At 29.5% G+C, this 123,789-nt stretch overlaps 7 protein-coding genes and 1 pseudogene across 13 annotated transcripts; 3 read left to right on the top strand and 5 right to left on the bottom strand.

The window, feature by feature from the left end:
• Window positions 1-13,482: 13,482 nt before the first annotated feature.
• Window positions 13,483-19,846, bottom strand: LOC137831226 (calcium-dependent protein kinase 2). Of its 4 annotated transcripts, none has more exons than XM_090303093.1 (9): window positions 19,756-19,846; window positions 18,493-19,429; window positions 17,180-17,323; window positions 15,590-15,742; window positions 14,927-15,039; window positions 14,479-14,646; window positions 14,276-14,403; window positions 13,915-14,035; window positions 13,483-13,835 (listed from the first exon to the last, which is right to left on the bottom strand). In XM_090303093.1, exons 2-9 carry the CDS (start codon window positions 19,241-19,243, stop codon window positions 13,764-13,766), a joined length of 1,650 nt encoding a protein of 549 aa, XP_090159219.1. In that variant the 5' UTR covers window positions 19,244-19,429; window positions 19,756-19,846; the 3' UTR covers window positions 13,483-13,763. The 4 variants fall into 4 exon arrangements, with proteins under 4 accessions (XP_090159219.1, XP_090159217.1, XP_090159218.1 ...); XM_090303091.1 differs by lacking the exon at window positions 19,756-19,846 and adding an exon at window positions 19,555-19,746; XM_090303092.1 differs by lacking the exon at window positions 19,756-19,846 and adding an exon at window positions 19,573-19,733.
• A 15,530-nt stretch (window positions 19,847-35,376) lies between these two features.
• LOC137833060 (NEP1-interacting protein-like 1) lies at window positions 35,377-37,835 on the top strand. Its single transcript, XM_068641443.2, has 5 exons — window positions 35,377-35,657; window positions 36,216-36,367; window positions 36,875-36,958; window positions 37,053-37,223; window positions 37,578-37,835. Exons 1-5 carry the CDS (start codon window positions 35,498-35,500, stop codon window positions 37,710-37,712), a joined length of 702 nt encoding a protein of 233 aa, XP_068497544.1. The 5' UTR covers window positions 35,377-35,497; the 3' UTR covers window positions 37,713-37,835.
• An 825-nt stretch (window positions 37,836-38,660) lies between these two features.
• On the bottom strand, window positions 38,661-39,117 carry LOC137833439 (uncharacterized). Its single transcript, XM_068641791.1, has 2 exons — window positions 39,057-39,117; window positions 38,661-38,971 (listed from the first exon to the last, which is right to left on the bottom strand). The coding sequence occupies exons 1-2, from the start codon at window positions 39,115-39,117 to the stop codon at window positions 38,661-38,663; spliced, it is 372 nt and encodes a 123-aa protein (XP_068497892.1).
• A 12,310-nt stretch (window positions 39,118-51,427) lies between these two features.
• On the top strand, window positions 51,428-54,641 carry LOC137831225 (reactive Intermediate Deaminase A, chloroplastic). Its single transcript, XM_068638817.2, has 6 exons — window positions 51,428-51,754; window positions 52,100-52,215; window positions 52,349-52,393; window positions 53,705-53,778; window positions 53,861-53,910; window positions 54,302-54,641. The coding sequence occupies exons 1-6, from the start codon at window positions 51,571-51,573 to the stop codon at window positions 54,394-54,396; spliced, it is 564 nt and encodes a 187-aa protein (XP_068494918.1). The 5' UTR covers window positions 51,428-51,570; the 3' UTR covers window positions 54,397-54,641.
• A 2,189-nt stretch (window positions 54,642-56,830) lies between these two features.
• Window positions 56,831-71,525, bottom strand: EMB2788 (ribosome 60S biogenesis amino-terminal protein). 4 transcript variants are annotated; one of them, XM_068638816.2, is made up of 13 exons: window positions 70,312-71,525; window positions 69,084-69,819; window positions 67,176-67,671; window positions 66,736-66,887; window positions 63,349-66,648; window positions 63,023-63,235; window positions 61,434-61,637; window positions 61,117-61,320; window positions 60,074-60,232; window positions 58,520-58,870; window positions 57,525-57,957; window positions 57,289-57,385; window positions 56,831-57,153 (listed from the first exon to the last, which is right to left on the bottom strand). In XM_068638816.2, the coding sequence occupies exons 1-13, from the start codon at window positions 71,406-71,408 to the stop codon at window positions 56,952-56,954; spliced, it is 7,644 nt and encodes a 2,547-aa protein (XP_068494917.1). In that variant the 5' UTR covers window positions 71,409-71,525; the 3' UTR covers window positions 56,831-56,951. The 4 variants fall into 4 exon arrangements, with proteins under 4 accessions (XP_068494917.1, XP_090159622.1, XP_090159621.1 ...); XM_090303496.1 differs by lacking the exons at window positions 67,176-67,671; window positions 69,084-69,819; window positions 70,312-71,525 and having other exon boundaries at window positions 63,349-66,611; window positions 66,736-66,876; XM_090303495.1 differs by lacking the exons at window positions 67,176-67,671; window positions 69,084-69,819; window positions 70,312-71,525 and having other exon boundaries at window positions 63,349-66,620; window positions 66,736-66,871.
• An 8,378-nt stretch (window positions 71,526-79,903) lies between these two features.
• Window positions 79,904-87,948, bottom strand: LOC137833058 (cinnamoyl-CoA reductase-like SNL6; annotated as a pseudogene).
• A 3,826-nt stretch (window positions 87,949-91,774) lies between these two features.
• LOC137831223 (uncharacterized) lies at window positions 91,775-92,529 on the bottom strand. Its single transcript, XM_068638815.2, has one exon. The coding sequence runs from the start codon at window positions 92,399-92,401 to the stop codon at window positions 92,117-92,119; it is 285 nt and encodes a 94-aa protein (XP_068494916.1). The 5' UTR covers window positions 92,402-92,529; the 3' UTR covers window positions 91,775-92,116.
• Window positions 92,530-109,371: 16,842 nt separating this feature from the next.
• LOC137831222 (peptide methionine sulfoxide reductase) lies at window positions 109,372-114,573 on the top strand. Its single transcript, XM_068638814.2, has 3 exons — window positions 109,372-109,666; window positions 112,061-112,591; window positions 114,089-114,573. The coding sequence occupies exons 2-3, from the start codon at window positions 112,232-112,234 to the stop codon at window positions 114,338-114,340; spliced, it is 612 nt and encodes a 203-aa protein (XP_068494915.1). The 5' UTR covers window positions 109,372-109,666; window positions 112,061-112,231; the 3' UTR covers window positions 114,341-114,573.
• The last annotated feature ends 9,216 nt before the right edge of the window (window positions 114,574-123,789 follow it).

Below are 123,789 nucleotides of genomic sequence, written 5' to 3'. Positions count from 1 at the left end.
TAATGGCAAGAGTTAAAGAGGGAACCATTAAAGCTAATTCAATCTTTAAAATCTAATTTTATATATTTAAGCGTTTATATAGATTTGGTGCATTAACAGTAATTTAAGATATTTTAATTTTTAAAATCTAATTTTATATATTTCAACGTTTATATAGATTTGGTGCATTAACAGTAATTTAAGATATTTTAATTTTTAAAATCTAATTTAAAATGTTTAGTTTATCTCATCTTGATATTCTTTGTAAATCCATTCTAAAATTATTATATTAAGATGGTAATTAATGACAAGAGTTAATGGTAATTAATGAGAGAAGTTAAAGAGGGAAATATTTTCAATTAAAGCTAATTCAATCTTTAAAATCTAATTTTATATATTTCAAATTTTATATAGATTTGGTGCATTAACAATAGGCAACTAATAACAATAGATAAAATTTAGTATGATATATACATTCGAAAGTTAGTTATTATATGATTGAAAAATTTATTATAACATGTACTAATTTTATTATTAAACGAGTAGGTTGAAATCAGGAAAGATATATCACCTCTTTATATTATTCATCTAAAGAAACCTTCTTGATATTCTATTTAATAAATTGATTTATGTGAAACTAATTTATATATAAGGTGATAACTATACCTCACTTATGATAAGTTCAAGAGGAGGGAAATCATTACTAAAGATAGTTTAATTTTGAAAATCTAATTTTAAATCTTGATATTATTTGTAAATCTATTCTAAAATGATTATATCAAGATGGTAATTAATGACAAGATAAGATTTAAAGAGGAAAATATTTTTCGGTAATTCAATTTTTCACTATAAGAAAATTATGAAATAGAAACCAATTTTTAGAGACCAAAATAATTAGTTGCAATAGTAACTAAATTAGAAACCATTTTGGAAACTAAAACAAAAATTGGTTTCTAAATTAGTTTCTATTATTTTCTATTATTGTTAAATAGTTTCTAAATTGGTCTCTAATTAACAACCAAGATTTTAGAGACTAAATTTAGAAACTAAATAATTGGTAGATAAAACATTGGTCGCTAATTAGATACCAATTTAGAAATTATTTAACAATAATATAAAATAATAGAAACTAATTTAGAAACCAATTTGTGTTTTAGTTTCTAAAATGGTCTTTAATTTAATTAATATTGCAACTAATTATTTTGGTTTCTAAAAATTGGTTTCTATTTGATGATTTTCTTGTAGTGTTTATTTCAGCATATATATAGTTTTGGTGCATTAACAATAATTTAAGATAGACATCTAATTACAATAGATAAAATATAATTATAATATTAGTGCTTCGATTTCATTCGTTACCTATTTATATTATTTATCTAAAGAAATCCACTTTCTGGTGTGAAACTAATCATAATTATACCTCACTTATGATAAGTTCAAAGTAGGGAAATCATTATTAAAGCTACTTTAGTTTTGAAAATCTAATTCTAAATATTCAATTTATCTAATCTTCATGCCACTAATTATTATTTTAAAATGTACTATAAATTGAATTACTTATTCACATGGTAATAAGAAAGAAAGAGTTAAAAGAGGCAAAATAATTTAATATTTTAAAATTTAATTCTAAATATTTGACTGTTTAGATGATTTTAGAGTCATTAATTATTATTTAATCATTATATATACATAATAAATTTGATTTCATTAAATATATTATGCACTAATAACAACATAACAGATAAAATTAATGTATTAGTCTTACTATTTCAGTTATAAAAAAAATAGTTTTTCTATAATTTGAATGTTATTATCATATATGTACTTATGATCAATTTATAAGTATTTTAGAGTAAGAACGGTAGTATGTTAGATAATTACATAACTGTTTGTGCTTCTTCAGATCAAGTAGGTTAGTGAATGAAGTAACTTAGAATAGAAGCACTATTCAAATTTTGATAAGTGCAATTGTGTACAATTGTTTAATGGTGGTAAGTGTCATTCAAGAAATTATTACACGAATTTTCTTAAGATCTAAGTAAACGCTATCCCTTATATTATATGTCCCAAGTATTTTATCAATTCCTTGAAAAACAAACACTTATTTCTCTTAAGGAAAAATTGATTAATCATGAGATAGGGTTGAAGTAACATATTCATAATTGATTGAAAGGAAACAAACATCTTACACAATCTAAAAGATATCACCAAAAATTTAAAGTGATATTTGTGTGTGCAAAATGTAATTTTTGAAATGTCACTTGTAATTTGTATAATTCAGTGGTATTCGTATTGTATAATTCAGTGATATTTGTAGCGTAAATTCTGTTTTGAAAATCAATGTGCCCACAAAAATTAATATTTTATTGTAATAATATTGAGATTATTGTAATCAACACAACTGCCATGATTTATTGATGTCATAGCATTTTGTTAATGGTCTCTATTTATCGATAGCTTTGCGGATGTTAAGACGAGGATATTCACTCATTCGAATAAATTCTTTTCAAAAAATTACTTATAAAGAAAGGTCCATGTTAAGAAGTATACTTTTCGGCATGTCGCATAATTTGCACACCATAAAAGTAAATAATTCAACAATCTTATCAATTAAAAATTTGTTGGAAAGCATGATGAAATGTGTTATCTCTAAAATTCTATTCTATCACGACAACTAAAATTATAAATAAGTTTTGGTAAGAAGGGAGCTTATGATAAATTAAAGAGTTCACTAATAGAAAATTGATGAATAATGATTAAATGTGGTCACTATCTGTGATCATCATTTTTTTTTTATTATTTGATGATTGAAATATTGACTATAATTAGATTAATATACTTTGATGACAAGAAATCGATCACTCAATCGGTTACAAAATTGGTCATAAAAAAATCGATCACCAAATTGATCACAAAATTCGTCAACAAAACTATCATTAAATTCGGTCATCAAATTGGTGACTATAATAACTTTTACTTTCACTAAATTTTTTTCTTAAATTAATTTGAAAAAATACTAAATCTATTTATTTATTATAAATTTTAATCATGAAAAATATTTAAATGGTACTAAACATTATGAGTTTAATAATTAATTTAATTAAAGTTTTTGTTAAATTTTATCACTGTTATTTCATTAAGATAGAATTAAACGGTAAATGATAATTTAAATTTTATTATATGAATTATCAAAGTAAAATTTAAATTCAATTCAAAAATATATTATCAATAAATTATGATTGACTTGTCAATATATAATAAGGGGGAGATAAAGGTACTAAAAATGTTTTTTTTTTTAAAAAACTTAATCAATCACTGTGGTAAAAATTTCAAATTAATAACACTATAAAAACACATGATTTTTAGTCTATCAAATTTAATTTTAATTTTAAAATTTATATTTTTAGTGAATATAATTTGAAAAATAAGCTTATTTCAGTCTATATACAAAACAATTAAAAAAACATTTTTAGAAATTAAAAACAAATATGTAGCTAGTCCATCTTATTAATAACATTAATAGTTAGATAAAACAAAATTATCCATAAAAGTTATAAATTTTTATTAATATTTCGTGTTCTCATTTTAAACCAGAGTACACTTTTTTTTAAGTTATAACATAGTACATGCCAACTTTATTACATTCAAAATTTGATATGCATAATTTTAAAGCTACAATAATATAATCTTGAGATTCTTTTTAATAAATTGAGTAATGTGAAACTAATTCTTACAAAAAAATTAATATATAAGGTGATAATTAAATATTTATAGATGATTTAACCACAATCAAACAATGATTAAAACATTAGCGTCAATCAACCTAACTAATGAATCTAACTAAGATAACTTTTGGTTCTAATATATTCTTAGTAGGTAGGGTTATGCTTAATTTAATCTCACAAATCTACAAATCTTATTATACATGCATCTATCCATAATATACTTAGATATATATATTTTAGAATAATATATTTAAGAAATATTTAAAATATAAAATCAAATTAAAAATTAATCTTAAACTATAATTCTAATAAAATTAAATAATACAATATTAATATAAATGATTTATCATTTAAAAACAGACTTAAATAAGTTGTACCATAAAACAGTGGTTTAAGGAAATTATTTTCTTTATAAACAAATTTAATTTAAAGAAATTAATTTATTTATAAAAAACTTTAATTTCATAATTATAAATTAAAAAACATAAATCTATAATATTGAATCATAAATGATTTTCCAATCATTACTATTTTTTCATTGATAAATTATTTTTATCATTTTTTTTCCAAAAAAAAAATGTAAATAAAAAAATGTAACAATAAATAAGAAATATCCATGAGTTTGTTACTAATATCTAACTTTTTAGAAAGTTATTCCTAAAATAAAGTTTTTGAGGGTGAGAAGAAAAACATCTCCCCTCTATTTACTTTATGAGCAATTTGATTTCTTTAATAAATATATACATAGAGATATAGACACGAGATAAGGGAGATATCAAAGTAATAAATAGTGAAATCAACAATATATAATAAAAAATATATTTTATAGAAAATTATTAAAGGAAAATAATTTACATGAAATAATATAAACATAATGTACTTTCAACTTATATTAAGCTTGCTAAACTTTATTAAAAATAACAACAACAAAAAGAGGATAAGATGGTTTATAATTTAATATATTTTAGAAGGTATACATTTTATATTAACACAATATAATATGAAATAAGTTAGGATTAATATAAATTTTGTAAACATTTATCTTAAAAAAGAGAATCCAAATCGTAGATTTTGAGAATGTATTTTCCAACTAAAGATAGTTAGCCATTAATCAGTTTATTAATCACGACATTACTAAAAGATAGTTTAATTTTGAAAATATAATTCTAAATATTCAGTGTATCGAATCTTCATGCCACTAATGCCACTAATTATTATTTAAAAATGTACTATAAATTGGATTATTTATAGACATGGTAATAAGAAGGAAAGAGTTAAAATATGTAAATCTTTATCATCAAAGATAATTCAATTTTTTAAAATCTAATTCTAAATATTTAACTGTTAATATGATTTTGGTATCATTAATTATTATTTATAAGATGGACAATTTATAAAGATGGTATTTAATCTATATATATAATAAATTCGATATCATTAAATATATTATGCACTAATAATAATAAGATAAAATTATTATATTAGTCTTACTATTTCACTCATTCAAAAATTAATTTTTCTATGATTTGAACGTTAATATCATATAGTAATTGTATTACTAAATGATCAGTTTAAAAGTATATACTCTAATATGTCAAATATGATAGTACCTATTTAAGAAAAATCACCTTCTTAGTAAATGCGTTTTTTTAATACGTTGTTTTATATACAATTCAATCCTATAAAATCGATTTATAAGGTAAGAATTACATCTCATTTATATCTTCCTAGAGTATAGTGGGAGGAGGGGGAATTGGTTGTAATAACCCATATAGTAGTTGTGTAGGCGATCGACTTGATTTGTTGACATACAACACAACCTTTAACCAATTCAGTAAGATCTTTCTTCATTCATTTTCAAATGAAGTTGTCGTTCAAATTCCCATAAGTTCTATGTATTCTAATGTGACTGATCATTGGTGTGACATGAAATTCCTCCAAAAGAACTTGCTTAAGAGGGGATTAACAAGGAATATAAATATTGTCATGATAAAGGAGAATTCCTTTAACAATTTTAAATTTTGGATGTTGCTTCAGACAACAAAGCACTTGTTGGTACAACTATTAGATTCTTAAATTTGCATTATAATTCTCTTGTATTTTTGACATCAAATTAGACTATGGCATTGCCAACCCCATCTTTTATGATGAACTCTCATCAATCCGGCTTAAGTCATCAACTACTCGTAGTTGCTCCTAATTTACAAATAATCTCATAAGTGCACCCAAGCAATTTGAACAAATAATACTTTTTTTAGGTGTTTGCACCACATGTGTCATCAATTCCCAAAGAGTAAGGAGATTTGTATGAATGATGAATCTTTTACCCAAAAGGTAAGTAGTCCTTTTTTTTACAGCAACGACATGCAACTGTTGGGAAAAACGGGTAATTTTCCCACTAAAACAAAACTCTAACAGAGCTACCCGACAAATAATATTGAATAAATAAAGCGGAATAATAAAAGAGATAAAGAGGAAAAAACACACCCGAAAATTGTTAATGAAGTTCGGCCTGTTTAGCCTAATCTCCGAGCACAACAAAAACAACTCACTTTTATTATTATGGGAGAAGATATTACAAATTGGGATATCTAACAGTGAAGGAGGAGAGTTTAATTTATAACCCTCAAACCTCCTTCTCAAACAATGAACCCACCAATGTGGGACTTGGGATTAAGCCAAAATCAACAAATCTCCACCTTGGCTTAATTTCAAGTCTCACCTAAAACAAATCTTCTCATAACATAACAAAAACAAATTTGCAGTGCTTCAAATTTGCGCCTCCGGGCGCCAACTTCAAATGTGCAAGATATTAACCAAGTCTAAACAGTGTTCAAACTTGGTCCTTGTAACCACCTTGGTGAGCATATCTGCAGGATTCTCCGTAGTGTGAATCTTCTGGAGAACAATCTCCTCCTCTTCGAGAATCTCACGCATAAAGTGATAACTAACATCAATGTGCTTCGTCCGTGCATGAAAGACTTGATTCTTTGCTAAATGAATAACACTCTGACTGTCAGAATATAACTCAAGTTGTTTCTGACCAACTCCCAAGTCTTTAAACAAATTGCTTCCTTCACAGCCTTTGTAATCGCCATATACTCTGCCTCTGTCGTAGACAAAGCCACCGTAGACTGCAAGGTAGACTTCCAACTAACTGGCGCTTTTGCTAAAGTGAACAAATAGCCAGTTGTAGACCGTCGCTTATCCAAATCACCTGCATAATCAGAATCACAATATCCAACTATGCATTGACCAAGTGATTCATCTTGCTCAAATGTCAATCCAACATCTAAGGTATTTTGGAGGTACCATAGAATCCATCTCACAGCTTGCCAATGACCCTTGCCCGGATCATGCATGTACCTGCTAACAACACTCACAGCCTGTGAAATATCTGGTCTTGTACACACCATTGCATACATCAAGCTTCCAACAACATTTGCATATGGGACTTTCGCCATGTATTCTCGTTCTTCATCGGTCATCGGAGATAAACGGCTACTCAATTTCAAATGAGGAGCAAGTGGGGTACTTATAGGTTTTATATCTTCGTGTATACCAAAACGTTGTAGTACCTTCTGCAAATACTGCTTTTGTGGCAGCCAAAGTTTTCCCCTCTCCCTGTCCCTGTTTATCTCCATGCCGAGAATCTTCTTGGCTTCCCCCAAATCCTTCATCTCGAACTCTTTACTCAACTGAGCCTTTAACCTGTCAATCTCAACTTGGCTCTTTGTTGCAATCAGCATATCATCAACATATAAGAGTAAGTAAATGTAGGAACCATTTTCAAGTTTGCGCAAATACACACAGTGATCATATTTGCTTCTCTTGTACTTCTGATCCTTCATGAACTTATCAAATCGTTTGTACCACTGTCTCAGAGATTGTTTCAATCCGTACAACGATTTGCTAAGTTTACAAACCCAATCTTCTTTACCATCAACCTTGTATCCTTCTGGTTGAGTCATATATATTTCCTCCTCCAAATCACCGTGTAGGAACGCGGTCTTTACATCAAGTTGAGCAAACTCCAAATTCAACTGTGCTACCAAGGCCAACAAAATTCAAATGGAGGATTGTTTAACAACTGGAGAAAATACCTCATTATAGTCAATTCCCTCCCTCTGAGCAAAGCCTTTAGCAACCAACCTTGCCTTGTAGCGAACATCTTCTTTATTAGGAAATCCTTCTTTCTTTGCAAATACCCATTTGCACCCAATTGCCTTCTTACCTTTTGGTAATTGTGCCAGCTTCCACGTCTTGTTCTTCTTCAAAGACTGCATCTCCTCTTCCATCGCACCTACCCAATTACCACTCTCTGAACTCAGAATGGCTTATGGGTAAGTGGATGGAATGTCATCAACAACTGGAAGTGCATAGGCAATCATATCCATGAAACGAGCAGGCTTTTGAATATCTCGTCTCTGTCTTCTAACTGCAATTGGTGCTGATTGCTGTTGAGATTCTTGGGTAGGAACCTCTTCCTCATCTGACTCTTCTTCTGCCATAGGAGAGTCACTTGTAGTATTTCGTGTTGGGATCACCACTGTCTGCTCAAACTCCACCTGCTTCCGGGAACACTCCACCTGTTGCGGAGTACTGTCAGCTCCTTCTGGATTTACCTTCTTTAACATGGCAGATTCATCAAAGGTAACATCCCTGCTGATAATCGTCTTCTTTGCCTCTAGACACCACAAACGATATCCCTTCACTCTAGGACTAAAGCCCATGAAAAGAGCTTTCTTTGCCCGTGGATCCAACTTTGATTCAATCACATGATAATATGCAATAGAACCAAAAACATGCAAAGAATCATAATCAGTTGCAGGTTTTCCAGACCATACCTCTAACAGGGTTTTGCCATCTATAGCAGATGATGGCAAACGATTGATGAGATGTTGAGTGTATGTCACAACCTCAACCCAAAACTCTCTGCCTAACTCAGCATTAGACAACATACAATGAACTTTCTCCACAAGTGTCTTGTTCATACGCTCTGACACCCCATTCTGCTGTGGTGTTTTTCTAACAGTGAAGTGCCGAACTATGCCACAATCTTGGCATACTTTCAGGAACGGATCACTCTTGTATTCTCCTCCATTGTCTTTTCGGAGAACCTTAATCTTCCTTCCTGTCTGGTTTTCAACTTGAGCTTTCCACTTAAGGAAAATTTCAAGCACATCATTTTTGTTCTTCATAGTAAACACCCAAACTCTCCTGGAAAAATCATCCACAAAAGTGACAAAATAATGCCTACCTCCGATTGACGGAGTCTTGGCAGGTCCCCACACATCTGAATGCACATAATCCAGAATACCCTTGGTATTGTGAATTGCAGTGCCAAACTTCACTCTTCGTTGTTTTCCCAGAACACAATGCTCACAAAATTGAAGTTTGCAAGCCTTCGTACCTTTCAACAATCCCTGCTTGGTAAGAATTTGCAAGGATTTCTCTCCAGCATGTCCCAACCTCATATGCCACAACTTCGTTGCCTCAGCATCCTTCTTAGAGCTAGAAGTTGCTGCCGCTACTGTCCCCACCACTGTACTACCTTGGTAGTAATACAAATTGTTCTTCCTCACGCCTTTCAACATCACCAGTGCTCCTGAAGTTGCTTCAAGAATTCCATCTCGCATCGTCACAACTAGGCCTTTAGATTTTAAAGCCCCCAATGAGATGAGATTCTTCTTTAACTTTGGCACGTACCGTACATCCCGCAAAATTCTGGTGGATCCATCATGATTCCACAACTTGATTGAACCTATCCCAGCTGTCTTACAAGGATTATCATTACCCATGTAAACAACCCCGCCATCAAGTTCTTGAAATTCAAAGAACCAATCCCGAATGGGACACATATGATAGGTACAACCTGAATCCAATATCCACTCATCTGGATACGATGATGCTGAAAGCGAGACAATTAAAGAGATATTTGATTCCACATCACTTTTGCATTCTGCAACATTTGCATCTTGTGGAGTCTTCCCTTTCTTCTGCAGTTTTGGACAGTCTTTCTTCGAGTGTCCTTTCTCATGACAGAAAGCACACTCATCTTTGGCAACAACTCGACCTTTAGACTTAGACCTCCCTCTTCTCCCCTTTGTCTGACTTTGCTGACGACCTCTTGCCATCACAAACTCTAAATATTGTATTCAATATTACAAACAATTTCAAACAACCCAAGGCGAACCTTTGGCTCTTGATACCACTTGTTGGGAAAAACGGGTAATTTTCCCACTAAAACAAAACCCTAACAGAGCTACCCGACAAATAATATTGAATAAATAAAGCGGAATAATAAAAGAGATAAAGAGGAAAAAACACACCCGAAAATTGTTAACGGAGTTCGGCCTGTTTAGCCTAATCTCCGAGCACAGCAAAAACAGCTCACTTTTATTATTATGGGAGAAGATATTACAAATTGGGATATATAACAGTGAAGGAGGAGAGTTTAATTTATAACCCTCAAACCTCCTTTCCAAACAATGAACCCACCGATGTGGGACTTAGGATTAAGTCAAAATCAACAGCAACTCCCTGACATACGCCAAAGGCTAAAAGATGCTCTGAGCAATTTTTTTTACTAAAATAAAAAAATTGGGTGGTTATTTTGCATAAAAAAATGCTCTCATCGCTTGCCCCAATGCATTTATTTCTATTATGAAATCCTCTTGAAAGTTAGGCAACATTGATAACATGATTGTTGTGCTTCTTCAGATCAAGTAAATGAGTGTTTCTTCAATAGGTTAGTGAGAGAAGCAACTACAGAAGCATGATGTTGAACAAATTTTGATAAATACCTGTCAACCCTAAAATTTTGTGCAATTATTTAATGGTGGTAGGTGTCATTCAAGAAATCATTGCACGAATTTTCTAGGATCTAAGCCAACGCCATTCCTGGATATTATATGTCTGAAGCATGCTATCGATTCCTTGGAAAACAAACACTTGTTTCTCTTAAGAAAAAAATAATTAGTCATGAGACATGGAAAAAGAATATTCAAATGAGAGATATGATCTTCTAATGACTTACTATACACTAATATGTATAACAAACTTCCGCAAATAGGGCTGAAGTAATATATTTATAGTTGACTGAAACGAAGCAGACACCTTACACAATTCAAAGGAAATAACCAAATATTTGTAGTGAGCTTCGTGTGTGCAAAATGCAATTTTTGAAATGTCACTTGTCTTCAATATAATCTGGTGGTATCCGGAGCATAAATCCTGTTTTGAAAATCAATGTGCCCCATGAAGTGCATCAAGCAATTCTTCAATTGGTGTATGAGAAATCAATATTTTATTGTAATTGTGTTGAGAGCCTTGTAATCAACAGAACTGCCATGATTCATCTTTCTTTCGCACTAGCAGCATTAGGGATGAGAAAACATTATTACTTCATTATGTTGAGAGCCTTGTAATCAACATAACTGCCATGATTCATCTTTGTTTTACACTAGCAACATTAGGGATGTGAAAATATTATTACTTCATTTAATTTCCTCAATTATCATTTATTTGATTTGACGTTCAATCTCATGCTTATGAAAATATAGATATTATTAGGGTTTGACGATCACTAGAGTCAATCCTTCTAAGAGGTGAATGTGATTATCAATTGCTTAAATAAGAGAAAGGCCTCACGATTCCTTGAATAATTGGAGATATTTACTGAACATATCCTCAATTTCTAGTACCAGAAAAGGTTTAGGGAACTATTCTAGGGAAGGGAACAATTCTAATCATAAATATTCTGCTATCCCATTGGTAAAAATTATCCTCTTGATTTAATGTATAATGACCTCTTGAGGTGTTGTTTGATGTAGGCCCTTAAGTTCAACTATTTTCCCCTTTCTAATGAATTTCATAGTTAGTTGTTCATAGTCAATTAACACTGGCCCCAACGTTGTCAACCATTTTACCCCAATACTATCTCAACCCCACTTAATGGCAATGTAAACAGATCAACGAAAAATGTGTGAAAACCCAATTGTAATGCTACATGTTTGCAAACAGATGAATATGGAAGCTCATCTCCATTCCTACCAAGACATGAAAGTTTTGAGTCGGGAAAACTTGAAGGCCCAAGAATTTAGCTGTGCAATCTATGATGAAGTAGTGGGTACTCCCACTATCCACTAGAATCAACACTAGGGAACCGTTGACATGACCCAAAACCTTTATTATCTGAGGAATTAAGTAGTCCATCAATGTCTGTAAACTGATTTGGGTCGGGTTTGTATCTGGAGACGCCTTTGGTTCATTAAGAGTCGGGTCATTTATATGAAGGAGGTTGTTCAAATCAATCTCATTCGTTTCAGAGTCGTTGGGTTCTGCTATCAACAATGTGAACTCACGCTTGCATTTGTGACCAAGTCGATATCGCTCATCACAATAGTAAAAAAACTGCTTGATTTTGAAAATCCATGATAATGGTTCAGATCCATCAAATCGGGCGCATATACAGGTGCAATATGCAAAGAGGTTCGAGTAAAAGATTATAGGTTCCAATTTGAAGTGTCACTTAGCTTCCAAATTGGTCATTCATTGCTTTTTAGAAAGCTTTTTGGCTTTCTTGTTATTCAAGAATGAAATCTATTTTTTCATCACTTTTTGACACAAGCATGATAAATTAATATTTTATTTAGTTTAATTTGAAATATTATTATAATGGTTTATCAAGTGTATGTGGTTTACTTTTTTTGTTTTAGGTATTAAAGAAATTTATTTTGATTTAGGTATTAAAGAAATCTTTTCCTTTCAGATATGCTACTTCAAAACTGAAGTGGTTTTTGAATATTCATAATCTTAAGAAAGATTCAGAGGTTCTTTTTATCTTCTGGATTGAATATCCGAAATCTACATGGAATACTTATAGATATTTACATCCATAAGTTATTTTCTGAACATTGATATACGAAAACATCTTTGTATTATTTCTACTCCATCCACCATTACAATAAATTACTATACTACCATCTCTACTCAAAACGTTTGAAATTTTAAAAAAAGATGTTGGATCCAGGTCACAAATTAATCTGGAGCAGAAAGAATTAGCCTAAATATAATCACTGTCCATTATTTTTGAAGTGGGGAACAAAAAGGAAATTTTCCTACTATAAAATAAATTGTCATTCAACACATGTATAATGTTTCTCTGCAAAGGTATCTAAAATGGAGTTCTCAATTTCTTGTAAGATTGTAAATATTTTTTCAAATCTATCCAATTTTCATTAAAGGAAGACTTCATAACTCTTGATTTTTTCAATTTTATTCTGCTGTTTTGAATGTTTCTAATTTGATTTCATTTTCTTAACGATAATTCGATGTGTCAAATTTGACAGGAAAGATTATATTTATTTGTGTTTAAAAAAAGTAGGAATAATTTGAGAACATTATTCAAAGTAATGAAACAAAAGTGAAAAATCCATCCTAACAAAGATTATTAATTATTAAGGAAATAAAAAACTATCTAAGTTGACAATTAGATATGAAGGAACTTACAAAAATTGTTTTCTATATCCTTGCAGAATCACTATGTATTGGATTTATTAGCCTACTCTCTTGTTTTTTCCAGGTTTATTGTGACTTAGATGTTTTACTCATTTTGAAAGCACAACCTCACTCTCAAAAATGAGATGGCACTGACAGTGACAGAATACAATCCTGTTAACTCCAACCAAACGTGCTGATGCATAGTGTGGCTGTCATCAGATAATGGACCAAGGTTGAAATAAACCACTCTCCCTGTAGTATGTAAACTTTCATGTACAAAAACTCGTATAATCTTATTGAGATATCAACTTTTCTATGTGAGTTTCATAGTTTAGTGTCCAAAACAAATTCAAAGAGAACTCGAATAGAATTTCAGTGGAAAAAAACAACAAAAATGAAACAGGAAGTTGACTAACGGTCATGTGAAGCAATGTAAATCGAACATTCTAAAGTGAAGCTTTACATGCCAATGAGTAATACCAACTTTTGGAAGTACTTCTCAAAGGTATAAACTTTTTCCCAAAGGGAGTCTTGGAAACCAAACCCTGGTGTGATTTAGAATAGCTTGCATTGTTGGTTTCCACTCTTCATCATTGCAGAGAATTCTTCATAGTTGATTCTACCATCCTGTGAAACCACAACATTTTAGTATTGTCTACGAAACTAGAATATAAACTTATAGCAATTCAATAAAAAATGAGCTTACATGATCTGTATCCACTTCAGAGATAATTGTATCAACTTCAGATATGATTTCCTTGATCGTGGCATCGTCACCCATACCATATTCTTTCATGGCTGATTCCAGTTCATCCCTTGTAATATACCTGTAATGAAATCAAATGGAGACCAAAGAATAAGATATATCATTGCTCCTGACATCTCTATCCAAGTTATACTCAGCAGTTAATGATTTGTAAATGAGGTTGTCACTGTGTCTTGTAAATGAGGTTGCATGGCATTGACAGTGAAGTATTGAACTCAAAAGGTTCGTATGGATGGCATAATGAAAAATCAAAAAAGAAATTGAGGGGAAAGACTTGGATGGACAAGAAATCAGGGCTTACCCACTGTTGTCTTTATCAAAATATTGGAAGGCCTTGAAGAGTTGGTCATCTCTTTCTAACTTGTGTCTATGCATTGTAGCTGTGATAAATTCTATGTAGTCAATTGAGCCATTTCCATCTACATCAGCCTACAGTTTTGAGCCAAGAAATATAAGTTTGAAAATCCTTAAAGAAAATATAGAGATGACAAAAAAAATGCTTACAGCTTCCATAAGCTGTTTCACTTCAGCCTCTGTAAGCTTTGAGCCAAGTCTATGCAATCCTGCCTTTAGTTCTTCATAGGTGATTGTACCACTCTTGTCAGTGTCCATATTTGTAAACATTGCCTTTAAACCTTGGATCTCTTCTGCAGACATATTCTCAGCAATGACCTAAAAGAATATTTGAAGTCCAGTGAATTTTTTGAAATGGAAACCAACACTAAAAAGTCATACATATTGGTCTAATTCATAACAAGTACACTAACATGAAAATTTTCATATCTCAATGTTGTAACTACTATTTAACAGATATCTTTAAGAAGCTATGGTTTAAAATTAACCTTTGATAATTTTAACAATCCATAGACAAGAGGTACCTGGTATGCTATCAAGAAATAAAGCATTAAAGAGCACTTTGGTCACTCTTCATGTAGATTGTGGATGGACATACCTTGAGGGCAAGTTTCTTTAGTTTATTCATTGCTCTGAATTGCTTCATTCTGGAAAGGACTGCACTGTCTATTGGCTTGTCTGGAGCATTTCCATCTTTAATCCATGGGTGGTCTAAACATTCATGCAATATAAATCCGTTACAAGAGAGAATAAAATCCGTTAATAAAGAAAAAAAAGTTCACAAGGACGCTAAACCCATGTGATCAGTCAGCAGCACTTGTAATGTGAAGCAGGAAATGATTACAATAGAGCATTGTTAGTGGTCTTCATTCCTCAATAGTATATTTTTCCTTTATCAAACACAAATATAAATAAATAAATAATTGAGATTCTGCAAGATAACAGGACTTGCACATATTTGGGATGCTGAGAATACACATGTAATGTAATATATCTTATCCGACTATGTTTAGCCTTAGCGACTAGTATGTTCACTATGTGTGTAAACAAAAACAGCTTTTGAATTATATAATAAGATTTTAAGTGAGTTTAGTTTTTTCATGGATGACAATAGCTCATACACCCCTCTAATAACTTATCTTCTTAATCTTACACTAGTGTACCAATGATCAGGAAGATACTATCAGGAGTTCAGGAGAAAGTTTAATAAACTGCAAGTACATAACAACATTAAGGAGAAAACACACGAAAAGTAATATACCGAGAACTTGAGCAGAGGTAATGCGTTTCTTTGGATCCGGTATAAGCATCTTACGAACAAGATCTTTGGCACTGTTTGAAATGTTTGGCCATGGTTGACTTTCAAAATCAATGTGACCTTCCAATATGGCATCAAATATTCCCTTCTCAGACTCTACATAACATGTATGATGAAATAAATTAGACAAGTCTAACATGTATGATGAAATAAATTAGACAAGTCTAACATGGATGATGAAATAAATTAGACAAGCATAACAATAAAAAGGAACAGAAAACATAAAAGAAAGAAATGAATGTTTTAAACTTTTAATTATTGTAAGAAAAAGTTATTAGGATAAAAAATATTTTCAATAGTAATTAGAAAAAATAAAAATATCTTCAAAATCTTTCTATACACTATTCACTCAAATGTGGATCTAAGTTCCTTAAGCTATTCCAATTGTATGTCAAAATGATTAGAAAATAACAAATTACAATTGCAAATGGTGATAGTGTACTACAAAAGTTCATAACATTTTGAATTGTTCAATGTTTTTTCTCCTTTTATTGTGTATTTTAGAATATTGCCACAAGGAAGATGATTTAGTTGCTAAGGAGCAGAGTGGCTTGTATTTATTGGAATTCAATAGCCAAAACAAAACAAAGGTTATAATAAGAAGAAAAATTCTTTTGACAAAAAATATCAAAGAAGACAACTCACTTTGACTTCAAATTAAGAGTTGTCTGACTTGGAGGTGAGAGCCAAGACAACAGTGAAGAGGTAAGTGTTACGGAGGAGTTACTATTGCGCTAAGAAAGAGAAAAGGATCGTGATTTAAATACCCTATTTTTTCAATATAGTATTGGTAATCTTTTCAATAGACATTATTGTTGTCATCAATGTCATAGGTATCCCTACCTCAGTCCAAGAAGTCATGCGAACTGAACATTAGACTCAAACATTAGAAAGAAACTCAACATGGGGGATTAAGAACAAACCAAGAGACAAAAAGGAGGTAGGGCATAAATGGATATTTACAACGAAACATAAGACAAAGGAAGCAAAATTGGTTGTAAAGAGGTATTATACTAAAACTTACAAATGAAGCTAATTGGTTGTATCTTTACTAAAGCACTATGGGAAGATTTTTTATCGTGGTGTAGTAAAGATGAATACAACTTAGTTGTTCATGCTCTAGTAGCTTATTTTGTGTGGGAATTATACCAGTTGGATGTGAAGTTGCCTTTCTTCATGAAGCTTTAGAAGAAGTGTATCTGGAGATTCCTCCTTAAAGATTAAGATACCTTCCCCTAAAGAAGGCCTTATATAATCTTAAACAAATTCCAAGAGCATGGTTTGGGAGAATTTTTCAATATCTTCACAATAATTAAGAAAAAATATCTTTTATATTCAAAATCTTCCTATTCATTTTAATATATTTTTATTCCTTTTTTAAAGATTTTTTATTATTTCAAATGAAGATGATGAAAATGTAATTGGTATGATTGTTATTTAATAAAATAAAATAGTTTTTTATTTTCTTACACAGTCAAGTTAGTATAAGTTGATAATTCTTTGTTCCATATGAAAAGCAAAGTCTCAATTTACCAGCCCAAAATGGAGGGACTCCACTAAGTAAGATATACAGTATGACTCCTGCACTCCATATATCTATTTCCTTCCCACATCTGCGCCGCAGAACTTCAGGAGCAACATAGTAAGCACTACCAACTATATCCCGATATACCTTTCCTGAAAAGAATTAGTCAGAGAAATTTAAGTACACACTTCAAATGGAAGATAATCTTGATTTTATTTTTGATAAATCATCTGATTGAATAATAAGTAGTTTCCAAAGATATTAAAGTGCATATAATGAGAATGATGTCATTACAAATTATTAGTGTGTGACCACGTACATGTATGAGGCACCTCAAATTTCCCAACAATCAGTAACTTTCTAAAACTTGACAGCATCATATTATAAATGAACTTCCAATTTAACATTTCATCACTACTCAGTGTTCAAGAATTCCATGAAATGTGTGATGTGTGGAGTAGATGGAAATGCTAGATTCTCGACTGATGATGGAACAAGTCAGCTCAAAGCTTTTGAAGGATACTAATTAGGATGAACAATGTAAGTGATTTTCTGTCTATTAAACTTTATATTCCTTCACACCACGTTTGAAGGCTAGCAAAACATTGATGGGATTACAACAGACAAGCAAAGAGTCACACAGAGTTTTCAGAAATACAAATAAAATGAAATTTGAAACCAAAAATCTGACATGGTTGTGAATTTTGGGTATAGCCAAAGCTTAACTCATAGATCAGAGACCAAACCAGATATCAGAGACACCACAAAAGGCACAGTGATAAATGTTAGAAACCATATGCACGTTTGCATACAGATGGAGAAAAACAACAATGACACGAACCTCTGGTTAAATTAAATAATGAAAGTAAATCCCAACCTACATCTTTTAATAAAATTGTGCTGTCAAGCAAAATTTATGGTTCTCAAACTTTCTAACCCAGGTTTTGACATAATCGGGCGACAATTAACAGGGACAATAAAACTTCTTTGTACCAAGGCTTTCCACCTACCCCACCTACTCTTCAAGGATGAGAACTAATTATTAGTTGTATGTAAAACACTAGAATCAAAATAGCTAAATGTCTAAGTGAAATTTTCATTAAGTTGCAAAATTATTTCCACAAAAGCATAATCAAAAGGTAAGCTTTGAGAAAAGAAAGTTTGAATTTAGCCAAAACTTGGAAGCTTATTCATTAATATTTCAATCCTAAAATTTAAATTAACATATGTTCCTAAGAAGATTCCATCTATTGGTGAACTCAACAAAATTAAGATACTAGAGGAATTCGAACTAATGACCATTGAATGAATCAAACTTTACCTTCTTCAATGAAAACGGACAAACCAAAATCTGTTGCCTTGAGTAGTGCATTTTCATCCCTACTAGATAACAAGAAATTCTCTGGCTTCAGATCCCTATGCATCACACCCATGAAATGGCAGATATTAACTACATTTACAATTTGTCTGCATATTGAAGCAGCAGCCCTCTCACTGTAATGCCCCTTGGCAATAATCCTATCAAAAAGCTCCCCACCAGCACACAGCTCCATCACAACATGAACTGATTGCCTGTCCTCATAAGCCCCTTTGAACTCAACAATGTTGGGTTGCCCACTCAAATGCTGCATAATCTGAATCTCCCTCTTTATATCCTCCTTATCAGATTTACTCACAAGTTTCCTCTTAGAAATAGACTTGCAGGCATACTGCATCCCAGTTGAATTCTCAGTGCAAAGATATGTCACCCCAAATTGCCCTCTACCCAATTCCTTCCCAAGTGTGTAGAACTGCTTCACATCCTCAAACTGCTTCCCTAGAATTGTGTCTTGCTTAACACCAACCACAGGTTTAGGACTAGGGGCAGGACCAGAAGGCTTCCATGGCATCTGAGGCACTGTCTGAGCAGAGGATGCAGCATGCTTTTCCTGTAAATGATATGGTTGATTTGCAGGTGCTCTTGATTGGTTGACCAAAGGTTCATGAGTCTTCTGGGTGTGCATACCACCAGTCGCAGGATGTCTATAACCATTGCGTTCTGGCTCTGAATCTTTAGTTAGACAACAACCCATATCCGCAGATTCTCAAATCAAGTATTGTGACGAAAGAAACAAGAAAAGTAAATGAAATATTCTTCACTTTTTATCAGACAATCACCTCTAATTCAGTCAAAACATCAAACAGGTTGAACCCAGATGAGAATTCAAGGAAACTACACCATCTTAAACCTTGGATCAGAAACCTATGAGTAAATCATTCTGAAAATTAACAAGAAAAAACTGATAAAAACCCTGCCATGAACAAAATTAAAAACCTCTGAGATGAGGCTTGTGGAAGAATATATGATATATGTAAAAAGGGAGATAAAGAACAAGTTTGATACTTGGGTGAAGAAATGTACACGGAATTATAAAGGTGGAGGCTTGAAAGAGGGTGAAAGATAAATAATGTATTAAAAATGGGATAAATGCTAGTTGTAGCTAAAGGTGGGTTCTCATAGTTTATATGCAAAGGATCATTGTGGAACTTTAATTTCAGTAAATAAAACAGAGAAATAAAGTGAATGATGACGATTGAGTGATACCTGTATATGGAGAAACTTTATGGGAAAGTAATAAACAATGCAGACAAAAATGAATAGAAAAAAAAATTGACAAAAAAAATAGTGGAAATAAAAAACAAAAAGCGTGTAATTGGTCAACTGTTTCATATGCTTTTTGAGTGAAAAAGTTGGAAGCTTTGGTTTCATAAGAAGCCACCATCTCAGAGAGATGAAGAAGTTTCCTAGGCAGCTCACTGAATAAAGCCTGCATCTGATTCAGATCATACAATTTCACTCAATTCTTTTGTAATTAATTTTAATTTTACATTCAAAATCAAAACATTCTATTTTTTTTTTCTAATTTTAAATGTGATTTTAACATTTAATCAATTAAAATGTAATAAATTAATATTCAAATTGTTATTAAAATCTTTTCTTTTATCGTTCACCTTCCATTTTTATTAAAATGCTTCTAGGTCTGATAATTGAAAAACAATTATTACAAAGAAGATGCATCACATTATTCTCCTGACTCATGCATCTAATTAATGCATAAAATAATTAGAAATATTAACGATAAGATTGTTTATGTCATGTGTGATTTTGCACTAATTTTTGTGGGTAATGTATAAATCACAAGCTAATTTGGTTAGGCGTATTAAACTTTTGTAGTTCATTATAGTGCGTATTAATTCAAGTCTAGTCCAATTAGTCATTTAAAATTTAGTGAAAAATATTTTTTATATGCTAATAAATTATAAGAAAAAAATATTATCCAATGCCAGCGTTAATGGATCATGCATAAGACATATATACCCTACATATTAATTTCTTATCTCGAAAATGGACTAAGCATAATATTTTAAACATCGTTCTCAAGAAGTCGTGACAATTTTTTTTCTAATTGGACTATGTTGTTTAAAAAAAATTATATAATAAAAAAATAGAGCAAAATTTTATTTGTTTTCATGAGTTGATAATAAAAGTTATTTCAATGCATAAAAATAACATAATATAAATATTAGTACTAATAACAATAAATAAATAAAAATTATTAATTAGTTAATATTTTGATTTGAAAATTGTTGTAAGTTGGAACAGGTCAATGGATTGATTGCTTGAAGGCAAATCATGATTTGCTTGATCATCGCCATGTCATGGGACAGAGTGGTCAAAACAAAATTGTTGAGTTCATCTGGAACCGTCGGATGAGATCAAAGTGTGTAAGGTGCGTGCATTCTGAGCCACAGGATCATCCAAAAAGGTTGAATCCAAAGAGAAAGCGTGTATTGAATCCAACTATTGACATAAACGCGCTTTTTCTTGGAATTTAATTACTTTCTCGTTTTCTCCGTTTGGATTCAACTATACGCCGCTCCTGTGTTTTTTTCTCTTTCAGTTTTCTCATCAAGTAACTACAAAAAAAAACACGTTTTCTCTAACTTCTTCCTTTATCACAGAAACTCTTTGTCCATACAAAGTTTTCATACTTTTATTTAATTCTAATTTTTTTTTTCATTTTTAAGGTTTGTTGTTAGTTAAGCTACTGATAATTTATAAATTATTTGGTGTATTCATAAGATATAAATTTTATCACTATAATGTATTTTTTTTTAATTGTTATAATTGTGAATGCTTATTTAAAACAGTTATCCTTATTTTTATTATTTTTCTAAAAAAATTGCTTTTACTTTCATCATTTTTTATCATGTGTATCATTTTAATTTATTATTTATGTCATTTCTTTATTAATATTATTATTATAGTAATAATAATGGTCGTTATCATCTCTCATTATTGTTATCATTCTGATAATTTTTCTTAGGACTTTCATTTATTATTTTTTCTATTATTTTCACTATTATTGTTAAGATTACCATTATTTGCTATCATTGTTATTATTCTTATAATTTTTTTCACTATTACTGTTATAACTTGTTATTATTATTATTATTTTCTTAGTGTACATTATATTTATATATGATTAATATTATCTTACTCTTATCTTATTGTAAACTTATTATAGGATAATGTATTTTTAATCAATAAATATATTTTTTAATGATATATTTGTTAAAAAAATTATTCTATTATTTAATTACAATTTACTGTAGATATTATTTTTAAGGTCATTATCAACGAATTTATTAGATCTGATTATTGATAATTATAGTATTTTTTAATACATGGTTGGAATAACAATTTTTCTCTAACTTCATACTAATGAATTTTTGTCAGAAAAATTACCCTCTAACACATACTTTAATAGGTCGGTTAATACTAGTATAGGTTAATGGACTAAAATTTCCACTCTACCTCATTCATTTAATGGTGTTTGAGAGGTAGATCGAGGAATTTAACTCACATTATACCCTCTTATCATTAATTATCCTAACTAGTTTTTTCTATTATTATTATTATTAATATCACACTATTATTCCAATATCAATATTATTGTTAGCATAGTTAATGTAATTGTGATTTCTATCCATATATCTCCCAAATTTTCACCTATTGATGAAAAGAATGGTTTGAATTTTTAAAAAGCTACCATCATATGTAACACGATTTGTTTTACAAGAAGAGTGTACTTTATCTCAAAAAAGGTTGTTCTTTTTTAAAGTTGCTCAAGAAAAAAAATGAAACACTTACTAAACATGCATTAGTTTGGTCAAAATTTGTTTTGAAATAGAAAACACAAGGAATAAAATTTGATAGTGAAAATAATAAAACACACGCCATTTCTGTAGTTTACTTGTGTTCTACATAAAACTAAGTGTAAGTAGTGGTTTGTGTGAATTTGCCTTTTGCTGGTTTTGACAAAAGTTTCTTTTTGCTTTGTCTAACTCTTTTGTGTCCATGAAATGCTTATATGATAAACTTTATGCTTCTAAAGCAACTTTGTACTTTTGTGCAGATGTCACTTCTCAATGGTGCTTAAGTTCTTAGGGTTTATTGAGTGTTTGAAAATGAATTACAATGTTCATATATAAAACTTCATTTGGTGTTTTTGTCTATTCCAAAACCCAGATAACCATGTCTGTTAATTAATTAAAAATTGATAAAATTTCTTCCTGCATTTTCTATTGTTACAATGCATTTCCATTCTAGTAATTGTTGGATGAATACATATATATATAAGTGGATGTCTAGTTCATATATATATATATATATATATATATATATATATATGATTGGTAATGGTGTTTATAAACTTAAATTTTGACATAAAAAATGGTTAATATGTAACTTGTGTTGATGAATGACAATGCTAAGAATCACACAAAGATGTTACAAAATCTAAATGTGAATCCAAAACCATTCTAAAATATATATAGAGAGAGACACTCACCAACATGGATAAATTGGTGTTGAATAAACTTTGTGCCTAGAATTCTTCACTATGCATATACCCAAATGAAGAAGGTAGGTTTTGAGGATAATATAGTTTTTTTGAAGTTAGTTTTGTCCAAGTGCATCTCATCAAGCATGTGATATGATGCCTACTATTATGTGCATTACAATATTATATATGAGGCCTTAGTGGTGTGGTTATGCTTTTAGAATAATAGCAATTAATGATTTGTGGTGAGAAGGGGTGATAAAAAAACAATGAATGCCATAGAGAATGCAACTACTTTATTTGTAGCTTCTAATAATTCACTAGCCTCCTTCTAAATCACACTTTGTGTTGAACTACTACTTCTACTAAAACATGTATAACACACCAAAGTGGTCTATAATCTCATAGAGGGTCCATCTCATAATGATGAATCTTGACTATACCTAATTGGATGCTCCCACTTAGTGTAACACCATAACTTATGAACCGGACCACATACTCTATGAAGTGCTACATTCATATATCTTACTCAAACAACCATGTCCTTTAATTAATGTCTAGATGTCACCTAAGGAACAAGTGGGATGGTGAAACACATTAATCTCCTCCCTTCACTTATTCAATTTTAAAACAATCAATACTTTATAAGCTTGACAATATTAAGGATTTAAGTTTTTAATAAATTTGAGCATTTTAGATTAGTTTTTTGTTAAAAAATTGTTATGTTGAATATTCAAAATTTTATATTTTTTATTTAAATTTCTGTCGTTTGATTTTATTGTCAAGTGGAGTAACTTCCTAACTTCATTGTTACTTTATATCGTTATATGAAAAATAAAAAATTACTTAATTAAAGTTTAAGTTTTTTATAAATTTGAGTAATTTCAACTGAGATTTTATTTAAAAAATGATTGTACTAACTGTCCAAAATATTTATATTTTCAATTGAGTTTATATTGATAATTGGGATGATGTAATCATTTGATTATGCAGAGTTAAAGGAGAACACTATGAACTTGCATAATAAAAAAAATAAACTTCTCGAACTCTAACCATCTTTTTCAAACATCATTGTTTTGTGTCTCGACATAGTTGATTTTATTTTTATTTTAGTATTAAAGTTATAAAATGAAACAATGTCATATTTTTTTTTTGTAAAGATGGTTAGAGTTTAAAAACATTAATTTTCTTTTTATCCAAATTCATGAGATTTTTTTTTACTACAAAATTCAATGGTCATGTCATCCTAATTAAAGTTGGGAACTCAATTAAAAAATATTTTGGGTACTTAATAGAATAAATTATTTAACAAAAACTCATTAACTTGACTTGGGTATGACCAAACCCTATCTGCATTAACTTTCTCTGACTCAACTTGACCTATGCATTACTGGACGGGTCCAACTCAAATTGGCCCAACATATGCTATCTTAGTCTGATCTGACTTGTCAAAATTTAACTTGACATAACCTAGACTCGTTCTAACTTAAATTATGCTAACCATTGCTTGATTTGACTCGACACAATTTGGATTATACTTAACTTATCTTTACGTGATTCTAATTCATCTTTATTTAACTTGAACTCGACCTAATCTGAATCTTTGACTAATTTGAGACAATTTTAGCTTGACTTAACTTAATATAACCATACTCATATAAAGGTTGACTTTTATTTTTAAATAAATTATTTAATTTAAAATTTGATCCAAGTCCAAACCATGGAGTTTTTGGTAACATTTTGGTCCTATAACTTTTTTTTGTGAACTTTTGGATCTTGTGGGTTTTTTTTAGCTCCAACCTATGTGGATGATAATGAAACCTTGTGAACTGTGTCAAATTCGCATTTCTAGTTATCTAGATGTTTTTTTGAAAACAAAATTGAGATATCTCCAAAAATAATAATAATTTAAATGTGGTATACCTTGTGAGGAAAATTAGCATGTGCAAGATTTGGTTTACATAAAGTGCACTTTTTATATAGTGTCAAAACATATCCAAACTATTGATGCTTAATCCAATGAGAAGGAACATTAGTGCAGCTTACCAATAGCATACTCTCTATGTATAACTCCACTCACACTAAAACAACATCATTGAATTGAAGACTAAAACCTGAAATGCTTTCACACTATAACATGAAAAGCAACCCTCACTGGATCTCTCAGCCCAATAACCAAATTTACCTCTGAAAGCCCACTTCCACATTTCATAAATTGCTAAAGACACTCTCCAATTGAATGAAGATGGAAGAAAAGTGAGAATGGAAAGATTTTATCAATTTTTGTAGTTGGATATGGTTAGGATTATTGCACTCAATACATTATCGACTTTAGCTACTACTCCTACGGGTCTTACCACTTTTTTGTTAAAAAAGGTTTCTATATTTTAAATTTTTTCCAATGTAGCACTATTACAATTTTTTTACCTATATTAAATTATTCACAATACTTACTCAAGTAATAGTTTATTTTACATATTCAGAATTTGATTTTAAAAACAGGATTTTAATTTTGTTTTAATCCATGGTCCAAAAAAAAAAACACTTTAAGGGAGCAAAATCCGATATATATTTTTTTAAATAAAATAAAATTGTGACAATTTTTTTTAAAAATATAATAATTAAAACATTTGGTAATTTTTAACATTGGTGATATTTGAAATGCATTTCTGTAATAATTTAAATAAATTTTTAGATATAATTGATATTAAAATTTGATTAAAATATTAAGATAATAAAAATATAAATTAAAGTATTGATTTAATTTATAATTAAATATATTTATTAACTTGATTATATAAAACATGGAATAATATATTGTTTCATCTTAATTAATAATCAAAATATTGTATATGATTGAAAAAGTAATGTTAATTTTTACTATTTTGAAAGAGATTAATTTGAATTTAAAACTTATTTTTTAATAAATTTTATCAATTGTTGTTGGTAAATTTATATCGATCCATTTATCATTGTGTTAATGTATAAATGTTAGATTATATATATATATATATATATATATATTTAAATATTAGGTAGTTATGACTGAAATTAATTTATATACTCGAGTCTAATTAAGGGTGAAGAGTTGGATTATATATCGTGTAAGTGTAATTGGTGTTGATTATTCTTGCAATTTTTTTTTTTTTAGTGTGTACTTTGAAACTCTATAATCACTATGTTCCCTTTTCATCAAGAATGTTAAGGGAGAATCCTCTTTATATTCTCTTATCCCTTTGTCTTTTCTTACATATTTGTTGTGTTTAACATGTTTATGTTGGAAGATTCTTGATCTCTAATACGTAATAAAGTAGTATATGAGTTTTGGTTTTGTTATGTTCCACACATAAGTGGTTGATCCTTGATAAAGATCAACCTCCTTTCTTTGTTCTTTTTTGGTGAAGAAAATCTTCAAGAAGATGACCAATACAATTTAGATTGAGAAGTTTTTAAGAAAAGAATAACTTCAATTTGTGTTGCATCAAGATGTGTATTTTTTATAAGGTGTTTGCACTCTCTCTCTAACACAAAAACATAAATGGAGAAGTTCTCTCTAAGAATTCAATAGGAGAAGGTTCATTCTTTAATCTTGTTTATGAAATTCTTCATAAGATTGCGAATGAAGAATCTACTTTTAGGTTGTGGCTAAAACTAGAGAAACTCTTTGTGATAAAGTTCATCTATGGTAAGTTGTTTTTCAAGAAGCGGCTATTTGGACTTCGTATGAAGTAGGATTTATCGTTGAAGGAACATCTTGATAAGATGAACTTAATTTTGATGGAGTTAAGGAATATGGACGTCAAGTGGAAAGGGTGATGATTTAGTGAAGATAAAGAACTCCAACAATAGAAAGGGTGATGAAGTTGGCCCAACTAGGTTGAAAATATTTGTTACTACCAAGAGGTAGAAGAATAAAAAGACAGGAAAAAGATAAGTCAATCCAAGGGGCACTATAGTTACTGTAAAGAACAAAGTCATTAGAATAAATATTGTCCCAAGAGAATGGGGGGAAAAAATCTTTTGTTGCCACAACTCAAATTAATTCATTGTTTAATGAAGATCATTTAGTGGGGTTTTTGACCATGATGGGGTTATTTTTTTTGGTTTTTACCAAAATGGGGTCCGTTTTAAAAAAATTACAAATTTAGGCAAGTCGTGCCAATTTGGCACGACTTCATATGCACAAATCGTTCCAATTTGACACGACTCTGCCATGTCATACTAAAGTCGTGCCAACTTGGCACGACTTCTGCCTTGTCATACTGAAGTCGTGCCATGTCATAATTTGTTTTTTTTTTTTAATTTTATTATTTATATATTGGGTAGTAAGTTATGTAATGTTAAAAATTAATTTGATACATAATTTTCTAAGAGTGTTAGTTTTAAGGAACAAAAAATTGGATATATAATTATTTCAAAATAATTACAAATTATTTATATTATTTGACTTATTTAAAATTTATATAATTATTTTTAAATTATTTAATTATTTCAAAATAATTATAGTACTTATAACTTTTTATATTTTAATATAAATGACATTAAAAAAAATAAACAGGTTTTAAAAATGTATTATTTGAATTGTGATAAAAAAAAATTATTGCTTCAGAAAAAAAAAATTGTGATATACGATTATCCAATTTTTTTCCTTAAAACTAACACTTTTAGAAAATTATGTATCAAATTAATTTTTAACATTACATAACTTACTACCCAATATATAAATAATAAAATTTATAAAAAATAAAAATTATGACGTGGCAGAAGTCGTGCCAAGTTGGCATGACTTCAATATAACAGGACAGAAGTCGTGTCAAGTTGACACGACTTCAGTATGACATGGCAGAGTCGTGTCAAATTGGGACGATTTGTGCATATGAAGTCGTGTCAAATTGGCACGACTTGCCTAAATTTGTAATTTTTTTTAAACGAACCCCATTTTGGTAAAAACAAAAAAAAAAACTCCATCATGGTCAAAAACCCCATTTAGTGCTTACTATAGAAAATAAACTATATTTTTTTTAAACATGGATTTTAGAATCTGGTTGTACTTTCCATATATGCTCGAATAAAAGTTGGTTTGAGATATATAATTAGATGGTCAACAATAATATTCTAATAGACAATGATAATTCATGGAAATTTGTGGGTATTCAAATGCATAATGAACTACTAAGGGCATTATTAAACTTACGTCATATTCCAAAACTGAAGAAAAACCTTATTTCAATTATTGCATCGGATGTTAAAGTTTTTACATGCAATGTTAAAAATGAGTGATGGGAGTGTCGTGGTAATCCTTGTAAATTTATGGGTATTGGGTCTATTAGGATTCAAATGCATGATGGATTAGTGAGAAAACATTCATGAGATTCCATAATTGAAGAAGAACATCATCCAATGAGTGTATTGGTTGCTAAATTTTCCACATGCAATGTTAAAGGTGGGGTGATGCGAGTGTTGGGGAAGAGGAATGTTATAGTAATGTAGGGGGATAAGATAGGTAATTTGTATATCCTAAAAGGTTCTATTTTGATAGGATCCATCTTCTCTGTCTCTTTGTTTACACATGATAATTTTGTGACATTTATGTCAAACCATATGAGTGAGAAAGGGATGAAAGTTTTATATAAGTGTGGGTTACTAGGTAACCACTAGATAACATCTTTGTAGTTTTATGAGCATTGTGTCTATGATAAGAAACATAAACAATATTTTCTAAAGGTAATCCGCAACACGAAGGCCATGTTGAATTATGTTCATTATGATTGTTAAGGTATTCTCTATCATTAATGATTATTTAAGGATGCCTTAGATTTTCATTATGAAACAAACATTTAAGGCTTTTAATCATTTCAAAGATCATTATACTCTTATGCTTAATCAAACTGGTAAGAAGGTAAGTGTTTGAGGATAGATAATGGATTGAAATTCTACTATATGTGTTGAAGATGGTTGCTGCCCCTTCAAGACATGTGTTTGATGAAGACTTCTATGTACATTTCATGTGTATTTTGCTTTGCTTTAAGTGTGTCTTAGGTAGTGCTTAGAGGTTGTTTAAGAGTGGGCTTTTTGCTGAGTAACTCACCTCATAACCACTAGCCATGTGATAAGAACAAACATAAGATTTCTTAAACTGTTTTTCACATGTTTTACAAAAAACACGTTTACTGCATAAAAATAAATCTGTTCTTTTCTAAATAAACAGATTCATTTTTAAACTGATGCCTTGGCTAAGTCTTGTGAAAATTAGATTTTGTGCATCATGTATTTTGACTAAGTCTTCTACCTTTCAAAACGATTGTGTTTTAAATAGTTAAGCTTTTCTGTTTTCGTTTTGAAAAATAAATATGTTCATCTGTAAATGAATAGATTCTTTTTGTCTCTGGTGCCATGTCCAGCTTAAACGTTTTTCAGTTTCATCTCTGCACCAGAATGGTTGACTAAGTCTCCTCACTTAACAAATTCTCTAACTGCTTTTTGAAAATAAATCTGTTCATTTTATTTTCAATATGTTCATTTTATAACAGCTTTAACTGTTTTTCAAAATTCTGTTATAAGTTGGTTTTCTATAAAATGAAAACTTGTTTCTGAATTTAATAATCGTTCACACATTTGAGAAAACAAGTTTTACAGCAGAGAATTAAGAGTTTACAAAGAATTAGCATCTGTTCTTCAAAGATTTCGAAAATCACAAAGTGCTTGTTCTTGTTTGGTTCCAAAAGCTTGGTGTGAGGTGTTGCTACTGTTCTAGCAATCTGTTCTACTGGTTTAAGGCAGATTTCTGCATCCTCAATCAGGTGTAGTCGTTTCACTTTTCATTTCTTGTAAAAGTTTGGTTGTACACTCTTCTTGATAGGTTTCTTGAAGAGGGTGTGTGCTGAAATAGGGTTTTTCAATAAGTGTACCTAAGTTCTTGTAGGTTTCAAGAACAGTGGGATTTGTGTTTGTTTGAAGTGTGATTTAGTGAATTTCACCTTGGTTTAGGTGAAGACTGGATGTAGCTCAGTGGAGTGAACCAATATAATTGCCTTGTGTTCATTCTCCCTTAATCTCTGCACTTAAATTTCTGCATAACTGTTAAACTGTCAAGAAATAAATCTGTTCAATCAATAATAAATCTGTTCTTTCTGGGCTCGGTTCATACTGTTCTTAATTTCTGGAAAAACTGGTTAATTTTGAAAAGAACATTTATAATCTGTTAAAAGCCACTGGAACAGGTTGATTGTAATAGGTTACTCAATTAATTGTCAAGCTATCAATTGAACCTTAATCACTTGCTTGAAATTGAAGTTTGTTGTTTTGTGATTTACTGTTCTTCATCAGTATATCAGTGTGTGTATCTGGAAAATCGATCTGCATAATCTTGTGATAATCTTGACTGTATAAACGTTTTTCAAACACAAACAGTGCCAAAATAAATCTGTTCATTTTCACATAAATCGATTTATTTTCTGTAAACTATGTTAAACACTCTTTCTGCGAGAAAGATTTAAAAGGTCAATTCACCCCCCCTCTTGAACTTTGACACTATTAAACCCAACAACATGGAGTTTGACAACTTTTATAAAAATGAAGGTATTGTGAGACATTATAATTTTTTATCATACTCCATAACATAATGAGTTAAATGAAAAGATTAATAGAACCTTGTTAGGGAGAGAGAAATGTATGTTGTCTCATCTAGATATGGATAGAATGTATTAGGCATGCTTCTTGGTGAATCATTCTTAGATCTGTTTATAAAAAAGGAATTCAAGACTCTATTTGATGTGTGGTTTGGTAAGTCAACAAACTACTCTATGTTGAAAGTTCTTGGTTGTCCAACATACTATCATGTGGATGGTGGTAATATAGAACCCAAAACCAAGAAACGAGTTCTTGTGAGCTATGGAGAGAGAGCAAAAAGGTAGTCACCTTTTGAATAGAGGTTGATTCTCAGTAGAGATGCAACTTTTGATAAAAAAAAATATCTACTATAATCTGAAGGGAGTTTAAGAAAGTTTGAAGTAAAGGTTTAATATGTGGATGTAAGCGATGTTATCATTTAAACGCTAGAGCAACCATATGATACATCACCAAGTCAAACTAAAAGAAATTCTTAGGGACAACATCCACATTTTCTCACATGTAGTTATAAACATATGTCATCAAAGTTCTAAATCAAAGTTCTACTTGCAGTTGTGGTGTCCATGGATATGTCGTTGGAGTAGCTTGATGTGAATACATTATTCTTTCATGAAAACAAAGCATAGTGGTACCTTGCTTTGCAAGAAAATAACTCTAAAACCTAAAAGTTTCCAACTCAGGCAGAGATATCTCCAAAATTTCAACCTATATCAGACAAATGGAGGAAAGAACCTTCACATGCAAAGAAAAATGAGAAAAGAGGAAACCCAACTTCAAGAGAACAAGAAACTTACTTAGATCAAATTTTTATTAAATTATTTTGATCTCCTCTTTAATATTTACTCATAAATGAGACTAAATAATAATAAATAAGATGAATGACTAATCTTAAATATGAGAAAGAAGGTAAATGATTTATAATTCTAGAGAGATAGGATTTCATATAAATGAACAATGAATTGTTTTAAATTTATTTATAGTCATTTAAAAAAAATATTGTTATCCTTCATTAATTCAATACTCATAATTTATTTATATATAATTAACGTAAAAAAAATACATAACCAACTTATGAACTCATAATTTATTTGTATATAATTAACGTAAAAACATACATAAACCAACTTATAAACCAGGTACAATTTTTAAAATAACTATTATAAAGTAAACTAATTATTACACACAATTATATAAGTATCACAAAACCCTTATATTATTAACATATAAGTTGATTTTAACCTAATTTTTTTTTACATTCTTTTTTATAACTATATTACTGGAATAAATATTTTTTCAATAATTAATCCCCTTAAAAAAATTAAATAACTATCTTTAGTGAACATTTTTCCATAATTTTTCCAATAACATTTTTTTATTTACAATATTTTAACATAAAATTATACTAAAAGAGATAGATTTTAACATCATCTAGACGAATGATTTATTCACAAAAACAAAATTGTTTCCACAAAAACAAAATTGAAGTATTATTATTAATTTATTCTCCCATTATAAACGAAACATAGTCACATTTTGGAAATCCTTCTAAGATTCTTTCCCTCTTCATTTTCATGTCTTCATAGTTGTCACCAATGTTAAAGACGACATTGAAGCTGTCAGATAGTAACACTTTGTTACAGAAGCATGCAAAAAAGACATTACTACTCTTCAGGTTCTTTCTCTCTCAAATCACATTTCTCATATTATTCAATTTCATTGTCATAATTCATTCATATATCTAATGTGTCAATTGTGCAATCAATGATAAAAGTTTTTCTTGTTCATTTTTTAGCTATGATTTCATAACTTTTTGGCTTTTAGGGTAAAATTTGTTTTATTTGACTCTAACATTTCAAATATATTAAGTATGCATTAAAAATATATTAAACATAATTTTAAGTCTCTGGTTAATAATAAAAGAAAATTTGATGGAATGACAGTTTTTAATACATGAATTTTATTATTAAAAGTGATTTTTTTGGTTAGATGCTTCATTAATCCAATGTTAAGACTATATCATTTTATATAAGGTCTTTTTATCTATTTTTTATTAAAAAAATTAGAAAGTATATTTACATTTTAGAGAATAAAAATATATTTAAATTTTAGAGAGACAAAAATTTAATATCAATATTTTAAGAACTTGCCAGGATGCAAAATATAATTTAAATTTTCATTAAATAACAATTTTTTAAAACTTTTTAATAAAAAATCCTTAATTTATTTTTACTTTTAAATGTTTTTTCTTCATTTCATTGTCTTTTTTTATACCTTATTTCTTTAATTTGTAAGACGATGTAAAAGAAAATAATTAATCTCGTTTTAGTTCTTTAATTTTTAATCCTTAATATAAAGACAAAAAATAATTCCATCTTTCGGATTTTAGAATATTTAATATAATTTATTTTTTTAAAAACTATTTAATATGGTTCCTTATATTAAATTGTTTTTATTAAAACGAATTTATATATGAATCGTTTTAAAAACAATTAGAATTATGAATTGTTTTAAAAGAGTTGGATTAAAAAAAATAGTATGAAATTGATTTTTTTTTAAATTAAGATGAAATTGAATTTTTTAAAATATGATAATTGAATTGATTTCTAATCTTGATATAGAAACTAAAATGCTAATTAAGAAAAAAAAAATCCTTGCATAATACTTTATTCACTTCCCTATCTATTTATATTTAAGAAACATGTGTACAGAATAATTGTGTTTTTGTACTCTATTTTAAAGCACGTTGAAACCAATAATAGTGTCTTTGGATTGAACGTGCATTTCACAATTTTAAAATAAATATATAAAGTATTAATTCTTTTCAACCTTTTATTTTATAGATGCAAAATATCTACAGATTTGATTAATATTTTTTTAACTCAAAAATTACAACTGCTGTTATTTTTTGTAATTATTTTAATTATTTTACAAAACTCAAAAACAATTTTTTTCTAAAAAAATCTTAGTTTAATTATCCTCAAACCAACAATATGTTGGCATTGTTTCTGGACTACAACATCCCATTCCCATTACTTATAATAAATAATATTTTATAACAATCGATGGAAAATAAATATGGTGATTTTTTGTGATTTAGTAAATATTTTTTTATTTGAGATTTGGAATTAAGGAGAAAAATCCACAAACAATATCTTAAGCAAGATCAATAAGTGTAAAATTTTCATTGATAATATACATTGGTAGTAGGATGAATGTAAAATCTTGAAAATAACTAATATGGAATATGCTATATGTACACTATGTAAGTTTCTTGCTCAAGTTAAACAATATTTAATTACACTTTGATCTTTCTAACTTAATTTATAAGTAATTTTAGTTCTTCATTTTTTTAATTAAATTAATCAATTCTCTCAATTTTTAAATTAAATATTTTCTCCTAAACCTACAAATTCACATTTTGTATTTCAAAGTTTTTATCCATTGAATCAATTAAATTATTTTATATATCCAAAACTTATAAACTTAAAGAAATTACAAACTTAATTCCAAATGTATAAAGAAAAAGAGTTCTCAATTTTCATCTCTGGAAATCCTAATCTTAAATTCTATAATTTCCTTAACTTTTATAAACTTTTTACTAGATTAATTCTGATTTAAAAAAATTTAAAATTATTTAATATTTCAAATCTATCATAAACATCTACACTACAATTTTTTTTAAATTATTCATAAATTATTACTTACGAAATTAAATTCGAAGATAAATTTGCATGTAAATTTGTCAACTAATACATGATTATGATAGAAATTATTTGAAATTGCACAATTAATTAGGCAGTGGAAATACACTTTCCTACATTACGATGAATGAAAAAAAAATATATATAAGAAATTAGCCAGTTCCAACCACTGCATTGATGAATTTCTCTGTGATTGTGACATTTAGAACGTGCATTGATTTAATTGACAACAACATAATCACACCAAAATCACATTTGAACTTTGAATCCCAACTAGGCCTGGGCCAATCAAGCCCAAAAAGTTCAACGGCCCATTCTCTAATTAAACTTTAAAGGTGTCTCTTGAGGATAACCAAATATGTTAGCAAACAAAATTTACTCTTCAAACTAAGCCAACTACTTCCTGCACCTGATTAAATTTTAACCTGTATTTGATTTTTATGTGAAATGAAAAAAAAAATTCCACAAAATTTTTTTTAGTCTCTGATTTTTAATTTAATGCAACTAATTATTTTTAGTTTCTAAAATTGTTTTTTATTTTATGATTTTTTGTAGTGGGTGTTGTTGTTTTTAGAATAAGTATATTTAAAATAAATTACATTTGGATAAGTAATGTTTTACATTCGTGACTTCATATTAAAAGAATTTATGAAACACAATTTTAATTTTGAAATCATGTAAAATTGATATTGAATTTGAAGAATATGATAATGGAATCTATAATATTATAGAAATGAAAGTCTAAATGGTTGGACTAACATTCTCACTCTATTTACTAAGGGGCATGTGGACCTTTGGAAAGGAAGACTAAGGTATATGAGTTTGCAGTGTTCTCTCCACTAACCTTTCTCTTTTCTTTTTCCAAAACATGTGCCTGTTCCATCTACTCATTATGTGGCATCAATGTAATCACTACTTTGCTGTTACATACTATATATAGTCCTCAGATTCTGGCACCAGACATGCACTTTTGGAAAAACCTTTTTAACGTGCTTTTCCTCACTCCTTAAATGCCACCACAGCTTCACCACTTTTCAACCCAAATCATCTTGCATTTTACTCATCTTCTCACTTTCAGTCTAAGCCCATTTTCTCACCCTTTCTCTCAACTATGACCATCTGCTTTTCTGGATTCAGTCAAGCCACAACAAGGTGTAAGGAACTTCTTTCCATCTGGCTTTTGGCTGGCAGTGACAGTTATGCACTTCATCAGTTCATGAAAGTTCTCAAGAGACTTGTTTTTGCTGAATTTACCTGCATTCTGGCATTAGGTGATGTGTTAAATTGCTAACTTTGCCTTTTTCATCATATTCTAGTTACTAGTTCAGTCCACATGGCTAACTACAACATGTTACATCATATTATGTTGCACATTTCATAGTTTAGGAATTTGAGTCTAAACCAAACATTCATCATTACCATCCCTACAACCTTCCTCTCTGGAAGACAAAACTTGGTGTTTACCATTAATCTTTGCAACACTAAAACACCAACAAAAAAATTTCATCCTATCTGGTGAGATCAATTATATATATAGAGAGAGATAGATCACACACCTTCCTTATGCTGGCTTTTTTCAGAAAGAGTCACCAAGAAGATACACATCAATGACTCGTGCATACACCAAACATATTAAACTAATTGATGTCCAATTTTTCAAGTCTTTTCTCTTAGAAAAACTTAACATTTCAGACTCGGTTTAAGTTTAAATTGTCAAATATTATTCTTCATGAGATTCCTCTCAAGGTCTCTCTCCTTGCAACATTTACCAAAACATTGGAAATAAATCATTCTATGGTGTTGTAAGTAATGTTTGATATTTGGCACAGGAGGGTCCATAATGGGGATAATTGCAGGAGCCATCTGTGGCCAGACAACAGAAGCTGGTTTTCTTGATGGTGCTTGCAAAGGAGCTGTCACAGGGGCAATTGCTGCACTAGAATTGCTAAACAATGCTGCAGTTGCTGAGAATCTATCAAAGGTAATACTTCAAGTTTCATGGTTTTTGGCAATAGATAGATTCATATAATCATATTATTTCACCAATGGCTAGTGGCTAAAAACACTCTGCACCTGTTAAATAAGTATTAGGTTAGAGGTAATGATACAATTACATATTTTGTTGTTTGCTTAATCAAATATTTGATTAAAGGATGTGTTCTTGAAGTTATAACAATTGTGCTTTTTGATTAAATAAGTAACAGTTTAGCATAAACTGAAACATGTAATGTAATTGAAATAAAGTAAAAAGTAATGATGCTGAATCAATAAACAGGAATGAAGAGAAAAAAAAATTGAACTAAAACTAGATATCAATTAAGATATAACTCTTTTAACTTAAAAATATAACTGTTCAAATAACTGTGACAGTATCTTTTGAAAATCAAACTTTTGATTTTTGCTCTAATACCATTTATATATAAGCTTGCTAGAAATGGCATTCTTCATCTGTAAAATGTGAACTCTTAAATTTGATGTTGATTTGCAGATTGCCCTATTGAGGAGTTTGTTAAATGGAAAAGTATTTATGGAATGGATATGTCCAGTTGTTGCACAAGCCTATGAATGTCATGTAAGGACAGCATATACAAAAGAAATATAAAATTTGAAAACTGCATAGCCCTGGAGTTTTTCACATCAATTTTGTACGAAATTAATGTTTGCAGATCAGTGCACATGGAACAATTTACAGAGAAGAATCAGATATTTATAATGGCTTTGTCAGGGGAATCACAGTCAAAGGGATGGCTTGGAATATCATCCAAGACCTTCCTGTTCAACAATTCAGTAAAATGTTGAAACTATACAATGAATCATGCTGCTCTATTTGCTTCCAGGTGAGAAAATGCATGAGTTTAAGCAGAGTTATTGTTTTAGAAATATGTTATTTTTACCAACTACATAGTCTATGAAGAGATAGAGAAAGTTTGAAAAATTGTTAACTGTTTTTTTTACTGCATAAATATTAAAGTAATATTTTCTAAATTTAATATTCACATGCATATATAGTAAATTATATTTGGACTCAAATATAAAAAAAAAATGTGATATAGTTTGAAACACAAACAAATTTATCAATGAGTTATTGGTTGAAGTGGTTAATGAGTTTCCTAACAAAGATTAGTCAAATCAAAATAGATGAATGTTTTTCCTATAATATTATTTATTCAATAGTAAATTATATTGTGCAGGATTTTGAGGATGAAGAATTTGTGAGAACACTTCCAAAGTGTGGCCACTTTTTTCACTTGGTGTGCATAGACAAATGGCTAGTTCAACAAGGATCATGCCCCATCTGTAGAATTAATTATGTTCCACATTTATGAATTTGCACCAGTATTGTAGTTGAGAATCCCTTTATATATTTTCACAGAAAAAAAAAATCAGCATTATTCTAGTGTTTTTTGTTTTTTAATAATCCATTGTCTTGTGGTCCAAGAATAAATATAAATAATGATATAATTAATTTTAGTGTAAACGTAATTTAACTTTATTTATATTTGAGTTTCAATTTTTCTTTTGTTGTCAATGTTTGAATAATTTTTAATTGAGTGATAATATATAAAAATTTACGCTGCATATTATTGAAAAAAATCAGATTCAGTATTTTAAAAGTTTCTTTATGCACTAAAGGAGGACATGCTAAACCTTTGCCATAGATAAACAAAATAACTGATAATTCAATCCTTCAATATATTAATAAAATAAATTTGTAAAATAATATTAAATAGTTAAGGGTTAAATATGTTTTTAGTCTCTATTAAATAATTAAGGGTTAAATATGTTTTTAGTCTCTATTAAATAATTAAGGGTTAAATATGTTTTTAGTTCTGTATTATAACCGGTAATTGATAACTTTATATTATATATGTGTTTGTAGTATGAAAATGATTGGAATGAGTCTTTGTGTACGTAAAATTGATTCTATTTGAGATTCACTTTACCAAACCTATTGAAAAAAACTAACAATTTTTAAAAAACACTAACAATCTTTGGAAAAAAATTAACAATTTCATATAAAAATATTCATTCCAATATTTTTATACCAAAATATTTGAATGGTATAAAGATATTTGAATGGTATAAAGTTTAAACCAATAACTCTTTATTATAATAAAGGAACTGAGAATGTCCGTAATTTCTAACTTAAAAACATATAACAAAATATCATTTATAAATTTTCAACTTTCAAATCAAAACATATATAATACTTAAATTTAAATTTTAAGTATGATAACAAAGTTCATTAACAATACAATTCCTTGGATACATATTCAAGCACAAGAAATATCTGAAGAAATAGGAAGAAGTGAAAATGGAGTGTCCCAAGCATAGCTAAATTCAACAACACCCTCCTCTAATATAGGGTTTCCACTATTAACAAGACAAACATGGCCAGAAACTTTCAAAATTGAAGGGTCTATCGATTTAACGGATTGAAATCCTTTGCAATCCAGTTTCACATTTGATTGAGCACAAGAACACCAGTTTGCAACAGTCACACTCAGTTCTGGCTTTCCCTTCACTGTAAGTCCAGTTATTGCTTGGCTTACATGAATATCCTCCAAAGAGCATTTGCTATAACCTTATTAACATAATCATGCAATAAACAAGTTATGAAAATAATAATTTACAAAAAAAAAATTATGTTTCATAGAAGAAATCATCACCTTGAGAAAAGAAGATAAAGAAGAGAATCATGTTGAAAAGCTTGATAGTTGAGGTGGCCATTTATCTATGACACAAATGTAAGGTCTGATTCCTGAATTTGTTTAGCCAAAGAACATTGAATGCTGTGTTATTTATTTGTGTTATTTATAGATGAATTTGATAGATCTATTTCAATTGTATTTTTGGACTATTCAAAAACTTATTAATTAATTACTCTATTTCAATTCATGACTAACATGTTAAAAAAAATTAAAGAGTATAAAACTAAGTCTATTTAATTATTACATGAGTATTGATAACCATAATCATTACAATTTTGATTACATTAAATAAATATTTTCTATTTTAAATATTATTTTCATGATTACTCTTAATTGATACATAAAAGAGTAAGCGAAAAAATAATTAAAGAAATAAAACGTAATTAAATATTATTAAATAAAATTTAATGATATGTATTAAAAAAAATATATATATATAAATGTTGCAAAGGTTTATAAACAAATACTTTAATTAAGATAAAATATTTTAATAAAGTTATGATAAAATGCAGTATTATGTAGATTACAAATTTATTGTGTTTAAACAATGGAACACATAGATCTTAAAAATATCCTTTATTAAAATACATTGTTGTTGATAACTTCAACTTTAAAATAATTATGTGATTACTTTCTTTTTAACAACTGTAACAAAAAAAAAAGACTACTACTTTTAACAATAGAGATATCACTAAGGAAAAAAATACTATGATATCAATAATTTTTTAATTTATAAAATATCTCTAATTTAGTTAAATATTAATTAATTATTTTAATTTTTAAAATTATTTTTTATTTAATGATTTTTTTAATAGTATATGTTATAGTAATACATGTTTTAAATTAATTATAACACAATTGACTTTAAAAAGTAGTTTTTTTAATAAATTTTTGTTTTAGAAGAATTTGAATCTATAAAATAAGAACTTAATTATGTAATATTATCAATACAAGAAAATTATTAAATAAAAAATAATTTTAGAGAAAAGAATAATTAATTGTTATATTGACTAAATTAAATATTATTTTAGAGACTAAAATATTATTGGTTTCTAAATTAGTTTATATTATTGAGAAATATTTTCTAAATTGGTATACCAAGGTTTTTGTTACCAAATTTAGAATCTAAATAATTGGTAGTTAAAATCATAGTAACTAATTAGATACCAATTTAGAAATTATTTATCAATAATAAAAACTAATTTAAAAATCAATAATTTTTTTTAATTTCTAAAATAATATCTAATTTAATCGATATAATAAATAATTAATTAATTTTTATTTAATAATTTTTAGTGTATATAACTTGAAGTAATAATAAAAATTATCTGATCTATAATTATGAGTTACTTTAAGTAAATGACATAATAATTAATGATATTTAAAGTTGTGAAATGGATTGATTGAGTAAATTCAGCATGTCTTTCTAGACGAGTTAAATTTTTTATATATGTTCGACCTAATCTATTTTCCAAATAAGTTACAATTTTTCGGCTATATCCGACTCATTTCAAACCAATAGGTTATTTTGGTTTTCTTTAAAAAATTAAAGAATAGAATAAAATAATTTAAATAAAAAAGAACATGTGTATTTTTAGAATTAAAGTCGTATTAATGAAATTAATTTTAATTTTAGATTTTAAATTTAGATATAATTATTCGATACACAAATAAATATAAATTATAATACTGTATGTATTTTAAAAATCAATATTACTTATATTTTTTTAAAATATAATAATTATTTTATAAAATGGACAAATCCATATTACAAACTTTTTGGGTCACGCAAGCCTTTAAAACATCATTCACAACAACACAAGAATATATTAGTGTAATTAAAAATCAACAATTAGAAAATATAATTAGGAAATATGCAAGACATACTAATTTATTAGTGTACTTTTTAAGTTCGTGGTATCAATGAGTAAAACAACTAACAACATTGTCTTTAAGACAAATAATCACAAGTTGTGAAGATTGACTTGTCGATGTAAATAAACGCCAAAATATTAACACGTAACAACAAATTTTGCATGAATCTATTATTTCTTTCATTTTATTGCTTGATTTTTATATCGATTAGGGCTTGAAGAATCCTTAAACATTAACTCAGTTAATTTATTTAAAATCTTAAAACAATAAAAATTATATGTTAATCATACAATAACTAATAGTACAATTGAAATAAGAAAACGAACATGTATATCTACTTACATGGTCTAGAACTACAAATAAAAATGAATGTTAATGTCTCCCAAAAGATATTTCTTCTCCTTTTTTCCTATCAACAATTAAACAAATTAATGTTATTGATGGTAACAAAATCAAGATCATTAAAATTAGACCTCCCATTATGCTTTAGCGTTAATGATAAATTATATGTGTGATTTTTTATACTATTCATATGCATGTAATATTTTTTTTTCTTATTAATAACTAAATGATTTAATTTGCACTCCAAAATAAATTAACTCGTTTTAAAAGAAGGGATTGGTATCCTAGTTTGACATAGCTTTAGACATGCTTCTCATCACTTTTTACCATTCTTTCGTGAACTCATAAATCAATCATGCACACATAATGCCACATTATTTAACATCATTTCATGCCACGACATCGTACATGCATGCACATTTTTTTGGCATCCTTACATCACTATGTACAAGCCTAACATTTGCTTCTTTCATCTTCCATCATCACTCAAATGACATATTCACAATAACAATGCAAGGCCACAACATATCAAAAGATTTTATTACAAGAATTTTTTTTATTACCTACTCATAATTACTTGTAGATTTAAATCCATAAATAAATTAGAACTTACATATGTATTTTACATATATAAAATATCATTTGCGGGCAAAATCAAGTTTATTTGCTACCTTTTTCGTATGTAACAATGAAATAGTTTGACGGCAATAATCACTAAATAAAATACATACTTAATTTTTTCACATTGTGGAAGATTTTTTTTTAAGGATATTATTCGTAAATATTGGTAATTTGATCAGTAGGTAAATAAAGACATGTGTTACTTAGCGGATCACAATAAATGTGTTAACTACTTTTTTTAATATCAATTATAATAATATTAATATATATTAATATTTAAAAAATAATATAAAAAAATTAATATTATTAAAAATAATAGTAATATGAATGTTATCATTATTAATTACTATTAACATTATTAAATTATTATTATTAATAATATTATTAAATTGTTATAAATATTACTGTTAAAATATTAATATTATTATCAATATTAATATTAGTATTATTGACATTATTAATTAATATTATTATTATTATTCTAAAAATAGTCACTATAAAGCTTATTTGGTATGGTAGTTAATGGCTATGTATTCGAATTTTTGCAACAAAAAATTATTATTATTAATAATAATAATAATAATAATAATAATATTTTTGATCATTTAGTAGTGGTTAAATGTTCTATGAGTACTTTTCTCCATTTAAACATGACTCTCTTAATTTAAAAATGTAATTCAACCAAATAAAGGCTAAACAAGAGTTGAACTAAGTTTTCTTGTAATAAAACTACCACTTTTAAAAATTACTTTTTGAATTACGTAACAAAAAATTTAAGATGCAATCTTGATAGTATTTAAGTATAAAAAAAATAGAGAACAATAAGATATATAAAGAAGAAGAAAAATGAACATAAACTTAATTATCTTTAAATTTAAATCTACTTTAATCCAGTTAATCTTATATGAATTATTTTACTATTCTTAAAAAGCAACATAATTACAAAAATTTCTTCACAAGAAATATAACACACTAAAACATATGAAGTTTATGAAGAACGTATCAAATATAGAAACACCAACATTTTTATGAAACTCAAACTCAAACACTGGTGGTGGTGCAGAAAGGGTTTACAACAACGGTTATTTATATTTATAATGACGGCTATATAGTTGCATTTATTGTATGCGTAGTCTTAAATCGAAGAAATACAATTGTGACTATTTAGCCGCATTCGTAAATAAGATTTATAAATGCGGCTATAGTAACTAGCCACATTCGTATATGCTTATGAATGATTTTATACAGGGACTAGTAATGCATTTACAAATGTGGTTATTACCATAGCCGCATTTATAAATCTCATTTACGAATGCGGTTGTGGTAAATCACATTTACAAATCTAGCGCTGGATTTATAAATGCGACTATGGTAATTAGCTGCATTCGTAAATCGTTGTTTTTTTTAAGTGCAATTTGTTTAATGTTAATTCCCATATAAATTGACTCTTCAATTATAACCCAACTAGAGAAATACATAAATTCAGATAATCAAATTTTATATATTGATCAAAATGTATTACAAACACTAATAACATATCTCTATCTATGTATATAATTTTTACACTATTCATCAGTCTAGAGTTATAAAAATTTAGGAAATATGTGGACCAAGTATTTCTCACATAGTTAAGGCTTTCGAAGGCATTGGTCGCTCATCCGTGAAGTATTGCATTAAAAAATAAGGTTCACATAAATTAGTTTTAAGATACATATATGTTAAAGAATTATAAAAATAATTTACCATCATGTTATCTCATGCCAATCACTTTTAAGGCCTAGTCTTACAATGGTAACCATCCATTGCATAATGTAATATCCACACTCAAAGCTTCCTGGTTGTTTATTACACTATAATTCAATAAAAAGTAAAAGTTAATATAGATAAACAATGAAAAGAGAAAGACAAAAATTACAAACCTTTAGTTTTATCCACTTTAGATTTTGAAAATTTGAATTTGATCGACTTTTTAGGATGTTATATCCACGCCATGAACTGATTAATACAAAAAAACAGTGTTAGTAGATGCTTAATTAGTAACATACAGAGTTAAGTTTATAGTGTACTTACCTATCAATGATATTCTTCATATGTGTGAATGACTTCTTTTGTAGGGAACAAAATCACACAACAGTCTTTTCAACCATTGATAAGACAAGTAACTGTCAATGACCCCTATATCATCTATGAAAAAAGTTAGTAAATATTTAAAACATGAAATATTAATAATTGAAGACTTATAATTAAACTTACTCATTAATATAAGGGCATAAATAAATTTCTTTTCCCTCTTTTTCTAGGGTGTTAGTGATGTATGATTGGGTTTCATTTGCCTTTGTTCCAGTGGGATTAGTATATGCAGGATCTAAGAATCCATACACATTTTCCTTCCCCTCGGTGAGACAGACTCCATTAAAAACCCTACAAGTTTTTAGTTAAAGCATAATCAATAATAATTTAACATAAAGTAAATTGAAATATAGGTAAAGATACTTACATCATAAAAAAATTGAATTATATTTATATTGAGCTCCTAATCCCCAGCTACAAATTCTAACAAATTTGCCACGTGTATGTATAGTGGCAGTTCAGTGTTTATTTCAAAAAACGTATCATCCCAGGGAACTTCCAAAGGTTCTTAACCAATCTATCTAGCAGCTACAATTAAGGAAGCTATAGGATAGTCAACCGAAACCTCATGCTTTTTTTTCGGACTTGGTTTCCGACGAGGTTTCTACAAAATAAAGAACATTTATATTAAATTAGATGTAATATATAAATATAAATTAATATAATGAAATGAAATTATTACTGGAGGTTCAGGCATAATTCGAAAGAGATTTCTGGGCCAGGATATGAATGTCTGAAATGCATCAACCACAGTTATCACCTCCTTTGAAGGTAGTGGAGCACGAGCATCAGGTACTCGTACTCTTTCGATTGTTACCTTTGCCACATCAGGGGATAGAGGAACGTTATGTAAGGTGGTGGCCTCTTGATAGACTTTTCCAATGGCCACCACCTGAGGAACCATGCCACCCTATACTAGTAGCTCACATTGACTCGTTTGGCCAATGATATCCTTCCCTGATGTTGTAGGAGCCGCACAACTCCCCTTTGTGCTCTTGGGAGCGGGACTAACAAGGGGTTGAATTGGCTCAACACAAACTTGTTGCGATAGAAACTCTTGTCACAACTCTAGCCGCATCCGATCAGTCTCCTTTCTAATCTCCTCCATTAATTCTTGACGTATCTTACTCGTCATTTCTACTTTGGTCTCTGTGGGGGAGGAGGATGAATGTCGTTGTGAAACTCCAAAATATAGTTTAAGTCCAACCCCTTGTCCAGCTGCACGAACACGACCACAATGTTCAAGTCATCCAATTGCTTCAACCAAGATATCGCGACGACCTTCAGCAACAAAATTACCTTGGGAGCTCAAGGAATCCTACAAGAGACCAAAATCATATCAATTTTTAATATAATTAATGCTTTAAAATAAATGCAAAAGAGGCTAAAAATAACTTACATTTTTTTCGATGATAACCTCTGATTGCTCAAAACTTGGTGCACCCAACTTTTTAATTCGGGTCCTCTTCCATTTTACATGGCGCAAAGGTGGTGATGGAGGAATAGTGACCCTTGTATCAATCTCAGACCCAGTCCCCTATCTGGATTGCACCTTTTCCTCCATCAATGATTGCTTAAGCTTTCGATACCCCGAATGAGACAGTACGCTCGGGGTAACATTCTTTAAAGCTATGTTTTTAGCTTTTTTTCGACGATCCTGACATAAATGAAATAAACAAAGTGAATTAAATAATATTAACTTATTAATGTTATATAAATAAAAATAGTTAAGTAACTTCACTTACCTTCCAAGCTTCATTTTCACGGCTTGGAACAAAAAGACGTCATGTCTCTTCATCAATATGTTTGTTCTTTAAACAAGGATTTTCACCTTTAAACTTTCCAAAAATATAGTTCGTTGTCATTCTTGATTTAAACTGACGAAATTTAAGTCCGATATTAGATATAATTTTTGATCGAAGTGGTTCTACATTAGGAATTTTAAAATTTACCTGCAAAATAACATCACCAAATTAAAATTAATCAATGAATATTAAAAAACATTATATGATAACAATAATAATGTAAACCTTACCAGAACATCCTCCCAGAGCATGTTCCGATCGATTTCTGACACGTCATCCCATGAATTAATCAAAATGGAGAGCCTCTCACGAGAAATAACTCCAAGATAGTTGTTAAACGAATTTGCATTAGGACCAAAAGCCACTCCAATGTTAACATCAATGTCAACACGTGTTGTTTCACCAACAACACATTTCAATGAGAGACGCTTCAATCTAGTAGGTCCTCTACTACCTAGTTTGGATCGAGGTCAGATTGGAGTCTGATCGTCATCCATATCTCTATTTAAAAAATTAGGTAACAAACATTAGTTAATCTACATCGAAAGAAAATCATATAAAACAAATACATAAAATTCTAAATGCGTATTATCAAAAATATTTCTAAATTTATTTTCATAGTGGGTTCAATGTTCATATGTAAATTCCTTCACTGTGGTCTTTATAGGTTGCATGTACATCATTAACTACATCGTCATCTTTATTAATTATCATTGGTGTGAATGAACGGGGGTCACCATTTTCAATATCATTTATGGCCTTCCTTTGTTTTTCCCCGTGTAAAACGACATACCAATGTTGTGACATAGGATCTTTGACGTAAAAAACCTGAGATGCTTGTTGAACCATTGTAAATGGCTCATCTCAATACCATATCTTTCAAAAGTCCACTAGTGTGAATCCTGATTCATCAATTTTAACCCCACTTTTATTATCAACCCATTTACACTTGAAAACTTGAACGAAAAACTTAGTATAGCCAACCTCTCATATCTCTTCTATAAACCCATAGTATGTCATTGATCCATGTACAAGATTTGTATCTTTCGAAGTGGAAAACTACATTGACTCGACTTCAAGAGTAACACCAGAATTTTGAATTGTACTCTTTTCATCCATAGACTTCGTGTAAAATATACAATTGTCCGTACGCTATACAAGAAATGAAATCAAACTTCAATCTAACAGCCAACCAGGTCAAGGTCTCTTATGCCGTGGAATCCTTTAACACCTCATCTTTAAACCAAGTCATGAAAGTTCTATTATGTTCCATCAATACCCATTTCTCTGCTTGTCTTGGTTTATTTTCCTCCACAATGGATTTATGAGCTTCTATGTAAGGTATAACTTTATCTGTGTTGTTCAATATATACAAATGTGCTTGCAAGACTTATGATCGAGATTTGCTAACAATATTCACACCACACAAACATTTACTTGTAAAACTTCTGTGGTGCTATGAATTAGCTAGAAGACCTATTGGATTTGTTTTTAATATGTACTCTGAAAAAAATTCAATACTTTCTTCATCTATGTACCTTTCAATCATTGAAGCTTCTGGACGATAATGATTTTTCACATAACCTTTCAAAATTTTCATATATCGTTCAACAGGATACATTCATCTTAAGTACACTGGTCCACACAATCTAACCTCTCTTACTAGATGCACAACTAGATGAACCATGATGTCAAAAAAAGATGGAGGAGAAAACTTTTCAAATCACACAAGATAACAACAATTTCATCTTGAAGTTCATCTAGTTTTAATGGATCAATGACTTTACAAAAGATGGAAGAGAAGAATGAGCATAAATGGGTTATGGTATGTCTAACATTTTTTTAGTAAGATTCCACGGATAGCTACCAGCAACAACTGTTGCATCAAGATGTGGCAATCATGAGACTTCAACCCAATTAACTTCAAATCTTGCATTGACACTAGGCTCTTCACATTTAAGGAATGTCCTTGTGGCACTTTCACACCCTTTAGACATTGACAAAAACTTACTTTTTCATCTTTTGACATGGTGTAACAGGCTGTGGGCAAATATGTACGTTTACCCATTTCTATCGGTGCCAAATCGTCTCGTATGTTCATCTCAATCAAATCTAAACGAGCATTTAGACCATCCTTCATTTTTCCGTTAATGTTAAGAAGTGTACCAATTAAGTTATCACACACATTCTTCTCAACATGGATTACATTTATACAGTGTTTGACTTCTAACCTCAACCAGTATGGAAGATTAAAGAAGATTGATTTTTTCTTCCAAATGTTTGACACAGATGACTTTTTTTTTACTTACCAAAGGTGTGGTCTATGTTATTTACCTTTTCATAAACCTCAACACCAGTTAATGGAGTTGGTGGACCATTAGTCTCATGATGTCCATTAAAGGCTTTTTTCAACCTTCGATAAGGTTGATGACTTCTAAGAAACCTCTGATGTTGAAGATATATTGTCTTCCTTCCATGTTTCAATTGTTGAGAAGCGGTGTCTTCTTCGCATATTGGACATGCTTTATGACCCTTAACACTATACCTTGATAAGTTATCATATACCGGAAAGTCATTGATGGTGCAAAATAACATGACATGCAGCTTGAAAGTTTCATTTGCAAATTCGTCAAATACTTCAACACCCTGATCCCACATTAACTTCAAATATTCAATTAGGGGACTTAGATAAACATCTATGTCATTCCTTGGCTGTTTCAGACCGGATATCATCATAGACAACATCATGTATTTTCGCTTTATGCACAATCCAGGAGGTAAGTTGTAAATAACTAGTAAAACAAGTCATGAACTGTGATTTATATTCATATTACCAAACAGATTCATTTCCTTTGTAGCTAAACCAAGTCGGATATTTCTTTATTCTTTACCAAACTCTAGAAACTCATCATCAAATTTCTTTCATTGAATAGAATCAGCTGGATACCGGTACATGCCATCACATTTTCTCTCATTTGCATGCCATCTAAGATTCTTAGCATCGTTTGGATTTGCAAACAAACGCTTCATTCTTAGAATGATGGGAATATACCACATAACCTTCATTGGGGGTTCATGCTTTTCTATCTCTTCAATAGTATCATCATCTTTTTGTTTCAACTTATAACGTGATAACCCACACATCGGGCAACTTTTCAACAATTCAAAATCTTTCTTGTATAATATACAATCATTAGGACATGCATGTATCTTTTTATACTTCATACCCATTGGACAAAGAATCTTTTTGGCCTCATAATTACGATTAGGTAGAGTATTTCCCTCTGGAAGCATATCCTTCAACAACTGAAGCAATTATGTGAAGCTTTTATTAGTTCATCCATATATTGTCTTCAAATTCATCAATCTTAACATTGTTGACAACCGTGTGAAGTTAGTTGATCCAAAATACAATGGAGTCTCTACATCGCTTGACACACTTCCATATTCATGCGCTTTTGCAAGAGACTCAGCTCCCACATCACAAATCATGTCCTCCAATGGATCATCATATACATCATCATGTACTGTATCATCCATGGTGAACCCCACATATTTTTCAGTTACGGAAACACGTGGTAAATTTAATAATTCACCATGTCATGTCCAAGTTGTATAAGAATGAAGAAACCCATCACTTAGAAGGTGTTCCCTCATTATCTTAACATCTAGTATCCTTCCATTCAAACAGTTAACGCACAAACACCTGATCTTTGTTTCATCATGACCACTATTATTTGCGTTACGTTGCGCAAATTGTATAAATTCTTCTACTCCTCTTTCATACTCATCACTTATGCGAACAAAATTAATCCAATTTCGATCCATTATATTTTGTAATAGTCATTAAAGTGTTTCTAATAAGTGTTTTATCTCACGTTTGTCGATGGTCGAACATTCTCGGACTCAAAACAAACATGTATCAATTGACAAGAGTCGAACACCCTCGGACTCAATACCAACACGATAATTATATTCTAAACTAACAACTAACATGATATAAATTAATAATAAATAAAAATTATAATAAATACTAAATAATATAAATTTTTAAAAATGCAAATTATAATAAAAAAAATTCATAACATTAAAAAAAAATAAAAAAAATTTAAAACACCAACCTTGTGCATGAAGGCAACGTTGAGAGTGGCACGAAAGCGACAGCAACGGCGACGACAGCAACGACGAAGCAAGGGAGCAATGAAACGCGAAGGCAATGAAACAATACTTCAACCAATGCAAGAAAACAAAAAAAAAGTAAGAGAAACGAACGAACTTAACAGTGACACGAAAGCAAGAAGAAGAAGCATAGCTCGAACGAACTTACAATGGCACGAAAACAAGACAATGCAACTCGCAGAAGAAGAGAGGAACAAGAGAGCAGGAATAGCGAAAGAAGCGAAAGAAGAGGAAGAAAGTATGAAAGCGTAAGTGACGCACTTCAGAGTTATGGTAAAAAGTTATTTAAGAATGCGGTTATTTGTAATCATAGGGCATTCATATAGCCGCATTCTTAAATCAAAGCACTCGATTTACGAATGCAGTTTTTCCTATAGCCGCATTCTTAAATCAAAACGCTTGATTTACTAATGCGGTTAATACAAATAACTACATTCTTAAACAAACTTAATTACAAAAATGGCACCACATTTTGAAAGATTGTGTCTAACGATAAAACGCATTTAAAAAAGCAGTAGTTATTTTTACATTTTGCACTAGTGAAAAAATATCTTTTCATATAACATTGAATAATTCTTGAAATCTTTTCATTAAACTATGTAATTTCTAATGTCTATATTTCAATTTTGAAAATAAACTTATATATCTTCTTAAAAAGTAGAGTTAATTAATTAATACTTATGATCATTAATTATACTGTTCCTAGAAATTTATTAGGAAAAAAATAACATATTATTTTAACCAATAAAACTTAGTAAGTGATAACTTGAAAACTTCTAAATAATCAATAATTTCTTAATCATAATCAATTATTTATTTATGATAATATTTTTAAATTTTTTTTGAACATGTAGATTATATTTTTTTAAAAGACTAAATGGTTATTCACAAATTTTCTAAAATTATTTTTTTAAATAATTGATGTTTACGAATCTACCAAGCTCATATAATTTACTTAAAATGATAATGCATGATATATCACAAGTAATCAAACATTAAAAAAATAACACTCATTTAAATTTATTTTACAATATCAAAAACACCATTTCTGATTCTTCCAGCTTCAGAATCAACATTTTTTAATAAATTTATATAATTAAAAAAAGCGACAAAATAGTCCACAGTTTACTCTTAAAGTGGTGCCTAAAATTTATATTTGGATAACACAATAGTGTTATAAAACTTAGTAATAAGATCTAATTATAAAGTTTTACAACTAAAATAATTATTTCATTTTTTTCAAAGATTAAATTATCAACATTTCACACCATTAAAGATCAAATTATTTATTTAATAAATTAATAAAAATCATGAAATAACACAATAAAACAAGAAAAATAATAATATTAAGAGTAGTGTGAGAACAGAGAAAAGGTCGTGAGAATAAGAATCCCCATGAGAGAATCTAACTGAGTTAAGGGTAATTTCGGAAAATTGAGAAGACATTGCAAACGTTAATAACAGAGCACAACGTTGTCCCAGAATTTTATAATTTCACAGTGCGTATCTGAGAGAGATAGATGGCGTCGTTTTGCGCCGCAAGGACTTTCCACATTCCGGCGATGAACGGCGGCGCTTTTCGCCGGCAGGCATCCTGGGCCGCCGGAATTGGTGGAGCCACGGTGGCCGGCGCCGCACTATTGCGTTCGTGTTCGTCTAAGCGCTCTCTGCCATTCGCGTGCAGGAGCATCTCTAACGATACCCGTAAAATCCGATTGTTTTCTTGTTTATTTTTCAAATTTTATTCACTGTGGAGACTTTTCTTTTAATTTTATGCGTGAATAAATGTTCAATTTAGTTGCATTGCTTTTGTTTGTGGAAAGTTTTAGAGTATGCAAATTGTTCTTGCAATTGTTGTTGACTTCTAACAAGTTTACACCTTCGGTTAAAGTTTTGACTTTTTGACAAGAACTTGTGACTATGACGCAATGTGTAAACTAAATCTAAAATTTACTCGTAATAAAAGTGAAATCGTGAGAAAGAATTTGCATTGTTATTTTTATCTTAGTTGAAATCTTGAGCTGTCAATAACTTTCTCATTGATTGCAGGAGTAAAGGAAGCTGTTCAGACTGAAAAGGCCCCAGCAGCATTGGGGCCATATTCTCAAGCAATAAAAGCCAACAACCTTCTGTTTGTGTCGGGTGTTCTTGGCCTTGTTCCCGAGGTTTGACATCATCCATCTGAAGTTCACTCTTCAATTTAACTTTTTTCCTACATATGTGTGCAGTTGTGTATTTATGCTAGTTGCATCATGCTAAATGTTGGACTGATGATATATGTTTTGCTCTCTAATGCAGACTGGAAAGTTCATCTCTGATAATGTTGAAGATCAGACAGAGCAGGTACGTTAAGATAATTATGAAGATGCAACCTTTCATTTGTGATTTAGGGAAACTTTGTTAGTATTTGTAATTTGTCACCTTTCTCTTGGATTGAGCTTATGAGGTTTGATTGATCATTTATGAAAAGTTTGGCTTTGAGATATGGTTTAATTGGATGGATTACTTCACTCCTAATTGTTGACTAATTTTCATGGTATGAGAAGTACTGAATGATTTAGAATGGTCGCTTGGTTGAATTTGTATGCAGCTAAGTTAACTATTTCTAGTTTGAAAAGAACTTTGAATTGGTTAAACTATGGTAGTGAAACTAACCATGATACCGTAATCATTTAAAAAAAACATATTTTTTTAAGGGAACTTAGCTTTTATAAGAGCTTACTTTCGAAATTTCCAGTAAATTGATTGTTGAAACGATCACTATTAGTATATTTCACTGATAAAGAAAGATGTAGAGGACCACACTCTAATACTTTTTCTTCTATTAGAGAAGAATTTAATTGGGACAAAGGTAGGGTAAGAAAAGACTATAAAAAATCATCAATAGAATTGAAAGAAATGGAGCAACACTAATACTTCTTTGTATACTTATAATCTTGGTCAGGTATTAGCATAGTATAACTTATACAAGTCCTAAACTGTTAAGACCCCTAAAAGCATAGGACTCTGATTGGGACGACTCCTATTTAAACCAGGTAGAATGTATTATTGATAAAGCCCTGCAAAAGAAAAAAAAAATGCTCCAAGCCAAGGTAAACACCATTATACAAGAGGAAACTGAAAATGGAAACATCTCCTACCCTCTGTGGCTCTGAACTGTAATATATGACAGATTTGTTCTTTCTCTCTCTCTCTCTCCTCTGACAAACATACCCTCCCATTTGTTATTTAAAACTTAGTCCCTCCTCCAACAAAAAGAGAATCAGCCCACACAAGCAGATCATTGGGCTTACCAGGCCCCTACTTGTTACTAACCAAATCAAGAACCTATCAGACTCCCAAAATCAATAACTATCACAAGAATGCTAATATTTTACCATTGTTAATGCTAATTACATTACTTAATCTTCACACTGTGTCTTTCTGCATAACTTACATTCTTTATTTTACCATTGTTAATGCTATATACGCAATCTTTGCTACTTACATTCTTTAAATGTCATTAATCATTGTCTGATAGTTGCATTTAGATTTGTCTCACTTTAACAGTAAAACATGCTAGTAATGTTGTTTTTGACGTAGCATTGCTATGCATGTACACTGTGGTGAGGGAGATTTTGTCACTGACATTTGTAAAATAATTACATATTGCAGGTTCTCAAAAATATGGGGGAGATACTAAAATCTGGGGGTGCTGGCTACTCATCAGTTGTCAAGACAACAATATTGTGTGAATTCTTTGCTCTTACTTTGAATTGTATTGAGTGCTGCTGTTAAGACAACTATATTTATACCGTTTATTTTCTCCAGGTTGGCTGACTTGAAGGACTTCAAGAAAGTTAATGAGATCTATGCTAAATGTGAGTCCTATGGTAGTGATTTTGATGTTGCCTTGATTATAGACTTTGTTTGTAGTTGTAATGACCAGGACCACCATTCTAAACTTTTGCACTTCAATTGTTATCTCTTTTGATAATAGTAATTAGCCATTTGTTTAATATTGCACTCTGTTAAACCCTTGTGCAAATCAACTGCTAAATGTGCTACACTATACTTTACCAATGAAATTCGCTTCTGATGATAAATTTACATTGTTCTGTAAAAATTAATCTATTTTCAGTTTCTTGTATTTGAAGATTCTCGTGTTAGTTACTAGAACTTTGAATATATGTTTAGTCCTATGTAGCAATGATGGCTTCACCATTTTTTCCCTCAATTTTGCTTTCTAATTCCTGCTAGTTCTGGTTTCAGACTTCCCTTCACCTGCCCCAGCTCGAGCTACCTATCAAGTTGCTGCCTTGCCAATGGATGCCAAGATTGAAATTGAGTGCATAGCAGCACTTTGAGCACCATTTTAATAATATATATGACTCTTCAATAAAGTTAGGTAAATAATGAAGGAGGGGGACATAGCCAAGCATGATTTTTCACTTGGATGATGTTGGATGATGATGCTCATGTCCTTGCAATCAGTCCTGCAAACCCACTGGAAATATCTCTGTAATTCTCATGTTCTAAATCTTGTAATGCCATGTTACTTTATCATGGACCATGTTTGGATGTCTACTCTCCAATAAAACCATTTCTACTACATGATCAGTGTAACTTCTCTTGGTCATTAATAGTTTCCTTCCACAACTAATATGAAGACAAAAAAAAGAGAGACCAAATTTAAAGTGAGTTATGTTTATGAAGTAATTGAATAAAGTTGGATGCAACACGTGATGCAATTGCTAGAAATAGACAAATCATGTGAATTTTCCTGACCTAAAGTTAGCTAAATGTGTTCACTCTTTGTTCAATCTAATTGATGCACTTGCTAGAAATGGAGTCCATGTATTCATACTCACGTGGAGGATTTGTTACTTCATCAAAGCGTGCAAATTTATTGGCCTAAAACTCCTACTCATTTCTATGCTGTTCGTTTTTCATCATTTTTTCTACATCATCAAGATTAAAAAGGGGGCAAAGTAATATTTTACTTTCCTTCAACTTGTTAACAAAGCCAAGTATTGTTATATCCTCCCCCACCAAACAAATTTTTAAACAAGCTCTCTTCATCGTCTTCAAAGTTAACACTTTTCCCAGTAATTCTAAATTCTAAAAAAATACAAACATCAAAAAGACTAAATGACACTAAATGTTGCTTTTATCCTTCCTCAATTCTCATAAAATAGTACTTGAAATAATTAAGGGTTGTTCAAATCCAACCTGTTCAAATCCAACCAGCCATTTAAATAGGTTACTTTCAATTCTCTTATGTTGGAATGAAGAAAGCATACTATTAATCTCAACAATATATTTTGTATATTCCGTATGTCTCACCCTAATCTGCAATGCTAAACAATAATTTTTTGTGATCAAGGTTTTAAAGGAAATTGTACTTGGGAAATACAATTTCCATTGTTTATTTCATTTTATTGTTTCACATCTTGCAAGCACAAATGATTTGGACTAAGAAAATGATTAGTTAATACAATGTCCAAAGATAGATTATGTTTTATGAGTAATGTAAGATCAAAAGTGTAATTGATCTTATACAAAAAAGAAAAAAAAGGAAACTGCAATGATCATGTAAAGAAGAATGTTTAATGTTTTTCTTTATCAAATACTCCAAATCTAGAAATAGTAATTGTCATCCTTGCTGCAATCCATGAAATGAATCAAGAGAGTAAGGGAAACATAATGTTAAACTAATTAAATGAAACAATAATTTCATTTTTTATATTAATTAAAATCATATTTCCTAAATACGATAAAAATTTGATTACAAAAATTTTACACAGAAATTGTTTGTGAAGAATATGATTTCTTTAAAAATTTCAAAAATTATCAATGTGTAATACAATTTTTTCAAAATTAACTTGTACCCCTATATATGATTTGTCCAATTCAAAAATAAAAATTTTATTTTCTCATTTCTGAAAATTCAAAAGCAATTTACATTATTATGGGGAAAAAATCAAAATTGTCACACTTTTAACTCACATTGACAAAATTATATCAACATATAAACACGAGACAACAACTCACTTTTCTCAATCGAGCATGCATTTTGCACCCCGTAAATAGATGAAATAACAAAAATACTTAGATAATACATTCTTGATAATGTATATTTTGATATATATTTTTGAACCTAAAAAATAACTTCTAAAATATATATTCCAAAAACGTATTAATAATACATTGCAGATTACTCAACCTGATAATACATTCCAAAATATTTTTCAGATTCATATCTGTATTCTAAAATGTACAAATCAAAATATATGAATAAATTTCCAAATACACATTTCAATTCAAAAATACATTTATAAAAAAACACATACTTTTTATAAGGTAAAATAGAGAATTCTATTTAAGAGGTGCAGAATGTAATGCCCTTAGTAACCACCTCCAAACAAAAACAATGTTTTCAAACGAAATTTTTTTTCCAAAATATAAATAGTAAATTACATACATTTTAAAATTAGTCATCAACCCTTATAACAGCAACCAATGTTATATGATTTCTTTCCATTTTTGCAACTTACGATATTATGATTAATTTAACAAAAGGAACATTGTCTTGTTATAAAAATGACCTTATTGCGAAGTTTAAAATCAGTAAGATGAAATTACGAACTAGTGTATGAAACCTTTCTAATAATTCATATTCAATAACAGAAAAAAATGTTTGAAAGGAGTATATAAAAAATGTGGAGCTAACCTTTCACAATTTAAAATCATTTTTTCATGTTAAGAACCAAGTAAAACACTTTACACATTGAAACTCAATTTAAAACAAATATCAGACCAAAACTTTAATTTAGCTTGTATGTTACATCAAATAAAACATTACTTAAACACTTGCTGTACACTTCCTAATGTACAAAAAATAAGATAATAACTCAAACTATCAGTCTCTAAGTAAACTTCTTTCCCATTGGAATAAGCCAGATTTCTCTAAATCTACAGGGGATAAACTAGCCGACTCTAATTTCTTTCCTCCAAGAACATTAGAGATAATCACTAACAAAGATAAGCAAGCATGATATGCCTCCATCTGCTGTGAATCAGTGAGCTCCAGAGAATCATCCTTCCATGGCTGATAAAACGACCTAAACAACAATCAGGTCCCAATATGATTAGTTATGAAGCATACATAAATACTAAGAGTCCAACTAAAATTAGTTATGAAGCATATACATCCTAGTTCATTTAAGTATGAGGAATTAGAAGGCCAGAAAAATTACCATCTCCAACTTGGATTAACTTCAGGAGGACACCGTACCCTTGAACTGTGTGATGATACTAAAGTGTCGTAGTCTTGCAATAAATCAGTTTTGCCTACTATAGAATGAAATAAAAGGCGTAAATATCTGGCCAGAATACACATTTTAGTTGGATACAAACATCTAACTAAAATGTCTTTATGACCTATCACCATAATTGGATTCAGTAAACTAATTAAATGTATAAAGTACCATACCTGCAAAATTAGAGGCACCAAAAATAAGGAGACAGAGAGCACATACAACTGATGGTAACACTTCATGATTGACACCAAGACGCAGTTGAAGATACAAAATTGTTGATGCTAGTAACTCCTCAGCACCAATACCAATATCATTTCTTTGCCCAGAGGTATTTTCAACATACACAAGTAAAGAGTTCAGGGATTCAAAGTTGTGTGTTTCAGCGACTCCTGAATCCCTGTAATCAGATTTTTTACGGAGCTTCCCAATGATTACTGATGCTGTTAACCAGCGCAGGAGTGTTGAAACTACAGAGTTCTCTCGAAACTCTTCCCTATAATCATTTCTGAAGAACTGATACTCATTGAACCCCAGCCTTCGTATAGACTCTGACTTTAAAGCAGTTGTAGTTGCCCAGATAAGAAAACTTTGAAGTCTTTCCTGATTCTGTATACATAAAAATTTGATGGTTATTTATACCGACTCAAAAAAAAAAGAGGAAGTATTCACTTAATAAGATCTAGAGCTTTAGTCTGATAGATACGATTTCTCCAAGGAATAAACATTTAATATTATAGATTGAGAAAAAAAATAATAATAATAATAAAAAGACAAATCTAAAAACCCACAACAATTACAAATGCCAAAAATATTTTAAAAAATAACTCTTCCACAAGAGCATGATAGACTAAAATAATTTATTATATACGATACAGGAGTAACAAAAAACCTTATCATATAACATTTTTACAACTTTAACCACCTTTGAAGCATGAAGTGAATTTCATTTATTAGCTTCATCTTCAGTTCATAATATACAAACAATACAAAGTATGAAAATCATTTGCATTGGTGTAGCTAAAGTATAATTAAAATATAAAAACATAAGCAATCCAAGAGTGAATTCATTGTATGCCTTTGAACAAACAATTTTAAAAATATACAACTGAGTAATCCATGATCAAGTATTTATAATACAAAAATTAATGAGGGGGATCAGAGAAAGTACCATAGAGAAAATGGAAACAGGAGATGCATTCATAAGTATGGCTTCAAGAGCAAGCTCTGGTTTAATGCTTTCTTTGCCTTTATTATACACACTGCCAGTCTGGTACATCTGATACAAGCCCTCAATTGATAGGGTAAAATGTGGCTGATATATTTTCCTACTCTGAGATAATTTCAACGTTGATGCTACCATTTGTAGAAAAGGATTAACTAGAAATAAAGTTTCATTTGCCAATGTACCATCATGGAATAAGAAATTAAATAGATTGGATGAAAGCTCCATCAGCTGCTCAAGACTGTGATTTTTCAACCACTTGGAGATTCTCCCAAATGAAATAACATCATTGACAACCTAAAAAATAATAGTTGGACTAAGTGTGAAGTAAAAGAAATCTGAGTTAAAAGCAAATCCGTAAAATATATCATTTAGTCAAAGGAATAAAAAATACAGCTCTGAACATTTTTTTGTGATAACCCTTGTTATGTTGAAGGTAATTCAAGCTCATAGGTAGAGAAAAACATTCATAGTAGTCAATAGTAAATAGCGGAGCAGAGAGGCTACCCCCAAAAACGCTATAGTGGTGGCAAGATTACAACAATTTTACTTGAGTACTTATTTTGAAAATTTTAAATAATTAAATTGTCATTAAAAAATTTATGTATATAGTTTGTATTATATAACAATAACAATATATGTATTTGTTTAATAATATTTTATACTCTTTTTTACTTGTTATATAAATTTATTATCAATATATTATTTATAAATTGTTATTATTATTAATTAATTTGTATGTTAACATTACACCTTGGATATTTTAAGAAATGTATAGTTATAGTTTGCTAATTTACTCATTCTAAAAAATAAGTGGGGGTATGTTAGCGCACTCCATACCATTTGCTAACTTAACACATTTACTTTTAGAAGTAAGCAAATTACACCTTGAGAGCATTTCAAGAACTCTGTAGTCATAACTTGTTTAACTTAATTCTTTTGAAAGACAAGTAGGTGTAAGTTAGAAAATCTCATTACAACCATCCGCAACAATAGTCATGAGAGAAGGGCTCTGGCTTGGAAAGGAGAACCATTCAGAGGTTAGAGAAGTTGCTAGTGGTAAGGAATTTATTTACAAAGGCAAAAAAGTGGGGTTTTCTTTACCTGGTTGGGATTTATGCACGATTGAACATGGAAAATCACAATCTCACTTTCCATCATTCTTGAATACAACCTAGCTTGCTAGAGGTGCTTGACTCATAAATCCATGCGATCTTACAAGTTAGATTGTGATTTTAACAACAATGATAGAGGGTCAAATTATGTATTGATAATTTCCTCATTATCAGAGTATCAAACTGCTACTCTTTTACCCTCTTCATCATTGTGCTTGATGAACAAGCTTGCTAAAAAAATATGTAGGCTTACAAGTCATAAATTTAGAAAACCCCAACACATGTGAAAGGAAAATATTAACAGAAAGAGTTAGAGAAACAAAATAAATTGCAGGTCATGATGGGGGGAGGGGGATTACAAACTGCATGAGAATCAAACGCTCACCTTCAATGCCACCAACACATGTTTCAAGAAGACTTTATTTTCCTCTCCATTAAATCTTTGTCTACTAACTGAGATGAGAGACGAAAACCATGAAAAAAAAGAACAGTGTTTCACCAGATGACAGGTAATCTTATGTGATTTAACAGATTTCCTTATCACCTGCAGAATAAATAAGAAAGGCTCACGTTATATTGGTAGAAGACAAGGGAGTAGTCACAAGAAAAAAAGCATATTTCATCATACTGCAAAGCATGAAATATGAGTTTGGGTAAACAACTTATTAAGCACTATTCAACAAGCACAAGCACAATTTAGCCCGTGAATGCCCATTTCTTAAAGGAGAAACACCTGTTAGATGTATTTTTCCAAGCTGCAGTAAAAAAAACTCCTTGAAATGCCTGTCACCGCAGCTATTCAGCTGATAACACAAATTATTAATAACAGATAATGTGATTCTGGTATGCCCCCTCGTGTTAATACCTAATAAACTCTAAAGGTGAACATTGGACAAGCTAGACGGTAACCACAGCATTGTGCTAAAAGATCAAAAGTATTTTATGGTTCACACCTAGTAAACCCAAAAAACTTATCCCTGCCAAATACATTAGTTTTGTTTGATAGAAGAAACTCGTCCATTCTTTAGAATGTCCAGCTGCTAGATAAACATGTACATCATCTTCAAACTTCAACACCTTTTGTGACAGTTGCATGTGTCCAACTTAGTTGGAACAGTATTAAAATTTTGTAGAAACAGCATCCGAATATCACTACAGATATAAGTTTTGAGCTTTGACTAATGAATGGTTTAAGTAAGATTCAACCCAAAACAATTCAATTAAAAAATGGCACCTAATTTGTGATTTGATTCATAATCTGACTACCAAGTTAAAAGATGAAAACAAGTTGAGTAGAAACACAGCTTTTAGTAATTGTAAGTAATGCATACCCCAAAAGGAGATATAAACATACTCTGACACAAGTTAAAGTACAACTGTAGACAGAAAGACAGGAAAAGAATAAAAACAAATTTTAAGATTGTTTACCTCAATAATCAGGTTCTTTGACTCAAAATCGGAAAGAGGAGAGACATAAAAGCTCATTAGGGTCTCGAGGATAGAGTTCCTGATATATATCATGGCATCATCATCTGAGTTCAGCCCTGCACATACTAGCCGAAGGATCCAAGACCTCTCTGCTTTAAAATTGACAGAAGTACTCCAAAAGAAGTTATCAAACATAGGGATAACCTACAGAATTGAAGCAAATGGCGCATAAAACTATATTACTTTTCAAAACAAAGGAAAAATTTCATGTAAAAAAAGAAACTCTACAACTTGCAAAAGAAATTTCAATGCCATACCCTCATATTTAACTTAGAAGAGTGTATCAAAAATGTACTTATAGCAGCATAATGATCATTTGTTGGATCTAACAATACACAAGATGCCTCCGCAGCAAATAAAGAAATAACTGACGGGATTCTTTGCCATGGCTCTTCTATACTATTTTGAACAGAATTTAATAGAAGTCGAAGTCCCATTACATCCTTTCTCTTTTGGCATTTCTGCAAGACATTTTTATTGTTAATCAACAATAATCTTTCAACAAGGAATATATGCATATATACAAAAGAAAAAACAGAAAAGCAATCATGAATACAATATAAAACTTGAATTCCATAGAAGCCTATTCAATAACGTTGTATTCTCTAAGAGTGCATCGTTAAAGAGAGCACGGAAGCTACAGATCAGCCCCTGGAAAATGCCCAAACCCAATAATACAACAAATTTTCATTTTGGCCCTGGTTTGCCAAAGGCCTGGGCTTCTAGGCAATGGTTTTAGAGGCTTCCACAAGCTTACTTACAGTCTCATAAGATTCTCTAGTTTAACTTTCCCAACATGCTTGTTTTGGGCTGATTAAAAAAAAAAACATGCTTGTTTTGGACAAAATTAAAAGAAACAGCATAGTTGTCTAATTTTTTTTCCATTGGAGATCCCACATAGTGGTGGGTATGGATACAAGTGACCCTTTAATGGATCTAGGATAGCCTCAGATGTCATCTTACCATTTTTTGTTTGGGTATAACTCAGCCTCATCGAACCTGTTTGTAATAAGAGCATTGCCTTCCACTTATATATTTTAATTTAATCATACTTCTAGACAATGTGGGTTTTCCAACATCCCATCATACTGACACTAGATATCTCAAGCATGAGGTTTGCAAGATTTGAAATCTATTGGTAGTCCAATAATGGCAAGATAGCAAGTGACGTGATAGACCTAACAAAATTCACTAGAATAAGTTTTGATACCATTTTAGAATTTGGGATTTAAATTTGTAGAGTGAAAAGTCGTTCCCCACTTATATACTACATTTTGGTCATATTTCTAATCAATATAGGATCTCTCCACCACTTTCCATATCAGTAATAAAAGTTATCCCACTAACATGAGCAAAACAACAAAGACATTATAAACATTACCCAATCCCAAAGCACTAGTAAAAGAAAAAAACACCTATAAAAATAGTGACATTTTTATCTAATCAACTGACCAAATACAGTAATACACCAAAGAATTCACCAAAAATAACACTGACATATCAAGCATCCTTGTATTGTACTTGCAAAAAAACATTTGAAATGAATAATGAGAAACTGCCCCGCGGGAACTGAACAGTCAACATACAAAATACAGTTGTACACATAAAACTTGCAAAAAAAAAGGGACAGATATTTGGCATCATTGTTCTTGCCAAAACATTTGAAATGAATCATGACAAACCCGGATCAGATTATTCCATAAAAAAAGTAGCTCCCCATATGGAAGTGAAAGTATTAATAATATACAAAAAAAAGAGTAAAAACTGATAAACCTGTTATCAACCCTGGCATAATTAAATTTTATAAAATGATAAAATAGGCATAACTGATAAACCTGTTACCAACCTCCAATGCATTCTTGAATTTATCAAGAGTGGCATAAGCTAATCTTCTTATCCCATTGTCCAGGGAAGACATGCTGACAAATGCTACTGCAAGCAACCCTGACCCAGCAAACTCCACAGGCTCTACGTAAGCCTTAGAGAGACTATAAATTGAAAATCGCAATATAAATGCAGGATCATAACGTTCTCTATCTTCAACATGAGAATAATGTACCTGTATGGGATTTAATGAAGTTAGTTAACATAATGAGATATAAACTTGGACAGGTACAAAACTGCAAGCAGGAAACACAGATTCAGGCAGGCAACTTAAAAACATGCTTAAACCTTTTTCCTGACAGTATCTGGTTCAATCTTGTTTGCAGATGGTAGCTCATCGGAGATACTTCTATCAAAGGGAAAATAGAGAACAGTTGACACACATATGTCAGGGTCAATTGGAAAATTGTCCCTCTGATGGCTTCTGTACCATTCTTCAATTGTTTCTGAATCTAGCTTGACATTCTGAGACAACAGGCAACTCATAGACTCAATTTGTTGCATAAGATTGTATATCGCTAAATTAATCCAGCTGACTGTTGCACCATAAGAATGACGAAGCAGTGCATGCAGCTCTTTTAAATTTATCTTAATATCATTTCCATAATCTGAGTCAGTTTGGCGAGCCTTCATCCATAAGAGTATCCAAAGCATTTTAACAATTTCCAATGGTCCACTAGAAAGCACAGTTGTTAGCCCTGTCTGTTTCACGTCACTTTCACGATAGTCAATAGAAGGAATCACAAGACATTTTAGAATGCTGGATACAGGCTTCAAAAAGGAACCTGCTGGTTTGTGAACAGAACGGAGAGTGGGGGCAAACTGAGAATGTGCAAGCAATAACTGAAGATATAAATCAAATGATAGCCTTCCCTCATTAAGCTGTGATAATATAACCCGGAGAGTTTTCATTGTTGTAAAATCACCAAACCTGTAGAGAAGAGCAGATCTGACTAATTGCTCAAGGAAGGAAATGGATTGCAACTGAATAAGATCATTTTGCATTTTCCCAACCAATTCCAGAATACTCTTCAACAAAAACCCTTCCATGTGATTATATAGCAATGAAATATCTGTGCCCTTTGCAGTTCTAGATTGATCAGAGGCTAAAGAAAATTTCTTTACAATAAACTGCCAAATGTCCACCAAAGTATTTATGAAACGTATCCTAGATCTTCCCATTTTGCTTTGCATTTTCACAGAAACATCTTTCAAACCCCCATCTTCTTTTTCATGAAACAATAATATTCTACAAAGTGATATTTTTGAAACAACATGATTGATGATGTTCAAAGACTGACATGGAGAATAACTATCAATAACTTGACTCTCACAGTCCATCAGGTCATCGTGTGAAGCAAGTTTTGGGCAAATGGATTTAAATAAATTTAATCTCTTTTTCAGTTTTATGGAATCTCCATTAAGAGCAAAGTGGTACTGCAACATATGAATTGATTTCCCAAGAAGACTGTGATCAATAAGACACAGAAGTTCTTGAACAGATGATGGAAAGAGTTCCCCATATTGTTCCTCAAATATATCTTTTGATGAAAAGCTCCTCCACTGACTGAAACCTTTTAAGAGCACTTTTGAATAAAAGTAAGGTATAGGTTCACAATCTTTGGGACTCTGCTCCCCAAATCTCTTGGAAATTAAGCTCAGGTATGACAAAGAGGCTGGTAGAAGCAGTATAAACTGATCTTCTGAGAGAGTAAGATCAGAGATATGTTCCATCACACCGATATCATTATGTAAACTTCTATTCACTATACCCAAAAATGAATGCCCAAAGATCAATGAGTGCAGGGAACTCAATTCAGTAAGAATATGCAAAAATCTTGCTTTCTTAACATTTGTCTTGTAAATGCAATGGGAAAGAATTTTCAATGGAGTAACCATTATAATTTTCCACATGATCAACAGCAAAGGATGAAAAGTTTCTTCCTGCATATGTTTTTGCGTATACAAGGCATTGACAGCTTCAAGCAAGCATCTATCAGCACTATCTACTTCAAAACATACAGAACACTCAACTACCCTGCTGTAAATCTGCTCAAAAATATCAGCTTTCATATTCTTTACATCCATTTCCCAAAACAAATCATAAGGTGCCCTGTTTTCAGATGACTGCTGAAAATAAATGGATAAAGCACTGAAAGCATCAGCAGCTAAGGAACATCCAACAGATAACAAAGATTTCTTAATTGGCAAATCATCTACTTCAACTCGACTGAACATCCAATCCACTAATTCAAGGAGCTCAAAAGGGGATAAAAACTTATGCAAAGTATGTAAAGTACACAATGTTGGAAGGAGAGGCATCACATCTTCAGTACGAACGCACAGCTCAAATCTGTCTCTCACATCCAAAAATAGTTTTTGTTGAAGGCCTTTAAAATCCTTCACAAATAAACTAGCAACATCTTCAGCTGTGGACGCCCAAAGGTGGGAACTAAATAAAGACCACATGTGATCAAGAGTCATTGATAATATCTTTACAATTGGATTACCAAATTTGTGAAACCCCTCATTGGATACTACATTTAGCATATTGAAATCATCCTCTACATTTCCATTTGCAATGTTCTGATAACTTCCCAAAGAAAAAGATAATGACATCAAAATACAGGGATGGAAAAAAACGGTTTTAATCACTTCTCTAATGTTATGTCTTGAACAAAAAAAAGAGTTTATAGAGCAGTCAGAACAACTTGCTGGGACCAACAACTGCACTAACAAGTTCCCTACAAGAATAACACACACATTCAGAAGTTGTTCAATTTCAGCCATTGGGTTAACTTCATAACATAACTGCATCCGATGAGTCCAGGACAGCACGAGTTGCAGATTGGGAAGGAGCAAGCAATCATTTATGGACACAGATAATTTATGCAGTAACAGCTCTTGTATTTTAGATAGCTTTGATATGTAAGGACCATTCATACACATCATTGCAGGAAATATCACATGGAACGGTGCCTGCTTTAGAAAGATACTAAATGTAACAGCATCAGCTTCAGAAGCATCTAAAAGCTGGCTACAAGTTAGAGACTCTGGATACAATCTATGATCAGAATTCTCAACAGGAGCTGCATTTTGACTACCAATACCAAGATTAGACATGGCCATATCCAAACCAGCATAAAACACTGCAGGCCACAACTTTGAAGCATGGTGGAGAACACTATAATCAAGAAAAAGCACAGACAATAAGAGGGAGAAAGGAACTCCAACCAAGTTACGTGGAATGACCACATGCAATGGCAAATTTGTCAACATTTTACCCGTACCTTCCAATATAATGGAGGATATGAAAGCTATGGTTGTTGCAGCAACTGCATGACCAGACCCACTATTCAACAATCTATTTACACTGCCTAGAGCACTTCCCAGAGAACTATCAGGAAGGACAGATTCTTCATCTTTAGAGAAGATGGAATAATTCTGATGGTGTAATATGCTCTCTACAAAGTCCATCAAATCCTTCAGAGGCTTCCACTCAGGAAAGACTTCACCACATTCATAACTGCCACCAAGTCTCTCTGTCAAGTCTGCATGAACTAAAGCAGATAACAATTCAGGGTTGACCTATCAGAAACACAGATCTAACATTAGATGTGCACAAACTGCAAACAAAAAATAAGCAAAAATCTCCTCCAACAATGAATTATGTACCTGCGTTTGCAAGAGATACTTGACTGTACTGCAAGTGTATAATAATACAATTGATTTTTTAGGCAATGAGCAGGATCCTGATTTAGGTCGGATCACCTTTAGACACTTCTCCAGCACACATACGATAAAAGGGCTAAAATGAGGTGATAAATCTGAAATGAAACCACCAAATCAGCAATGAAGAGCCAAAAATTTCTCCACAATTTATGGTAACATTTCTAAGGAGATGGCAAAAAAAATTAGCAGATACTAAGACCATAGAAAATGATATTATGCATATTTCACAGCTCTACAGAAAGATAATGGTCCTGTGAATTTACAGAGCCAGATCAAAAACTTATGCAGTAGAACAAAAAGGAAAACAAGCAACATATGATATACATCATTTTAGAGTTAATTGAATACAAAGAATTAAAATATGAGAATAGACAACTGATTACCTGTACTGCCTTCCAAAACATGCGCATGACTCTTAACAATATTCCAATATTTAACTAAATTATTCCCAAGTGTAGAAACAGCGTCACACAAGAATGATATGACAAACAAAGTAAGACTCTGTAATGCATCAACCTCCAAGATTTTGACAGGGGATTTCTTTCCATGATAACCTGGTAAAAATAAAAACCATGCTTCTATCTCATGAAGGTTCCCGTCGAAACCGCCGGTACTGAACATAGCCGCCAAGGCCAGCCTGTATGCCAGATCCCGTGTTTCATTGTATGGTGAAAACATTAACAATTTAATGAATGGTTGCAGGTATTTGTACAACATGGATGGTGTTCTTAAAGGAATTTCATTGTCAGGACACCATTCAATGTATTCCGCAAGCAAAGACAACACTGAGACCTGTAGATGACTTGTCAATTCCAATGGGCTTTTGAGAAGACTCTTGAAAGTTTCAAAAGAATTATCCAAAGTGAAAGGCAGAGAGCGCTGCAGAGGAAAAACAGAAAAGGAATATAAGATAGCATCATTTATAATTGAATAACTAAGAAAAGAATATAAATTTCTAGAAAAATAAAGTAACAATAACAGCAGATTTCCTTTTCCTTCATTAGGATTGTGAAACAGTTGGCTGTGTTAGAAAGAGTCCATCTCCACATTTTATAATTTTCAAAAAAAAATTACCAATATTAAATTGTGTTAGAAAGAGGGTTGCTAAGACTCCTTTCCTTTCATTGCCAAACTCCACGAAGATGTATAAGAAAGTTTAGAGTTCAACTAAGCCAGTCAATTTAAACAAATGATGCACCAAGTACAGTGAGCAAAAGACTAGAATATAAAAAGGCATTTAAGAGAAGAAAACATCATAGGAGACTTTTACTTTCTGAAAAAAGAAAAGGCATTTACATTTTTTTGAGAGAAAAAATGAGATACCTATAATCTAAGGCATGCCAAGCACCTCTAAATAATAATAATTTATTAGGTCTTCGGAGAAATACAACTTAAACTGGTTTGATCAGGACTATTTGGTTATAATGGAGATGAGGATGATCAAGCCAATGCAATCACCAAGACACTAACAAGGAGTTTCTAACAGAAAGAAGAATAAAGACACAATCAAAATGATGTTTACAGTTTCTGATGGATAAAGTGAGAGAGTTAAAGTAAGGTCCATAAAATCAACAAACTAATGCGTAGCAGATCAGCTTTCCTGTTACCATTATGACTATGAGTATCTGTGGAACCAATAAAAATTAGGGAAGACTAAAATCCACATTTACTTGTGGACAGTCAGAGGAACTCTTATTTAGGAGTTTAATCCTAGAAAAACACATCAAAAGCATCCAAGAATATGCTAAAATGCAACACACTCAACTATACACTGTTATAAGATATCATTGCTCCTAGAATAAGTGAAAAGAGTGAGGCATATTTCAAGAGTCATTACAGGTCAACCGCTTAGATTGGTAGGGGAAAGACCAAAAACTAGTTTGTCTCTAAATCATTGAATGAGACATATCAAGCAATGATATATCTCATTGAAGCAATGAGTTCCCAGTGCAGAGACAAATTCGTTAAAAGTTCTTGAAATAAACAACACACTTCTACAATCATCAAAGAAACTAGAGGATCAAGCCACCATCAAAACTCAAAAAATTGTAAGTTATTGCTTAAAATATCCTTAAGTAAATCAAACAACATAGTATTACAGACACCTACAGAAATACCAAAATGCTAAACAGAAAATTTGTCTAAAGGAACTACATAATATTATAATTTAGTAGAAGTATTTAAATTTGCCTTCTATTTTGGTTTGATCACAAGCTATTTTCTGTTTACTTAACAGTATTAGTGACACTCAGTGGCTTGAATAAAATAAGAATATAAAAAAATGAACATACACGATAATATCTGAGAGCATCAAGAAGTTTAGACAGTAGGTACGAGTCCACGTCTGTCCATGTGCTAATATCTACGGAATGGAGGTCCACACCCCAAATTTCCCCTATGATATTCATCAGATCCACTTCATCATCCAAAGTATCTTCTCTTAGGCCAATATCAACTATTTCACTGTTGTCAGTCAAATCAATATCAGGAGTAGAACTTATCCCAGAAACAACTATATCTATATCACCACTCTCTGAGGTGTCCAGTTTTAACTTCTTTCTCCTACCACTGTTATCTTCATCATGGAATGCATTTCTCTTCAAAGTTGAGTTACAGGCTTCAGAACTGGCATCTAAAGAGGAAAGAAGATTTAATAGAACCTGCAGATCAGGAAGAAAAACCTGAACATAATTCTGAATTTCATCCTTGATAAACATCATATGCTGCATGAATGGATTGTTGGAACTAGAATTATGGTTCAAACCACCAAAAAGAGAGTCCAGCAATTTCAGTAACTCCAGAAGAAGCCTTAGTGTACCATGTTTCACATAAGGTTCAGTATGAGGCAATCCCTTATTAAACACAGACCTATTGAATGGACGAGGAAACAGGCACTTTACAATGCTGAGTAAATCCATATTATATAACAACTGCCCTGGACCATTTGATTGAAAATTTGCAAATTCCTTAGATATGTCATTACCAACCAACGAAACCAATTGAGCAGCCACAGATATTGCAGGAATCCTGAAAAACATATCAGACCCCATCCGAAAACAGGGTATGAATCAAAAAAGAAAAATAAACATGTACATATCAAAGAATCGCAAGCAACACCAACTTCTAACTCTCTTTTAAATACACTACCATTGGGCAAATTCTCATGCTAGCCGATAGGATAAATTATTAGAAGTCTCACCACACATGCATGGTCTCAACCAATCTCTACGTGAAACAAAGTCAACTATTTTAATTTATGGAAAATGATGAATAACACCAATTACATATTATGTGGAGATTGATTGAGACCATGATAGTCCCGCACCATGTAATAATTTCTGCTACGATAAGGTTAGCTAAACCGTTTTCAGTTTTCAGTTTTCATCTAATATTTTGGGAGACTATTTAAAATAGAGTCCATTATTGTATTGCTAACATGGTAACATTACTCATAATCCAGCACATAAACATAACAAATAACACAACAACAACAACAAAATTCAGGTAAACAATTCTAACCATGAAGAAGACTTGAAATTTTCAATGTTGTAAGGAAACTCCTTCAAATACAACAACCCAAAAGAACCCTTGGCCTCAACAATAGCCAAAAGCAAGTCCTTATGATATTGAACCTCCGTCACCCGCAGCTTCTTCATGAAGTCCAAGACCCTCTTTGTATTGCCACTCAACCGCATCTTCGAATCCGGCATCAAACCATTACACGGATCAGTACAAACCCTAACAAGCACCCCAAACGCAACCTCAACAGCATCACCACCACTCTCCCTTCCACAAACCTCACCCAACTGCTCCAACGTGGCACTCCCAAATAACACACTCCGAAGCGCCGGCGGGACCAACGACTCCACAACAAGAACCCTATCTCTCAACACCGTTAACACAAACACTACAGTCTCATCATCATCGCTTCCTAACCCTCTCAGAACGCCAGAATACATCTGTCTCTGCTGCAAAATCCACCGCAACAGCCCTGGCTTCCCGACCTCCAAAAACGACATCGCGAATCCAACAAACGACTTCCGCAGCAACCCTACCCTCGCCTCCGGCCTCCTCCTCCGATGCTCCGACGCGATCCTCCCGAACTCCGCCAGCTTAAAATCGAAGCTCTTCGAGACCTCCGACGCCAAGCTCGCGCCACGCCGCACAATCGACGCCGCGAGCAATAGTGCCGCCTTCTGCCGGCGCCACTCCTTGCTGCTCACCTCCTTATGGATACCATTCAACCGTTCCGAAATGAGTAACCGTGCGAATTTATCCAAGTCTTTGCTCACGCTCACGCTCTCCGCATCGCTAGGGTTGTACTTACCTTCACTCTGGTTGAAAATCGCGGAGATTAAGTCGAACACGTAGTTCATGCCTTGCTTTCCTTCACGAAGCTTCCACGCCTCGAGAAGCTCCGAGCACTTCGGGGACCCACGCACGTACTCTCGGAGTAGGGCGCCGCCGTTCTCAGACTTCAGAAGCTTCGCAAACTCTTTTGCACCGTCGGAGCATAGCTTTATCTCGAGCGAGGTAATTCGGTGAAGCAGTTCTTTTAGTTTCGCTTCGTGGCTGACCTTGGCCTGGAATGTCGGAACCACAGCAGGTTCCGCCATGGACGCGACGGCGGAGGACGGCGGAGTGATGAAGGTTAGAGCGCCACTCTAACGTAAAGTGCTGTGACTGTTTTGAACTGAAACGAACAAGGACGTAGGTTAAACCCGGACATACATAAACAACGTCGTTTCACCTCGTTATTTAAGTGCAGTTTAATAAAATGGGAAAAATTAGTAACAAAATCGAAATTAAAATATAAAAGTTTTTATTAAAGTAAATTTTGCACTTAATTATAAAAATATGTTCGATTCAACTCAAACCATATTTATGCACGTGTATATATTTTATTTATAAATTTATGATATTATTTATACTTATGTTACTATTTATATATATATATATATAATTATGGCATAACTTGTACTTATTTGTTTAAAATATACTAAATTAGATATATTTTTTAGTAACTAATTGAGTTGACATTGATAAATATGATTACTAAATTGTGTAAAATTATTTTAATCTAAATATTCAAAATCACATATATTTTCTAGCTGAAATAATCAAACTTGAAGATATTGTTGCTATGAATGATAAAAAGAATCTGAAAATGTGTAATATGGTATTTGTAGTATACCATGACTTATAAGTAAGATGTTTGATATTTGAAATAGTTATTTATTTTTTTATCTTATTATATGTATAAATGATTGTGTATTTTAGAATTATTTTTCAACAAACGGGTTTTTATATTTTCTTACACAAAAGCATTTTTTGAAGTTTTTTTGGCCACAGCTATAACTTTTTTAATCTCTGCTTCAATGCTAACTTTTAATGTTTTTTATGAAATTTGATTAATAATTTAAAAAAAAAATATATATATATATATATATTACATAACAAAATTGTTTACCATTTATCTAAATTGTAATCTATATTTTTTTAAAACAAATCTATCTATTTGTTGTGAGAAACCGGTTAAAACATATTTTATATTTAAAAAATAATAAAAGTAGTCTTGTGATGATGATAAAGAACTATAAACAAATTTAAAATATATATATATATATATATATATTTAAATTTTATTTTTTAAATAATAAAACAATATGAGTGTAAGATTTAATTTTCTTCATTTCATTCATGTATATTTTTTTCTTTAAGTTTTCATTCTCACTTCCCTCTGTTTTCATCTATTTGAACCTCATCTTTTTAAAATCTTGATGGTGTTATGCAGTATTGAAAGACTTGGTAATTGTCTCAGTCTAACAATCTCACTAAAAGTTTATAGGTGTTAAGTGTCTTCATTATCTAAGTTGTTAGTTATTTTAAAAACAATTTTAGATGATGAAAGTTACTTTATATGATCCTATGTGTAAAATTTTTAATTAGGATCCTTTTGTATGAGAGTTTTAGCAATGGGAATATGGTATTGCATGTTGAGTTAAAGACTTTTTTGTTGCATATAAGTTGAAAAAGGTTTTGCATGTGCTTGTGCAAAAGGTTTTGTTTGCATCACTAAGTGAAGGTATCATCTGACTCACTAGAATGAGTGCTTTATTTGACACCTTCACTTAATGAAAGCATATGCACTTGAGCAAAGATATTATCTGAGTCACATTAGTGAGTGTTTCATAGGATACACCCACTGAACGAAAGTAGAAGCATTCAAATGGAGGTATCATTTAAGTCACTATAGTGAGTGTTTCGTCTGATTCCCTTGCTCGACGAAAGTATATGCACTTAAGTAGAGGTGTCATTTGAGTCACTCTAGTGAATGTTTCATTTGACATCATCACTAAGCGAAAGCAGCTACACTCAAGCGAAGGTATCATACGAGTCACTTCAGTAAGTATTTTGTACTTTTGCTCGATGAAAGAATACACACTTAAGTTAAGGTATCATTTGAGTCACTATAGTGAGTGTATCATTTGATACTCTCGTCTAATGAGACTTTTTTCACTCAAACATAAATATTGTCTAATGTCTCTAATGAAGTAGTTTTCTTAGTTTGTTTAATTACATTTTATGTGTGTGTATGTTCAAATGCAATAATTATCTAATGATCTATTATTTTAAGTTAATTGTAATATATACGTATAATATGAATGTGAATGACATATTGTATAAATTTGTAATAGAGATTCCCTAGCGACATTAAGTGGTGCAAAAATGAAAGAGAGTTTATTGTAACTCCAGAGCACATGTTAGGTATGAACGAGTGAATAAAAACACATGTTGAGGTTTGAGTACGAATATACTTTAAACACACCCTAATCCATGTTAACGAGGTTGTATACCTAAGAAGTTAAAATGAGTTAGGCATTAAACCAATAGGTTATTTATATGATAATCTACTATGAATGTCTTGAACATACTGACAAAGTTAGATATAGACTTTGGAGATGCTTTGAAATTACATAAAAAAAACAAATATTAACACTATGTATATAGATCCTTTGTTTAGTTTATCACTCATAGTAGTGTTTATTTTGTGTGTTATAATGAGAATACCAGATTTAAAACATGTCATGAGAAGTAAAAAATGTTTAGAACTTAGGATTTAGCAATTAAAATATATTTGATGTTGGTGCACATTAAACATTAAACATTGTAAAAGGTTAATAAAAAAACTAGTCAAATTTACTCTGGCTATTATAAAGTGAAGTAATTTTCCACAAAATAATTTTAAATACAAATTCAATGATAATTAGCAAACAAAGAAATGTTTTAAGATAATATTTTTTTTTTAATTTTGAAATAAATACATTGATATCACCACGGTATGCATACTTAAATTCTTATATATGTTGTTATAGTTTATGGCATTCTTCTATCTATTCAACACGACGTTTTTTTTTCTGAAAAAATATTTGATAAAATGTTAAAACATGTATATAATATAATACAAAAGTTACATCAATTTTAATATCTTTATAAACAAATATTATTATTTAAAAAAAAATACTTTTGATATATAATAAAGTACTGCAACATCATTGGATTTAGACGTTTGGATGTGATGATTGGGAACCGAAACTGAGAAAGGAAACCCTCTAAGCAAAATAAATATATATTATAATATTATTGGGAAGGTGATTAGTGTTTTTGTTTATGCATTAACAAATGTTAATTGCAAATAAAATTAAAGATTAAATTCTAATCACAAATTTACAATTGAAATTATACTTTTCCTAAAGCTATAGTGTTTTCCAATTGTAGTTATACATGACATCATAAAATAATTGGGTCCAAATTTTACTCAATGTTAATTATTTATCGTTGGATTTAGCTCTTATATCACGTGTATAGAGTGTTTGCATTTACTTTGCATACACATTGGAAATTATATATTTATTAGTAGAAAATTATTTGTAAATTTGAAGCTTTTGACCTAACTTTATTGATAAAGATGTATCAAATATAATGAGTATATGAATTTAAATTATCAGAGTGGGTCTCATCTTCTTTTTCCTTTTTTTTTTCATTTTCTTACTCATTCGATCTTTTATAGTCGTCGATTTAGCTTTTCAAAAATTTCTTAAAGACCTATACACAACAAATTACAATAACATTTTTTATCATTTATAAAAAAAAAAATGAAATACATTGATCTTGTTTAACATTGTTTATTTTTTTGAACGTTTTACTTATGAAAATTAGATGTAGTAAGCGGGAAGGTTTTGATAGTTATTTATTTATGTTACTTTTTGACATAAATACTATACCAATTTCATGTATATTCTCTTAATCTGATTTTTGTTGAATCATATATGAAAATACCTAAAAAAAAATATCAATATTTAAAATAGTTAAATCGGGTGTTTAAAAAATATATGTTTCATTCAGTCATGATCATGTCATGGATATGTCAAAAATCAATTCGATTTGATTGGTCTAAGTGCATTGGATTAATGGGGATTTTTTCCCCAACCTAATAACATTCTTATCTGGTAGAAAATAAATTAAAAAATAATTTTTAAGTTAGGTAGTAAATTTTGTAATATGTGAGTAAATATGTGCATGATTAGTACTACTAGATTAGATAATTATAAATAGAAATAGAAAGGATAGATATATGACGGATTATCTTTTTTAGTCCGTCAATCCGTATTAGTTTGGTATGTTTAATCATCAACCAGCAAGTTAAAGGTAGGGTGAAGCGAACTGGTTATTTTTGACACTTTTAAAACGAAGTTGGATATGAGATTTTCAAAAAGGGGAAAAATTGGAAATAAAAAAAGTGAAACTATAACCTATTATTTGTCCTAATGTATGTTGATAAAATTAAATGAAAGAAATATAAGTCTGGAGGGAAGATCCTTTCTTCCTTTATATGAGCCCTTTGGGGTTTTGTATCAAAACCATAAATTATTTGATTTTTCTATTTTTAGTGCAATATTAAGTGAAATACTTATATTATTTTTTTCAATCTTTTTTATTTAAAATTATATTTATGTGTTATTATATTTACATTTTGTTGATTAAGTTAATTTTTTGTAGTTATTTAATGATTCGTCATCATTCAATGATAAAGATATAGAAGAAATTAGAAAGCACTGAATTTCATTTTTTTAAGTGTTTCTAATTAGATGTAAAATTCGTTAGTTTATTTAAATATACAATGAATGTTATATTTATCTTTTTTGTACAAAATTTTATTCGATACCATTGAATTATCAATAAATGGGTTTGTCTGGAAATTGTATGCAATTGTCTGGATAACATTGATATGTAGATTATTGTTATTAATAAATAGAGGAAAATTGATAAAGTAAACCTTTTTTTTAAGAAAAACTTATTATGACGGTTATTGCAATATCTAACATAAAAAGTATGATTTACTATGATGAGTGGTAGATATATTTGTCATAGAAAATCACTTACTATGAGGGTTCTAATGAAAACCATCATAGTAAGTAATATTTTATATGATTATTTTAGAAATACCAGTCATAAAAAGTTTCGTCTGAACATACTATGACAAATATTTTGCACATTTTATTATAATTTTTCAATCGACATAGAATGTGCATAGTTCCTATATAATCTGAATCTATATCGCCATCAGAACCGTCACAAAAATCATGTAAAATAGTCATAAAAATCATGTTTGAACTAGTGAATAAGCATAAAAGTATATTTTTTCCCATCTTCAAGTTCGTGACAAACCCAATACAAAGTCTATTGAAATATCAAGTCAAGGACTATCACGAACAAACAAAGAAGTATGCAAAATTTTTGATTTGACCCTTTTACAAGTAATAATTTCCACAAAAGTTTTGCACATCACATTTCATGTGAGGAAAAAAAATTTATGCAAAGTGTTAAAGGTCTTTTAAACCCTAAAGTGTCTCATCCCTCTTTCATGTGCTTCTCTTACTAAAAGATCCCTAATGGAACATTGCGACACACATAATCTTTTCTCTTTAAACAAATAAACATTCTCCATCAAATACCCATTAGTGCTAAATTTTGTGCAAGCAAGAAAAATTCCAGCAAATTGAGAATCATGTGGATGCATTTCTTTTGAAAATTAAAAACCAAATAATTTTGTTTCAAGAGTATAAATCAACATATATCTTTAAGAAAAAACATCAGCCACAATAATTCCTTTCCTTTTTTATTTTGTGGTTATCTTGTGACCTTAGACTATTAGCACCTAAACTTAGGACAATTTTTTTGAGACATCTGTCTTTCAAATTAAAGTTGCTTTGATATTCTAGAAAATTATCACGATGGGAGTAAGGGGAAGGGGTCAAAGTTGAGTTAATGAAAATCTAAGGCAATAGTTGGGTAACAAAAGTATTAGTTATTCATGGTTGTAATGTATGTTGTATCGTTTATAGAGATAAAGAAAATTATATGTAGTTAGTAACGGTTCCAAGATTTTGGTGTGAAATTTGACTTGTCTGTAGTCTTATCTGGTATAAAGTAATCAACTCTCCTTTTACGTTTTTCATTGCATAGTTAACTATAGGAAACTTTTATGGAACTACTTCAAAGTATTCGATGATGATGTTCATTATATAGTGGGTAAAAATTTCAAATATGTGGCATTGAATTTAAATATTTATATTAAACTTGTTGCAAAAGGTTTTTATATTTTCTTGTTTAAAAAAAAATTGAAATTAAGGGGCACCTTCTAAAGAACCCAAACACACAAAGCGCTCAAAGTTTACTTGAAATACCAAATGTTCAACACATTATCATCAGTGGCACATCGTTGCAAAATAATCTCATTGTATTATTTGTTCTAATTTTTTTGTGTGTGTTATAATCACCAAGATAATTTATTATCATATATCTCTGTTTTTTTTATAAAAATGTTTCAAGTTTATGTTATTTTGCCATGTTTAATGGTTTCCATTCTTAAAACTTCCTAAGAGGAGTTATGGGCATTGTTCAATTTTTGTTGCCTAAAGTTTCTTGGTAACAACAAATGGTATTGATAATTTTAAGGCTACATTCTTAATTTAGTTAAGGTGTCATAACATACAAATTATAACTTAATAGGTTCAAAGAAAAAATTGAAAAGTCCATACTCCATGGAAATGACAAGCTTGCTTGTGACAGGAAACAACGTGTTGGTTTATCTGTAGCAAAGGTAAGAATTATTTGTGTTCCATAATATAAGTTATTGTACTTAAATTTTTATTATGATATTATCTTCATTTATTTTATACAAAATGAAAATGAATATTTTTTTAATAATTTTTTATTTATTTCAACCACCATATGTTGGAAGTGGTGTTCCATTACCTAATCAAAACATTAAGCGGAGGGAGCAAGACAAATTAGGATGTGTCTTGTATTGTGTCAAATGTGAAACAACTATTGTTTTATAAATTTTAAGTAGTTTGTTATACTTTGAAATGAAATGACATTTGGACTTTGATCAATGAATAAATGAATGTCTTCTTTTATTATAAATTTATGTATATATTATTGAATTATTAGTATTTATGGAGTTTAATTAAATTATAAAATTAATTTGTGAAATCAAGGTTAACTATATGAAAACATCTTTAGTTATATTAAATAAACAAGTTTAATTAAATTATAAAATCAGGTTTAATAAAATATTAAAAATTGCAATATTGAAAATTAAAATATTTAATACTTAAATTACGACATTTACAATTAATATATAATATTTCACAATTTAATATAATAATGACAATTACAAATGTCATACTATAACTTATAAAGTGAAGTTTAAATACATTGTTATTTGTCTTGAAATTGTTTTGACCAGTTAAGAAATTACGACATTTATAACTAACACAAATTACACCCTTAAAATCGTCATTTTATACTTTATGACGGGTATTACAATGATTCCCAATAGACCGTCATATTATACTTTGTGACGGCCTAGTCTATGGTCGAATGCAGAATCACCACATGCATAAATAGCGACAATTGTAAACGACCCTATATTACAAAAATAATCTTCACTAGATTTACATTTTTTATAATGATTCATAATATCTTCAGATTGTGCAATTCAGGAAGGACATGTTCATATTTGTCTTCCAAAAAGTCTGTGCATTCCAAAATGGCTACTATGAAAAGTTTGTTCAAAATGGCTATTATGAAAAGTTTGTTCTATAAAATATCTCAAATATTTTGAAAAGTTTGTTTGAGAAAATTTTCAAAATAGGTAATCAATAAATCAACATGGCAACTTCTTCCTGCACCTTTACAAATTTCTTCCTGCACCCCATCTTTTTTCAGAAAAAACTATTTTGCCCCTTTAAAAAATGACTTCTGGATTATTCTTTCTGAAATATTCCCAGAACAACTTTTCTGGAACATGTTTTATGAATTTTGGATTTAACAATCCGGAAATAAATAAAAAATGTGTTCTGAAAAAGGTGTTTTGAAAAAGGTGTTCTGGAATGATTTTTTTGTCTTCCGGATTTTTTACTCTGGAATACCACTACAAGAAAAAGTGCTTTTAGAAACTAATTTTTTGGTTTCTAAAATGATAAAATTAGTCACTAACTTCATTAGAGACTAATTTAGAAACTAATAGTCTTAAGTGACTAAAATCATGGTCGCTAATTTTAGATACCAATTTAGATTCTAATTTAGAAACCAATTTAGTTACCATTAAATAAAAATCAATTTATTGACTAAATATATAGAAAATATTTTAGTGACCAATTATATAGAAACCAAATTAACAACCAATTTCATTGAAACCAATTTAGTGACCAAAATATATAGAAACTCATTTAGTGACCAATATATAGATACCAAAAAATGGTCACTATATTGGTCTCTAAATAATATAATTTATTATAAAAATATTATTTTATTTACTTACTTACTCTTTCATGTTTTATATTTATTTGTAGATTTAAGTTCACTAATTTTAAAATAAATTTATAGAGTTCGTCAACTCAAAGTAATTATGTTCATAATCTAGATATGGTTAGAAGTGAACAATTTTTTTAAATTTTACAATTTTTTTTTATGAATTATGAATGTGAACTAATATTGTGGTAAAAATTGGAAGATAATCACAAATCCAAATAAATCCAAGTTAAATTATTTGTACAGACAGTTCAAATCTTTGTACAGAACTTTTTAAGGCTTCTCCACAAATCTTTTCCTTGGGCACTCCAATCTCCTTGGCCAAATTCTCTACCCCAATTTGAGAATCTATCACTTTATCAAAGTGAATGTATTTACCAGAAGCATTGTTGTTCATTGCCTTAAACACACTTGCATGAGCTTCAGCCAATTTGGTCACATACACTGTTGTTGGCAGACCAAGAGACTACATTTCCTGACCACCTGCATTAGCAATTGTAAAGTATTTAGATTATTATGCAAACCACAATGGACTCTTGAACATGTTATATTATTGTTATTCTACTCATGGTTTCTGAAACCATTTTCAATTTGATAAAATTCAATTTTTTTTCTTCAGTTTAAAAATATAAGCACCAAGAGAAACTTAAAACACAGTTTTCTCTAGTATATTAATAGCAAATTGTGCAAGAAACAGGACCAATTATTTTGGTCAATAGTAGCACCTTTGAGGTAAGCAATTGTTGCTGTTGGATTCCTATGACAAAATTGAGGACCTGTGTTAAGAGCTGGGCAAATGGTAGTGAGCTTTAAACCCTTCTCATTAGCTATTCTCCAAGCAGCCTTCTCTACTCTCATCTTACCCAGTGCACACCAAAGCTGCCATACATATTCAAAACAGAGAGCAAAGTCATGAATACTAGTTTATTACCTACATAAACATTTTAGATGGTAAAGAACAAACTAAGAAAACAACATTAATAAGGTGCAATCATTGTGCAAAGTTTACCTTCTTTTCTATGCAGAATGATTCACTGCTTCAAGAGCCATGATTAATAACTGGGGTGAGGTCTGATTGTTCATTGTCTTGCCACACACAAGCTAAATATAAAAATTAGAGATAATTTTATTAACCAAAATATATAAAAAAAAAATCTTTTGCAAAGTAAAAACAACACCAAATTGCAGATTTTCTAGAATAGAAAGACATTAATCTATCATACATCCAACTTAGATTTTAACGAATATCTATAATTTATCATATAACACAATGTTTCATTCAACTATAAAAGAAAGTTTTATAAAAGAAAATCTTATAATCTATCGTTGCTTAATTTATTTGAGAACAATAAAATAGATCCTAAACTATGAACATAAAAAAAATCACAAAGGAAAATACAATGACTAAAATAAAAAATGTCTAACTTTTTTTTCACCGGAAGAACGAGAGAAACTTGTAGTCCCAAAGGTGCTAGCTTGCACTAAAAGAACTCAACCTATTTACTTACCTACCACACATATTAATACACATATTAGCTACGTAGACATTCAACAAAACAGTTTCATATATAAGACTTCTAAAAACCATTCTTTCCATTGACAATTTTTTAGCATGCAAATCTTGACATTCTTCCTCAGAAAAGTCATCATTTGAATTTCCCTATATCATATATACCATATATATCTTATCAACTAACTTCTCTCAACCATATAAGTATTTGGTGTTCAAAACATGTGATAAAGAAAAATGAGATAAGAACTTTGAGAGAGGTATATTCTAGAATCCCAAAAGAAATACATTGAAATAAAAGGGGAAAATAATAATTGGCGATAGTAGGAGGAGAGTGATAACGAAATGAAGATAAGTCCAATTATAAATTATGGGCGCAACAATCAAACAGTGTCTAATAAGAAGGGCCTATTTTCTGTGTTGGGTAGTGATATAGATGCCACTTTGCAGAAGCAGTGTTCTTATTAACATAAGAAACCTTAGACATTGCATGTGTTGTTCTCAAAGTTAAACTTAAATGATCTCTTGATATGTTTGTTGCCCTGTTCTTTAAAGAACCTTTCAATAATTCATGATCCCATTTTCATTCATACACACATACAAACAAACAAACATAGACTTCATTCGGCCTAACCAAGAAATTTGAAATAATAACGGCTCTCCCATTGAAGATGGAATTAAGAAGCTATGGCCATGCAATGGAGGAACAAGAGGGACATGAGGAAATGTAGAGAAAACAAGTATTAAATAGCACCCACCAATTAAAATGATAAGTATAGTGCATGAAATTACTTTTGTGTTATAAGGGCTTCAAGGGGTGTATCACATAAAACAAGTGGGACATCTTAATTAAATTCTTCAAAAAAAGAGTATGGTTGTGAAAGTAGTTTCAGCACTACATATTGAAGTTAGGACATAGCATCACCATACACTTCCCATTATTCCTTTGGTTTTCAAATTAAAGTTATCCTGTCATTAATCAAGTTGGCCAAACTTTTAGCATTTGACTTTTAGTCTTTAGGAGTATCTATGAGCACAGACGTACCAAATACAAATACCAACCAAATCAGTAGAGAGTTTACACATGTGTACAGCTTGACTTAAATGTAATGAATGGTCAAGTACATAACACTCCCAACTAATGGGAAAAGAAAGATAGATGTACGGAAACCTTACAAGTTGTGAGGTTGTTTTCGGGTTTTAAAGTATCAATATGTGATGTCTGGTAACAAGACAGATACCTCATTGTTGTACCACTAACCAATCCTTAATCCTTATCCTAAATTATATACTGATGAATTTTTTAATTTATAATAAATTTAGTTCTTCTTTCAGGTTTGTGATACAAATCTATGATACTTATATGAAAATCATTTATAAAGCATTTTATGAAAATCCAATACAATTACATGAAACATATAGGTATGTGTAATATAGGAAGGTTGTCCCTTGAAAAATCAAAATATGAGAATTGTTCTCTTTATGAATGATTTTAATATAAAAATGAGATTGATAGTATTATTCCTGTATGTAAATAGTAAAAATTAATTTAAATATGTAGGTTGTATTAACTGAACATATAACTTATTTAAGCTCTCCAGGATATATGCATTTGCAGGATCAAGCAATGAGGGCATTTTGCTTAAATTTTGGAATACTCTAACCTATGAACATATTAGTTCTTTGTTTCTACTGTTTCATTACGATTTAATGGTGCTTAGATTGTTATACTACTCAATAACAAAATCCAACATAAAAAAACAAAGAACAATTTTCAGACTAATAAACATCGAGGGGCTTAATCCACACAACATGTATAGGAGTACATCTCACTGCTAGAATCTGCTTATTGGAATTACTACAACACACATTTAAGTTTCTAATTGTTATGCTTCAACTACGTTTCTAATTGGTTATTGGAGCATACATATATTAGAAATCGCAGCTTTATTCAAATACTTAGAAAAGGTTCAAAGTTCTCGTAGATTCCTAGAGATTGTAAATGAGGAAATACAACATGAGAGTAGAATCTAGGGTTTTAAGACGGGGAAGATATACAACACAGAATTAAAGGACAAAGTACAATGGAGCACGAATCGAAACTTACGATTATAAAATTGAAGAGGTTAGCCTCCTTCGAAGTAGAGAAGCGCCATTGTTGCAGAGTGCGTTGCGTTTCCATGAGTGAGAGATGACCAGTGTTTCTGTGAGTGACAGATGAGCAGCGTTGCCGTGAGTGAGAGTGTTGTCGTCGTGAGTGAGAGATGAGGAGTGGTGTTGCTGTGAGTAGTGAGAGATTATAAGAGTTACCTGAATATGAGAGATGAGCAATGTTAGAGGAGGTTTTATGACCATCATGGGGTATTTTTTTTATTTTTACCAAAATGGAGTTGTTGTAAAAAAAATCACAAATATGGGGCAAGTCGTGCCAAGTTGGCACGACTTTGTCTCGTCAGCTTGAAGTCGTGTCAACTTGCCAAGTTGGCACGACTTTGTGCACATAATATTTTTTTAATTTTTTTTTGTTTTTAAATAAATATATATTATAATTATTTAATTATAATTAAAATTATAAGTTATGTGATATTTGAATTTAATTTGATAAATAAATTTTTTATGAAGGTATAAATACTTAGGTAAAGAAAATGAGAAAATTAATAATCAAACTTGAAATTGAATTTTATTATCAAGTTTGTTTGTGCGGACAATTACTTTTATTGAGACTTTCGGTTCTGCAATATGAACATTTTTTTTGTTTTTCATATTTTTTATTAATCTAATAACCAAATTAATATATTACATTATCGTCAAACATGATTCATACACAATTATTCATTTTTTTATTGCTTAAAACTAATACCCTTAGAAAATTATGTATCAAATTAATTTTAAACATTACATAACTTACTAGTCAATATCTAAATAAGAACATTTTACAAGAAAAAATAAATATATATATATATGACGTGGACAAAGTCATGTCAAGTTGACACGACTTCAGGGGTTGACGTGGCAGAAGTCGTGCCAACTTTGCACGACTTCAGGCTGACGTGACACGACTTCTGCATATAAAGTCGTGCCAAGTTGGCACGACTTGTCCATATTTGTAATTTTTTTGAAAACGATCCCATTTTTGGTAAAAAAAAAAAAGCCCCATGATGGTCATAAAACCGTTAGAGAAAGATATAACAGTGAATAAAAATTTAATTACCCGAAAGTTAGTATTTAAATTTAAAATTGGTATCTAAATTTAAATAATAGTAATTATATGATGATTAGAAACTAAAAAAATTAGTTTCTAATTTTATTATTTTTATAAATAAAAAAATAGGTTTCTAAAAGATTAAAGATAACTGGAAAAATTGGTTTCTAATTACATGTTAACAAGAGACTAAAAAATGTCTCAAAAACAACTTTATTTTTATTTTTATTAATAATAGATACCTTTTTAGTATCCAAAAAATTTTAGTTTATAAAATAGTATCTAAATTAGTAACTATAAAAACTATTATTTTTTGGTTTCTAAATTAGTTATTAAAATATTTTCTTGTAGTGTACCCTTAGCTTACAGAACCACTATTCCGGAAACACCTAAAACTGTAAAGGATAATTTTGATATTTTAGAAGAATGTAGAGGTACAGGAAGAAAAATGTAGAGGTGCAGGAAGAAATTGTCAATCAACATTGAAATATAGCATGAAGGGTAGAATGACTATTTTAAAAAATTTACGGGGTACAATTAATAATGACGGGAGTGCAGGAAGACAAATTTGTAACTAACGTATCAATTGGCCCAGTCTTGTTATGTTTATATTAACACCCTTCTGACTAATTAATTAAGCAAGTCAAATCCATTTTTTTTCTGTGAAGAATTTCCAGAGTTAACTGTTCAGAGACTAATTCTTTTTGAATGGTGTGATTAAACACAAATTTCTCCAAAGTTTCTTGACATGTTCCCCTTAGATCTAAACTAAGTTTTTTTGGACATGTTGGCTATGGTATATTAGGAACAATTGTATAAATAAACAGTATTTTTACTGAGTCTAAACTAAGTCTTGTGTTACTTAAAAGAAAAGTATATTGGGAATTTAAGTTTTTTTTCAACTAAAATAATTGAAATTAAATGTAAGAGTTTGAATGAAAATCATACTTGGATTTGAAAATAGCTTTCCATAATTGTATAGAATATAGTTTTCTCAACCATACTCATTGGAATAAGAAAGTGGTAACAAGTAAATTATGCTACTTTTATTTTCATGAATGAATAATATTTAAGAATTTTTTTTAAAGCAAGAGATTAGTTATTTAAAAGAATATTTAGTTGTGTATAAAACTCTTCTAGGGAAAGATTATGGGGACCTTAATCAAAGTTCATTTTGTTTGTGTGACTGTGTGTTTTATAGTTTTTATTTATTTATGATGATTTAGGCCATTTTAAACAAGATAAATAATAATACATTTTGATTGTGTAAGTTGATCTCTAATAAATTGATAGTAATAATATTATCATAAGCCTTATGAATGTACAAAATTTGTTGGACATGATTTTGTTGTTGTAAAAACTAATTTTATTTTGAATTTTAAATAAGCAATTTCATTTTATACCTTTCAATGTTTACAAAAAATTGTACTTTAACCTCATTCGTTTCCCACATTAAAAAATTATTATAATAATTTCTCTAACCGTTATTATTTTAGGTGTTGATTACACTTCTTTCTCTTTCATTTGAGTCTTTTGATCGGTTAACAAATTAATTAATTAATTAATTCTTTGAGGTTTTTTTTTTCATTTAGATTCGTTCAAAGAAACTTATTATATTATGAAGAAATTTCTAATTTCAAAACAACACCTAGGTGAATCAATTCTTTAAAAAAAAGTGTAACCACGTGTCTCAAAGCTTCATATTATATCTTACTATTTATCTTACATATACTATTCAAAATGTTGTAGAATGTTTAATTAGTTCAAAGATAATGTAGATAAAAATAATATATTATTATTTGTTTAAGTGATAGGGTAAGATACTTATACTTTTTCTAAACTATATAATTTCTAACGGAAAACTAATCTTTAATCATAAATGTTGAAAATAGCATTTATAATATAGTGAGACTAATTCCATTACCAGTTTTTTTCTTTCTATACAAAAATGTTGAAATCATCGGAAAATCAAATATGGTGACATAAACCACATGATGATCAGACAGCTAGCATTTGAAACATAGAACACAACACGTCATGTTATAAAATGATAATTAATTGAAGGATTTAATTAAAAATTAGGAATTATTTTTACATAGTTAATTTATTAGGCGTGCATGTGTTGATTGTCATAAACAATATAAAAAATCATAATTGAGCACGACTTAATTAATGATTACAATAGAAGTTTACAAAGTTGAACAATTATAAGACCAAGTAATTAAGAAGGGTAATTCGAAATTGGAAACTAAATTAAAAAAAAGGTATTGAGATTTAGTAGAGATCAAAATCAAATTTGGGAAGTATGCTCAACTTTTTCCGAAAGAGCATGATGTGGTGCAGGTGATTGAGTTTCAAGTGTTGTTTTTCCTTTTTATGTGTTCAATGGTGGTCGTTTTGAACTCAGCCATCATATTATCACTTTGTGGTAAAACTTCAAGAGTAAAGGGTCTTTGAACAGAAACTCCGATTATGTGTCCAACGGTTAAAAGGGAGTTGCTCTGATATTTTACCTTTTCGGCATCGACATCTTTGGTTGGAGTGATTACTGCTATTAGGGCTTCATATCCAGCTTGGTATTAGAGGTTTTTGAAGGCAAAGCAAAGGGATTGTTTCAATGTTACTCCATCGGGTTCTTCTAGAACTATTCCTGCTCCACTGTCCTTGTTGTTAGAGATCCGTCAACATGTAAGATCCATTATTCCTCTTATTGTGTAGGTTTATCGAGTAAGTTCGGTTACAGAGTCTGCTAAACATTAAGATTTGAATGCACCCATCGGTTTGTATTTGATGTCAAACTCGGATAGTTCTATCGACCAACTTATCATTCTTCTTGAGAGATTTGGTTTGGAAAATACCTTGTTTATGGGGTTGTCGGTTTTCACTATGACTTGGTGGTTATGAAAGTATGGACTCATGCGTTGTGTAGTAGTGACTAACGCGAGTGTGACCTTTATGTCATTGTTCCCCATTTATGTGTCTTGCGCCAAGGCAGCTTGTTGCCTCCTCCGACACGACAAGATACACAAGGATTGGGTGCAAGGTGCAAAGGTGATGATGACCTATGGATTATAGGTGGGGACACTAAGAAACTCTTGATTTCTATGAAGATATCCTCACAATGGGGAGTCCAATCAAATTTGGTAGCTTTTTTCTTCAACTATATTACCAGTTTCATTCTTTCGACCAACCGAGGCATGAAACGGGAGAGGGATGTGAGCCTCCCAACGAGTTTTTGCATCTCTTTGATGTTTTCCGGGCTTCTCATCTCAATTATCGCTTGACACTTGTACATGTTAGCTTATATTCCTGTAGTCGTCAACATGAATCCTAAGAACTTGTCACCCTCCTGAAAACGCCACATCTCTGAGTTCAACCGCGTGTTGAATTTCCTGAGTTCGGCAAAGACTTCTTCTAAGTCTTTGATATGCTTCTGGCATGAGTCACACTTTACCACCATATCGTCCATGTATATCTTGACGTTACGACCAATGAGATTACTGAATACTATGTCCATAAGTCTCTGATATGTGGCATCTACGTTTTTAGGGTCAAACGACATAACTTCATAATAATAGTTAACCTCGTCCTTCATGAAAGTTGTCTTTTTTTTTGTCTTTCTGGTGCATTTAGATCTAGTCATAACTGGAGTATGCATCGAGGAAACTTATGATGGTCTTACCGTTCACCCCGTATACTAATTGATCTATGCTCAGGAAGGGATAAGCGTCCTTGGGGCAAACTTTACTCAATTTGTGTAGTATGTGCAAATTCTAAATTTTCCATTTGTTTTCTTCACCATGACTACATTTGTGAGCCACGTCGTGTACTTCGCTTTAGTTATAAAGTTGACATCCAACAATTTCTCAGTATTTTCCCTCGCTGCTTGTCGCTTCTCTTTCCCTAGCTTCCTTTTATATTGTGACACAGGTTTGGCCTCCCGATATATCGACAACTTATGGCTCATTATAGTTAGGTCTACCCTCGATATATCCACGACGATCCATGCAAATAGGTCGACATGGTTGATAGGGGTTTGTGAGATATTACTGGCCTTATTAGGTGTTAAGGATGTTTATATTCGTGTGCAATGATCCTTTCCTTTGAATTTAACTATAATTGTGTCTTCCCCGGGTTTGACCCAACTTTCATCATTTATTATTGGGTCCAGGTCTACTAAGACCACGATGCTTGTACTCGGTAGCTGAGGTTCAACGACCAGGTCATCATGTTCCAAGCACAAACTAGTCGCATAACATTCTTGGGCAATTTTTTGGTCTACATGGACCATTATGATATATTCTGTTGTTGACGGAAATTTCACGGCCAAGTGTTGGGTGGACATTATGACTCCCAACTGATTCAGTGACTACCTTCCCAACAAGATATTGTATGAGATGTTGGCTTCAATTATGAGGTACCAAATTTTCACTATTCAGCTCCTGAAGCTTCCTTCTCCAAACTTGGTAAACAAATCAATGTACCCTTTAGTGTCAACTCTTTCCCCAAAGAAACCCACAATCTACTCCTCACTAGTATTATGAGTTTCTTGGACATTTTCCAATATAGGATGTTTATGGAACTCCCTTGGTCTACCAACATTTTTCATAAGTTTTCTACTTTTACCATGATGATTAGTGGGTCATCCTACACGGGGTCGATTTCCTTAAAGTCAATGTTAGTAAATTTGATAGGGGCATCCGTCTTCAGATCGGTGTTGTAACAACATTCACGAATTGGATCGCTCGGAAATGGCGTCCATGGATAATGAAAAAAAGTTTGAGAAAAGGGTTTAGATGCATCATGTCGCATATCAAGCGAAAGGCCTGTAGTGCCAACCTTGAGTTTGGATGAAGTTATGCTGGAACAACGTTCAAAATCCGAAGCACATCCATGGTAAACTCATAAAAAAGAAAACAAATATGAAGGTCAGTAAAACAACATTAATAAGCAAAAAAGAAATATTAGACAACTCCCTCTAAAATCATGACAGACGTTGTCGATAGCACACCTATCAGTCGAGATAATACCGACCTCAACATTCTAACTCAGCATCGGGACGCTTGCCATAAAAGACTCCAACATGACATCCAACAATACCTGAAAAGTGGTATGTTACCTTTTTATCTACCCAAGTATACCCGGAACGCAAAGGCAACTCAGTCTCAGCTTGCTCTGCAACCAACTGTCATGCCTTATCAGGGGCATCAACCCAGTTGGACCTCATTGTGGAACCCCCACCCTTTCGCCACCAATGACTCCCCAGAATCTGTCGAGGAGTGCCCACTCGAGGAAGACAAAGAGTTGCTAGAAGACATCACTAACCTGAAGGGAACATAGAAAATGAAAAGTGAACCCTTCACTGTGAAGGTGCCCTTATTTATAAGCAATAAGAATCGAGCAGTTCAAACATCAAGAAACATCATAAATATTAGATCATTTTATATCCAACATCATAAAAAAAAATTGAATACCGAGAAAGATTTAATTTCAAATTTCCACCAAAACACATGGAACATTCTAGATCCTACTTCATATAACAAACCCATACACTACCCTCGAGCACCCATCAACACATCACCCCGGTATATCCGCAGATCAACCACCTTTCTGCCACATCAATCACTTAAAATTCTTCATGCTAAAGCATTTTGAGCTTGGGGACAAATGTAACACATTGGGTCGAGACGCCCTCAACCATGAACAACTAAACCGCTTAAACCTCACCTTGACACCTTAATGACGAGTTTAAAAGAGGATTAGAGGTGAAACCGTCTATAGTATTAGGATATTAACCACAAAAATTGTGTTAATACAGACCCACAAGCAAGGGCCCAACTCATCCTTATGAATATGTTCAACAATATCATGCCAAAGTACGCATTTTAGAATATTTATTACTCTCAACCACCAATGATCGATCCCTAACTTGAGCGTTATAATTTTTTTTGTAGATATCCTATCCTCGACCGAGGCCAGATACCAACAATCACTACAAGAAAATCATGAAATAGAAACTATTTTTTAGTGACAAAAAATAATTAGTTGCTATAGTGACTAAATTAGAGACTAATTTTTTTTTTGTTTTTAAATTAGTTTATATTATTGTTAAATGGTTTCTAAATTGATATCTAATTAGCAACCAAAGTTTTTGCTACCAAATTTAGAAACTAAATAATTGAAAGTTAAAACCTTGATTCCTAATTAGATACCAATTTAGAAGCCAATTTTTCTTTTAGTTTCTAAAATGATCTTTAATTTAGTTACTATAGCAACTAATTATTTTTTGTTTCTAAAATTGATTTTTATTTCATGTTTTTCTTGTAGTAAAACATATAAAACGAATTCATCTAACCTTGCGGAAGAGGACAACATCTTATTATTTATTTAAGTGATAGGGTATGAGATACTTATAATTTTTTTCTAAACTATATAATTTCTAATGGAAAACTAATATCGTAATCATGAATGTAATTATTGTATCGACGTAACATAATTTGAATTTGAATACAAATTAGTTATTAAAAATATAAGTTAAGAACTACTTAGTAATTAAAATCTAACCATTTGAATATATTATTTGATCACAAGAACCTCAATTCGATTCATGTATAGAAAATAGATTTTGCATCCTTAAAAAAGTTGAACACAACATTTAGTTTGTAATAAGAAAAATAGCATTTATAATATAGTGAGACTAATTCCATTACCATTTTTTTTCTTTCTATACAAAAATGTTGAAATCATCGGAAAATCAAATATGGTGACATAAACCACATGATCATCAGACAGCTAGCATTTGAAACATAGAACACAATACATACGTCATGTTATAAAATAATAATTAATTGAAGGATTTAATTAAAAATTAGAAATTATTTTTACATAGTTAATTTATTAGGCGTGCATTCACTGTCATAAATCAATAAAAAAAATCATAATTGAACACGACTTAATTAATGATTACAATAAAAAAAAGTTTACAAACTTGAACAGTTATAAGACCAAGTAAAAAAAGGGTATTGAGATTTAGTAGAGATCAAAATCAAATTTGGGAAGTATGGTGAAGTCAATTACAAGAACAAAAGCAAGTAAACTTTTTTTATGTACCTTTTCTTTGCATAGATTAGAAAACCTGCAGAATACAAACTTTACACCTAATTATTAAAGAAAAGTTACTTTAGTGATAATGCTTTATCAGATCCATCAATCTATTTACCTAACATTTCAAATCCAAACGCGCCATTAACTCCTAATCTCTCACAAATCTTACTGCTTTTAGAATGCTATATATGCTGCAGATCATTCACTATAAATCAGAATTGAAGTTTAAGTTTGAATTAATGCAGATTAATAACAGTAAAATTTGATTAAAAAGCAGTGCTATATCTTATGAAAGTGTTCAAGTACTCCTTCCATTTCAACACATAATCTGACATCCAAGAAACTCAAAGAAAAGAAGAAAAAAGGAAAGAGAGAGGAAGAAAATTAATCACAAGCCTCAAAACATAGCACAAATTTAGGGCACTCCCTTGTTTTGTATATGTACAAAGAACAAAATCTGCAAAGCACCCTTGTTTTACCCTATAAAATACAACACTCAAACCCCAACCACATAACTCAAAAACCTCTTGCATCATGATAACAAGAATCAGGATTGACCCAACAGGCCAATTCTCTTTTTCATCATCATCATCATCTCTAACAAGCTACACATACAGATGAAGCTCTCAACTGTCTTCAGGGATGCTCTGAAGTGCTGGTCTCCAGGGCCTTTGAAGTGTTTGGAAGCCTCCACTGTGGTCCATCAACTGTGACAAAACCTGCTCCACCTTCAACTCCCTCACGTCCACTTTGCTCAACAACTCCTCAAGCTGCTTCTTAGAGATCTTGATCTTCACCTCCGTGGTGACAGTAGCAAAAGATCCCTTATCTGCTACGAAATTCCAATCATCATCACTATTCTCATCACTGTCATATCTGCAAGACGATTGGTGTTTCAAGCAGTTTCCCATTTTGCAAGAAGCTGGAGTGTGCTTATATGCAAAAAGAGGGAAGGGGAAGAGGGGAAGAGAGAGAAGGAAGAGGGATGATCAAGGTTTGTTGTGATGAATGAAATGATTTTGGAAAAATGTAAAGATGGATAGAGAGAGTTGGAGGATATATAGAGATGGGTGGTGAAGAGTAGTCACATGAGAATGAGTCAACCCTAATTTATTCCACGTAAGGAGGTGTTTGGTTGTGTTTTTTCTTTCCATGCTCTCTTACGTGGAAAAGTTGTGGTCAAATGGAGCCCACCGTGGAAAGTGGCTGCTTTTGGCTTTTGCGTTTGGCTTTTGTCTCCGATGGAAAAGGAGGTTAGAGAGTAGTAGTGTGCATGGGTGATGTAATGCTATTGGGTGAATTTTAGGTACCAATATTTAGTACGGTTTGATTTTTCTATCTACTATTGCATGTAATTCATCTGGATTAATTAACTTAATGTTATCACATGCAAAATATTTAGTATAATTTTTACATTTTAAATTTTAATTAAACGTTGTTTTAATAGACTTTTGGTAATCTTTTGATTTAATTTAAATCTGAGTAAGTTTTATTGATACAACTTTATATTTAATTTATCAGTAAAAAAATTATTTATCTATATGCAGTTAAATGTTATCTCAAATGTAAATTTTTAAATTAGATATTTAAAGTTAATAATAATTTGTTATATTTTTTTTATAAGCAACAAAAATTAAATAAATGTGAATCACTTCAGATGGTTCAACCCTTATACAAAATATATAATGAACAACTTCTAACTAAAGTCACCAAACTAACCAAACCAAAGCACGAATCTTACTAAAAACCTAACATACGTCAAAAAACCATTCTCATATATTTCAAAGGTTCCAAACATCAGATAGAGAAGGAAAACGTGACCGAATGAAATTTTACAGAAATCCAAGATCACACTTTTACTTGCACCATTGCACACACTTTCGCTTAAATTTTGCAATAATTTGTTATATAATATATACATACACACATACCTAGAAGTGTAGAAAAAAAACATTACATTTACATGCATTGTATTTAAACTAAATTATCGTAACATATTTATATTGAGATTTTTTTTTAAAAAAATTGAAATTTAATTTAGAATTTTAAGACACAGGAAATTATATAGCTGCAAATGACTATTTGTTCCTTTGTACACTGACTGACTAATTTTGTGGTTACTTTTTTTTAATCAATGGACTTATTGGTAAATTAAACAAAATATATTCTTTAGAAAAAATGCTTTAATTCTTAAATTTTGGGTTAGATGTAATCAAAGTTTTTATAATCTTACTGATGAATTTGATCTTGATTTTTCAAAAATGTAAATTTAATGTACTTATAATAATTCATACCTTTTAAAATTAAATAAAATTAAATTTACATATTTTTTAAGTTTATTTATTTAAGGACTAAAATTATCAATATATGATGAAAACATATATAGATATAAATCACGTTTTTTTTATCGAAACTAAAGGAATTAAATAATTAATTTGTTGTTAAATGTTTGAGAATATATTAATTTAAACATTAAGAATAAAAAATAATAATTTAGACTTTACATATGTAAAAAAATTAAATAATATATTACTTTTTAAAAGATAAATTAAAAGTGTGTCATGTATTTAATTACTATAATGATAATTTTTTACGTGTATTAAACTGTTTTTTTTAAAGAAATAGGGAGAGAGTCAATACCAATAAATTATTTATAATTTTTTATAAAAAATTAAGATATCACTTGTAATTAGAAGGGTTCAGAGCTAAAACGATTCAAAAATAATTAAAAAATAATAAATAATTAAAATTAATTGTTTTTTCAAAATCAAGTGGTTCAATTTGATTTGGGATTCAGAATCCATCGAATTGAATCACAATTAATTGTTTAAATATTATTATATTTTTTATTATTTTACTCGTATATATGATGTAAGTGTGTGACGATAATATAATGTATTTAACTTAGATCATATATAGTGTATGATAAAGGAGTTGCACAATATTTTTAATAACAAAAATGTTAAAAAAAATTAAAATAGTAATGAAAGAAATCAATACAAAACAAGAAAAAGTTATTTAATATTATACACAATATTATTATTGATAATATGTATAAGGAAATTATTTAATATCATACATAATATTAATAAGAATAAATATTCAATTATAATTAATAGAGAATAAAATTATTTATTATGATATAATATTAAACTAAAAAAAATAAAAAAAAAATATATATATATATATATATTAATAAAAAGTCATATTATCAATCCAATTCAAACCACACTCTAAAAATTAGTTAGTTTGATGTTTGTATTAAAGAAATTACTGATTCCTTATTAGTGTTTTTTTTAATATTTTAATTCACATTAAAATTATTTTTTTATTTATTTATGAGGAATAGAATTTGTACTAGGGATAAAAATTAATTTCGTATAAAAAAACATAGTTAATCCTAATTTTAAAATTAAAAGTGTTTTGCAGCATATACCAATTTTAGTTTTTTTCTTTTACAAAACAAGATAAATTAGCTACTATTATAATTATCTAGCCAAAGTTCACCTACCAGTATATTTGAAATTTCTAATTGCATGAATAAATTGAAAATTTGAAAGGTCGTAAATTTGAAATAAAATGTGACATTACGGTTAGAAGACGACAAAAATTTTCGAGCGAAATTAAATGTTTTCGTTAGTACTTAATTTTTCGTTAATAAGGGTTTTTAAAAAAATAAGTAATTCAATTTACGATAGTTTTGAATAAACAATGAGAGTTAGAACTTAGAAGGTTTTAAATATAAGAAAATTGGTTGCAAGACATTTTTTTTTTAAAAAAGCCTTAAAAAATATAATTTTTTCTCTCCTCATAATCCAAATTAAACAAATAATAAAAACACAGTATATCAGTGCTGTCTAACTATAAATACGTTGCATTTTTTACATAATGAACTCAAAATATAAAAAAAAAAATATTGACATATATAAGAAATTTTAATAATAATTGTGTGAAAGTTTTAAGAAGAGTGAACCTAATATCTCTCATGCATAATGATTAAAGTCATAACATAAAGTTAGTGTTTGTTAATTGATCAGAAAAATTAACTCATTATTATTATTTATAGATAACACATGCCCAAACCAAAAGGTATAATAAAGATGGAAATTGGGTGGTTAAGTGTGAAAAGTGAGATTAGAAATATAAAGATAAATTAAAAAAGTTGAGAGGTGTGAGTGTGAACACAAAGGAATCTTTGAAGGAATTTGGAGGGTATTGTTTGGCTATTACTTTCTCATTCAAGTGTGGTTAATTAGTTGCTCACCCAAAACTACTTTTCCCTTCATCATAATCCCAATTATGCATGAACTCTCTATATGCTCTAGTCAAATTCTTGTTGCTATTTTTAATTGCCAAAATTAATCCTTTTTCTCAAGTATAAATTTATAAATGTAACAAAAAAGAAAGGATGAAAGAATACTTTATAAACCTATTTAACGTGTATTTGGTTTATATTCTTATATATATTACATCAATAGAAATAATTACACTTTATTACTTTTATTAGTAAAAGGGTTACACTTTAGTAGTAGTACTTCTATTAGGTAGGTAGTAGTTGTAATATCCCCATGTGATATCTATCTCTTTCTCATCTCTCTTTTTATTTTATTTTTTTTCTCCTTTTCATACTTTGTCTGTTTAAAAATTTAATCTTACTTGTGTTGTAGTAGTTGAGGAATTATGAATCATTCATTTCTATTATGTTAAATTTTCAAAAAAGTAAAATTCTATTTACTCTAAAGATTCTTCCTTCTCTCATTTTTCTTACGATTTTGTCATCAATCTTGGCGATGCTAGTTGAGAAAAGTGTTCATCTCAACTTAGTAAAACTCATACTAAAATTTTGTGATGTTTAGGTAACTTGTTTTAGGTCCTATATTTGGAGTGACTTCTCTGCTTGAATATGATTTTTCTTGGATAAAAAATTATAGGTAAGGGAAACTATTTAGGTTTTTTTATAGAATTCTTAGGATTGATAATTTAGATAAGAAGTTAACCTATAATTGGATTATTTATGTTGGAATATAAAGTTTGCTAAATTGGGTTTTAAACTTAGTTTGCTAAATATATGAGTTTGAATGGTTTAGATTGGATTGAAATTGTTGAAGGATGATGTGTGCATTTGGGTTGATCTTTTTGGATTCTTTAGAAGTTATATTATTGAAATATTTTTGAAAAGATCTTTGAAAACACAATTGATTATAATGTTAAGGTTAGTTTTTCTAATATTTTCGCTCAAGCAAACTAAGTCTCGCTTAAGTGAAAATAGTCATGCACTTAAGTTTTCTTTCGATCTTGTTCCCGCTCAAGTGAAAATAACATTGTTAAATAAACCCTTTCGATCCAATTCTCGCTTAAAATAAAACATTCTAACTTAAACGAGTTTATTCTCGCTTAAACTAAAATATTCTCGCTTAAGTTTAAAAAAAACTTATTTCCTTCTTTTCTTTTCTTTTGGTCTCTTTAATCATTTGGGTTATGTATGGATGTTTTATTTATAAATGTAAAGTGAATATTAGTTTGTATATTTAATTGATTTGTAAAGTTTCCAGATGATATGTATCATATGAAAATGATGGAATTTGTATGAAATTGAGGCATACATTTGGGATAATGTATGATTTTGTTGTTTCATCAATGTATTAAGTATTGACTCCTATGTTGTAATAACAAAGATCTTCTAGCTTTACTGATGGTGTATATTACATAAACTAAGACATCAAGTGGTGAGAAGTTATGAAGGAGTTCAAGTTCATTACACACAATGATATGTTGTAGACACACAATATAAGATGTTATAAACTTACCATGATCCTTTCTCTTAAGTTCACTTGTAAAGCTAAGTCTTGGATATTAGATAATATGTTAGTCTCTAATAAAAGCAACTTAATAAGTTTTTCATAAGATGATAGTTGATATTTTACTTGTTGAATATCCTTTATATATAAATCTATGAATGATTTATGTGATTGTTGTATATGGAGAAATATATTATTTGTTAATGTATAATTATTTTTTCATATCATAATACATATGGGATGTAATTTTTTTAGGAATTATATGGAACTCAACAATCCGATTTAGGAATAACAAAGTTAGTGTCGAATGTGAATCAACTTGATATTTTGGATCTGATAACCTATTTTTCAAATTAAAAAATAAAAAATAATTCAATGATATTAATACGTATTAATATTATAACTTAAATTATATTTAAATGATTAATTATAATAAAATAATATTAATATAAGAATTATTTTAATTTATCCAATCAAAATATGAATTAATCAATTTAAACTTAATATTTTTAATATATATATAACAGACCAAAATAACCAAAATCATTATATATCAGGAGCACTTAGCTACCCCTTGGAAGTAAAATAGTTATACTTCATGATAATACTATTTCATAACCTTTTCTATGTCTATAAATACACTTTAAATGTTTCTCTCCCTATTTTTAAAAACAATATACTAATTAATATTATATATAAATAAATAAATAAATAAAGTAAAGCAATTTGATCTGCTTTAACTTTAGCATCCAAATCTTCAATAAAGAAGAGTTTGGTGAAAAGCAAATGGTGCCACCATACATTATCTTTTGACTAAAAACATTCTTTGTATATATATTATATTGCCACCACATGCTTCTTCAAATGCCTCAGAAAAAAAGGCTTTGATAAAATAATTCTCAATTTTATTTTCAAATTAAATTCATTTATATAATTATGGCGTATAATTAAAATCCCTTATTGCTGTTTCTTTTCGGGGGGAAATATAATTAATCTGTAATAGTTCATGTAAGCATATATATTAGGAATGTGTATGAACAAACTTCTCCAGAAATATTTTAGTCTAATTTTTTTAATTAAATTGATTTATAAGTAAGTTAATTAGTGAAGGGTTTTTCATATATTTTTTCTAATTGTTTATTTTAAGTTGTACGTAAATTAATTTTAATTTATAGAAAATTTTCTTTCCATATAGATAAATTTTGAAAACTTTTAAAGTATACATTAAGTCATTAATTGAATAATAAGTATTAGTAGAAGGAATTAATGGTATCTGCATGAGAATATTGTAATATCTTAATGTGATGCGAGGAAGAGCTCCCAAATTTTAATTTGACTTTTCCTTTTCTTTTTCTCTTATTTTCCTTTAAAGAGTCAAATAAATATTTTTCAAAGTAGTACCACTTTGTTGATCAATTACGGTTTGTTTTCTTGTTAATTTCCTCGCCGCATTTTTATAAAATAATAAAAGGATAAACATTTACACTCTAAAAGTATAAGCTATTGTCAAAATTTATATTTAAAATTGAAGAAATTCAAAAAATGTGAAATGAGTTTTTAAATTTATTTCTTTTATTGTTATTAGAGTCCTTAAACATATATATATATATATATATTAACATACAATTTTTTAAAATTTTATTTAATGGCTTGTTTCACAATTTTATTTATAATTTTCTTGAAACCAATGTAATAACATGTTATCCGGTTCAATTTACTAAAATGATGGATTATAAAATAAAAAATAAAAAATACATGTATATATATTTTAATGATAAATTTGGTAACATTAACAAATATTTCTATAAATATTACAACAAAATTACAAAAGTCATGTGATTTTGATTAAGTATTTAATTCTATAAAATGAAGAAATCACGTCTCATAAACATCATACTAAAATATTAGATAATATATAAATGTAAGTGCATTGTCGATAATATGACATTTTTCAAATTTTATACTTCGTTTGATAAACATTGATGATGATCACAGTATAAGTGTAAATAAATTTTAAGCTAATATAAATATAAAGATTGTCCTCAAAACTTAACTTTGTATTGCATAGAATGTCTTTATCATCTATCGTCAAGGTGATTCGCGTCAAAAATAAGTTTACATAAAATATTTTTTGGAAATCAAGTTAAAGTTGCATTATCCACCAAATATCATGACAAAAGATATATCAACTATAAGCCCAACAAGATGTGCACTTTAATCGTATTTTGGTGTAAAAAGTTATGCAACATAGGAAGATAAGTACTATCAATTATCAACGATGTTGCATGAAGAAGAGAAAAGCAATTAATGAGTTCTGATATGTTGACACCCTCTGCACATGATACACATTTGACGCTGCAGACGTGGCAATGACGTGACAAAATGAGATTGCTCCCAAATGAGCAGCGTGAGCTTCAAAATAGGGTAAAAAAGAATATATTACATCGGTTCTTAGAAACAACCAGTGTAATATATTTTTTTTTTACTCAGAATGACCCATATTACATTGGTAAGTCATCTAACCGATGTAATATATGATCCATATTAAAAAAATTGAATTTTTTTTCATAAAGAGTGGATGGGTTATAAACGTCACATAGGTAACCACTTACAAACACACGGGTAACCAGTTTTGCCTGTGTCAGTATATGTGGAGGAACATGTGGCTGGGTAACCAATTCTGGTAGGGGTATTACATCGGCTAAGTCATCTAACCGATGTAATATATGATTTTTACATCGGTTAAGTCATCTAACCGATGTAATACATGGTTTTTATTAAAAATATTGATTTTTTTTCATGAAGAGTGGGTGACCATTAACTTCGCATAGGTAACCATTTACAGACACACGAGTAACCAATTTTGCGTGTGCTAGTATATGTGGAGGAACCTGTGACTGATACTTGTCATCTAACCGATGTAATATATGGTTCTTATTAATTGTTTTTTTCATGAAGAGTAGGTGACCATAAACGTCACATAAGTAACCACTTACAAACACACGGGTAACCAGTTTTGCGTGTGTTACGGGTCATATATTATAATATAGAGTCAGTGTCACATCCTCACGAAATGTCACATCTGCAGCGTCAATTAATGTCACACAAGCAATGTCAAGTCTGTGTTAGTGATAGAGGGTGCTAATAAAACATTTTTCGCAATTAATATTGCATAAAACACATTCAATGTTCTCTACAATCAAGCTTGATAGACGATAAAAGAATAATAAGATATTCAAAATCAGTTCAAAGTCATAAAGCTCACTACAAGAAAATCATTAAATAACAACTAATTTTAGAAACAAAAATAATTAATTAAAATATTGACTAAGTTAGATAATATTTTATAAACTAAATAATTATTGGTATCTAAAGTAATTTTTATTATTAATAAAATTTTATAAACTAATTTATAGTTTGTGATTTTATTGTAGTGGTCCAACAAGTGTCTACATAAAGACATACTTCAAAAAGAAGAATAAGAATAAGAATTATTTGTAAGTGTTACCACTACAAGAAAATCACTAAATAGAAACCAATTTTAGATGCAAAAAATAATTAGTTGCTATAGAAACTAAATTATAGACCATTTTAGAAACTAAAAAAATTATTGGTTACTAAATTAGTTTCTATGATTGATAAAAAAAGTATTTAAATTGGTATCTAATTACCAACCCATATTTTTGCTATCAAATTTAGAATCTAAATAATTGGTAGTTAAAACTTTGGTAGCTAATTAGATACCAATTTAGAAACTATTTATCAATATTATAAACTAATTTAAAAATTAATAATTTTTTTAGTCTCTAAAATGGTCTCTAATTTAGTCATTATGATAACTAATTATTTTTTGTGTCTAAAATTAATTTATATTTAATGATTTTCTTGTAGTGTATAACTTTGTCAAATTTTTTGTGTCCGAAGAACATTGATCTTTAACAAACTAGTATAGAATTTTAACCTTGCAAACATGGAAAAACACTTTAGAAAACTTAAGTAGTTGATAAGAATTAGACATAATTTGTTTAACTATTCCTTAATTTATTACATTGCCTATTATGTTGTATGCACTAATTAAAGAAAAAACATTTGCAAATTTTTTTTATTTTTTATTTTTGACAAATTGCGTGTCATACAAACTTTTTTTCCAGTGTCTTGTATAATACTATACTTTAAAAAAATTAAAAAAAAAATTAAAATACAATTCAGTTATCCTTTTTATGTTTCTCTTGTTTTATCCGACAAGGGCTAACATATAGTTATATATAAAATTCTTGTTGCCCACCTTTTCAAACATAAAAGGAAACAAAAAAATATATTAGAAAAATTATATAGTTATATATTTTTATCAAATACTAACAAGGAATAATATTATCTAACTAAAAGTAATATAAAGCAGTTATAACAATTATATCCCATTTATCTAGGTACAAATAAAATGTAAAATTATTTAATTAAAAATGACACAAAATCAATTACAAAAAGATAGATTATTTTATATAAAAGCATAGATATTATGAATAAATATGGACCAAAAAGTAAAATAAAAAATATTTTATAAAATAAGTCGAGTTAAAAATGGTGGTGATTGAGTCTAAGATGGCTCCGTCAGTCTAATTAAGTTTGCCGGTTGCCATTAAAGAATACACTGTTCACCCAAAACCTCACAATTTTAATCTGCTGGAAAGATTCGGTAGGAATATTTATTATAAATATAGATTCCATATTATTTATTAACTATAAATTCTTTTAAATATTTTTAAAATAATATAGTAAAACTTAGTATTTTAAATTATATATAACACTTCATAGTTAAATAATAGTGTAGAAAAGATCTATTATATTAGTGTATTTCAATTAACATAATTCTATAATTATACGTAATCAAAACTATAGTGGAAACTGATGAACAATTTTTCTTTCAAACAAGGCAAATATCCCGTCTGAATGTGAAATTTGTAAAAATAAAATCACAAATGTAATTAACCTAATCAATTTTTTAAAAAAAATAGAATGAACTGGGTTTACCTAGTTTGTGAGAATTCTAATTAGTTTTTGTGAATCCAGATTATCTATGGAATTAGTGTGGATTGATCTTTCAAAATAACTAGAATTTTAAAATGCAACTATTTTTTTCTTACGAATAAATTACTATATAATGTTCTTGACCATTAACTTTTACATCCACGACGCATAATCAATTTTACTTATATATTTTTCTTTAAATATTTAAAATTCAATTACAAATTACTAAAATCATGAAATAGAAATATTTTTTATAAAAAAACAATTAGTTGTTATAGTAGCTAAATTAGAGATTATTTTAGAAATTAAAAAAAATATTTCTAAATTAATTTATATTATTGTTAAATGATTTGTAAATTGTTATCTAATTAGCAACCAAGATTTTTCTACCAAATTTAGAATCTAAATAATTGGTAGCAAAAATCTCACTCATTGGGTATTTTGGTTTGAAATTTTTACCGGACATTCATGTGTCTACTGAGATCTGAGCCTCATATTCGTCCCACAAGATTGGAAATAAATTTTTTATTCATCAATGCCAAAACTGAAAGGAATGTTCGTTTGTGTGTAAAATTGTTTGATTATTTTTTTAGTAGGTAAATACTCATACGTTTCACCTCAAATTTGTCGCGTTTTGTCTCAAATTCAGTGGAGATTCTTACGTGAAATTTCAGGAAAAAACTATTTCGGGGGAATTTTTCAGAAATTTTTTACAAACCAAGGCTATTATTCTCTACCAACACTTGTGAAATTTCGGCCTACTTTCTGGAAATTTTATTGCGCTGAGAAAATTCAGACAAGTACTTTCATATGTTGTTTGCACCCAGGTAAGGAGGCACGTCCATAAAAAAAATCACAAAAAGAAGATACGGGGGAGAAAAGTCAGAACGTTTTGTTTTCGGAAAACTAGCTTTGTTCACTCTCTCAGTGGTTGCTAATTAGACAATTTAGTAGAAACCAAAATTTTTTTAGTATCTAAAATGGTCTCTAATTTAGTCACTATAGCAACTAATTATTTTTTATCTATAAAAAATAGTTTCTATTTCTTCTTTTTCTCGTAATGATATATATATATTAAATTTAAAATTAAGTTCCTAGTAGTTCACCCAAAATAATGTTGAGGACCTACAAATTATTTTTTAATAGATTAATTTACATCATCCTCACACCTGATCCATATATTAACCAGAGGTGGTTTCCCAAGTGTAAATGGAGGATACGTGCAGCAATTCAGCATGAAAATGTAGGGTTCAAGTTTATCTACACATGCCCTCTATTCATCATATTTGACTTCTAAATTATTCAAGATGTAACATATTTGCATTTTCAATTTGTTCAATGTTGACCACAACCCTCATTACACCCTCATGCACTTCAATCATCTCATAACTTTTCTTGACTCATCTTTGAATCAATGCATATAATATAGTTTGGGTGAAGACTTTCGTTAAAAACTAATAATACAATGAAACAAAACAAAATTAGATTGGTTACTACGTACCTTAGTTACTAATAAATAATAGCCGCCATTATATTTTTTTATATTATTAATTCATCACTATAAAAAAAATTGTTAGAATGATACTTGACTCGTTTTTCCTTTCAATTTTTTGGATTTCAAGATTAGGGTTAGAAAGAATAAGGTGAATTCAATGCGTGGATCTCACTAATACAAATTGATTAATGAAAAGTCATGTTGGATTAAAAAAAAAATCTCAAACAAGCAACTATGCACTAATTTAAATTATTAAAAAAATAGTACATGACAAGAAACACATGAGGAAAACCCTTGAAAACATTGTTATTAATTAGGTTTTGTTTATGAACCCGAGTTCAAGTTCATACAAAAATGGTAATTAATTGATTCAAGAAAGTGACAAATAATGGCATTTTAAATTTCAAACAAGGTATTATTGCATGGGCAAATGAACCAATGGTGGGGTTGATATAAAGTTGAATGGTTCTACTTGATGTTAAATGTTTAGCTTGATTGAATCAAATTTGAATAATCGGATCTAATAAACTATATGAAGAAAATTGAAAACTTGTAACAAATGAGAGATGAAAACAAGATAGTGAAGTTTTTTAGCTTTGAATGAAAAGACAAGAGTGTTGGATGATTGAGCATGCCGTTGAATATGCAATTGTTTTGTGTTTTGTGTTGATTATGTGAACATAGTTATTATTTTGGTTAAATAGTGATGGAATTTGACTAATTCAATTTAGTGATAACGATGTTGGAAAACATGTGCTAACACTACTCGAGAATATAAGTTTCAAAAATGGAAATCTTAACCATTCTACACTTCACGTGATTTCATGCAACAAATTCAATGGTTTAGTGAGTATAAATATGTAGGGTTTTCCTCTTCTATTTGCAACGTAATTACATGCAATAACTATAAATTAATAATTTGTTTAGAGATTTGAAAATGTACTTAGTTAAGCTACGAGTAAATAAGGATAGACTCTAACCTGATTCTGATATTATATTATGAAATTTAACTCAATTTTATAAATCAATTTATGAGATGGAGTTTACATTCACTTATAAAAAATGAGATGTATCAATCTTTAGACGATGTAGGATCTTCAGCATGAAATCAACTTATGAAAGAGAAAATTCACATTCTTACAAATTTTATTGAAAAAAATGTTTTGGCTCTATTAAGCATTTGCCTATATACGGAAGCAATTTTTCCCTGTATCATATAAATTCTAAAATGATGAAAATAACCTTTAAATAAAAAAGGTTGTAAATAAAAATTGATTATGTAACCAGTTATCTGGAATATTCTGGATTTAGATATCTGGAACACATTTTTTAATTTCAGAAATTTTTATCCAGAATGTATTTTTAATTTTGTGTTATGAATTTCTTCGTCCAGAAATTTTTTTTTTAATTATATTTTTTATTCTGGATTTTTAAATCCAGAATAAGATAATTTTGAAAATTAAAAAAAATGATAAGGTAGAGGTAAGAATTGATATGGTGCAAGAAGAAATTGTCATATATGGAATGCAATATGGCACATGTGAAAATTTCTACAAATGAAGAATAAACAATTTGGAGGTGGTTGTTCTTATCCGAGTCAATGTGTGTGATTCTTGAATTGCTATATTTTATTACTTTACCCTTTCTTGTTAAAGTTAAACACAGAAAATTTTGATAAGACAATGTTCTAGATAGTTGTCTAATTTCAAAATAATATGTAATTAACTGAGTTCAATAATTTGGGAAATTCACTCAACATTAAATTTATACACATATATCCCAAGACCAATTTCAAATAACAGAAGGAAAATTTCGTGTTTCTACACATTTTGTTAAAAATAAATTAAAAGGAAAAGATAAAATTATTTAAATAAAAATTGAAATTGTACAAATTTTTTAATTTGGATTTATATGCAATTAATGGGTACTATTTTTTATATGTAGTTAAAACACTAGCGGTGAAGATTTAATGTTAATTAAGGAATAAAATAATCTCAAAACATGGAGAAAAAAATATAGACCTCAATTTTTTTTTTGTGAAACTGTATTTATGTTTCTTGAAATCATGTTAAATAACATTAGTATATTTTATAGTTTGAAACAAATACTTATCTTCTTTTAGTATTTTCTATTACAATAATATTGGTATTTTTATTTATGAATTTTATAATAAATTAAATGATTTAATTATTATATATCAACCATATAAAAAATATATTATATACTTATTTTGGAAAGTAATTTTCAAAATCACATGTTAAAATATTTGAAAAATACTTATATATAATTGTTTTTCTGGAGTAGTTTTTGATACTTATACAAAAAAACCTCTTTTTAGTTTTTTTATATTTGTGCATGGTTTATAGCATTAAAATAAAGGATAAAAAACTAATAAAAACAACATTTTGACACAAAAAAGAGGGTTCAACCAACAAAGAAATTAAAATGAATAGAAATTACGTTTCTATGTGAGTGAAGGAATGGAGAAGACAAGAGGTAAAGTAACTTCGATGGAAGAAAAATTAGTTGAAAAAAAAAAATAGAAAGAGATAGTAATTAGGTAAATTAGAATACAAAAAATATGTAACGAGTGCACTTAGTAAAACGAGAGTTGTAATTATTAAAAGAGCATTTCCTATTTGATAAGTAAAGCCCAGTGAATTGAAATGGGCTTCGCTCAAACTCATTATTAGAAGCCCAAGTTTAAGCCTTATAAATTATCCTCTAATGGCTCTTTAATCTTTATTAAATCATTTTTATTGTTTTCGTTTGGAGGTATATAAGGATCATATAATGATTATAATAATACTGTTCCAAATATTTTTGTAATGGTATTTTAAAATTATATACTTATTGTATTTACCCTAGTGACACAGATATAAGTTTACGTCATTAATCTACATCATATTTAATTGTACAATTTTATGTTTAATATTTATTAGGTGTTTAATTTTATTTAATTTTATTAAATTTTACGAAATTTTTAATTTTAGTTAATTTCTTTACAATTATTTCTATTCAAATTTTATTTTATTTTATCAAAATTTATTTTCAATAATTTTTTTCATATATATACTATATCAATTAATTTGTATTTTTTTTTCAACCGAGTACATAAACTGTTGAAAAAATAATGTTTTAATGACACGAGACTTTCATATATAAATAAGTTATCGTATTTTATCTTAAATTAATTTTAAAAAAAATATAATCTTAATAATTTTATTAGTTAAAAATAAATAAATCACACTCATCACAACATTTAAATTTTTCATACATCTTACCTACCATTGAAATTGAATATGATTATAGTTAAATCCGCAACCATTGCGATTTATTTTCATCTGCTATATATTATGAAAAAATATAATAAAATAAATATGAAGCATAAATTAAACTATATTTTATAAATATATATGTTTTAAAATTAACCAATTTGTTCTGAAATATTATGTAACGACAGAGAAAAATAGTCTTAGAGTAGAAATGGTACAATTAAAATGACACATGAATATTTTATTATTAAAGTAAAAAAAATTATATAAATAGAAAATTAGTTATTCAGGTTTCATTTCAAAAGAACCACCATCTCTCTATAAGTTTTTTTTTCTTTCCTCTTCTTTCTCTCTAAGATTCTGACCTCCTCATTCATCTGTTTGACGATCGGAGTCCACCTCTACTCAAGTCTAGGTAAGGGAAGCTAGTCTTATTCTTTTAATTAAAACCCTAAGTTAGAAGATTCTGGATGTGGGGTGACGTGGTCACCAATTCCAATTGTTTTTGCTTGCAAGATTGTTTCTTTTGAAGAGTAAAGACTAAATGAGTTGAACTTGTTTTAGAATATTTTGTTGAATTACTTAATGAGATGTTTGATGAGGAGTGGTTGTTTGATTTTAAAGGATGATTGATTTAAAGAGCATATATTTGGAATTAATTATGTATTTAAGTAAAGTTTGAGATATATTTGCATTGTTTAGAAAGTTTAAATATGATGTGATTGAGTGGTGCATTGATATGTTAAATGATGTATGTAATGAGGTTAAAGTGTGATCAAGACATAGTATTCTCAGGAAAGGAAATATCGTGTTGAGATTGTTAGTAGGGTGTATTGATTTGTGAGTGTCCTGTGAATGAGACGATCCTGACTCTACTGATATAGTTGACTCACATAGATGAAGTTATTCAGTTAATGAGAGTCGAAGGAGGTTCATTTGGCTGAGTCTGAGGTTTGAAAGAACTGATCAGAGCAGATCAAATGGATTTACCCTGTCATATGAAGATGATGAGATATTGAGATAATTATGCGCATGACTGTGTGAGTTTCACAGCAGTAGTATGACATGTGCAGGTCTGGATGCTAATTTCAATACACGAGTCTTCTGGAAATAGAGTCAAGTGTCTGAGTATGTGAGTCAGTAGAAATCTGACAGGAGTAATGTGGATGACGAACGTGATAGACACTTGATGGTTATGTGAAATGTTTGAGAAATTGTATGAGAATTTATGAATTTTGTGTATCAATTTGAAATTTAAATTATATAGAAAATTTTATTATAGTTAGCTTACCCTGTTATTTGTTTGTGTTTGTTTCTTTATCTGAAATCCTATGAAGAGGGATATTTTTTTTTAGATACAATTATGAGATGAGATAGTTATATATATTCATATGTTAAGTAAATAGTGTTTGTTTTACTTTTATATGAGTAAGAATTAGGGATGTTACATATTATGTTGTACAAAATGTTATTTATTAATTTTTTTTTTATTATTGATACAAAATAATTAAAAAACATATTTTAAGAAAATGTTAAGACCAAACTAGGTTAAGATGATCTAAACACAATCTCAATTCTAAAAAAATCAAATATATTTTTAAATTAACAATTGTCAAAATTAACTTCATAGCTTAGGTTGGATTCATAACTAAGATGAAATTTTAATTAGATTGCTTATTTGTATTATATATAATTTTTCATTTTACTTATATATAGTAAGTTTGTTTGATTAAATACGTTAACTACGTTTTATTTTAGGGTTCAAGGTTTATTTGTTTTCAAAGTTTCGTAATCAATTTAACTATCATATTAAAACTAATGGACACTATATAATAATAAAAAATTAATATCCACAAATAACTTTCCATTAAAAGAGTTAGAAACTAAATTCAGTGTTTCTATATTGTCGTTTTAATTAGTTGATCCATAAAAATTATACTTTTTCCATTTTTATGTTATATTGTTAACCTTCATAATGCTAATTATTAGCTCTTAAATGCTACTATTCTCACTAAATTCTGAGAGCTGGGAACGATTTGTGGGTATGAACAGTAAAAATCTTTGGCAATTACTTAATTTTGCATGATTTTTTACCTACACCCAATCAACTTTCAAATTTTTAAAATTGTCTTTTATTTCAGAATTAAAAATTTGAAATTGAAAAATATATTCTGAAAAAAGAAATCTGAATTAGATTTTAGTGTTTCATGCAATTTCAAAATTAAAAAAATGTATTTCAAAAAATAAAATCTGAAAATATATATTGTAAGAGGGTTCAGAACATATTTGAGAATTTTTATTAGAATTCAAAAGAGTATTCTAGAATCTTGAATATAGTCAAATCCAAAACATTTTTATGATTTTCCAAGAGAAAAAATCGCACCAGAGAATGTAGATTTTGAGTTGGGAATATTAACGAAACAACCTCGTTGGTCCCTTTTTACCAAACACTGCGTGGAATTCTGCTTTGGTTTTGCTGTCACTCTTACCCAATTCCCAACTTTCTTCTTCTTCTTCTTCTTCTTCTTCTACTTCTCATCTTTTCTCCCTCCTCAACGCAGTTCAATCTCTCTCTTTCACTGGGTATATGTGATTCCTCTTCTTTTCTCTATTTTGCAATTACCCTTTTCCTTTTTCCATTTCATTTTCCCTTCTTTCCCTTTTGCATTCATCTAAGCAAAATAGAATGAAAAGAGATTCTGGTTTTTGTAATTGATTTCTTGTCTGTGTTTTCGTGGCGATTGATTGGAATAATTTGTGAAGGGTTGATGTTGGATTGGGCTTTTATTTTTGCTTGGCTCAAATATTTTTCCCTCTAGAATTTTCCACCAATCGCATCTGTTAACGTTCCTAGTTCTGAATTTTTTTAAAATTTTTATTTAGCGTTTCTGTTGCAATTTCATTTCAGGTTTTATCAGCTTCTGGGTATAGTATAAGTTAGAAAACTGAAAACTATCCATATGGTATGCTAAAAGTTTGAGTAAATTGTCATATTTTTAGTCCACAAAATTGGCATAACTGGTCAATTTGGTCATTGGAATCAGGAAAAAGGCTAATTTAGTCCTTGAAATTAACTATTCAGTTAGTTACTCTTGAGATTAATAAAAATATTTGGTAAGTATAAACCAATTCGGTTGCTGATGCCTCTGAATGAAAGACAAACAAAATAATAATTTAATAATATAAATAAATCCTTTGTGATAAACCCACTGAGTGCTTGTAATTAAACCATGAATAGTCATATACAAAAGGGTCCTCTTGGTGTCTGTTTGATTATGTCGCGTGACTACTAATACATATGCATGTTTACACTAATTTACTCTTGCTTGCATGTAGAACAGTATAATTCATTCATTTGTTTAAAAAAATTTAGTGTTCTCAAGGTTTAGGTTGATTTTACAACAATTAGTAATAGCTATATGTAATTTTGAGGCTTAGTCTTTATTCAGTTTATAATGTATTTATGACATGAATTCTTTTTGTTAACCTATTGAGTCCTTATAATTAAACTAAGAATAGATTGTAGACGACTTTGTGTTCATATTTGAAAGATTTGTCTTCTTATCTGTCTGAGCACATTCTGTGACCACTAATGCATGCATATATGAGAAATGCTATACAGTACAAACTTTTTGCATATGAATTTCAATGAAAATGAAGCTAACTAATCAGAATTCAGGATCATACCTTTTACTTAACATTTGGAGAGACGAAACACGGCAACACAAAAAAAGTACCAATTGCACTTCATTTCATGGGTAGTATATGAACTTGTATTTGTACTGTGGAGCATATATATGCATTTATTTACTAATTCACACTTGTATGTATATGAAAGCATAATTTATTTATTTAAAATTTTCTACTGGACTCAAAATTGAGATTGATTTTGCAACAAATAGTAATTGCTATATGTAATTTTGCAGCTTAGAGTCTCCATGTTTGTTTGACTGGATTATGAATTTAAATGGTTGGTAGAAGAATAGTTTATGGCTTTATCGTATTCTGCAATTATTAGTGGACAAGTGATTAACCATTTTAGTCTGGACACATGGTCTACTTTCTTTTGTCAGATAATTGAGTGTTTTTAGATTTTAAATTTGGTTCACTGCAATGCAAAAACTTTTCTTTACCAACATTGCAGTGATTTAGTTTTTTTTTTTTTTTTCACTTGCAGTAAAAGACTTTTAATATATTTCTGATAGATTCGTAATAATGTGTATACTAGAGTGGGATAAAAAGGTGATGATGGACAGCACGTGTGAAGTGGGAATCAAAAGAGGAGAAAATAGGTAAATCACTCACACAGAGAACTTGCCAAGGGAGGAGTTAGATGGAAAAAAGAGGGGGGAAGGGAAATGATAGCAACAAGGGTAGCTGTCACATGCTCGGTGGGGAAGGGAATTTAGGGAAAAAGGGAAATGGGGGGAGGGGAGAGGAAATGATTGAGCAAGGAAAGGGATTGGTGTTCTGTTCTCTGCTGAATATCCATTGTTATTGTTGGAAATATGAACAAAATCTGCTTTTAGTAATTAATGTAAAGATTTATTATATAGGCATATCATATTTTTTTTATATGAACACAATCTCCTATATTTAATTGTAATTATTCAGCCTGTATAAATCCTGTGTTGTGTAGTTAGATGCATGAATGCCTTTGTTTCTCTCTTTCAATAGTTGTTTGCTTCTTATGTATTCTTCTATGTTAGAAATTTCTTATATTAAAAGGAGCTTGGCATCGCTGTCTTGTATAATCATATATTGTGAACTTATCAAATCATATGGATGACGGGTACGCTGAGTTCAAATTAAGTTCTTATTTTTAGGCTTTTGGTTATTTGTTCAAGTTTGTCAAACTGTTTTCCTGGCGTCTTAAGTTGGTACATCTGGAACCCCCCCTCCCCTTTTAGAAAGGGTACTTTTAATTAATTTATTTCTTGTAGAGAAGTGTGCTTATTCTATTCAAACTCCTTGCAGCAATAAGAAGCAGCATACTTGCACATCCAGCTTCCTTCTGTGTTACTTTCTTCTACTCTCCCCAGTCTTTTCAAAACGAAGCTCTTTCCACCACTCTCAGGTTCTTCTGTCAAGCGTTGTTGCTGCTTCTGCAAAACTCATCCAAATATTGCTGGTAACAAGTCCTCCTCCATGAACTTGTTGAGCAGACTCGTTGGGTTGGGTAGCCCAAGGGCTGCAGATAACATTAATTCAGCAGCTGCTCAAGGACCAGATCATGACATACCAGAACCAGGTCAACAGTTTGCCCAGTTTGGTGCTGGCTGCTTTTGGGGTGTTGAACTGGCCTTCCAGAGGGCATTGGGGGTAACAAAGACAGAAGTTGGTTATAGCCAGGGGATGTTGCATAATCCAAGCTATGAGGATGTGTGTGCAGGGACCACACAGCACTCGGAGGTTGTCAGGGTCCAATATGATCCCAATGAATGTAGCTATGAGAATTTGCTTAATTTGTTCTGGGCTAGACATGATCCTACCGCACTGAATCGGCAGGTAAATTTTGAATGTTTTTTAGTTGTGTTATAAACCTAGTCATGCTGGATTGATTAAATTGGTCTGGTTTGTTATTAGTACCATGTTCTTACTGTTTCTGGTGTGATGTCTAGACTTTCCTGATCTGAATTACAAGTTTGGGCTTGTGGATTATTTATGTAAAGTTTCTTTAGAATTATTCACCAACTCTTTACTTAATAGTTCATCGTTTTGCTATACTTTCTTTTTACATCTTGATAATTTGTCTAGGGTGAGGTGATGCTAATAATTTCTGTTGCCTAATTGATGCACTTATGTTTGAACATCCTGTGTCGTCTTGTTTTGTGATTTCTGTTTCCTATGTGTTCTCTGATGTATTGGGTTATATGAAACTGATGGGGGAATCTCTTGATGTTTGTTTCTTTCATTACTAATTTTTAAGCTGTTTGCCATGCCAACTGTGGGATTTTTTACCCTGAAGTTTGTTTCCTTCACAACTCACTCAGTTACGTTTTTAGAGTTCATTGCAAATAGTATTTTGCACATGTTTCTAGATTGTGTTAAAGAACCAGTTGCTAAAGTAGATCCTACTCAGTTTAGATATACTACACAAACAAGTATGTCATGGCCTGCCTTTTTCATTTTTTAGGCCAATGTTATTTTTTCTTGAAAAGAAACACTAGCTTTCATTGTTTTTGTTAGGATTCCAAGTGTGAGTGTGTCCCACATTGAGTAGGAATGAGTCTGAACAACAGTATATAAGAAAGAAGAACCCATACCCAATGCCTTAAGGTTTTGAGTTGAAAGTGATTTTTTGACTTTCTTATATGAAATGTTCATGACTCATTGATGCCAAATTACCCCGGTGTTTTCCAAAGAAAAAACCTAACACTTTTTGTGAGAAATTTACTATCCTCATGTTGAACTTGGAATATGTTGTTGACCCCTAGTGTGAACATGATATGTAGAAAAACCAGTTTGATATGGAATGATCTATTTCAAGTCAAACCTTGACATAATTTCTTAGGTGCTTTCAGTGCCATTCTTCAGTTAGAATTAGAGTTACACCTCAGTAATTTATATTGACTTTTAACACAAACCTTTGTACTGCGAATTATTGAGATAACACTAATTTTATTGGAGAATAGTAACAAAATCATGTAAAGAATTGGATTCAAGTTTTATTACTCCAATTATGGAGATGAAACTTTAGTTCTGATTGAAGAATAATACAAAAAAAAAAAAAAATCAAAGAAACTGCATAGAAGTTTTGTCCTCTCATATATTGCATTTTGTCTTTTCTTTTCCTTTTCTCTGATCAAACCATTGTTTTCTTAAATTCTGTCTTTTCAGCACTCCAATTTTTCTCACTCTCCTCACCACTCTAATTCATGCACCTATGAACTTCGAATATATGTTGACAATCTCTGATCTGTAGTGCTGCTGATGTAGCTGCACATTCCTGTTGCATCATGTGGCTTAAGTGCTAAGTAATTGTTTGTTCTTCCTATGTGACAGGGTAATGATGTGGGAACACAATACAGGTCTGGAATATACTATTACACACCTGAACAAGAGAAGGCAGCCACAGAGTCCCTGGAACAGCAACAGAAGAAGCTGAACAGGAAGATTGTTACTGAGATCCTTCCTGCCAAGAAGTTCTACAGGGCAGAAGAATACCATCAGCAGTACCTCGAGAAAGGGGGCAGATTTGGCTCCAAGCAATCTTCTTCTAAGGGATGCAACGATCCAATCCGATGCTATGGTTAGATTATTCATATGGGAACTGCATCAAAAGTTCTAAATGACATTTAGATGTTGAAAGCATGGTTTTGTTGTAAAGTATTTTATCCATAAAGCTAAGTCACACTCTACCTACTCTCTGTCTTGTATTTATAGCTTGAAGATCACTAGAACTAGAATCACTTTTAGAGTTATGAAGTAGTTTTGTATGTTTAGTTTTCTAATAAAATAGTTTTATAATATGCCTTTAATTAGTGTCACTTCTTGACTTAAATTGTTGTTTTTTTGGAGTTTTCACCCTAGATTTACGTGGATAATTTACTCTAACATTATTTATATAAATTGGATTAATAAATTAATCATGGTTCAATAAATTGAATTCCATATTTATATGAATATGATTTAAGTGGGGCTAGTTATATATTATATATAACTAATAATGAAAAAATTAATAGATTTTTGTTAAGGTAGAAATCCATCATCTCAAGGTTTTAAAAACAACTAAATATTCTCATTTTGTTTGTATATACAATATCCATGTATTTAGACGATGGATATACAATATCATGTGTTTACTTTATGTTTGTTGGGAATATTGGTTTGTTAAAGAGATATCTTCAAAATAAAATATTAAAGATGTTTCAAGACACGAGCTAAAATTATTTTCTTTACATAATGATATTTTCTTTACATAAATTTTTTTTTTCTACTTGGTTTTTGTATTTTCGTTTCATCATTCTTTGTTGGATTCTATCTAATCAATGGATTTTTTATTTTGATTCTTAATATTAACTGGAAAGTATTTTTATGGATATGAAAGAGACGAAAATATTTTGATAACTTGTAATGTTAAAAATAAATTTCAGGTTATTAATTGCATCATAATTTTGTTCATAAAGCTAGATGATTTGTTAGACCTAGAAGCACTTGTCATGAAATGTGGGTTTGACACACGATAGACACACAATGTAAAAAAAAGGGTGTTGGTTCTTAGTACTTCAGATGCAATTCTAACGCAAAATAAAATTTTGACTCAGTAAATTGAGGCATTAACCAAGCAAATGTTAAAACTGCCTCAACAGTTACATGCAGTAAATTCTTCTTCAATTCAGAATCAAGCTTTAAAGTGTGATTTTTGTGGGGGGAGATCATCTTAATGGACAATGCTCTTATCAAAATCCATCAGAGGGAGAGGTTAGTATATGAATAATTAAGGAAGGCAAGGTGGTTTTTCATCTAACTATCCAAATAACATAGCTCAAGGGTGGAGGAATAATCCAAATCAAGGTTTTGGGTGAAAGAAAGAGGTTGGATCATCTAACAGGTAAGTTCTTTATCAACAACAACCACATTATCCTTGCATTCATGAGATAACATCCAAATTGGAAGATACTTTTGAAAAATTCATGCAAGCCTATATTCAATCAGAAAAATACAATAAAGAGTAGCTAAACAGAATAATTAAATTTAAAAAAATAAGAAAGAGTCATTTGAATGAATACAAAATTATAAGTTTGCCAATAAAAGAAAATTGTTTTCAATTGTTATTTCAAAGTTGCATTCCTTTAAAAATAATTATGAATATTATAATTTTATGAAAAAAGTAAGTTATGAGAATAATGATGTAGATTTTTTTAAAGCAGTCTATTATTTAAACTCGTATAATCTAGAAAAAAATTATTATTTAGACATTGATAAGATACTCAATTAGAAAATATTTAGGTAACAATTCAAATTTATATTCTAGAGTTTAGATATATTGACAGAGCTTATGTTATCATTGGAATGAATATTTACTTGTTATATATCAATTTGTATTTTCTGATCTCATTAAGAAAAAATCATTTTATATTCAAATATTCAAGAATAATTCATAAATTTATAGTTAATAGTTGTGATTTGTCTCAATATTGTTTTTCCATTTTTCAATAGAAAAAGTGAGAGTATTCTCCTATACTTTATATCTATATTTGTATTGGCGACATGGTCGAGTGGTATTCTTTATAGCTTTTTCTATTTGCATATAATTTTTTAAATTACGATTCTACTTTCGTAAAAGTGACTTTTCAATTACTTATTTTTAAAATCTTTCAAATTATCTATTTTGAAAATCTTTTAAAACAATTTTTTTAAAATTTTCTCAGAATTTTTATAACAAACTTTTCATAATATATGAAATACATTTCGGAACAATATTTCTATAACAAATTTTTGAAACATATATATATTTTGGAATGAGCTTTCTATAACGAGTTTCTAAAACACATGAAATAATTTTTTCCAAATGTAAATGATACATTTGAGAGTTTTTGGAACAATTCTCTTTTGTTCTTCTTAACGAGTGCAACACGAGATGGAGAACGAAGGTGTAAGTGATGACAATTGAATCGATAGTGATATCGACAACAATAGTAGCAGTGGAGAACGAAGGTGTAAGCGATGATAATTGAATTGACAGTGATGTCAACAACAATAGTAGTGGCATGATGCACAATAGAGGATATTTTAGTCTTTTCTCATAATATAGGGTGGAATTAATAGTTGTGGATGTGCAGAAAGTAAAAGTCCCTTACTTTTCTTGTCTTTTAGAGTAGTGAGAGTGATAAACACGTTTTTAGGCTTTTTCTTCCTACACCTCCATGATTTTTACCTGCACTTTACTTATAGGAAAAAACCTAAAATACCCTCTCTCACTACACCACACCACTATTGTCACTATCACCATCGACACCGCTGCACCTCCAACTACACCTCCCTTCTCCATAACCATTGTACTCTTTGAGAAGAAGAAAAAGAAGAAACAGAGTGTGTGTAAAATATATGTTCTCAAAATACTTGTTTTGGAAAAATCGTTCTCGAAGAAATCATATATTTGTCCTTAAAAAATTGTTTGAAAAAACTTGTTTCAAAACCCATATTGCATGTTCTAAAAGTCTTATTTCGAAAAACATCTTATATATTAGGAAAAACTTGTTCTCAAAATTTTGTTATAGAAAGCTCCTTTAAATATATTAGGTATATATGTAAGGATAAGCCAAGAAGTTTTCACCAAGCGAATCTTATATGGAGGATTATAAGTGATTCAAGAAAAATTGAAGGAAAGTTCTTGACGAATTGAGAATGACCATTTCAAATTCAAAGCAAGACAAAGAATGTAGTGTATCGACTAGAGCATCCCTGAGACGAAATAATTATGAGAACATGGAATGCAACACATCTCAAATTTTGTTTCAATTAAATTGTAATGAAATGATACTTCAAGTGCACATGGTTGAGACCATTAAAATCTGTCATCATTGACCTAATCGAGATTATGATTGGCTCACACCATCTCGACAAGTCACACAAAAAAACATGACCAAATGATCTAAGAAAATCTCATTGAATACATGTCAAACACCTAAAGTGATAAATAAATAATAATAATTAAAATCAATTAGAATACATTAATCTGTATTAATTGTTAAATTAAACTAAAATTAACCTTGAGAACCATGTTAATCCATACTCATTTAAATACTATATTCACTCACTTCTATAAATAGGTTGATATCATTCAAATGAAATCTATATTAATAACATTAAATACTCTAATTACTAAATACACCTGTCGAATAATTTTTTACAAATATTTTCAATCATAAAAAATTAACCAATAGAACAACCATATAAAAAACAATATGAAGGCACATTACCATACCATACAAAAATAATAATTAATATATATATATATATATATATATATATATATAAGTGGTCGGGCTTATGCTATTATATTATATATTTGGAAGAGCGTTGGGGAACTATTTAGAAAATGGGATAAAGAAATCTTATTTTAAAAAGCAATACTTTGTTTTTTTAAAATAGCAAAAGGTAGTTTATAATTATCATCTTTTTGTAAAAGTTTAATATATTTGGATAATATTATATTGGTATATATGTGTGTGGATGGGTTTTATGTTTCGGTAGTAACGTTACAGAAAATATATGGCAATTTAATTCCTTGCAAATATTTAATTCATGGAAGTAAATTCACAAAATCATAAAAAAAAGATAAATATTCTGACATGTTACTGCTATCTACTCTATTATAATTAATTTGTTGATTCTGAACATGCTGCCCCCACCAAATGTTGCTGCCATTTTCACACTGCAAAAAAAACATCAGAAATTTTGGTCTCATCTGATTTATTTTCAGATGATATATATATTATAAAATGAAAAATAAGAGATGAGAAAAGGAACAAGTGGGTGGTGCAACAAGGATTAGAAAAAGACATTTGAACAAATTGTAGTTGCAATTAACACAAAAGTGGAAAATGCTATGTTAACCTTGTTTTAGAAAGAAACATTAAATAAAGTTTGTTGGTTGAATTAAAATAAAGATAGTGACCAACATGTGATCTACCCTATTATACTCAATCCATGCACCCTTCTTTTATACATCTATTATCTCAACCCAAAAGCTCTAACTCATATATAGTCTTTTTTTTTGTTATTAAACAGTTTTAATTACATTTTCTAAATCAAATAAAGATGCATTTTGGTTTTTCTAATCTTATTTTGTGTAAGTTTTTTCTGGTATCTTTATCTATTAGGTGTTAATCTCATTTGTTTTTCTCATAATTAACTAGACTACTTGACATCTGAGTTAGGCTGACACCTTAAGTAACAACAATCATTTGTTATCACATGAAAAAAATATTATTAAAAAATAAATACATAAATATGAGGGACTAGACCAAAACTCATATGTTAACAAAAATGATACATTGATAGACTATACCTATTAATAAATAATTCTAAAAACAAACTAGATGGAAGCCTATTATACCAATAAAATGATTCTCCATGAATAAATCCTAAATTAACCAACTTATCAGCACACGCGTTCTCTTCACGAAAAATATAAGTAACCCTAAACCTGATTTTTTCACGATAATTTCTTATATAAGAGTTTTGAGTAATCTCTCATACTTGTTTGTATTTTATTTATTGAATAATATTTTTTCATGCAATGATAATAATGACTAGCATGTAGTTTTATTGAAAAAATAAACAAAAATAAATAAAAATAATTTTATAATAAAATCTTGTTTGTAAAATAAATTAAAATTGGTGAGAATAATCAAGATATATAACCATCTTTTATTATATTTTTTAACATTAGAATAAAAGGAAGAAGAAGAAAAATCTTATTTCACAATATTAATATACTTCAAAAAGAAGTTGGAGTAATCAAAAGTTGTAAGGTTTTGTATTTATTTGAAAGCTGAAACTCTTAATCAAAGAGTGAAATTGATATCTGTTTTCCATATCATGTAGTTGTTAAAGCTATTGTTTACTTAAAGAAAACATCAATGGAATGTCAAATAACAATTTACATTAAAGAACTTGGAGTGACCAAGGTTTGCATGGGTCTACAATTAAAAAACATGTCATTTTGTTTTGAGGAGAGAAAAAAGTTTTCAATATAATTTATCTGCTTTTTAAAAAAATAAATAAGTTGAATATTAAAACTCCTTACCATCAAGACAACTTTTCATATTAAAATATTATTCACCAATAAAATATTCACATCAATAATAAAAATCGAATGCATATCTTTATAAAATATATGAATTTCGTATAATTTAGTATAAACTAATTTATTACATTAAATTGGATTTATTTAAGTGCATATTTTATTTTATGGAAATATATTGTAAATTCTTGGATCTTATATCTATTTATTTTTCCTTTCTCATTTTCTTTCTTTATTATCCATAAAATAAAGTCGGTTGCATGTCTGATCTCTAAATCCTAAATCTTAAATCTTAAATCCTAAATTTCAAACCCTAAATTTTATAAGATTTTAATCTCATATTAAAAATGAACTTTAAATTTAACTCAATCCTACCAAATCAGCTAATAACATGAAGTTTGCACCTAATATATAGTATGAAATGTTTATATATCTAGTCGTTTAAATCTCAAACAAATACTATAATAAAAATAATTATTGTTATATTGTATATTTGTTTTAATTTTAATTAGTTTATCCTTTTATACTATGTTTTGGTTACGAGTATTTAATATATAAAAAGAGAATAGTACCATTTTTGCTTACAAATCTTAAACAAATATAGAATTTCCTTATCAGTTTTTGTTTGATATTTTCAAATGCTTATTTTAATATGTTTTGGTTAATAATATGTGAATCTAATATTTGACAAAGTCTTTGTATCACATCATATTATTATGCTATATTTGATTATAGTATTGGAAGTGAATATTTTGTATTTAGTTAATTTATTTTGGATTGTTATGTATCATACTTTAAAAGAATGACCACAGAAACTTATGAACTGTGATGATGGTGACCCACACACAAGTGTGGACCAGGAACAACCTCTTAGATTCCCTTCCATGGATTTCATCGAAACTTTTTCCAACATAACCTATTATTAAATGATTAATTAATTTAACTTATTAAACTAAGCTATCATTAAAAAATAAACTTAGGATTAGTAGCCGTTACACCCTTTTTCATAGTTTAATTAATTTAAACACCACCTAGATCTAACTTGCAAAAATAAATCACACCTACATTCAATAAAAAAGTGTTATGTCAAATCTAATCAAATCATATACACACGAAAAATAAAAGATCAATCATTCAGTATGTTCCATCATAATAACCTCAATAAAATTGCTAAACGACAACGTTTTTCTTATACCACTCTCCCAAATTTCAATTGCAACGTTCATGAGTTTTATTTAAATTTATCTTATGTGTTTATGTGAAAATGTTTTATATTATATGTACTATCCTACCATGATTATATTTATTTTATATAATAGAAACTTTTTCTAGGAACTTCATTTTCTATTTGAAGAAGTTTAACAATGAATTGTATTAAATAACAATTAGGATAGTTTTGACATGGTTGATAACAACATATATGTAATTCTTACAAGAATAATGAATGACAATAATTCATAATATATGTTAAATACATTTTTCATTATCAAACGAAACTTTATGAATAAAAAAATATTAAATTTCTATTTGCGAAATTACTTTTTGAAGAATTGATTAGATATTTTACCTTCGTGAATTATGAGAGTGATTTTATACATGTGTTTAACTCTATCTTGGTATAAAAAAAAAGAATAATCATTTAAGATTTATGAATTTAAGTGCTTGATTACGAAATTTTTTATAAACCATACACAATTGTTAGTTAATAAATTAAGGAAAAAATGTTTTAAAATATAAGAAGCAAAAATTAAAAGAAAAATGTAGAAATTAAATCATATTTAATCCATGAATGGAAGAGCATGGGATGAAGTAAAAAATGAAGGTGGGGATTTCCATAGGAACCCATGTGGGTGGAAATGTTAAATGGTTACACGTGGCGTGTTTTGAGGAGGACCACGTGACGTGTTCTGAGGAGGACCACGTGGAAGCTCCCTCGGATGCTTTGATAGATACTAAATAAATAAATTATGAAAGGATAAAAAGGAGAGATTAATAGATCTGTCTTTTTTTTTTTTACTATTCACACTTTGTCACAGCATTTTATTTTTATTTTCATATTATATTATGTATATGTTAACAATTTTTATTTTGTTATTGTGATGTTTTTATAACTTTGTTTTACCATTTTATATGTTGTTAATTTGTTTTAAAAGAGTCAATGTATTTGTTGTTGGTGTTATATTTAATCACCACAAGTTTTGTTAAGAATTTATTTTCAATTTAAATATTAATAAATTATATTTATTGTTAAAAATGATTAAATAAAAACTAAATTTTTTTATATATTTTATGATTAAAAAATTAATAATATTTAAAATAATTTTAATAAATAATAAAAATTATAAATAAATTTTTAAATTAATATTTAATATAGTTAAAAAATAATTAGATATTAATTTATAAATTTGTATTAATAATAAAAATTATTTTTAAATATTAATAATTATTTTAATTTATAAAATAATATTTAATTTAATTTAATTAATAATTTTTATTTTTAAAATTAATTTATGTTTATTGGTTTTTTATAATTATCATAAAATGTTTTCTTTATTGTGATAACTTTTCTATGTTAAGACAAAAATTCCATATTTTTGTAAACTGAGGAACAAAATTTATAAACAAAAGTTATTATCAAATTTCAAGAGATTGTATAGCTTTTTGAGGGGGAATGCAATAAAAAACTATTTTTATATAAAAAATAATTATGTTAAAAATAGATAGTGTATAATAAAGTTATTCTGATTAAATTTTAATTGGAATTAGCTTATGGTTAAGCTGGACTATTATTTTTGTGTGTGTATTTTTAGTTTTATTTATAAATCTTGAAAAAAATCAATTCAGCCATAAAATATTTTGTCAAAAAATGTAATAAATAAATATTTAAGACTTTAATACGATAATAATACGTTTTAAAAATAGTTAAGTTACTTTTCAAGAATTTGACATAATCATGCGTAGAAGTATAGATAATTAGATTAAAAGAGTTTTTTTTTTGTGTTAAATGGGTTTTACAATTTCAATTTGATTTTGTGAGATTCTTGGTATTGTTAAATTTCAAATAGATCTTGATTCCTTTTTAGAATGACTTTTAAAAAAAAAATTTATTTCTCAGAAAGAAAGAAAATGACAATAAAAAAATGATGGTTTTGTTGAAAGAATGTTTGGCATCAATTGAGAAGTATGTAAGTCCTGCAACCCTTTTTTCTTTTTATTCTTCCTTCCTTTTTTTTTTTTTCATTTTCTTATTCATTTTTCTTCATCTACTTTCTCTTTTATTTTAAATATAAATAAATTTGATTACGAATATAGAAAGGTCATTGAATCTTATTGTTATTAGTATTGGGAGGGTTGTGTTTTAAAATGTTTGGTTTGATTTAGTTGGATTATGTCTTTTTATAAATTTTGAATTTGATATTTAGTTTGAATGTTCATTATTAGCGAGATTAACAACAATATGCAAAGAAAATGTGTGTGGGTATATGTTCATTCATTTTAAATATTTTAGAATATGAAAAATGGTAAATTTTGTTTTGGAGGCTTTGTCGTAGAAATTTATGGTTCTCCATTTAATTTTATTCAAAGAGTATAAATTTATTTTCATATATATATATTTCACCTAATGAAAGATAATTCACTCAGTGAATAATAATTTGCTTAACAAATAATAAAATGTTTAAAATGAGATTTCATAATGGATTGAAATATATTAGGTATAAATTGGATAACTAACATTATATACTCAAATATTGTATTATAATTTGAATTATTAAGTCTATAAATTTATCTGTGATATTCAACTAGCGAAATATCAACTGAAACTTTTCAAAATATCCTATTAAATATGTTTTATTAGAGACTAATATTTGATATAATCTAGTACTTGTATTTATATGTGAATTTAAGAATTATGTTATCAAGGTAAGTTCAATACAGTCTAGGTCATGCATCT

Source organism: Phaseolus vulgaris, chromosome 6 (genome assembly GCF_051622355.1).
Source record: "Phaseolus vulgaris cultivar YP4 chromosome 6, ASM5162235v1, whole genome shotgun sequence".
Lineage (NCBI taxonomy): Eukaryota > Viridiplantae > Streptophyta > Magnoliopsida > Fabales > Fabaceae > Phaseolus > Phaseolus vulgaris.
The sequence above is the reverse complement of the archived record's forward strand: the minus strand, read 5'-3'. Positions and strand labels throughout refer to the sequence as shown.

Excerpts from the sequence above, each read along its gene's own strand:
- LOC137831226 (XM_090303093.1), bottom strand. The coding sequence starts at position 19,243 with ATGGGTTGTTGTCTAACTAAAGATTCAGAGCCAGAACGCAATGGTTAT. Across the intron at positions 14,647-14,926 it reads TAAAGAAACTTGCCCTCAAG|GTCATTGCTGAGAATATGTC; the intron begins GTATGTCCATCC and ends ATATTCTTTTAG. Across the intron at positions 14,404-14,478 it reads TGAAACAGCTTATGGAAGCT|GCTGATGTAGATGGAAATGG; the intron begins GTAAGCATTTTT and ends TCAAAACTGTAG.
- LOC137833060 (XM_068641443.2), top strand. The coding sequence starts at position 35,498 with ATGACCATCTGCTTTTCTGGATTCAGTCAAGCCACAACAAGGTGTAAG. Across the intron at positions 35,658-36,215 it reads TACCTGCATTCTGGCATTAG|GAGGGTCCATAATGGGGATA; the intron begins GTGATGTGTTAA and ends TATTTGGCACAG. Across the intron at positions 36,959-37,052 it reads CACAAGCCTATGAATGTCAT|ATCAGTGCACATGGAACAAT; the intron begins GTAAGGACAGCA and ends TAATGTTTGCAG.
- LOC137833439 (XM_068641791.1), bottom strand. The coding sequence starts at position 39,117 with ATGGCCACCTCAACTATCAAGCTTTTCAACATGATTCTCTTCTTTATC. Across the intron at positions 38,972-39,056 it reads CTTTATCTTCTTTTCTCAAG|GTTATAGCAAATGCTCTTTG; the intron begins GTGATGATTTCT and ends TATGTTAATAAG.
- LOC137831225 (XM_068638817.2), top strand. The coding sequence starts at position 51,571 with ATGGCGTCGTTTTGCGCCGCAAGGACTTTCCACATTCCGGCGATGAAC. Across the intron at positions 51,755-52,099 it reads GAGCATCTCTAACGATACCC|GAGTAAAGGAAGCTGTTCAG; the intron begins GTAAAATCCGAT and ends CATTGATTGCAG. Across the intron at positions 53,911-54,301 it reads TAATGAGATCTATGCTAAAT|ACTTCCCTTCACCTGCCCCA; the intron begins GTGAGTCCTATG and ends TTCTGGTTTCAG.
- EMB2788 (XM_068638816.2), bottom strand. The coding sequence starts at position 71,408 with ATGGCGGAACCTGCTGTGGTTCCGACATTCCAGGCCAAGGTCAGCCAC. Across the intron at positions 61,638-63,022 it reads AATTCAAGAATGCATTGGAG|AAATGCCAAAAGAGAAAGGA; the intron begins GTTGGTAACAGG and ends AATGTCTTGCAG. Across the intron at positions 58,871-60,073 it reads ATGTGTTGGTGGCATTGAAG|GTTGTCAATGATGTTATTTC; the intron begins GTGAGCGTTTGA and ends ATTATTTTTTAG.
- LOC137831223 (XM_068638815.2), bottom strand. The coding sequence starts at position 92,401 with ATGGGAAACTGCTTGAAACACCAATCGTCTTGCAGATATGACAGTGAT.
- LOC137831222 (XM_068638814.2), top strand. The coding sequence starts at position 112,232 with ATGAACTTGTTGAGCAGACTCGTTGGGTTGGGTAGCCCAAGGGCTGCA. Across the intron at positions 112,592-114,088 it reads CTACCGCACTGAATCGGCAG|GGTAATGATGTGGGAACACA; the intron begins GTAAATTTTGAA and ends CCTATGTGACAG.